The sequence below is a fragment of the Esox lucius genome, chromosome 7 (genome assembly GCF_011004845.1).
Source record: "Esox lucius isolate fEsoLuc1 chromosome 7, fEsoLuc1.pri, whole genome shotgun sequence".
NCBI lineage: Eukaryota > Metazoa > Chordata > Actinopteri > Esociformes > Esocidae > Esox > Esox lucius.
This window is the reverse complement of record NC_047575.1, coordinates 42,285,659-42,419,617: the sequence shown is the minus strand read 5'-3', so window position 1 is coordinate 42,419,617 and position 133,959 is coordinate 42,285,659. Positions and strand designations below refer to the sequence as shown.

At 43.3% G+C, this 133,959-nt stretch overlaps 4 protein-coding genes across 7 annotated transcripts; 2 read left to right on the top strand and 2 right to left on the bottom strand.

The window, feature by feature from the left end:
- Positions 1-26,913: 26,913 nt before the first annotated feature.
- On the bottom strand, positions 26,914-79,055 carry LOC105028498 (replication protein A 70 kDa DNA-binding subunit). 3 transcript variants are annotated; one of them, XM_034293244.1, is made up of 19 exons: positions 78,910-79,055; positions 78,262-78,309; positions 77,984-78,062; positions 77,624-77,732; positions 76,759-76,847; positions 76,237-76,320; positions 70,538-70,658; positions 67,065-67,167; positions 66,389-66,457; positions 62,357-62,416; positions 62,077-62,209; positions 53,138-53,274; positions 51,102-51,250; positions 44,814-44,943; positions 34,286-34,462; positions 34,071-34,178; positions 33,850-33,936; positions 30,580-30,643; positions 27,591-27,670 (listed from the first exon to the last, which is right to left on the bottom strand). In XM_034293244.1, exons 1-18 carry the CDS (start codon positions 78,940-78,942, stop codon positions 30,581-30,583), a joined length of 1,779 nt encoding a protein of 592 aa, XP_034149135.1. In that variant the 5' UTR covers positions 78,943-79,055; the 3' UTR covers positions 27,591-27,670; position 30,580. The 3 variants fall into 3 exon arrangements, with proteins under 3 accessions (XP_010899572.2, XP_019904002.2, XP_034149135.1); XM_010901270.5 differs by lacking the exon at positions 30,580-30,643 and having other exon boundaries at positions 26,914-27,670; XM_020048443.3 differs by lacking the exon at positions 30,580-30,643 and having other exon boundaries at positions 26,914-27,670; positions 70,538-70,655.
- Positions 79,056-79,107: 52 nt separating this feature from the next.
- On the top strand, positions 79,108-84,891 carry smyd4 (SET and MYND domain containing 4). Of its 2 annotated transcripts, none has more exons than XR_004575944.1 (10): positions 79,108-79,424; positions 79,655-79,799; positions 79,906-79,995; positions 80,191-81,241; positions 81,553-81,912; positions 83,080-83,258; positions 83,434-83,572; positions 84,105-84,226; positions 84,312-84,435; positions 84,636-84,727. XR_004575944.1 is itself a non-coding variant. In XM_034293243.1 (10 exons), the coding sequence occupies exons 1-10, from the start codon at positions 79,291-79,293 to the stop codon at positions 84,763-84,765; spliced, it is 2,469 nt and encodes an 822-aa protein (XP_034149134.1). In that variant the 5' UTR covers positions 79,110-79,290; the 3' UTR covers positions 84,766-84,891. The 2 variants fall into 2 exon arrangements, 1 of the variants encoding a protein (XP_034149134.1); XM_034293243.1 differs by having other exon boundaries at positions 79,110-79,424; positions 84,105-84,221; positions 84,636-84,891.
- Positions 84,892-98,156: 13,265 nt separating this feature from the next.
- Positions 98,157-100,091, bottom strand: LOC105028496. The gene is made up of 3 exons (XM_013131069.3): positions 99,293-100,091; positions 99,012-99,171; positions 98,157-98,792 (listed from the first exon to the last, which is right to left on the bottom strand). The coding sequence occupies exons 1-3, from the start codon at positions 99,622-99,624 to the stop codon at positions 98,580-98,582; spliced, it is 705 nt and encodes a 234-aa protein (XP_012986523.1). The 5' UTR covers positions 99,625-100,091; the 3' UTR covers positions 98,157-98,579.
- Positions 100,092-126,518: 26,427 nt separating this feature from the next.
- waif2 (Wnt-activated inhibitory factor 2) lies at positions 126,519-129,052 on the top strand. The gene has a single exon (XM_010901267.4). It carries the CDS (start codon positions 126,848-126,850, stop codon positions 127,931-127,933), a length of 1,086 nt encoding a protein of 361 aa, XP_010899569.1. The 5' UTR covers positions 126,519-126,847; the 3' UTR covers positions 127,934-129,052.
- Positions 129,053-133,959: the final 4,907 nt, after the last annotated feature.

The window sequence follows — 133,959 nt, the reverse complement described above, 5'->3', positions numbered from 1 at the left end:
GCCCCTCAGCATTTTCACAAACCACCATTTGTGACAGAATTCCTGAACGGGGTCCTATCGCAAAATTTGAGTTAGGCTTTTTAATTTTTTAATTTTGTAAAGTTCTAGATTCAGAGCTTTATAGTGATATGTAATACAATACTATTTGATAGTGTTATGGGAAAGATGTGCTGCTTTAAAAGTTGATAATCAGCTCTACCTAGTTCTGAGAAAAGAGGCTTGAAAGATTCACACTTGCCATTCAGCATAGTTCATACCCTCTTTGGCCTAAATCCCACCCAGCTATTTAAGTATTCAAATGGGGACACTCTGGCCTTGTGCTAAACTGGGTGGTCACTAAAAACATTTATTCATAATGAATAGTAGTAGCAATGTAAGTGCAGATAGTATGTGTGCAGGTGGACAGCCACTGAGTCATTTAGCAGTCTTACTTTACTGAAGGACTGAGTTGTCCACAACACGCATCAGAATCAGAAATAGTTTTATTGCTGAGTAAGTTTAACAACAAACAATGAATTTGTTCTGGCCCGTTAGTGCAACAATTTGTACAAACTAAAAAACAAATAGTAGTGGAATGAGCATAACAACTGACCATTAATTGAAGAAATACAAAAAAATATGTATTTTAAGTGCAAGATTTGTCCAGTTTAGGGTTGTGTGTATATGTGGGGAGGGTTTATTGATTAGGCATAATCACACACACCTGGATGAATGACCGGTCAATCAGGTAGCTTATTATCAAACTAAGTGACTTGCTCACTTTTGTGAAGACTCTGCAAACATAATAGCTAAGAATAATCACACACTCCTGGATGAATGACAACTTGAGATTTGTTGATAACACCTGCCAAATTCAGGGTAGCTATGTGGTTCTCATCTGTTGCAACGCGATTGCAGTTGAAAAACCTGGGACTGCAATACTATTAAACAAGTACAGGTGTTATGACAGAAGTCAGCGACTTGGCAGACCAATCAGATATCAGTATGTCAGCATGTCAAGCCCTTTCATTATCTCAGCCAATCATGTCTATATGTTTATATAATAATTTTTTTTCATATTTACACTTTGCATACTTGTTTGTTATTAAGTAACAGGAAAGTTCACATCTTCAAGGAGGCATTTCTGCTAAAAAGTCAAAATGTACCAGAACATGTTTTTCTTCAAAATAATGGCTCTCCTGAAAAATAGTGACATGCGACATACTCACGAATTTTGTCACATTTTCTTGTCGGGAAATTACGTTTCATTTGATTAAAGTTGACTATGATGTGCTACATCGTAGTCTATCTTGTTCAAGCTGTCAGTCTCTGGCGTGCAAGGCAATAGGCCTGACACAAATGGACCAGAATCATGTGCTCATGGGAGTTGTAGGGATGTAGCTCATAGTGACGCACACATTGCAGTGAGTTTATTATTTCAGATAACTTTTGAGAATAACCTTTTTTTTGTTATTGTGTGTGTGTGTGTATATATATATATATATATATATATATATATATATATATATATATATATATATATATATATATATATATATATATACATACATGTAGGGGTTTTCCTGGCTCAAAATTAGGCAAAGGTGGTACTCTAACCCCAGCCATCTACCGGACACCCCTATGTGAAATACTTTAAAGAAAATCTGGGTACACACTTGAAAAAAAGACAACTATTATAGTGTTAAATCTGCCCTGTTGTCCACTTAAGCAGCTACAGTAATGCACGCTACAATGTCCTCACTAATACCAACCATAATATACAAGCAATATATTTATTCTTAACATAGGCCTATTTATAAAGAAATGTGAAATCACTCATCAGCTTTATAATTAATTCACAGTCAATATGATTGTTGTCTATTTTCGTTGTTATGCTACATTCTTGTTGATATAGAAAAGCATAAAAAACGAAACGGCTGTATGTATTACAGCCTTGTCACGTGATCTTTCCACTCCCATCCTTACCTTGAAGTCACATGGTTTGTCTCCCTTTCTCGTCTTCAGCTGTACTTGGCTCTGCTGCTGTTGCTGGTCCCTTGTCGTCATGTTAAAATATTTATAGTGTCTTTAATATGTTAATTGTATATATTTTTTACGCTCTATATTGCATATATAGTTGCTGTGGCAGTACGGTAAGAAATTCCGTAATTCGAATCAAACTTGCTTTAGGACCACACGCAGGCACTTTGATTTGAGGTACAGTAGTTGGGTGGGTCTGGTTACGGTAGTAGAGGCTACGGTTGCAACTAGCGGCTGTGATCTGTGGCTCATGAAAGTTTGGTATCCTAGCTGACATTACCTCTAGCTAATTAACTCCCGTGTCGTATGAATGAGGTAGATATTTATCAGAGTGTTTTTCTAAAACTGGTAAGGTATAGTTAGGCTAAAGTTATATATGAATGATAGTTGCAAAATATATATCAACTTGTTAGCTAACTAACTTGATTTGGCTAGCTTGGAAACAGTTAACTTTACATTAGGTTCACCTCTCTCACAACTAGCAATGAAGGACACCAGCCAAGAAAAGACTAGACAAACAGGTATTTTTTTATGCAAAGGCAAAGAGAGTGGTACTGCTAGCTAGCTATGGGACATTAGAATATATAGCTAACTAACTTAATAGTTGATCTCTTGAAAAGTTGGCTAACGTTGTAGGTACCTACATAAATAGCTTCATTTGACATTTCAACCTAATGTGGGTCTTATAGATTGCCATTGCCATCGGATTTTGTAGGTGTCAATGTAGCTCAAGTTGTTCATGTCAATTTTATGTCCTGCATTTTAGCAGGATCAGATGGTGACCGTGAGAAGGTCCTTGTCACACCAGGATCAGACCGCCAGGGAGAAAAGGTCAACTGGGGTGCTGAGGTGAAATGCTGTCTTTTAAGGTGGATAACTTAAAGAAAATGTGTTATGTGTAGCCTATATCTTGAATCAACCAGTGTAGTCATGCACGAGATTGGTGGAGCTTAAGAGGTGAGGTTGTGAAATTTAAGTATAGTACTGGCAAAATGTACATGTAGATCACAGATCAGCCACAGAGGTCTGCAGTAACTCTTCACTAAGAGCACACATAGTAGACAATATGTAAACTAAGTAATGTTAAATGATATGGCAAAAGGCTGTATTTTGCGAGTTTGTTGTAGCAGAATCAATGAGATGAGTTGAAATGATTTGCACTTAATTGCATTCTGTTTTTATTTACATTTTATGCAGCTTACCCTAGGTTTTTATAAATAACTCGATCAGCATATCACTAATGTAGTCTACAAAGATACAAAATGAACCGTATTCATAGATGATTCAAGAACAGTGCTTAGACTGCTGCCCCCGCGACCCGGCCCCGGATAAGCGGAAGAAGATGGTATGGTGGTATGGTACTTAGAAAAATAAAAACAATTGTGGAAAAACATTTTGGAATCTCCCAACACTACACAGGTCAAATCAGAATGCCGCTTTTCTCACCTTCATTTGAGCAAATTTGTCTATCACTTTGTTGACATCAATGGGCTCTGTAATGTCTCTCTCAATAAAAAGAAGTTCAAGGCAAGTGAGGGGCTCTGTCATTGTCGAATGTAAGTATGTTTTAATCAACTTCAAACGGCTGAAAGACTGCTCTGCCTGTGTGCTGCTGATGGACATTGTGAGATAAATCTTGTACAACAAAGCTATGTTTGGGAAAGCCCTGTCCATGTCATTTGCAAATTTAGAAAGATGGTATCTGACTTGTGAATATTTCTTTTCGTTTCGGAAATAAGCTTTTGTATATGTCCCTAAATAAGCAGTACTCTTCTGCCAGTGCTTCAGAAACATCCTCACTGTAATACAGCGCCACATCATTAGCCACATCATTAACCATTTCAACAGAGTTCATGTCAAAGTAATGCTTGGGATTGAAGGCCCGAAAATGCTTCACCATTTCTTTTAAATTTGAAAACCTGTCGTCAAACTGAGCAGCGAAGACATCTAGTACACGGAAACATGAATTTACTCTGAAGCACTTGCAGCTGGCAACTGGCTCATCTTCTGTTTCACCAAATACAAAAAAAAATTATTCTCACTTGTTGCAATATCCCTAGCTATGGCTTCCATGTTTTGAAATCTGTTCACAAGCTTTTCAATTCACTTTCACGGTTGTTGATCAACTCCAAGGCTGTGTTCAAATCAGTTGATTACTTCTGGAGATAGTTGGAAATGCGTGTGTCTTCTGGAGGACAATATTTCCATAATGTCAACATGAAGATGAATTCAAAGGTTCCCATCGTACCAAGTAACCCCTTTGCATCCGCTACAGCTTTTGGAGCAGTGTTTCTATGCTCCATAATCCTGCGTAAGGCTTTGATTATGGAAGGCATGCTCCTAATCACTGCCTCAGCAGCCTTTTTCGGGATGCCCATCGTGTGTCACATGAACGCTTCAGTATTAGAACAATTACATCAAGTTGCTTTGACTGTTACATCGAGTTGCTTTGACTGAAGAATTTTGCACCATGGTAGGCTTAATGTCAAAAACTAGTGATTCAAGCACGCCAAAGAAACATTTTGCTGTGAGACATGAGAAGGCTGCGTTCATTAGTTTTAAGTTCAGATTGTGTGCACGGCAATGCACATACATGGCTTTGGAAGTGCATGACTCTCTTACTCTCTGCTGATAACTGGTCAACACGGTTAATGTCTATTGTAGAATCTACAATAACAGAATAAAAGGTGGCATCTTTTACATCTTTTATTTACTGTGATATTACATGCGCAAGGCATACAATCATTTTGTTTTGCACCAGGTGATATATATATTTTGGACCACTAGTATCTGTGCAACTAATATGTTGTCATACCTGGCTAAAATTTCAGTAATTGCATAAAGTTCCCCTCATTCACGCTGGGTGCGCCTAATCCTGCATACTCTCTGTGACCACGGAAAGATTGACCTTGCTGCGCTAAAACACGCATCAATCTGTTTTTTCACCACTTTGCGATTTCTTTCAATGCTTTCCCTTTCTGCTCGAATGAACCCTGCCAGGACTGTTTTATCCTGCATGATATGATATTTTGCCATTATCCATGGTTTCTCATTGCACAGGTGAGTTTTGTGTTTTTCTATTCTTTCCCTTCCCCTGCAAAAGCAAGAAAATCTTCCCAAATGTCACTGTCCAAGTAACCAGGAACAGAATGCACGATTAGTATTGGGCAAATAACCAAGCCAGTGTCTATACTGCAGGAATTTCTGATATTTTGTGTATACCATGACACATTTGCAGCCTCCATCAATGGAAAGTCTAACTGTCATGTATTCCAGGTTGACAAGAGCTGGGATCGTGGGCATGCTTAGTTTTACACTTTTGAATAAGAAAGTGTCTGTTGGATATGGTTGCTGTGGGTCTAGTGTGGCTTCAAGAGTTTCATGACAGAATGTAGGCCTACTTGTTCTAGTTCCTTAGTTATTAATAATGTCCTAAGTCTCATTCCTCCCTTCCTGCTTATCATTTGTCTGGTGTACCTGATCTACTTTAGCCTCACTGCTAGCTGCTATCCATCCTGGTTCCTCATTGTCTATCTGTCCTGCCTGGGCCTTGTTGCTAGCTGCTGTCCAACCATGTTCCTCATTCGCTATCTGTCCTGCCTGGGCCTTGCTGCTACCTCAATCAAATTCATTTATAAAGCCCTTTTTACAACAGCAGTTGCCACAAAGTGCTTTTACAGAAACACCCGGCCTTAAACCCCAAGGAGCAAACAACAGTAGTGCTGAATGTCAGTGGCTAGGAAAAACTCGCTAAGAAGGCCGACATCTGGCTGTGCCGGGTGAGATATTAAAGAGTCCAATTGGAATAATTAATAAATGCATGTGGGCTAAATCCAGAGTCTATTTAAATTTAGAGGCATGACCAGATGGGCAAGGACAGACAGCAACGGGCCCCCCAAACCAGGTACTCCGTAGGTGTGGACCAGGACCTCATGTCCTCCTAAATTTTAAAATGGGAGGAGACTGGAAAAATTCAGAAAATGCATTCTTCATATCAACAACGATTTATAGTGGAGAAGGAGAACTGACCCAATCCCCAGCACAATAGTATAGCACCGTAAGACCTTGGGACTGAGACAGGAGGGGTCCGGTGACACGGAGGCCCCGGACAGGGCCCAACCGGCAGGAAGTCAATCCACCCACATTGCCAGGCATCAACCAAAGGGACACCCACCAACTGCAACCACCCTGAATGAGGGCCGAGTATTGCCAGCAGAGTACAGCCCAAGTGCGCAACAGAGAGACAACAACAAGCCAGTGACTCTTCCCCCAAAAGGCATTGGAGGGATGGCATCCCAGTGGCGACGAGAGCCCACCTGGCAAGACAGCAAGGGTGGACAGCATCAAGCTTTCTGGTCACCTTCACGCCCCCGGGCCAGGCTACACCTAATTATAAATCGTGCTGTAGAGATGAGTTTTTAGACACTTGAAAATTTGCACTGAGTTTGCATTTCTAACCTTAATTGGCAGATCATTCCACAGTAGTGGAGCTCTATGAGAAAAGGCCCTGCCTCCGGCTGTTTGTTTAGAAATTCTAGGTACAATTAAAAGGCCTGCATCTTGCGATCATAGGTTACGTGTAGGTATGTATGGCTGGATCATTTCAGCAAGGTAAGTAGGAGCAATCCATGTATTGATTTATAGGTGAACGGTAAAACCTTAAAATCTGCCCTAACCCTAACAGGCAGCCAGTGTAAGGATGCTAGTACAGGAGTAATGTGTTCAAATTGTTTTGTTCTAGTTAGGATTTTAGCAGCTGTGTGCAGCACTAATTGAAGTTTGATTTGTCAGGTTAACCAGAAAGATAGCATTGTAGTAATCTAGTCTAGAAGATACGATTTTTGATAGAAAGTTTCTGATTTTTGCAATGTTTCGAAGATGAAAATAAGCAACTCTTGAGACATATTTTATATGTTCATCAAAGGAGAGATCAGGGTCTAGTGTAACGCCGAGGTTTCTTACAGTTTTTTGGGATAAAACCATGCAGCCGTCGAGGTTCACAGTGAGATCTGCAAACAAATTGTCTTCCCTCATATTCTCATTTGAGGCTGCTATGCTAATATTACTGTAATTGTCAGTGTCGTTGGTAGTATCCTCAATGTTCTTCTTGTGCTGCTGCTCAACAACTTTATTGAAGAAATGTAGCACGGGCAAATATTACTTTTTTTTGTTATTATCTTGGGAGAGAATGGAGAAATAAATATATATTTTCTTTTTTGAGCGACATACTTATCAGAGCGCCATTTTTAGTATTATTAAGTTAGCTAACTAACTACCTTGTAGACTACAGCTCAGATTTTCAGCGAACTTGACGTAATGATCACGTTGTCACAGATTGATCATCCTAAAAATCCATTATAAAACAAATATGAAAAATAAATGCCAAAATGTATTTTCTGAAATAAATATATAGCAAGTCACCGACAAAAATTTTTAGACTTGAATTAAACAAAAAAAATATCAATGGCAAATGTTTTTGGGGCCCCGTGATTGGCTGTCATGAGTGCCACGCCCCCATCACACCCATTGAAGCTCTGCCTCTGCTTTGGAGTGTGTGGGAATTTGTCCCCATTCAGTCAAAAGAGCATTTGTCAGGTCAGGTACTGATGTTGAACGAGAAGGCCTGGCTCACACTCGCTGTTCCAATTCATCCCAATGGGGTTGAGGCCAGGGCTCTGTGTAGGCCACCCGGCAGCTCCACGTAGTGAGTTTACCTGGTCTACCACTTCGAGGCTGGGCTGTTGTTGTTCCTAGAAGCTTCCACCTTAGAATTATAGTGCTTTTTTGGCAAAGGCGGCATCCTATACGAGCGCTACATTTGAAGTGACTGAGCTCTTCATTACGACCCATTGTACTGCTAATGTTTGTGGTGAGTTCATGGCTATGTGCTGGATTTATGCACCTGTGAGCAATGGGTGTTGCTGAAACACCTGAACTCAATAATTGGTAGGGGAGTCCACACACTTTAGGCCATATAGTGTATATGTAGAAATATACCTTAATGAGGAAATACAATATATTGTTATAATTCATATAGAAATACACCAAACAGAAGAGGGTTTACTATGTATTATTTATACATGTAGAAATACACATCATATAAAAGCAAACATAATAATATTTTGGGCTGATGATCATGTGTATGCAGTTGTGCTAATAAGTTTGCATCCCTTGAATGCTTTGTTACAAACACATAAGGTGAATATGGCAATTAAAGGTGAATTTCACTCACCTGTGGCTTTTTAAATTGCAATTAGTGTCTGTGTATAAATAGTCAATGAGTTTGTTAGCTCTCACGTGGATGCAGGCTACATACTGGGCCATGGGGAGCCGAAAAGAATTGTAAAAAGACCTGCGTAAGGTAATGGAACTTTATACAGATGGGAAAGGATATATAAAGATATCCAAAGCCTTGCAAATGGCAGTCATTACTGTTCAATCATTTATTAAGAAGTGGAAAATTCTGGGATCTCTTGATACCAAGCCAAGGTCAGGTAGACCAAGAAATGTTCCTGCCAGAACTGCCAGAAGAATTGTTTGGGATCCAATGAAAAACCTACTGGTAACTTCAGGAGAAATGCAGGCTGCTGTGGAAAAAGACGATACTTGGACAAAAATTAGCTGCGTGGTCAAGTTGCCAGAAAGAAGCCTATACTGCGCCAATGCCACAAAAAAGCCTGGTTACAATATGCCTGACATCACCTTGACACACTTCACAGCTTCTGGCACACTGTAATTTGGAGTGACGAGAACAAAATAGAGCTTTATGGTCACAACCATAAGCGCTATGTTTGGAGAGGGGTCGACAAAGCCTATAGTGAACAGAATACCATCCCTACTGTGAAGCATGGTGGTGGCTCACTGATGTTTTGGGGGTGTGTAAGCTCTAAAGGCTCAGGGAATCTTGTGAAAATTAATGGCAAGAGGAATGCAGCATTCAGAAAATACTAGAAGACAATTTGCATTCTCCTGCATGAAAGCTGCGCATGGGACGCTCTTGGACTTTCCAGCACGATAATGACCCTAAGTACAAGGCCAAGTAGACCCTCCAGTGGTTACGGCAGAAAAAGGTGAAGTTTCTGGAGGGGCCATCACATCATTGAGCCACTCTGGGGAGATCTCAAACGTGCGGTTCATGCAAGACGACTAAAGACTTTGTATGACCTGGAGGCATTTTGCCAAGACGAATGGGCAGCTTTACCACCTGCAGGAATTCAGGGCCTCACAGACAACTATTACAAAAGACTGCACGCTGTCATTAATGCTAAAGGGGGCAATACACAGTATTAAGAACTAAGGATATGCAGACTATTTTTTTTCTTTGTTACTGTGTTTTGTTTTATGATTGTGCCATTCTGTTATGACCTACAGTTGAATGTGAATCCCATAAGAAATAAAAGACATGTTTTGCCTGCTCACTCATGTATTCTTTACAAATGGTATATATATATATTACCAGTTCTCCAAGTGTATGCAAACTTTTGAGCACAACTGTGTATGACACAGTATGTATAGATATTTTTCTTATAACAAATTGACTTCCTATTTGAAAAGAAGGTGACGAACAGGGTTTGTTTTGGAGCAGTTACAGCACAGGAGTAGTAGTGAGAGAAAATACTCTGCAGTATTTATACAGCACATGTGATCAAATTAAATCATGCTTCTGGAACACTTGAAATTCATGGATGCTTTTCCTCTTCATAAGACACACACACACACACACACACACTGGATCTTTTTTGACCTCTTTCATGCCCTAGTTCTGTCACCCACACACTCACACACACTGTGCAGGGGGGAAACGTGGGCACACTTTCTCTGAAACCATCTAATTTTCTCCTCTCTTGCTCACTCTCTCACACTCTTTATCTCTCCCTCCCTCTCCCAACTTAATTCTCACATGATCTGGTGAATTTAACAACACCGGGCGTAAAATGTTTGAAAGCCATTAAAAAAGGCGGGGGGAAAATAACTACACATAAAGGAACGACAGTTACATAGAGAGATGCATATGGATTCGGGCCAGAGGACAAGAAACCAATGGGACTCACCCACTTGCGTGACACAGCTGTCGCTGAGTGAATATTCATGTGTGCGTGTTCTGTTCCACCGGCACAGACGCCAAGCTGAATTCATTGCTCTGTGCGTCGTCGTCGTCGTCCCCCCGAAGCTGGGAGAGAAAGGAGAAAGAAAGAAAGAAAAGAGGGAGACGGTTGAGAGGTGGAAAAGCAGACGAGGGGAGAGGGTGATAACAGTTATGTCAACGTTCCTTCTCCATTAGCAAGGAGGACAGAGTAAGGAGGGAGAAAAACAAGTTGTGTTACACGTGGTAGCATTTATTCCACCCTTCCTAACAGGGTCGGCTGACACAGTCACACATCGAACTCAGCTATTTAAATGAGGACAGCAGATTGTTTTTGTTTTATGTTTTACCCAAAACCTAACACCCAAAAAATAGTAACAGTTGTTTACACTTATGCACATGTATTCAAACATACAGAGAACACTAGAAATACATGAGCACTCCCAGAGACCCAGGTCACTGTATTCAGAACCTCAGATCATTGTATTTAGAACCTCAGATCATTGTATTTAGAACCCCAGGTCACTTTATTTAGAACCTCAGGTCATTGTATTTAGAACCTCAGATCATTGTATTTAGATCCCCAGGTCATTGTATTTAGATCCCCAGGTCACTGTATTCAGAACCTCAGATCATTGTATTTAGAACCTCAGATCATTGTATTTCGATCCCCAGGTCACTTTATTTAGATCCCCAGGTCATTGTATTTAGAACCTCAGATCATTGTATTTAGATCCCCAGGTCATTGTATTTAGATCCCCAGGTCACTGTATTCAGAACCTCAGATCATTGTATTTAGAACCTCAGATCATTGTATTTCGATCCCCAGGTCACTTTATTTAGATCCCCAGGTCACTTTATTTAGATCCCCAGGTCACTGTATTTAGAACCTCAGATCATTGTATTTAGAACCTCAGATCATTGTATTTCGATCCCCAGGTCACTTTATTTAGATCCCTAGGTCACTGTATTTAGAACCTCAGATCATTGTATTTAGAACCTCAGGTCATTGTATTTAGATCCCCAGGTCATTGTATTTAGAACCTCAGGTCATTGTATTTAGATCCCCAGGTCACTGTATTTAGAACCTCAGATCATTGTATTTAGAACCTCAGGTCATTGTATTTAGATCCCCAGGTCATTGTATTTAGAACCTCAGATCATTGTATTTACTACGGATCCCATCATTCAAGTCACGGTTTTGTCTAGAAGTTGATATGTTTTTGATCATGTGGCAGGTTCGTGACGTGGCTTATCGAGTCATAACCTCGCTCCTCACACACACACCCACACACACACTCAGCCTGCTCATCTTTCTAGATGCGAGTTTGCAGATTAGCTGTGTGAGGAAGAAAGAGTGTGGGCGGAGGAGGGAGGAACACATTGACAGTTATTTGACAAAATGAAAATAATCAACAACAAAAATCCACCATGGCAGAATACCTGACCAATGTAACGGACCCAAAATGACAAGGGATCGTCGTCAATCCCCATCTCTCTCAGTTTCCCTGTCTCTGTCTCCCGCTCTCTGTATATCTCTTTTGTACTGTTATCAACACGGAAACTTTAATCTTCAGTCTTTTAGCTGACATACAAACAGGAGAATAGAACAGAACAACTCCACACAATTTTACTTCACCTATGTATTCATCCGTCAACCCATAATCATCCCACCTTGTGTTTTCATCCTTCCATATGTATTCATCCCTCCAAATGTATTAGTGCATCTTCATCCCACCATGTGTACTAATCCTTCCATACATACTCATCCCAACCTATGTGTTAATCCCTTCATAAATATCCAGTAAACTATTATTTCAACAAGGGTGCTGCGTATACATGTTTACACATACAGTTTGGGTTCAATGATTAAAACAAACAGAAAAAACCCAGAGAACAGACAAAACAAACAGAAAAAACCCAGAGAACAGACAAAACAAACAGAAAAAACCCAGAGAACAGACAAAACAAACAGAAAAAACCCAGAGAACAGACAAAACAAACAGAAAAAAAAACAGTGAACAGACAAAACAAGATGCTCACAGATAGCACGAGACACTGCTTTAAACAATCAGTGTTATTCCCTCAGTGGCCTTAGGTTTTTAGTGGATATTGGTCCTGGCGAGGTCTGCAAGGTCCTTTAGGTCTAGTAAACCAAACCAATGCAGCGCACTTGTATTCACACAGTGGAAACTGTATACGAAGCATACATATATATCGCTCATGAATACATGTATCACATCTGAAAATACAAGTAATTTAAAACTCTGGAGTTTACATACAAGTGATTTACAATCAGAGCATGCCTGATGTAACACTGGAGGATTACCTACATCAGATACCCAGTTTTAAAATACACTAAACAAAATTATGAACGCAACACTTTTGTTTTTGCCCCCATTTATCATGAGCTGATCTCTCTCTCTCTCTCTCTCTCTCTCTCTCTCTCTCTCTCTCTCTCTCTCTCTCTCTCTCTCTCTCTCTCTCTCTCTCTCTCTCTCTCTCTCTCTCTAAATTAGACTAAACAAAATTATAAAAGCAACTTTTGTTTTTGCCCTTATTTATATGAAGTTGAACTCAAAGATCTAAGACTTTCTCTATGTACACAAAAGGCCTGTTTCTCTCAAATTTGGTTCACAAATCTGTCTAAATCTGTGTTAGTGAGCACTTTTCCTTTGCCGAGATAATCCATCCACCTCACAGGTGTGGCATATCAAGATGCTGATTAGACAGCATGATTATTGCACAGGTGTGCCTTAGGCTGGCCACAATAAAAGGCCACTCTAAAATGTGCAGTTTCATCACACAGCACAATGCAACAGATGTTACAAGTGTTGAGGAAGTGTGTAATTGGCATGCTGACTGAAGGAATGTCCACCAGAGCTTTTGCTCGTGAATTGAATGTTCATTTCTCTACCATAAGCCGTCTCCAAAGACGTTTCAGAGAATTTGGCAGTACATCCAACCGGCCTCAGAACCACAGACCACGATACAACCCCAAGAACTCCATCCCAACTGTGAAGCACGGAGGTGGAAACATCATTCTTTGGGGATGCTTTTCTGCAAAGGGGACAGGAAGACTGCACCGTATTGAGGGGAGGATGGATGGGGCCATGTATCGTGAGATCTTGGCCAACAACCTCCTTCCCTCAGTAAGAGCATTGAAGATGCGTCGTGGCTGGGTCTTCCAGCATGACAATGACCCGAAACACACAGCCAGGGCAACTAAGGAGTGGCTCCGTAAGAAGCATCTCAAGGTCCTGGAGTGGCCTAGCCAGTCTCCAGACCTGAACCCAATATAACATCTTTGGAGGGAGTGTAAAGTCTGTATTGCCCAGCGACAGCCCCGAAACCTGAAGGATCTGGAGAAGGTCTGTATGGAGGAGTGGGCCAAAATCCCTGCTGCAGTGTGTGCAAACCTGGTCAAGAACTACAGGAAACGTATGATCTCTGTAATTGCAAACAAAGGTTTCTGTGCCAAATATGTCATGCAATAAAATGCAAATTAATTACTTAAAAATCATACAATGCGATTTTCCAGTTGAAGAGTACCTATGATAAAAATTACAGACTTCTACATGCTTTGTAAGTGGGAAAACCTGCAAAATCGGCACTGTATCAAATACTTGTTCTCCCCACTGTATGTCCCTCAATAGGTATTCATCCCTGGAACTCCATGATTATTTCTGTCCCTGTTATTATTTGTCCCAACCCTCCAGTCACACACCAACTGTCTCTCATCCCTGTCTTTATCTTCCATTTTTATTACAGACAGCTTATGTGTTTTGGCTGATATTGCCAAAGTTCGATATTTCGTGTCTCCATCTCCCAGTGTTTACCTTAATATTGATTCACATCATAATTATTTACGTGCTGTACAGGCACACACACACACACACAAACACACACACTGGGGTGTACTGCAGATAAACACAGATGATTATTCTTGTACACTCTGCCATACCAGATAAAACTAGGCCCGTTGTATAAACACACACTCAGACAGCACCGCACACACAAACAGGCAGGACTCAAGAGAGCACATCAAAAATCAAAGTGAGGACTATTTAATACCAATAAAAATAAAAAATGTACATAACATCTGACGGAACGCTCACCTTAACCTAACGTTAACCTCATCAGCCAAACCGTTATGCCTAAACTTAATCCTAACACTAATTCTAACTTTAAACTAAACCTCAAGCCAGATAAACCTCAAGTTAAACTAAACCTCAAGTCAAAATGGCCTCACATTACATGATTTTCCTTGTTTTACTACCACAGGGATAGTGAAACATGCCTCCTGATAGAAATACAACCCACCACCTGTACTCTGCCTATCCTGTTAGACAATTATGTGATCTCCAATTCTCATCTCTGCTGAGCTTGCAGGCAGCTGACCTGCCACTAGGAGTCACTAGAGAATGACTAGACAACGCCGACCGAGCTACCCCATCCATCCTGGACTGTACTGAGCCAAAAAAACCTCAACAAATAACATTGATTCTGCATTAAACTTAGGTTCTTTCTGATAACTAAAATGAGTAAGGTTGTGTGCGCTCCTCACACGCGTGTGTGTGCTTGTGTATGTGTGTGTGTGTGCGTGAGTTTGTGAGAGAGTGTTCATGTGAAGAATGCTCTCCGCCTGGATGTCCTCATACATATTCAGGACCCTGAGGTAGAACAAAATTGAAATTAAAAGTTAGAGGCCACAAATGCTGAAGATTCTGCATTCCCGCATTATTTTGCATACCGTCATGTGAAAGAGTAAATACACCCACTGCAAAGTTGTTATTTTTTCTACATATTTGGATATCTTAACTAAATTCCAACAAAATCCATTGACAATGGTAACCCAGTTTTAGAACAGACTTTGAACACGCTTATAAAATAGAGAAATTAAATTTAATGTAGTTGTAGCTGTTTATTTCTACATTCCACTATCCATCCACAAATGAAGACATTTCCAGACTGGAAGTCTACATATACAGCTACAACTACATGATGTTATTTCACCCAAAGGAGTCAGTAACCCCAATGCTTATTTTATCTGCATTATGAAATTGCATTTCTGTACATTTTTTACACTGCAATAACTTACTGTGCATTTATTTATTTTTAATATGCCCAGGAGTACTTTTTCATATGTCCGGCTCCTCTGTTTCATCTGCCTGGTTCTGCTGTTTTGTATGCCTAGCTGCCAAAGCCAAGCCCTTTGAAGCAGGGCTCCATTTGTCTTTTCTTTCTACAGTATGTCTGATGGGCTTCAACATCAACCGTTTACTGTTGTTTAACAACAAAATAACTGGTTGACCGTAAACAACGGTCAGAAAGTCAAAAAACCTTACCACCATTGTCAAACACACAAAGGACAATTTCAGTTTTAAACCCAATTCAATGTCATCAGCAGTCCATTCAAGAGACGCGTCTTGTCATCCTGAGCACAGCGGTTGTCTAGGATCAACACAGTGGACTAGACGAAGCGGAAGCCAGACTCTCGGTGGGTGGTCAGTTGTGCACGTGTCCGCGTGGAGCCATGGAAGAAGGAAGACCGTCAAATTACAACAGGTCAGAGAACGATGAAAACATCAACTAAGGAGAGAGAGGGTCAGGAAGGGATTTGAGGAGATAAGTGTGAGTGGGATAAAAGCAGAGGAAGCGCAGTGTGTGGGGATTATCCAGACACGCTGTAGAGAGGAAAAAGACGTCAGAAAATAACTGCTAAAAGAGCCCCTGAAAGGGTTAAACCTCATTAGTCCGGTGTGTGAAACGAACTGCCTGATTCGGACACACCCATGAAATGGTTAGAAAGAAAGAGGGATGGGAACAATTCAGAAGAGGGAGAACAGAGTATCAGGGGATACAATAGAGATGTTCAATTTAGAAGAAAGAAGAGAATCTTTATCTTGCTATTTTTTACATTTTCGTTATATGGCAGATATTCTTATCCAGTTAGTGGCTTACAATCAGTGCATTCATATCAGTAAAGTAGGACAACCACACAACCCTGTAGTAGTACGGATATTTCAGCTATCAGCAAAGTCAACACGACAAGCAAGAAAAAAATTAAAAGTGGAGGAATTAATTCCCAAAAGGCAGTAGGTGGATAATGAGGAATGGAATATAATACGCAGCTAACATGGTGCAAAACATTTTATCTGTCTCCCAGTAGATATTTGAGTTTCTCCGTTTTTGTTTCTAACAAAATAACGTTGCTTTTTTTTTGGGAGGAATGGAAGATATTTATATGATTTATAAAAAAAAACGGTGTTCCATGATGGATTAGTCCCCTGCGTAGGACCTTCACACGATTACAAAATGTGGTTCTAAATTCGTGATTTTAACTTATGATGATCTATGTGTACAGTAGGTTATCAATTGGGGTTTTGTCAAACCTGTGGCATTTATGCATTGTAAGCGTCTCCTCATCGGTGTACTAACCACCGGCATGGGAATGATGGCAGCAACACCCGTGCCTGTGCCCGGTTCTCATTGTGTTGAATGCCGTTGCTTTAAGTTGCCTCATTTTCTGTCCACCCCTAGTGGGTTATTGTGCTGTGTGTTTTCTGTTTGGCCACATGGCATGCTTGTTCTCTATGTATATATGATAAACAGTCTTGTTGTTTAACTTATTCTACACCTGGTGCTTTTGCCTCCTGTGTACGCAGATTACAATTTATTTCAGTGTCAATAAAAGTGAGATTGCAGGCTGTTCATCACTCAAGCGTTTTTGGCCGAATACACAGATATTGAAACTGAAATTGTACACCTTTTTTCGTTGCGAGCCTTTGAGAAATCTGAACATTTGATATGTACAAATAAATTTAAACAATCATTTTGATGACATCAAATGATCTTCCACCCACACAACTTGCACTAAATTAGATTATGAATTACTTGTCAAATTGAATCAAATGCTTTTACGATATTCACTACAAAGTATTTTGTTTGGATGTTCCTGTTTATTTACCAATCATGCCAGGATATAAATATGGGTCCACATTGTACTTTGACTTTTGCTCAGGATCTTGTGTCGAGAAAGTGCCATTGTCTCCGCTGATAACAATGGCAAAGAATGTTCGTTGCAGGTTGACAGAAAAGCCTCTGTAATTATTTGGGTGTACGTTTTCTCTCTTTTTTTGCCCTTGGTAACAGATGTCAGGGAAATAGAGTGCTGGTGCTGGAAAAATACTGCCATGGTGCTGAATGAACTGAGTAACAGGTGCTGGAGAGCCTTGTGGATATGTGAGATTTCAATGAGACCATTCTGGGGCAACACAGCACATACTTCAAAATGAAATGTTTTTCCATGTGGAGGAAACATGTGTGATTTTAATGTGTGATTTCAATGTGCCAGTAGAAACAATGGAGGGCCTTACTAAAGGGATGTTGAATTTAGGGATGGTGGATGGATTAGAGAGAAGAAACACCGTTTATGAATCACGTATCTGGTTGAGTTGGAGGGGCCACGGTGCATCGAAAGATGCCAGTTCAGCTACTATTTGGTTACAAACACTTTTGTCCAACATGAAGTCAGTGTGAAATAGACCCAAATTACTTCCTGACTGTCACAGAAGTGTAGGTCGCGGGACATGGCTGCAGAGCTGTAGCAAGACATTCCCTTCATTTGTCTTCAAAAGTCACAACACAAAACAAAGCCCCGACCGCAAACTAAACACAACAAGGCACAAACAATAATCCACACAAATATGGTGACAAGACAGAACTTAAATAAGATCCCAAATTAGAGGCAACGCAGGGCAGCTGCCTCTAATTGGGCACAAAGAAAACCAAAACGCAGAGATCCCATGAGGCATACCTGCTGTCAGGTCCTCACTATCACCCGCAGACCAACACAGAGATGGATAGGGGCACCCCTATAGACAGGACCTGACAGAGACCGTGTAATTGGATTTTGAATCAACCTTGTGTGAAAAGACTTGAATATTCAATAGGCGGAGGTCTTTTTAAATCCAATGATTTGTTCATGTTGATTCAACATCATCCCTTTTTTTTGTGTTTTACTTGGATCACCATTAACTCTTTTTTAAGCAGCACAAGACACAAAATACGAATAATAGCAAAACACTGATGTGTTCAATGTAAAAAGACAGAGGAAACAGACAGACAGACAGACAGAGGAAACAGACAGACAGACAGAGGAAACAAACAGACAGACAGAGGAAACAAACAGACAGAGGATACAGACAGACAGACAGACACAGAGGAAAAAGAAAGACAGAGGAAACAGACAGACAGAGGAAACAGACAGACAGACAGACAGAGGAAACAGAAAGACAGAGGAAACAGACAGACAGACAGAGGAAAAAGAAAGACAGACAGAGGAAACAGACAGAGGAAACAGAAAGACAGAGGAAACAGACAGACAGACAGAAAGAGGAAACAGAAAGACAGACAGACAGACAGAGGAAACAGAAAGACAGAGGAAACAGACAGAAAGACAGACAGACAGAGGAAACAGAAAGACAGAAGAAACAGATAGAAAGACAGACAGACAGAGGAAACAGACAGACAGAGGAAATAGAAAGACAGAGGAAACAGACAGACAGACAGACAGAGGAAACAGAAAGACAGAGAAAACAGACAGACAGAGGAAACAGACAGAAAGACAGACAGACAGACAGAGGAAACAGAAAGACAGAGGAAACAGATAGAAAGACAGACAGACAGACAGACAGAGGAAACAGACAGACAGACTGTGATTGTTTTTGTTCACTGTTCTGTTTTCATTTATTTATTTATTTTTGTTTTGCCTATTATTTTAATATATATTGATGTTTGCTTTGGAATTGTATTTATTAACACATTCCATGCCAATAAAGCCATTTGAATTGAAATTGAATCTAATTGACAGACAGACAGACAGACAGACAGACAGAGGAGTCAGACAGACAGATATACAGAGGAAACAGACAACAAACAGACAGACATAGCCAGAGACAGTGAGTGAGAGGAACATCTCTAAGTGAGAGAGGAGTACTTTTAGACTGAAAAAGGAGAGTTGACAGGCAGGAGTGACAGATTATTGTTTGGTGAATCTGTCTTTCACCCTGTCTGCCATAGTGATACACACACACACACACACAACACACACACAGTGAGTGAGAAACGAGCAACAACAGGGCAGAGAGATGTAAGGTGACACAGAGGAGAGACAGGATATATTTTATGTAGGGAGTCTGTCTCTCAGAACACAGGCCCTTCTGGAGCACCGGTGACACCAGCATACACACCCAAAAGAATCACACACGCACATTTAAAAAACACACGACACAAAGACATACTCATAGATAAATGGTAGAACACACACATAAACGTGCGCAGACAACAGCTTGTCGGAAAAGAAGGAACTAACAGCGTTTTCAAAGTAATAAACAAGGATTGTGTGTACAGTGTGTGTGTAGTTGCCATAGACCCAGGTAATGTTATTCTGTTAGAACATTATTTTGTGAATCTACAATCCAATCCAGATTTGCTTTCAGAATGTGAAAAGGAATGAAGAAGACTGCTGCAGAGTGAAGAAAGATGGAGTGAGACAGACACGGACAGATGTCCTGTAAGACCCCATTACACCACCCAGAGGTCCTGTAAGACCCCATTACACCACCCAGAGGTCCTGTAAGACCTCGTTACACCACCCAGACATCCTGTAAGACCCCATTACACCACCCAGAGGTCCTGTATGACCCTGTTACACCACCTAGAGATCCTGTAAGACCCCGTTACACCACCCAGAGGTCCTGTATGACCCCGTTACACCACCCAGAGGTCCTGTATGACCCCATTACACCACCCAGAGGTCCTTTATGACCCTGTTACACCACCCAGAGGTCCTGTAAGACTCCATTACACCACCCAGAGGTCCTGTATGACCCCATTACACTACCCAGAGGACTTTTTTGTGGTACATACAAGATCTGAGGTCATGTACCTTCACACCTAAAGGAAAGCGATTCTTTAAAAATATATATTCTAAACTTAAAGCTCAACAGTGATTCTGAGGTAACAACCACCGATTTAATTTCAACGCTCAACAGAGCTTCGGAGTTAACTACCCCCAATCTAAACGTGAAGCCCAACAGTGGCTTTGTCTCCAGCCCGGGAAGGCTTACAGCACCTAGATCCTGCATGAATTCTGTCAGACATTTGGAGCTGACAATGAATCTGAAAAGGTCTGTAAACACAAAGCTCAACAGGTATCCCTGATGATCCCACCAACAGAGAAGACGGTTTCTATTCTTTTCAATCTCCTGCTCATTAATTTCCCTCTCCAACCTCCGTTCCTGGTGTTTTCCATTAAATCCTAGCCTTGTCCAATTTTTGGTGTAATTGTATGATGAGATGATAACAGATGCCAATAGCTAGCCCAAGTTATGACTGCAGACAGACACCCAAGGCAGTAGTGTGGGCTATATGTATGTGTGTATGTGACAGGACTTAATTACAGTGTGTTTGGGGAGAGGGATCAATGGCCGGATCACCTATCATCTGGAGAGTGGCTAACACACACACACACACACCAACACACACATAAGCCCCCCCCCCCCCCCCACACACACACACTGAACTGAATCTCAGCAAGTAAATAAAAACACTGAGAGTCTGATCACTGCAGTATGTGTCTCATGCAGGAAACTAGACAACCAAATAAACCTCTGAAATGGAACTTTGACCAAAACATCTGTTTGAATGTAGCTCCAACACTAAGAGACAGTGGAAAATGAGGTCTCACTTAATAAAACCCCAAATATTCCTTTAAGCACAGCAGGGCGACCTCATAATACCATAAATCTGCACAGTCATGCTGAAAACTGTTGTTTCTAATCCCCTCTCGCAGGAAGAACTGTAAACTTTTGAACCTTTTCAGACCCATTACAGGCTTGCATTTCTTTACAGGGTAAATAAGATGCATCATCTGCGATTAGGTACACTGAGATTAACACAACACTACACCGGGATTAACGTAAAACAATGGTTTGGGATTAGCTCTTGTTCTGGGGTAATATCAGGTAATGTATGCATGGAGCTTTTTATACAACAAGAGAGAGACAAATAAACGAGAAAAAACAACTGTGTTATTTTTACATAATCATTTATATAACGTATGTGTAAAAACTGGCTGACAGACAAGCCAAGAGATGGTTGTGGACTGGAATTGAGTGGCCAGTAACTTCATTTAGCCCCTTAACATTGTCCGCATGTGTTTTCCCACATAAGGTAGCCCATATACATTAATTAAATGTATGTCTTTACAGTTATTCACACAACTTCAAAGCATTATTTATTAGCCGTTTTAATTTGGACTTTTGCAATAACAGTAGGCCGCTTGTAATTTTCTTGCACTTCCTCCAACTCAGTCACCCTTTACAATATCCCATAGTTCATATGTTCAAATCGATAGTTCTTTATTTAAACTGTTACTGAGGGTGCTACATGTCTGGTGCCGTGTCCCGGGTGAGCCTTAAGAAAGGAACAACCCATCACAGACCATGCGGTAATATTCAGATACTTTTGAGTCTGGTCAGGAATTAATCATTGGATTTTTTTTTTATATCCGTGTACCAAACTCGCCCGATTCTGTAGATTCTTCATTAGGGATTGGGATCCGTGACCCACTTTGGCAGGAAAGTGTTGCACTGCGTTGTACAGCTGAAGCAATGTCGGCTCCAAGAAATTGGATGAATCTGAAACTAGTGTGGACGAAATGCTTGAAGAAAAGAAATTAAAATTTGTAGTGAATTAGCTGTAGACACAATACTTGGTCCTTTACACTGCAATTCGTCGAGCAGGGCCTTTCGACCAGAGAGTTGCCTGCGCTACCTTGACAATCAAACAGTTTGAGCGTGACGTTTTTGCAAGTACACTAGAAAATAATCATCTCAGGCAAGGGTGTAGGATTGTATTGTATATTGGGGGGGGGTCAGGGTCAATTTATCCCAGGATTTTCACTCTTTTCACATTGACCTGTCTAAGATTTCACCCCTCCCCTCCTAATTCTACACCCCAGGTCTCAGGCATTCTTTCAGTCATTGACAATCCCCTGTCAGTCACACAGTCTGAATTAGCCAAATCCCTTGGTGAAGCAGTGGCACAACGTTCTGTAAAACGAGCTAACTCAAAGGCCCGACCAAAACAAAAAACATGCCAGATGATGATTTTGAGTTCTTCCAGTTAAATACATAGTGATGCACAAACTACCATTCAAATTAATATCTGAACAAGCTAAATCCTCACTCAAATAATGACATTACTGTGTGTCTCACACTTAGTGGATGCGATACACATGTATGTCTACCTCATATCAAATACGCCTCCTCATTTAACATCACTGTCACCACTTATCTCTCTCTCATACAAAGCCTCTATCATCCAATGAGTTATGTTTACTGTGTGTGTGTGTTCGCTAGGCTCAGAGTCTCAGTGTTGATGGCCTCCAGCATTCTTACAGAAGCAGATAGAACTTGTATACAGCCCTCAAAACAACTTTCTGTGTGAGAGGAAGAGATGAAAGGTCAGGAAGAGAGCGTGAGGTAGGGACGGAGAGGATGGAGAGAGCGGGAGAAGGAAGGATAAGAGCACAAGACAGTAGAGGACAAAAGAAGGAGAGATGAGAGGAGAGAAAGAGAGGAAAGCAGATGAATGTGTGTGGAAAACTGAGGAGACAAGATTAGTGTATCAGCAGTGAAAACTGAGAGGATTCTAGAATACCAATGTTTCTCGGTCTCCACATCCTTCCATTCTGAGATCTAACACAGTACCTCTCTCTCGCACACACACACACACACAAGGAACTGGCAGCGTTTCCTATAAATACCCTTCAGAGAGAAGGAAGATTGGTGTCCTTGACTACTCTATAAAAGCCTTGTACAATGTCTATTAAAATGTGCGGCAACACTTGAGAGGATAGAAGGACCATGGTGTGTGTGTATGTGTGTTTGTTTTTGTGACTTGTCAGGACATTTTGTCCCCATAACTATACTAAAACCTGAACAATGTGACTTGTGGGGACATTTTTCATGTCCCCACATTTCAAAAGTCATTTTCTGGCTCAGGGTTTAGTTTTAGGGTCAAACTTACAATTAACTTTAGACTTAGAATTGGGGTTTCTTTAAGGTCCAGGTGTTGTTGGTTAAGTTTAGGGTTAAGGTTAGGCATTATATCTAGGTAAAGTTTAGCCATAAATGTTACTTTATTGAGGTTAAGGTTAGGGTTAGGGTTAGGTTAGGTTAGGTTAGGTAAGGTTAGGGTTAGGTTAAGGTTAAGGTTAAGGTTAGGGTTAGGGTTAGGGTTAAGGTTAGGGTTAGGGTTAGGGTTAGGGCAAGGGAGCATGGAATTTTGTTTTTCTGGTCCCCACATTTCACAAAAACCTGTCTGTGTGTGTGTGGTGTGTGTGTTTGGTGTGTGTGTGGGAGAGAGAGGGATGACACACACAGCAGTTGCCTTTGAGGAATACATTTGTGCTGTGAATGTTTTTTTCTTCTTTCACATTCTGTTCTTTGATGATCTTCAGAAACACCAAGGGTTAGGGTTAGGCCTGGTTTCCAGATGCAGATAAAGCCTAGTTCTAAACTAAAAAGAAGACTAAGCTTACTGTAGTTCAGGACATTCACAAGAAAAGCACTGGGGATGTTAAGTAGGGACCAACACATAACAAAAACAGTTTCTATAATTTACTGAAGGAACGGTCTTCTATATCTCTCTATACTCCACAGTACATCAATACTATACATTTATACCGAGGTTTATGTTGAGGTTTAGTATCTTACATCCTTGACATATTACCATATGTTAATAAATACATTGTCATAAAAACAATTTCAGCAAACAATAAATACATACAAACCAATACAATGGACGCAGATAATAACAGACCAGGAGGGAAGAATCCACCATTCTCTTTTTTTGACTACACCATATGCTGTTACCAAACAGTCTGCAACAAAAATCCACCATTTCTCCAGAATCACTTCCTGGAAAGACACCTCAAACACAAAAGAGGTTTCAATAGGATCACTAAAATCACATGACCAGCCAATCAACCAATCAAATTATGCTAATTGTTAAAACATGAAATTAAACCTAGGACTATTGTTTCCCTCAGAAGCTCTCTTCGATGAAGATCCTCACAGCTGAATGTCGCCCTGAAAAAGAGCGTCTGCTGAAATGTGAAAATACAAATGTCGCTTCTTTGCGTTCAATTATGTGTCTCTCACACAAAGACATCTAGGCATGTCCCAAACACAAAACACACACCCTCAAACACAGGATGATAGAGTCACGCCATAGAGAGGGGTGGGTTGGGGGGGGGCTTATCAAGTTGCTTTCCTCTCAGTTCATCAGTTCAGAAAGACCATTTCCTCGTGGATTCATTAGAACACTTTCTGAGGCTGGAGTGCATAGTCTGTCTACACACACACACACACACACACACACACACACACACACGCACACATATGGACACACCACACACACACACGGACACACAGACACACACCCACACATATGGACACACCACACACACACGGACACACAGACACACACCCACACATACACATACACATACATACGCACATACACACACACATATCACACCACACACACACACACACACACACACACACACACTCACATGGACAAGCAGACGCACACACACATGGACACACCACACACACATGGACACACAGACACACACATACACACATCACACCACACACACCCACACATACATACACACATGGACACACACCCACACACACACACATCACACCACACGGACACGCAGACACACACACGGACACACCACACACGGACACTCAGACACACACACACACAGAAATGTGTGTTGTGAAACAGTCTCTCATTGGGGGCCACAGCTCCTCTGATAACAGCAGCTTGAATCTGTGACGACAACAGACACACGCACCGACTCACATACAATTATATTAACACCCTGATAACAGCAACTTCACCCCGCCTGTGTGTGCCGCCATCAAAAATACAAAAAGCTAATTAGATCTCCCTTTAACAATGGCTTAATGAAGTTTCACACAGAAAAGCCTGGCCCTTTCTGTCCCCTGGGTCTCTTTTAATCTTTTAAGTGTGCTTTTTTAAAGAGACCATTCAAGATTTTTCTAATATTTCACTTCACTAGGATAGCATTTTTTTGTTTCTGCTTGCTCTCTGAACTGTGTTCAGCACAATAACTTGATTGCAAGTCATTGGCTTAGGAGACCATTGCCTATTTCCTTCACTGGATGCAGATAAATACTGGATGCAGAGACATACCACTCCTGGAAAATTAAAGGGATTCAGAGTCAAAATCCTGAAGGCTCCCTTTAAAACTGAAAAAGGTTTGAAGTCGAAATGACTTTCAGAGACATAACAAGGTCTTTCTCCTTTATTCTGGAGATACACTCCAGCACCCTGCGGAAGCTTTGACAAATTGAAATGTTATTTTTCCAGAAGTTTAAAATGTCTTTTGGCCCTGATTAAATCTGGTTGTTTTATTCCTAAAGTTCTCTCTATCATATGTTCTGTCAAAAGGGTGCTTCTTTTCTGAGCACTATCTGAGGCTTTTATGTGCTACCAGCTTTTTCCACAGTATTGTGTGCCGTTGAACAGCCTAAATTGTGAGGTGTCAGAGGGGTGGTTGGACACCTAATACACTGTAGGATAATTCTGTGATAAGGGAATTATGTACATTACAGTAAAAGCAACAACTGACAAGTCAACCAACTCATACCAACTATTCCTGGCAATTTAGAGAATTCACAGCAACACGTGCACCTGAAAATCCATGTGCAGACAAATCGGCTAACAGAATCACGCTGTGTGCTGGCTGTCATTAGCCCACGTATTGTGATCAGTGCCTTTCAGAATCCAGGCCGCCGCCGCCACCACACACACACACACACACACACACACACACACACACACACACACACACACACACACACACACACACACACACACACACACACACACACACACACACACACACACACACACAAAACAATGATTCAGTACATTAATGAGTGTTGTATCAGGTGCACACAGAGCCCTATATCGCTACACATGTATAAATACCCAGTATAGCTCTGGGCGATATCGGAAGAAGAAATTACACAGGAGTGGGAACCCAGTCTCTGGGGTGTGGGAGGTTGGATAGAAAACACTGGGGAAGCGGTAGACTAAAAACATCCCAGCTGTGTGTGTGGTATGCATGTGTGCGTGTGCGAGTGTGTGTGAAATTGTCCTGTTACGCTTGCCGGGTTCATCCCTGCCCGGTTGGTGAGCAGAGGCAGTCAGGCCTGCAGCAGTGACGCAACGGTAAACCTTTTGCCCCAGTGAGGGGCAGGAAGGAACCGTTGAACCGGTGACACAGGAGAGTCACGGTGAGCCGGTGAGTCGTGCACGAGACACAAGATTTCCCTAAGAATCGTAACTCTCACACACGCACGCACGCAAGCACGCGCACACACACGCGCACACACGGATCAGCACTCGGGGCTTTTGTAGATAACCAGATGTCTACGAGCAGTTTCAACATTTTTAGTCTCTTCAGAGTAAAATGGTCGACTTTTCTTTGTCAGATTATCTCTGCTCTGCTCCAACTTCTTAGAGTGTGATAACAATCAGTTGTATCCTGCATAATCAGGTGTAATCTGTCTCTTGATGTGCGACAGAACGGTGACAGGGACGCAGGTTGTCAGGACAAACTGCCGGCATCTTCTGATACCGGAGATAACACGGAGCGATTTATTTCCAAGCAATGGACGCAGAGACACATCAGCTCTTGACGGAAGATTTTAATCACTTCGTTTGTTCTAGGAATATTCAACATAATTTCAACCTCCGGGAGGGAACGTGCATACACTCAGAGGACAGCCCTCTACCTTAACAGATAAATGTATTACTTTGAAAAGGGTTGGAAAAAGTTAAATAGGAAACAACATGCAAGCAAAAACAATTTCCCAGTGAATTAGATAAGGCTGCTTATTTATTCACATAAGTCAAAACAAAAGCAATGGGACTAGTTTGAAAATGCATGCACTTACTGTTGTATCTGCCTGCTAAGTCACCTATATAAAAAATAGATCTGCAGCCACTCCTAATGTAAAATGAGACAAGGGAAACAAACAGAAATCTCAACATGTTTTTCTGTAGTCCAAAATTGAAAAGGAAATAAAATATTGTGTCTCAACTTTATATCTTGTACACATAAAAATAAATATATTGACTAAACACGTGAAATCTCTAACCTAAGCTGCCATTTTGTTCTTGTTTAGGCAGCCACTTTGTACACATTTAGACGGCCATTTTGTACACTTTTAGACAGCCATTTTGAACTCCTTTAGATGGCCATTTTGACCTCCTTTAGACGGCCATTTTGACCTCCTTTAGACGGCCATTTTGACCTCCTTTAGACGGTCATTTTGACCTCCTTTAGATGGCCATTTTTCTGATACTGCTGATGAGTCTCCTGCTGTATTCTCTGTGGTTGACTGGTTTCACGTCCATCACTGTGGTCTTCACACGGGTCTCCTCCTGAAACACACACAGGCCAATTCAACCTCACAAAACCTTAGTTAACTTCCTGCACTCTATATCACTATTGAACGTTCCTGAAACACCTTGAGAAAAGATGTGTGGTCAAGAAGTCCTAGAATAATGTAGAGTGTGTTGACTTTGTTTAATATTAAGTTGGACTGGCTGACACGGAAGCATTGACAGGGTTCTACTGTTGGTCCAGAAAAAACTGTAGTCATGGAACGCCGTAGTCACGGAACGCCGTAGTCACGGAACGACGTAGTCACGGAACGACGTAGTCACGGAACGACGTAGTCACGGAACGCCGTAGAAACGGAATGCTGTAGTCACGGAAAGCCTTAGTCACGGTATGCCATAGTCATGGAAAGCCGTAGTCATGGAAAGTCGTAGTCATGGAAAGTTGTAGTCATGGAATGCCACCGTAGTCAGACATGGAATGCCGCCGTAGTCATGGAACCCCGTAGTCACAGAACACTGTGGTCATGGAACACCGTTGTCATGGAACCCCGTGGTCATGGAACACTGTAGTAATGGAAAGCCATTGTCATGGAATGCCATTGTCATGGAATGTCATAGTCATGGAACATCGTAGTCATGGAACGTTGTAGTCAAGGATCACCGTGGTCATGGAACACAGTAGTCATGCAATGCCATAGTCATGGAACGCCGGAGTCATGGAACCGCGTAGTCATGGAACCCCTTAGTCATGGAACCCCTTAGTCATGGAAGGCCGTAGTCATGGAACGCCGGAGTCATGGAACCCCGTAGTCATGGAACCCCTTAGTCATGGAACCCCTTAGTCATGGAAGGCCGTAGTCATGGAACGCCCTGGTCATGGAATGTCGTAGTCATGGAACACAGTAGTCATGCAATGCCGTAGTCATGGAACACTGTAGTCATGGAAGGCCGTAGTCATGGAACGCCGGAGTCATGGAACCCCTTAGTCATGGAACCCCTTAGTCATGGAACCCCTTAGTCATGGAACCCCTTAGTCATGGAAGGCCATTGTCACGGAATGTCGTAGTCATGGAACGTCGTAGTCATGGAACGTCGTAGTCATGGAACGTCGTAGTCATGGAACACTGTAGTCACGGAATGCCGGAGTCATGGAACCGCATAGTCATGGAACCGTATAGTCATGGAAGGCCATAGTCACGGAACGCTGTAGTCATTTGCTTTTTATTGCATGACATAAGTATTTGGTAAATCAGAAAAGCAGAACTTAATATTTGGTACAGAAACCCTTGTTTGCAATTACAGAGATCATACGTTTCCTGTAAGAGCCACCCCTTAGTTGCCCTGGTTGTGTGTTTGGGGTCGTTGTCATGCTGGAAGACCCAGCCACGACCCATCTTCAATGCTCTTACTGAGGGAAGGAGGTTGTTGGCCAAGATCTCGTGATACATGGCCCCATCCATCCTCCCCTCAATGCGGTGCAGTCGTCCTGTCCCATTTGCAGAAAAGCATGCCCAAAGAATGTTGTTTCCACCTTCATGCTTCACGGTTGGGATGGTGTTCTTGGGGTTGTACTCATCCTTCTTCTTCCTCCAAACACGGCGAGTGGAGTTTAGACCAAAAAGCTCTATTTTTGTCTCATCAGACCACATGACCTTCTCCCATTTTGGATCATCCAGATGGTCATTGGCAAACTTCAGACGGGCCTGGACATGCGCTGGCTTGAGCAGGGGAACCTTGCGTGCGCTGCAGGATTTTAATCCATGACGGCGTAGTGTGTTACTAATGGTTTTCTTTGAGACTGTGGTCCCAGCTATCTTCAGGTCATTGACCAGGTCCTGCTGTGTAGTTCTAGGCAGATCCCTCACCTTCCTCCCGATCATTGATGCCCCGCGAGGTGAGATCTTACATGGAGCCCCAGACCGAGGCAGATTGACCGTCACCTTGAACGTCTTCCATTTTCTAATAATTGCGCCAACAGTTGTTCTTCTCACCAAGCTGCTTGCCTATTGTCCTGTAGCCCATCCCAGCCTTGTGCAGGTCTACAATTTGATTCCTGATGTCCTTACACAGCTCTCTGGTCTTGGCATTGTGGAGAGGTTGGAGTCTGTTTGATTGAGTGTGTGGACAGGTGTCTTTTATACAGGTAACGAGTTCAAACAGGTACAGTTAATTCAGGTAATGAGTGGAGAACAGGAGGGCTTCTTAAAGAAAAACTAACAGATCTGTGAGAGCCGGAAATCTTACTGGTTGGTAGGTGATCAAATACTTATGTCATGCTATAAAATGCTAATAAATTATTTAAAAAATATACTATGTGATTTTCTGGATCTTTACATGCTTTGTAAGTAGGAAAACCTGCAAAATCAGCAATGTATCAAATACTTGTTCTCCCAAATGTAAATTTTGCTTTTGACTTGGCGTGTCAAATAACAGAACTTGATTATAGAATATTTTGTGGTGTAGGATAGCTCACGATAGCTTTTGCTTGTTACCCCTGAATTGGGAATTGTTCCCATTATCGTGGATGTCATCCAAAATAATTTTAATATTTCCTCTGTAGGAGGATACCTTTAAGAAAAGCTAATTAAACTGAATGGAGGGATGAGGAGAAAACAGTGAACTTGACAGTCCATGACAACTAATTTAATATTCTTTAATTCTAGTTGAATAACAGTGGGTTTTTCTCACGGGCAGCCCGCTGAGCAGAGAAAGTGACAGCGCTTTCATTTAATGTCTTCTACATCCCCTTCGCTTTTACAATGTACTGGAATCTATTAGTCACAGAGACACCCCCCAAGCTTCTATATGCTTCATCAGTGGAAACATCACACACACACACACACACACACACACAAACACACACACAAACAACTCTAGCTAAAGACTGAATTGCAGGGGACTGACAGTAACTAATTTCATTCACTTCAGATGCAGGCTAATTGTCTTACATCAGAAACATAGATTCATTCTGTTCGGGGAAACACGCACCCATTCTTCTTGGCACATGACATCCTTCTCACATCAGAGACCATTTCCAAGAATCCAAGACAAAATGCGACAGGACATTAAACACAGTCGTAACACACACTAAGTTCCAAACACGAAACCTGAGCTCACACTCAACATATGCTATTTTACATGTACTTTGTAATTTCAAACTTTGCATTCTTGCATTTTAACACTATAGGGCACATAGTCTCTGTATTCCTGTTAACAACACTATGATATTTGGTATGTGTGTTCTTATACTACCACACTAGGACATTGGGTCTCTGTGTTCTTATACTACAACACTAGGACCTTGGGTCTCTGTTTTCTTATACTACAACACTAGGACATTGGGTCTCTGTGTTCTTATACTACCACACTAGGACATTGGGTCTCTGTGTTCTTATACTACCACACTAGGACATTGGGTCTCTGTGTTCTTATACTACAACACTAGGACATTGGGTCTCTGTGTTCTTATACTACCACACTAGGACATTGGGTCTCTGTGTTCTTATACTACAACACTAGGACCTTGGGTCTCTGTTTTCTTATACTACCACACCTGGACATTGGGTCTCTGTGTTCTTATACTACAACACTAGGACATTGGGTCTCTGTGTTCTTATACTACAACACTAGGACCTTGGATCTCTGTGTTCTTATACTACAACACTAGGACATTGGGTCTCTGTGTTCTTATACTACAAAACTAGGACATTGGGTCTCTGTGTTCTTATACTACCACACTAGGACATTGGGTCTCTGTGTTCTTATACTACAAAACTAGGACATTGGGTCTCTGTGTTCTTATACTACCACACTAGGACCTTGGGTCTCTGTGTTCTTATACTACAACACTAGGACCTTGGGTCTCTGTTTTCTTATACTACCACACTAGGACATTGGGTCTCTGTGTTCTTATACTACAACACTAGGACATTGGGTCTCTGTGTTCTTATACTACAACACTAGGACCTTGGATCTCTGTGTTCTTATACTACAACACTAGGACATTGGGTCTCTGTTTTCTTATACTACAACACTAGGACCTTGGGTCTCTGTTTTCTTGTACAACAACACTAGGACATTGGGTCTCTGTGTTCTTATACTACCACACTAGGACATTGGGTCTCTGTGTTCTTATACTACAACACTAGGACCTTGGGTCTCTGTTTTCTTATACTACCACACCTGGACATTGGGTCTCTGTGTTCTTATACTACAACACTAGGACATTGGGTCTCTGTGTTCTTATACTACAACACTAGGACCTTGGATCTCTGTGTTCTTATACTACAACACTAGGACATTGGGTCTCTGTGTTCTTATACTACAAAACTAGGACATTGGGTCTCTGTGTTCTTATACTACCACACTAGGACATTGGGTCTCTGTGTTCTTATACTACAAAACTAGGACATTGGGTCTCTGTGTTCTTATACTACAACACTAGGACCTTGGGTCTCTGTGTTCTTATACTACAACACTAGGACCTTGGGTCTCTGTTTTCTTATACTACCACACTAGGACATTGGGTCTCTGTGTTCTTATACTACAACACTAGGACATTGGGTCTCTGTGTTCTTATACTACAACACTAGGACCTTGGATCTCTGTGTTCTTATACTACAACACTAGGACATTGGGTCTCTGTTTTCTTATACTACAACACTAGGACCTTGGGTCTCTGTTTTCTTGTACAACAACACTAGGACATTGGGTCTCTGTGTTCTTATACTACCACACTAGGACATTGGGTCTCTGTGTTCTTATACTACAACACTAGGACATTGGGTCTCTGTGTTCTTATACTACAACACTAGGACATTGGGTCTCTGTGTTCTTATACTACAACACTAGGACCTTTGGTCTCTGTTTTCTTGTACTACAACACTAGGACCTTGGGTCTCTGTTTTCTTGTACTACAACACTAGGACATTGGGTCTCTGTGTTCTTATACTACCACACTAGGACATTGGGTCTCTGTGTTCTTATACTACAACACTAGGACCTTGGATCTCTGTGTTCTTATACTACAACACTAGGACATTGGGTCTCTGTTTTCTTATACTACAACACTAGGACATTGGGTCTCTGTTTTCTTATACTACAACACTAGGACCTTGGGTCTCTGTTTTCTTGTACAACAACACTAGGACATTGGGTCTCTGTGTTCTTATACTACCACACTAGGACATTGGGTCTCTGTGTTCTTATACTACAACACTAGGACATTGGGTCTCTGTGTTCTTATACTACCACACTAGGACATTGGGTCTCTGTGTTCTTATACTACAACACTAGGACCTTGGGTCTCTGTTTTCTTGTACTACAACACTAGGACATTGGGTCTCTGTGTTCTTATACTACCACACTAGGACATTGGGTCTCTGTGTTCTTATACTACCACACTAGGACATTGGGTCTCTGTGTTCTTATACTACAACACTAGGACCTTGGGTCTCTGTTTTCTTATACTACAACACTAGGACATTGGGTCTCTGTGTTCTTATACTACCACACTAGGACATTGGGTCTCTGTGTTCTTATACTACCACACTAGGACATTGGGTCTCTGTGTTCTTATACTACAACACTAGGACATTGGGTCTCTGTGTTCTTATACTACAACACTAGGACATTGGGTCTCTGTGTTCTTATACTACAACACTAGGACATTGGGTCTCTATGTTCTTATCCTACAACACTAGGACATTGGGTCTCTGTTTTCTTATACTACCACACTAGGACATTGGGTCTCTTTATTCTTATACTACAACACTAGGACATTGGGTCTCTGTGTTCTTATACTACAACACTAGGACATTGGGTCTCTGTGTTCTTATCCTACAACACTAGGACATTGGGTCTCTGTGTTCTTATACTACCACACTAGGACATTGGGTCTCTTTATTCTTATACTACAACACTAGGACACTGGGTCTCTATGACAACATTCTTCTTGTATTAGCAGCTAATTAGCCTTTCTTTAATTATGCAGAAGAGGATTAGATAGCCAATTACAAAAATTATTTCTGGTTAATTAAGAGAAATTAATGCCCATTCTGTATTTCTTTGTATTTCCAGATTGCTGACCAAAAATAACATTATTTTCCTGAGGTAATAGATGACCACAGCACAGATTTTTCCAGAATGGTGCACAAATAATAACATTATTTTCCTGAGGTAATAGATCACCACAGCTCAGTGTGTGTGTTCATACTCACATTGTACGTCTCTAGCTTGACTCGGTTGCGAAATATATGTGTGGTGAAGTTGGCCTTGTGGAAGACCTCATCAAACGCATCCTCATTCTAATGAACAGACAGGGGAAAGGTCATCAGTGTGTGTTTGTGTGCGTGTGGTTTTACGTGGGTGGATGACAGTGTGTGTGATACCGTGTATTAGTGTGTGTGTGTGTGTGTATTTATTTGTCTGCATGTCTCACTGTGTCTTTAAGTCGGCCCAGACTCTCTGCGTCATGACACAGAATTATTTCTGCCGTCTCCTGGAAACACGTCACCCACTGGTTGTCACCAAAGTCAGCTATGTTAGCCTGCAGAGAAGACGGGGAGGGTTAGAAGGAGAGGTGAGCAGGGGAAGGTTTGGTCTCTTCTCCTGTGTGCGCCTGTTTGTATCGTCGTGCGCGTGCATCATACTCACAGACAGTATTAGACGGTGTTTGTAGTTGGGGAACTCCTTGTCACACTTCTCACAGCGGTACAGCCCATTGTGCTGGTCCACCACCTTCTTCTGACAGTGTGCCATGGGACAGGCCTGGTACACGCAGCTCTCCTTACGACAGAACAACACGGTGGCCACGCAGGTGTAGTAGTCTGCCTGTGGCGTGGGGAAAGAGGGAGGATGGTTGAGAGAGACGGAGACACACTCTGGTGTCGTGATTGCTTCGTCGATACACACTTTATTAAACCGTCAGTCACTCTGGGCAGAACAGTCTGCAGACTACATGAACTAATCACCTACAGGACACACGCACCCACCCACCCACACACAAACACACACACACAGGAATCTGTGTCCCCTTCAAAATACTATTTTTCCTCATTGAATAACTTCAAATCCAAAAGCTCAACATTATTTTAACCTTAACCCCTCACACTAATGGTGACATTTACCCCATAACCTACAACCTGGAAGTACAAATGTATCCTCACAAGGACTGTTGAAAGGGCAAATGTATCTTATTTAACTATTTGTACTTTCGTCCCCACCTAGTTAGTAAAACCCAGCACACATTTCCGCATGTATATGTTGGCTTGTCTATTATGTTGCTTTAATTAATGGCAAGATTATCTGCCACTATAAATCAACAGGATAACTGGAAAAATATAATAATGAAGCCTCTTCTCACTTGAAGCGGGCTGGAAAACTAACAACACTCCATTACCATAGTGATATATATTAAATAACACTATTATTACCATGGTGATAAAAAACAGATAACTTTACTATTAACATGGTGATAAATACCAGATGCTTATTATTACAATGGTGATAAATACCAGATAACTCTATTACCATGTTGATGAATACCAGATCATTATTATTACCATGGTGATAAATACCATAATAACTATTATTACCATGGTAATAAACACCAAATAACTCTAGTATTACCATGGTGATGAATACCAGACCATTATTATTACCTTGGTGATTAATACCAGATAACTATTATTACATTGGTGATAAATAGCAGCAAACTTTATTTTTGTGTGGACAGGTGTTCAATAAGTGATATTGAACACCATCCTATTATTACCAAACCAGCTATTTATCGCCATGGTAATAACAGTTATCTGGCATTTTTCATCATGTTTTAACTGTTATTTAACTATGCAGTTGTTGATAAATAACCAATTCCTATTTACAGCAATGACCTGGGGGAGGGTTACACAGGAGACGTCTTGAACTCCGTTAGTCGGGTTGAATTACATTAATATTTTTTAGTAATCATCTATGAACGGAAAAAATATATATTTTTAAGCTGCCAGCACAAACACTGTGAAGCGATGTTTGCCTTAAACAGCTCTATTAGCTAAGTCCTGCTGTCTGTAAAGAAAGGGGTGGGGTATTAGTCGAGCTTGCTGCCTAGATTGGATCAGTTCCTCCCCCTCCTCTGTCAGTTCACCAGACAGTCACACATGATTGGCTCCAGTCTGTATTACTGAATCACACCATCTCATCCTGCAGGCCTCCAACCCTTTGACTCCGTCAGCCGTCTCATCCTCCTAAAGAGACCCACAAAGCTAGGGTTCTCAGCGGAAAGTCTAGCCTGGTTTGAAGACAACTTAACTGGCCGTGTACACTATGTCAAATCTGAAGAACTGCAGTCCAAACCTCCGGGAAGTATGTATCTGTATCCAGCAAGGTCAGACTATTGGGTCAGCTCTATTGAGCACTCTTCACAGTGACCTTTACCTTCCGCTCAACTGGCCCTCTCTACAAGTGAGACTCACGGCTACCAGCCTATTCACAAATCCCATTAAGGCAAATCTGGCCCCTACTTCAGCTCTCTCCTAAACACCCGCTATTACCATAGCAACCTGGTCACTTCCTCTTCCAGCCATTCATCCCAGTTGTCATTCTCCACCAATGACAGGCTGATCACACTTCACTCCTCTGGAAACAGACCAATCTGGCTGACATCCAATCAATGCACCTTGCTGAACGATCCACTTTATAAGAACAATTGTCTTGCGTTGTATAACATTTAATGCTTAAGTTAATTTCCCTTGTACAGCGTGTTTGCTGTACTGACACTCTGTATATCTTTTGTACGTTATTCATGTGATTCTTTGAGTTGTTCTATCCCCTTGCAAGTGTGTGTGTTGCATAGCCAGGTCGTCATTGAGAATGTGTGTGTGTTTTCTGTGTACGTGTCTTATATGTGTTCAGTGCTTGCGCACATTTACTATTATTGAAAGGACCCAAAAGTTAGATTAATTTAGGTACTAGGTTCAGAATTAAGTTTGGGGGTTAGGTTAGGTTAGGTTAGGTTTAGGGGTTAGGTTTAGGTTAGGGTTTTGACATTAGGGTAAGGTTTGGGCTGTGGTCAATAATTCGGTTTAGGGTTAAAGTTAGGGGCTAGCCATGATGGTAAGGTTTGGGCCTAAGGATATGTTTTCGGGGTTAAGATTAGGGTTTGGTTAATGATTAGAAAAAAATATCAATTTGAATGGAAATAGTGTTTCATGTCCCCACAACAATACAAAAACGTGAATGTGTGAGTGTGTGTGTTAATATATTACATGTCTACAGTATGTGTCTCTCTGTGATCATCCGAAATCTGGGGTTTGCTGCCTTAGCTTAGTTACTCACGAGATACACCAGGGAAAAGACAGTGTGTAAGTGTGTATGAGTGTAAGTATGTGTGTGAGAGAGAGTGAGTCACACACACCAGGGACTGAATGCAGCTGGTAAAATGTATTTTTTTTATAGTGGATATTGAGGGAAGAGAATGTGCAGGTGCCTGGCATGGTGTCACAAGTATATGTGTGTGTGGTGTGTCCCAGGTGGAGGTAAAGTAGGTGTGTGTAGTTCTATTTGTTGTCAGTCCATAGACACAGTGTAGATGGATGATAAATACATGTGTGTGTGTGTGTGTGTGGGTGTATTTGTCTGGGTTACATAAAGGAAGTAAACAGGAAGCAGAGAAGTCGGTATTACTGAGTCTCTTTAAGATGTTGTTTTAGGTTTCTATGTAGCAATTTTAATAGTTTTCTTTCACGGCTGGGACCATGAGATTTGTGTCTCTGATTCCTGGCAGGCACAGAAAGAGTAGTTGTTGGCCACACACGAAGAGGGACAACTTTTTGTTTATTCCAATTTTTTACTGTCTTAAAGGATGATCAGTGAGAACTCCTTGAGGATGGATAAGGATTCTGGCAATAATAGAACAGCTTTAAGTACAGAGAACTCCACTGAATCAGAAGGGGATACATGCATGTGGCATATTGAATGTGCGATCCGTGATATGTTTATGGTCCTATAAGATGAAGAATAAGTCAATATTTTATTTCGCAATATTTCCAAGCAACTAAATGCAGCTAATAAACGAATTACGGAGCTGACAGAAAAAGTAAAGTGACTCTGTGAACTATTTCTGTGACATAAAAGCTCCCGAGCCCTCGTTGTTGACTAGTCAAAACACTTTAGCAATACGGAAAGGTTTCACTCCCTCCATTAACCGAGTGCCGCAAATCTTTTTTTCCTTTTCCAATGCCATTGTATCATACCTCAGAATGTTGGCTGTTAATGTGAAAAGGAGTACATGTTCTTAATATCTTGCCAGTTTTAAGCTAAAGTAAAAATACACTAAATAAATCTAAAACAGAAATCAGTGTTTGTCTGTGGGGGTCTTGTATGTGGAGTGTGGTGGGCTTCCTCAGCCATGGAGGACAAATTAGGCCTGTCCCAGACATGACGTCAACTGTCACTGTGACACCGAAGCACCTATTCTCAGAAATGTCAATTACGTTTATTTGAGGAGAGAAGGTTAAAATTAATTGATAGGCTGGGTGAATCATCTCTCACAGGAATAATCAAGGCTGCGTGCTGGCATTAGCATAGGGGCTAAATGGGCAAGCTTATGCAATGGGAACAGTTAATGTGTAGCCTTTGATCACCTGCAACTACTGTAAGTCAACTATACTAATTTGCTGGTGGATAAAATGAACAGGCAGCAACAGTCAAATTGAAATGCTAAAGCCATTCAGAAAACACACTGTTCTGAAAAAGTGATCTCACCTCGTCTAAAAGTGAGTTCTTCCTGGATGAATTTTGACAGAATATGATTAGTCAACTTCACACGCAAAATTCCTGTTGAACAATCTTTTTGTGGAAGACAAAATCCTTTTGTGTCGCTCTGCCTTCCACCCTCACTTTGACTGCCTTGTCTTTTGTCCACCTTATTGTACAGATACCCACAATCCACTGGGATAATGGCTTCTTCCATGGCTACACTTGGTGAGAATGACAAACTGCAGCTACAGTGGCACGGCAGATCCACTCTTTGCCAGTAGATAACACGACTCAGGTGTTCACTTCAATTCACGTCACATCCAAGTCTGTAAATCAACGAAACGAGGACAGGGACTTGCTATTGTTTGGACTATCGGAAACTGAGCCCATGTCTGAGGCATATCCCCATCCATCACAATCAAAATGAGGTTCAGGTGTGTAGAAGGTGGTTTGGGAAGTGGGAGGCACAGCTCTGTCTGTTTCAGTAGGAGAGAATCGGTTGTCACACTTGTTTTGTCTACTAAACCGGCAACTGGTTGCAAGGTGGGGCTTCTCTGATGGGTGGAGGTTACAATGAATGGTTGCAAGGTGGGGCTTCTCTGATGGGTGGAGGTTACAATGAATGGTTGCAAGGTGGGGCTTCTCAGATGGGTGGAGGTTACAATGAATGGTTGCAAAGTGGGGCTTCTCAGATGGGTGGAGGTTACAATGACTGTTTGCAATGTGGGGCTTCTCTGATGGGTGGAGGTCACAATGACTGTTTGCAAAGTGGGGCTTCTCTGATGGGTGGAGGTCACAATGACTGTTTGCAAAGTGGGGCTTCTCTGATGGGTGGAGGTCACAATGACTGTTTGCAAAGTGGGGCTTCTCAGATGGGTGGAGGTCACAATGACTGGTTGCAAGGTGGGGCTTCTCAGATGGGTGGGGGGAGGCACTGCTCTGTCCTCACTCAAAACATTCCTTTTCAACTTTTTTGGAAAGGAAAGAAAAAGGTGCAGCTGTATTCAACTCTGACAGAGTTAATTTACCTAAAAACATTGAGTGAAATGTTTTCCAGACAGAGAGCATTGTGTCCTGCTGAATCTGCCCCAGGCTCACAGCGACTCGGACCCTAATCACACTGTATTCAAAATGGCCCCTTCATGCATCCCCTATCCCATACTGTGTAGGACATAGGGAGTGATTTGGAACTCACAGGCAGACACCCCTGCTCCCTTACAGAACCTTGACAATGGTAATGAGACAGAAGAAACGGACAGCAAATTAGCGACATTCCTCACAGCTTCCCGACCTCCCGAACCGTGCTAACCACCGCCTGTCGCCTTCCAGGAGTCACCGCGCTCCCACAACGCTGATTCAGAATGTCGGCTTTTGTATGGGTTGGAATCTCGGTACGGGAGAACATCTGAATATCTGGCTGGTGTCAGGTCACAACGACAGAGGAGGAAGTGAATGAACGGCAAAACTTGTGAGAACGTGACAGAGACAGCGAGAAGGTGGGCGGACAGAACGGTGATGGAATTGTGTTCTGCACTGCAGAGCATGACGTCGGGCTGTGGGTACTATTTCTCCACAAGTGTGAGGACCTGTGTAAAGTCCGGTAGAACACGCCCAGTCTTTCCACACTCTTTAAGACGTTGGGAGGGTTAAGGTCATGGTAATAATTAGGTTTTGTGTTGTTTCCACAAAGGTGGTGTGTCAGTGTGTGTGAGTGTGTGGTTGTGTGTGTGTGTGTGTGTGTGTGGTTGTGTGTGCGTGTGTGTGTCAGTGTGTGTGAGTGTGTGGTTGTGTGTGCGTGTGTGTGTGAGAGAGTGTAGAGTGAGAGGGCCCACCCAGGGAGTACAGGAAGGGAAAGAGAGTGTCTCAGAGATGACTGATGGATGGACGTTAGATTAGAAAGATGAGGGGAGAGGGAGAGAGGAGGGTTTAAAGGAGATGTATTGAGATTGATTGAGTCATGCGTCTCCATTAGCGGTATCCATACTGTGCATGCACACACACGCACGCACGCACACTCGCACACACACCCTACCCTGCACGTAAACATGCATGCACGGATGAACAGATACATACTTAAAACTTTACTGAGTCCACAAATCATACACACACACACACACACACACACACACAAATAAACTCAGTAAAACTGCTGGTTTTATTCTGAAGTCTTAACTTGGCCATCCACTGATGGCTGTTAGCCAGTTAACCACAATTAAATCTCAAAACAGACAAGCATCCAGGCCAAAATCAAAACACACACACGGCTGCTGCCTCACGCACACATATACACACACACACACACACACGCAAAACATGCTTGCTGCCTCACACACACATAAACACACACACATACTACCTCACACAGACACATACACACACACACATAGGCAGGCCAAAGACAGCATTGTAACCCTGGGGCTGGTGTTGTGGATGGAAACAGAATGCTGAATTGGAATCTTTGAAAGTGAATCTCTGTAATTGGAATTCTCGTCTTACCACTACAGTTGCTACTACTTTGTGTGTGTGTGTGTGTGTGGGGGGGGGGGGGGTCTGGTCACTACTGTTATGTGACTGTGTGAGAAAAATAGAAAACGAGGGAGAGGAGAGTAGCAGCTAGGGAGGGAAAGTCAGAGAGAGAAAGAGAGATACAGGTCTGTCTATAGCGGTCTCTCTCCATAGCAAGGCCTTGTTCTGAGCCGAGGCCCTCTGCCCACAGAATGACGTGGAACTGATTTACATTCCTCAATCTCCTGCCAAATTTATGACAACATTACAAAGAAATATTTCCCTCAGATCATACTGACCTACAAAGAATGTGAAATCAAATCAAACATTGATAAACTCCTGTATATATTTGAAATACAGCAACGGGCCATCACAGCAAAAACCTCAGTTTGATTTTGTTTAATTTCGGTCATCATTTCTGTTACTTATTATATCTAACGTTTCCCATGGTAATAAAGACTTCAAACTGAACAAAGAGGGAGAGAGAGAGAATTAGAGGGAGAGAAATAGTGAGAAATATAGATAGAGGGAGAAACAGAGAGAGGGAGAGAGAGTGGGGGAGGAAAGAGAAGAGAGATAAGGCATGGTAAAGGGAGGGAAGGAGAGGCTGAAAGGGAGAAAAAAGGGAGGTGAAGAAGGAGTGATGTGGACTGACAGGAATAAAGATAGAGAGAAGCCCTGTGTCTTCTATTATTTACATTCACCTCTCTGTCTCTCTCTCTCTCTGCTCTGCCAGAATCCCTCTATTTTCCCTGTCGATATATCTTAACCGTAGACCCACCCTGTTCCTCCACAGCCCTGCTCATCTCTGGACCCCACCTCTTGTTCCTCTTTCACTCATTCTTACTCTCTGTCTCTTTCCAAGCGGCCTCTTTTCCTTTCCTCTTGACATGCAGTTCATTCATTCATTCTCTGCTTCATTTCCCCTCTCTCCTCCACCCTCCACCCCAGCAGAACTCAGGGCAGTCTCTCTCTCCTTCTCCCTCCACCCCAGTCCCTCTCTCCTCCACTATCCACCCCAGCAGAACTCAGTGCAGTCTCTCTCTCCTCCACCCTCCACCCCAGCAGAACTCAGTACAGTCCCTCTCTCCTCCACCATCCACCCCAGCAGAACTCAGTACAGTCCCTCTCTCCTCCACCATCCACCCCAGCAGAACTCAGTGCAGTCTCTCTCTCCTTCTCCCTCCACCCAAGTCCCTCTCTCCTTCTCCATCCACCCCAGTCCCTCTCTCCTCCACCCTCCACCCCAGCAGAACTCAGTACAGTCCATCTCTCCTCCACCCTCCACCCCAGCAGAACTCAGTACAGTCCCTCTCTCCTTCTCCCTCCACCCCAGTCCCTCTCTCCTCCACCCTCCACCTCAGCAGAACTCAATACAGTCCCTCTCTCCTTCTCCCTCCACCCCAGCAGAACTCAGTACAGTCCCTCTCTCCTCCACCCTCCACCCCAGCAGAACTCAGTACAGTCCCTCTCTCCTCCACCCTCCACCCCAGCAGAACTCAGTACAGTCCCTCTCTCCTCCACCCTCCACCCCAGCAGAACTCAGTGTACTCCCCACGGCTCTTCCTCAGTCAGACTCATAATTGTAACTTATTATTCAAAACTAAAATTAATATAAAATTGCTTCTGGCTTTTTTTCTACCCCTTCCCCGACCCCCCAAAACATGACAAAAAGCTTGGGCTGATTATAATAATTGAATTTCCAAGTTTGAACCCTGTCTTTGTGACGCACTATCCCGCTATGTTGATGCCACTGAGATGCTGAGGAAAGAACAAGGATCTACCTAGAGATGTGCATGACAATGCATGCAGAAAGATGCCACCACAGGCAGAGTAGTGGAGGTGGGGGGGGTTCAAAGTGATTTGGGCAGAATTTGGGAAGTTCTGCGTGACTAGGTAGTGTTTAGGGGGGTTCTGCAAGATTAGGTAGAGGTGATACCGATGATAACTGAGGACTGTAAACGGAATACACCGATGATGTCAGTACTGTAAACTGTAAACAGTACTGTATAAATTAACGGAAAGTGGTTTTGCAGGGAAACAACATTATGAAGTATCTGTACACAAACAGTGTGGAGAGGTTCTGGGTGATTCAGGCAGATTTTGGGCAGTCCCGCATGATTGGGTAGTATTTAGGGAGGTTCTGCTAGATTAAAAAGAGGTGGGGGTTTCTGCTAGATTAAAAAGAGGTGGGGGTTCTACGTGGTTCGGGGCAGAGTTTGGGGGAGGGTTCTGAGTGATTCAGGTGTTTGGGGGAGGGTTCTACGTGATTCAGGTATTTGGGGGAGGGGTCTGCATGATTTAGGCTGAGTTTGGGGGAGGGTTCTATGTGATTCAGGTGTTTGGGGGAGGGTTCTGCATGATTTAGGCAGAGTTTGGGGGAGGTTTCTGTGTGATTCAGGTGTTTGGGGGAGGGTTCTGTGTGATTCAGGTTTTTGGGGGAGGGTTCTGCATGATTCAGGTGTTTGGGGTTCTGGGTGAATGTCATGTTCAGGACAAAGTAAAAGTGCTGATGTCCAGTGACTCATTTAAAGTGATGTGTCTGTAAGTTTAGGACTGAGTTCATGTGTGGGTGGGTGTGAAACTGTGTGTGTGTGTGTGTGTGAGAGAGAGAGAGTATGTGTGTGTGTGAACACCAAATTGCTGTGTGTGCATATGTGCTATGTTTGTGTGTAATAATTTGGAATCCATCATTCATGAAATATGAACATACAATCATTAAACACATTATAGATGAGCTTATTAAAGAACAAATGAAACATTAATAACTTTGATTAGGAATTACATACTAATGTGTAAGTATGTAGGACAGTTGAAAAAAGAAAACTCTATCTGGAAATGGTGTTTTAACTTGTAAGACAGAACAGATTGTCCCCACTTGGATTGTACTGAATTACTGAAGTCCCCTGTGACTGTAGTATGTAGTGACACACTCCTTCATGAGTCCATACATTAGTTCAGTAAAAGACATTATCAGTGTCAGTAGTAATACGACAAGTTTGATAGATAAGATTTAGTTAACCTTTTATAATGTTTTTTCTCGTTTGTAAATATTTCCTGCTCTGTCTCTGCAGAGGAAGATCAATACTTTACCAGAGAGTCGTGAGTTGAGACAATCCTTCTTTGTTCGCAAGAATGAATGCTAAGAAATGCACATACAAATTGTGTCATGGTGAAAAAATACTTTTTTTCTGATAGCTGCAATATTAGTCACATAAAGTTTATTTTTATTGGTGAACAGACCAGATGAAATGACATTTGTCTAATGACTCAGCATTGCAACACTGGAACTGAGAGTTTGCGTGTAGTGGAAGGCACACTACAGATGTAGCATTCATTTCTATACAACTAAAGAAAAAGTAAAAATGAACTTAAAATGTATGCTAATCTTTAAAATGTAACTTTAAAAGTATATTATATATAAATTAACCTGATATAATCAATGTTGTTGCTAATACTTCAGTCCTTGATATAAGTGCATGCAGTCAAGTTACTTCTGATTTGCAGGTAAAACATTTTTTTCTCTATTTAAGTGGCATGATTATTTCTTAACATTTGTAAAACAGAGAAATGTTTGAATTAAGTTGAATCATCAATCTTTGAAATAAAGTATTTGCTGTAAACAAATGACCATTGAAAGAATGGGTACAGACAGTTTCACTCCATTATATGGAGGTCCCCTAGTTAATATGCAGACATGGCTTAGGGATGCAAGTCCCCTCTTGGCAATTTTTTTTTTAAACATGAAAAATCCTATTTTCAGTAATATTATAAAAAATATCTTACAAGTAAATGTTCTTTTCTATTTTTGTAATTTTTAAATGACCAGAAATAGTCAGTGTAGCCTGACAGTCCACTGTTGGTAATATAGGCGTGTATGTTTGTGCGTGTGTGTGAGCGATTGATGTGTGTATGTGTGTACCTTATCTCCCTGCCCCAGTTGTTCAGTTGTGACGTCGCTCAGTGTTTTCCAGCAGGTGTTGGCTCCGCCTCCCCTAGACCTCATCTCAGTCAATGATTGGCCGGCCAGGGCATAACCCTCCTTATCAAACCTACACACAAACACACACACATACAGACAGAAATAATAAAACACAGTTGAATCATAATAGTGTGTAGCTTAAAACACAGGGAGATAACTGAGTACTGTAAACTGAATATACCGATGATAACTGAATACTGTAAACGGAATACACCGATGATATCAGTACTGTAATCTGTAAACAGTACTGTATAAATGAACGGAAAGTGTTTTTTTGCAGGGAAATAACATTATAAAGTATTTGCACACAAACAATAAGTGTGCCAGTTACAATAACATTAAAAAACACCCAGACTTCTTCTCTGGAAGCCTGGGGATGAGACAGTGACACAGCTTTAGCCCTCCTCTTTCCAAAGAGTAGGAGATATTAATGAAGTGGCAATGAAATGTCAACAGAGCCTTACTGCACTTGGAACTCTAACGTCTGCTGTTTGCAGATGATCTGGTGCTTCTGTCTCCAAACAGATCTTGTCTCAAACCAGGGAGGGCCTTCAGCAGAACCTAGATCTTGTCTCAAACCAGGGAGGGCCTTCAGCAGAACCTAGATATTCTGTCTCCCACCAGGGAGGGCCTTCAGCAGAACCTAGATATTTTGTCTCCCACCAGGGAGGGCCTTCAGCAGAACATAGATCTTGTCTCAAACCAGGGAGGGCCTTCAGATGAACCTAGATATTCTGTCTCCCACCAGGGAGGGCCTTCAGCAGAACCTAGATCTTCTGTCTCCAACCAGGGAGGGCCTTCAGCAGAACCTAGATATTTTGTCTCCCACCAGGGAGGGCCTTCAGCAGAACCTAGATCTTGTCTCAAACCAGGGAGGGCCTTCAGCAGAACCTAGATATTTTGTCTCCCACCAGAGAGGGCCTTCAGCAGAACCTAGATCTTGTCTCCAACCAGGGAGGGCCTTCAGCAGAACCTAGATCTTCTGTCTCCCACCAGGGAGGGCCTTCAGCAGAACCTGGATCTTGTCTCCAACCAGGGAGGGCCTTCAGCAGAACCTAGATCTTCTGTCTCTAACCAGCTATAAACAAAGACTTCATAGGGGCTGGACACCTGACCAGTGTGACCGACCAACACCATGACTACGTCCGGACTCAGTGAGTATGGCTTTGATATGGAGAGAGGTGGACATGATGACACGAGGGCCTGTTTGGGAATTTTGCCAGGGCGTCGGGGTAAAGTCCTACTTGTGCAGTGAGTATGGTGGGATCTTTAGTTACCACAGAGAGTTGGGACATCTGTATCTTCTTCCTTGTCACTGATGACTGAACTGTTTTTACATTGTTACAACACTGTAGATGGCAAATAATCTAAAGCGTTAATCCTTTTAAAGCTTTTGCGTATATTGTGTAACGTTACAAAGAATTTGCTTCGCAATGCAAAGAAGAAGAAAAAAACCAGGAAATTAAACCTTTATATTGAAATGTAATTGAGACGAGAGAGAAAATGGACATGGAGAAATAGAGAGAAAAAGAGAGAGGGACAGAAAGAGGACAAAGGTAGAGAAGAGACAAAGCAGACAAGAAAGGGAGGGAGTAAACAAACGAGGAGAAAGAGGGTGAGAGTGTGGAGAAGAGGACTGGGAGAGACGGAGGGAGTGAAAGAGACATAAAGAGGGATGATTGCAGTAAATGAGAAACACAAACATAGTTGAGAACGTACTGTCCTTAATGATCCATGAACAGCAGCACATCCATATCACTCATCCCAGCTTGTGTGTTTATCTCTTTGTCTTTGCGCGTGATTGTGTGTGTTCGTGTGTGTGTGATTTTGGCTCTGTGTAGAATATGTGCCTCTGTGTGTGTGTGTGTGTGTGTGTGGGGGGGGGGGGGGGTTTCACCTTCATAAACTTCCAAAACTCTGATAGTATTTAAACATCAAAAGGCATCACATTTCTTGAGCTTTAATGTGCTGATCATTATCAGTACTGTCATCTGCACACCGGCGTCCCAAATCACAGCCTATTCCCTAAACAGCATACTATTTCTGACCAGGACCATAGGGAATTGCGGGCTATTTGGGACACCACCCAAATCACTGATGCACAGTTCAACTGTTACCCAATTCAATCAATCCATTTCACTTATCTTCTTTTGACAACTTTTTGTTCTGTCATTCCATTATACAATTATACCAGTTTATATCAGTTTATTTTCTCATCTATCCTTCATCCATCTGTGAAGCTCTCTGTCATCCACATCACCCGTCTGTCAATCTGTCTGGCCAAACAGCCAGTGAGTCTGAATTACTCAACTTTACATTAATTAGTGATTTGTTACATAAATCCAACAAATCAGCTGCATGGAACAAAACAATCCCACAATGCACTGTAGTGCCCCAGGAAACCTTGCAGACACCACCTCTCGACCTCCTTCCCTCTCATTTTAAATTGCTATAATTTTCATGTAAAAACATCAATTTATCCTGTAATGAACTCTGCTTCGACTAACTGACAATAGGAAAAAACTAAAAGAAAGATCTGAAGCGCAAGAGAGACAGTGAGAAAGAAAGGGTGGGTAGAGTCAGAACGACGACAAAAAGAGAAGGATTAGACAGAAACGAGAGGGATAAGGAAAGGAGGCGTTTGATGGAGGCGTTGGTTACTGTAGGGATGAGACGCAACACTGACCATTAAATAACGACTCACCTTAAAGACTCCAACTCAAGCTATAGGTAAATACACATTTAAAATATACAACACACACACACATGGTACAACACCGGTCATGTATGACACAAAACAAACACGCACATATCTGTTCAAATTCATACACGCACACTTTGTCCCACAGGAACAATTCCTTATGCAGCGTGTGTGCGCACACAGACCCACAGACACAGCCACACACACACGAAAAAGTAACTACACTGTCTCTTTTTAGCCAATTTTGACACTGATATCTGGGCTAAATTACAACACATTCTTTAAAAAAAGGTACATGTAACTTAACTAAACAGATCACAGAAAACAAACGTACCCAGTTAAAATAAACAGAAATGCAATGTCCTCACGCTAATCACCATCACATAAAATGTCTGAAGTTTGAATCAGCTGCACCAAAACTGCTGCAAATCAGAATGTGATTAGAGAGTAAGGTAGGACTCCTGGGGGAGGGTACAGCCTTCCGTAATGATTAGAAACGTGGTCTGGTTTGGTCTGAACCATAGGGCTGTGGGGAAACACATCAAGCCAAGATCTAACCACATATCCAAGGGAAGTCCTGAAGAAAGGTTGTTGATGCCCATCAGGCTGGGAGGGGTTACAAAGCCATTTCAAAGCAATTCCAAGTACAACCCCCCATTTCCCGAAATTTGGGACACTGCGTAAAATGCAAATAAAAACAGAATGCAATGATGTGCAAATCCTTTCCTCCACGTATTTAATTGAAATCAGTACAAAGAAAACATGTCACATGCTGAACCAGAGAAATGTTAGTGTTTTTGGAAAAATATATGCCCATTTTGAATATGATGCCAGCAACAAGCTTCAAACACGAGGCATGTTTATTACTGTGTTGCCTCTCCTCTTCTTTTAACAACACTGTAAGCATTTGGGAACTGAGGACAACAATTGTTGTAGTTTTGAAAGTTGAAATGTTTTTCCATTCTTGCTTGATATACGATTTCAGCTGCTCAACAGTTCAGTGTCTCCTTTATCTTATTTTTTGTTTTATAACGCACCACATGTTTTCAGTAAGGGACAGGTCTGGACTGCAGGACTCTTTTACTGTGGAGGCACGCTGCTGTAATATGTGCCACCACACAGCCACCCAATATTGGTTCTCGGCCATGTCCCATGCATACAGAGATTTCTCTGGATTCTCTAAATCTGATATTATCGCAGATGTAAGATCCACAAGCTCTTTGCAATTTTACGCTGAAAATCTTAGTTTGCCTATGCAGTCTTTCACAGAGTGGTGAACCCCTCCCCATCTTCACTTCTGAAAGACTCATCCTCTCTGGGATGCTCCTATAACACCCAATCATGTTACTGACATGTTGCCAATTGACCTAATTAGTTGTGAGATGTTCCACTGTGTTTTCTTTTTGTAGCATTACACAACTTTTCTAGTCTTTTGTTGCCCTTGTCACAGCTTTTTTGAAACATGTTGCTGGCATCAAATGCAAAGTGAGCATATATTTTTCAAGGATCAATAATGTTTTTCAGTTTCAAAATTTGATGTTGTCTTTGTGCAGTTTTCTACTGAGCATAGGGTTTAAATTATTTGCACATCAATGCATTCTGTTTGTATTTCCATTTTACTTGGAAACAGTTTGTACATCATTCCATTGTTTGATGGAGCATCTACAAATGGAGAAAATTCCAGAACATTGGTAATCTGCATAGGACAGGTCTTTCCACTAAATTCCAGCTAAGAGCTGTTAGAAAGACGGTCATAACATTCTCCAAGAACCCCTTGGCAACATCAATGGCTCTTGAGGCAACTATCAGAAAGACTGCACAAAACTGGTTTATGTGGCAGGTCAGAAAGGAAGAAGCATTTGCTCTGAAATCCATGGTCATTGGCCCTAATCTTTACCTCAATAACCCAACAGCTATGTGTAAATCAATCTCTTCACATCTCTACATGTGTGGATTACACACAGAGACACAGACACACACACACACACACACACACACACACACACAGAAACACACAGTATGAAACCTCCAACGAGGCTGGGAACAGTCTTACGAGGTACTGAGTCACCATTCAGATCCCTCAGCTAGAACCGCTAAGAACAATCTGATCTTGGCATGAATATGTGTACGTGTGTGTGTGTGTGTGCGCGCATCATGTATATGAATATCTATTAATGTATGCATGAGTGTGTTTGTTCTTGTTTCCATTCTTCCCTTATCTACTCTCTCCCTGTATCTCCAAGTCAATTCAAAGGGTCGGTATTGGCATGGGAACCACATGTTTACATTGCCAACACAAGTGAAATAAATAATAAACGAAAGTGAAATAAACAAGCAGTCCCCCCGTCCCCCCCCATCCTGACAGAGTCCCAGCAGGTTCTGACAGACATGTGCCTGCGTATCTCTCCAATACACGTGACGTCGGCGGCCATTTTGAGAACACTGCGGGCCAAGTACGCAACGCTGGTGGCAGAGCGCTGAGTTATGGCACAGAACTAACATGTTGTTCTGGTCACACTGCTTTAGGATAATATTTGTGTAGTTGTTTTTTATACAGTGGGAATGTCCCGCTTAACGTTACGCTTTTGCCCCTTGTTCAAAAACAAATGCCTGATAGTAAAACACCAATGTAAGACGTCCCTTTGCCTAACAGTCTGTGCGTCCAAAGTAGATATTAAGCGAAGATGACAACAAAACCTAATCTCAAAAACGATAATCACAACACAAATTTGTTGGATAACTGTTTAGAAATGATAAGTACATACATTTAGGCCAGTCTTTCTGTCTCCTATAACTAATGTGTCCGTGTGTGTTTCTGGGTGAGTATGTTTATGTGCATATGTGAGGTTTTCTAAGGATAGGTGTGAACATTTATAGCGTGTGCTTGGGTGTCTTGTTGCTGTCCATAAGTGTGTGCCTGTGTGTGTGTGTGTGTGTGTGTGTGTGTGTGGGTGTATGTATGATGTTATGGCTAAATCAAGAAGGCATATTGTATGCTCTGTGTGGTGTGCATTAGTATATTCACGGCTTGTTTCAGGTGTGTGCAGAATTATATTTTCATTCTATGCAAAACCACAGGGCAAGAGGTGAAGAGAGCAGGACGCAGGTGGATAAAAGGAAAGCATTTGAGAAGATTAGAGTCGTAAAACGCATTACCTAGAACTGAGACGTAGGTTTATGACTTACTGTGAAACACGTTCTAGTCCAGGGAGAAGGTTGAAGGAGGAAGCTAAAGGTGTCCCAAAGTTTATCAGAAACCATGGGTTAATGCAGTTCCAGGTCATATTAGGTTGCATAATTCATTAGGCCATATGAATTTAGGAATATAAGCTTGTGTGTGACTGGGTTTCGGCAGAGCTACTCGGGCCAAATGGGAACTCCTGACTGTTAAGATGGTTCGCTTGACGATCATCAATGAAGATGTCTGCCTGATAACTCCTGATCTCTGAATTCTGTCAGGGGTTATAAACCAACTACCAGAGAAAGTACTTGGTATTTGAATAGTTTCCACTACAGTCATTACTCACCATCCCCTCAGCCTGTAAGCCTCTGGTATGTCAGGATTGACCATGACTGTCGAGCTGAAGAGAGCAGAGAGGGACCGGCCCCTGAAGTCTGACACACGAGCCCCTTTTACAGCCACCACCGGCTGGCATGACCCATCAAACCTCTCCGCCTGGAGGGGGGAGGAGAAGTGGAGGAGAGGACGACGACAAAAGGAGGTAAGAGTAGAGAAGGAGAGAGGAGAAGAGCGAAGACAGGGGATGTTTAATTGAGCACATCAGATTTTACAAGCCAAAGGATCCAATGAATCACAAGATAACTCGTCTTTCCCAATGATCTGTCCAAAACACAATGGACAGAATATTCTATTCATTTGCACAGTGCTCATGGAGGGGATAGCTCAATATAACAGAGCGATGTTACACATAATAACAAATTGTTACAGAAGGCACAAAGTAGGTGACACTTTATTTGGAAAGTCCCAGAAGTGTTTCAGTAGAATTGCAGATTATCTACTAACAACAACTTTTTTTTTTACACATTGGTTCAAGGTATTACTGTCTATGGAACATGTATTGAAATCGGGACTTTAATAAAAGGTGCAACCTAATATATTTATTACTAAAGACAAACAGGCCTAATAAAACACTGCTAGGCCCAGCCATATTTTTTTTCAATTCCCTTGTAGTCTACATAAACAAAACAAGATTGTCTTAATTACCCAACCTTTTAAAAATGAATATTTCATAGGACTAGTCTGATCACATGTAGCCTATAGTTATTTTAGTTTGAGTAAGGGCTGACTAAGGACACTCTTCAGGGTTCTGAATGTGTTGCTTTGGTCATGATCAAACTGGCATTTTGATTTAATTTGCTGTCCTTTGTTTGTAACGCCCTCTCAGTGGGAGGCCTACATTGATTGTCAATGGAGATTACAGATACAATCACATCACATAGCACTTTTTATTGTTTGGCTCGGTACTCCAGCACACTGGATTTGAAATCCAACAATGACAAAGAGGTTAAAGTTCAGAGTGTCAGATTCAAGATTAGAGGGTATATAAAATCCATAAACTGTTAAATGTGTAAGAATTACAGCCATTTAAATTCGAAAGCATCATCATCTTAGGGGACCAAAAGTAATTGGACAAATTATCATAAACTTAAAGCCTTGTCAAAATTAATGTTTTTACAAATCCTTTGCATTCGATGACTATCTGAAATCTGCCAGGCCTGCAGTGCAGCAAATCTTCAGTTCCTGTATGTTTGGGGAATATTTGCCTTCAAACTTTTATTAGCAAGTGGAACTGAAGCTCAACTGGATTCATGCCAGGTGATTGAATTGACCAGGCAAAAACATTACCCTTTGTGGTCCTGAAAACTCCTTTGTTGCTTCAGCAGTACATTTTTGTCATTGTCCAGCTGCAATTTGAAGTGTGTCCAGTGAGTTGTGAGGCCTTTGTTTGAAACTGAGCAGATAATGTTCCTGTACACTTCAGAATTCAGCCTACTGCGGTCGTCAGAAGTTACCTGATTAACGTGAAAGGTGAGCCAGCTCCAGTGGCAGACACACTTGCCCAGTTTATGTCTGACAATTTTATTCTTCATTACGATGATGATTCTTTTGTCATCCACTGTAAAGGTCTTCCTTGGTCCAGCCGTGTGTTTGCCATTGCTGAACAAACCAGTGCTTTCTTTTTTCTTCTTAAAGTACCAAAAAGCAGATTTTGGCACGCCTAACATTCTGGCTATATCTCTGATTGATTTATTAGGATTTATCTGCACCGTGTCAGCCCCCTTGGCCAGCACTGACACCTCTTTGGTCCTCGTGTTGTCAGACACCAGCAACAACTGGCCTAGAATCAAGACCAGACAGAGACAACTTTCTAACGCCTCCACTAATAACGCAAACACATTTGCCTAAAATGAGACAGCTGTGAAGCCAGTTGTCCAAATACTTTTGTTTCCCTTTGATGGGGGAGACAATCTGACAATCTGTACTATAATCCCAGGGTCGTTGTTTAGAGCCGAGACAACACAGTGTGTTGTGTGGTCTCACCTCCTCTCCCCACAGGGTGACTGTAACCATCTTGGCGCTGCTGTCCATCAGGTGAATATCTCTCTTAGACACTTCTCTACTGGTCTTAGTGGTCAAACGACTCACATCCTCCACACTCCTACACACACCGATCACATCTACAGACAGACAGACAGACAGAGAGGTTAGACACCGATCACATCTACAGACAGACAGACAGAGAGGTTAGACACCGATCACATCTACAGACAGACAGACAGACAGAGGGGTTAGACACCTAGCACATCTACAGACAGACAGAGAGGTAAGACACCTACCACATCTACAGACAGACAGACAGACAGACAGACAGACAAACAGAGAGGTTAGACACCTACCACATCTACAGACAGAGAGGTTAGACATCTACCACATCTACAGACAGAGAGGTTAGACATCTACCACATCTACAGACAGACAGACAGACAAACAGAGAGGTTAGACACCTACCACATCTACAGACAGAGAGGTTAGACATCTACCACATCTACAGACAGAGAGGTTAGACATCTACCACATCTACAGACAGAGAGGTTAGACATCTACCACATCTACAGACAGACAGACAAACAGAGAGGTTAGACACCTACCACATCTACAGACAGAGAGGTTAGACATCTACCACATCTACAGACAGAGAGGTTAGACATCTACCACATCTACAGACAGAGAGGTTAGACATCTACCACATCTACAGACAGAGAGGTTAGACATCTACCACATCTACAAACAGACATCGTTTAGACAACTACCACATCTACAGACAGACACATAATGTCCCCACTCTATGGAGACATTTCGCTGGTACCTGTGATGAACAGGACTACATTAGGATTAGGGCCAGGTTTAGAGCACTACAAATGGGGTTAGGGTTAGGGCCAGGTTTAGAGCACTACAAATGGGGTTAGGGTTAGGGCCAGGTTTAGAGCACTACAAATGGGGTTAGGGTTAGGGCCAGGTTTAGAGCACTACAAATGGGGTTAGGGTTAGGGCCAGGTTTAGAGCACTACAAATGGGGTTAGGGTTAGGGCCAGGTTTAGAGCACTACAAATGGGGTTAGGGTTAGGGTCAGGTTTAGAGCACTACAAATGGGGTTAGGGTTAGGATTAGGGCCAGGTTTAAAGCACTACAAATGGGGTTAGGGTTAGGATTAGGGCCAGGTTTAAAGCACTACAAATGGGGTTAGGGTTAGGATTAGGGCCAGGTTTAGAGCACTACAAATGGGGTTAGGATGAGGGGTAAGGTTTAGACGTCAAGGCAAGGGTTTTGCTTAAACCCATTTTTGAATGGATTTTTTTTTTTTTGCCGTCCTCACAAGGATGGTAAACCGAAATGTGTGGGTGTGGGTGTGGGTAATTTTATTATGATTGAGAAGATGTAATCTAACTCTGAACTTAATTATCGCCATGGGAACAGGTGACGATTCTTATTACAAACTGTTAATCAAATATTTAACTACACAGGAGGGAGGGAATATGGGAGGGGGGAGACTGAAAACAAGGGTTAGAGGAAAAGGGAAGGGAGAAAGTGAGTAAGCAGAGGGGACGGAGAAAGCAAAGAGGAGAGCTAGATGAGGGGAAAGAGAAAGAAGGAGAGGAGAGAGATAGAGGAGAGAGAGGAGAGGGAGAGAGAGGAGAAAGAGGAGAGAGGAGAGGGAGAGAGAGGAGAAAGAGGAGAGAGAGGAGAGGGAGAGAGAGGAAAAAGAGGAAAGGGAGAGGAGAAAGGAGAAAGAGGAGAGAGAGGAGAAAGAGGAGAGAGAGGAGAGGGAGAGAGAGGAAAAAGAGGAGAGGGAGAGGAGAGAGGAGAAAGAGGAGAGAGAGGAGAGAGAGAGGAGAGAGAGGAGAGAGAGGAGAAAGAGAGGAGAAAGAGGAGAGGGAGAGAGAGGACAGGGAGAGAGGAGAAAGAGGAGAGAGAGGAGAGAGAGGAGAGAGAGAGGAGAAAGAGGAGAGAGAGGAGAAAGAGGAGAGAGAGGAGAAATAGAGGAGAAAGAGAGGAGAAAGAGGAGAGAGGAGAGGGAGAGAGAGGAAAAAGAGGAAAGGGAGAGGAGAGAGGAGAAAGAGGAGAGAGAGGAGAAAGAGGAGAGAGAGGAGAGGGAGAGAGAGGAAAAAGAGGAGAGGGAGAGGAGAGAGGAGAAAGAGGAGAGAGAGGAGAGAGAGAGGAGAAAGAGGAGAGGGAGAGAGAGGAAAAAGAGGAGAGGGAGAGGAGAGAGGAGAAAGAGGAGAGAGAGGAGAGAGAGGAGAAAGAGGAGAGAGAGGAGAGGGAGAGAGAGGAAAAAGAGGAGAGGGAGAGGAGAGAGGAGAAGAGGAGAGAGAGGAGAGAGAGAGGAGAAAGAGGAGAGAGAGGAGAAAGAGAGGAGAAAGAGGAGAGAGAGGAGAGGGAGAGAGGACAGGGAGAGAGGAGAAATAGGAGAGAGGGGAGAAAGAGGAGAGAGAGAGGAGAAAGAGGAGAGAGAGGAGAGGGAGAGAGGAGAGAGAGGAGAGGGAGAGAGGAGAAAGAGGAGAGAGAGGAGAGGGAGAGAGAGGAGGAAGAGAAGAGGGAGAGAGGAGAAAGAGGAGAGAGAGGAGAGGGAGAGAGAGGAGAAAGAGGAGAGAGAGAGGAGAAAGAGGAGAGAGAGGAGAGGGAGAGAGGAGAGAGAAGAGAGAGAGGAGGGGGAGAGAGAGGAGAGAGAGGAGAGAGAGGAGAAAGAGGAGAGAGAGGAGAGGGAGAGAGAGGAAAAAGAGGAGAGGGAGAGGAGAGAGGAGAAAGAGGAGAGAGAGGAGAGAGAGAGGAGAAAGAGGAGAGGGAGAGAGAGGAAAAAGAGGAGAGGGAGAGGAGAGAGGAGAAAGAGGAGAGAGAGGAGAGAGAGAGGAGAAAGAGGAGAGAGAGGAGAGGGAGAGAGAGGAAAAAGAGGAGAGGGAGAGGAGAGAGGAGAAGAGGAGAGAGAGGAGAGAGAGAGGAGAAAGAGGAGAGAGAGGAGAGAGAGGAGAAGGAGAGAGGAGAGAGAGGACAGGGAGAGAGGAGAAAGAGGAGAGAGGGGAGAAAGAGGAGAGAGAGGAGAAAGAGGAGAGAGAGGAGAGGGAGAGAGGAGAGAGAGGAGAGGGAGAGAGGAGAAAGAGGAGAGAGAGGAGAGGGAGAGAGAGGAGGAAGAGAAGAGGGAGAGAGGAGAAAGAGGAGAGAGAGGAGAGGGAGAGAGAGGAGAAAGAGGAGAGAGAGAGGAGAAAGAGGAGAGAGAGGAGAGGGAGAGAGGAGAGAGAAGAGAGAGAGGAGGGGGAGAGAGAGGAGAGAGAGGAGAGAGAGGAGAGAGAGGAGAGAGAGGAGTGGGAGAGAGAGGAGAAAGAGGAGAGAGAGGAGAGGGAGAGAGGAGAAAAGAGAGGGGAAAGCTAAGTATAGTGAAACGCCCCCAGAGTTCTTCATGCTAGCGGAGAAGTGGTCACTCGTGCCCCAGGCTCTGCAATCTGACCTCAATGACCTGTACAGCCAGACTGGAGTAGAACTCAGACAGGCACGAACTGACCCCCAACCCGAGCCAGTCACTGTCTTCGATGAGGCTGCGTCAGACCTGCGTGGCCCTGGAGGATCCTGTTACACCTGATGAGACACCTCATCTAACATCCCACCTTGGCATCAGGTGGTTGCAGCTACAATGGGGAGAACAAGTATTTGATACACTGCCGATTTTGCAGGTTTTCCTACTTACAAAGCATGTAAAGGTCTGTAATTTTTATAATAGGTACTCTTCAACTGTGAGTGACAGAATCTAAAACAAAAATCCAAAGAATCACATTGTATGATTTTTAAATAATTAATTTGCATTTTATTGCATGACATAAGTATTTGATCACCTACCAACCAGTAAGAAATCTCTCACAGACCTGTTAGTTTTTCTTTAAGAAGCCCTCCTGTTCTCCACTCATTACCTGTATTAACTGCACCTGTTTGAACACATTACCTGTATAAAAGACACCTGTCCATACAATCAAACAGACTCCAACCTCTCCACAATGGCCAAGACCAGAGAGCTGTGTAAGGACATCAGGGATAAAATTGTAGACCTGCACAAGGCTGGGATGGGCTACAGGACAATAGGCAAGCAGCTAGGTGAGAAGGCAACAACTGTTGGCCAATTATTAGAAAATGGAAGAAGTTCAAGATGATGGTCAATCTCCCTCGGTCTGGGGCTCCATGCAAGATCTCACCTAGTGGGGCATCAATGATCATGAGGAAGGTGAGGGATCAGCCCAGAACTACACGGCAGGACCTGGTCAATGACCTGAAGAGAGCTGGGACCACAGTCTCAAAGAAAACCATTAGTAACACACTACGCCGTCATGGATTAAAATCCTGCAGCGCATGCAAGTTCCCCCTGCTCAAGCCATTGCATGTCCAGGCCCGTCTGAAGTTTGCCAATGACCATCTGGATGATCCAGAGGAGGAATGGGAGAAGGTCATGTGGTCTGATGAGACAAAAATGTAGCTTTTTGGTCTAAACTCCACCATGTTTGGAGGAAGAAGAAGGATGAGTACAACCCCAAGAACACCATCCCAACCGTGAAGCATGGAGGTGGAAACATCATTTTTTGGGGATGCTTTTCTGCAAAGGGAACAGGACGTCTGCACCGTATTGAGGGGAGGATGGATGGGGCCATGTATCGCGAGATCTTGGCCAACAACCTCCTTCCCTCAGTAAGAGCATTGAAGATGGGTCGTGGCTGGGTCTTCTAGCATGACAACGAAACACACAGCCAGGCCAACTAAGGAGTGGCTCTGTAAGAAGCATCTCAAGGTCCTGGAGTGGCCTAGCCAGTCTCCAGACCTGAACCTAATGTAAAATCTTTGGAGGGAGCTGAAAGTCTGTATTGCCCAGTGACAGCCAAGAAACCTAGAGGATCTGGAGGTCTGTATGGAGGAGTGGGCCAAAATCCCTGCTGCAGTGTGTGCCTGGTCAAAAACTACAGGAAACGTATGATCTCTGTAATTGCAAACAAAGGTTTCTGTACCAAATATTAAGTTATGCTTTTCTGATGTATCAAATACTTATGTCATGCAATAAAAAGCAAATTAATAACTTAAAAATCATACAATGTGATTTTCTGGATTTTTGTTTTAGATTCCGTCACTCACAGTTGAAGAGTATCTATGATAAATATTATAGACCTCTACATGCTTTGTAAGTGGGAAAACCTGCAAAATCAGCAGTTAATCAAATACTTGTTCTCCCCACTGTATGACAGCACTGGCCTGGTCTCAGACTGTAGAGGAAACTCACTGCACTGGCCTGGTCTCAAACTGTAGAGGAAACTCACTGCACTGGCCTGGTCTCAGACTGTAGTGGAAACTCACTGATCTGGACTGGTCTCAAACTGTAGAGGAAACTCACTGCACTGGCCTGGTCTCAGACTGTAGAGGAAACTCACTGCACTGGCCTGGTCTCAGACTGTAGTGGAAACTCACTGATCTGGACTGTTCTGACCACTCAGTTTCCCACTCATTGGCGTTCTCACATTCACCTTTACAGTTAAAGTGGGGTAACAGGTTCTACCTAAAACCCCCAAAAACCAAGAACCATTGGCGTTCTAGTTGAGTCAAATATGGGGAAGTCTGTTGTCCATCTTCATGATCATCAATCACCAACTACACCCATCCACGTGTAAGAGGAAGTTGGTTTCGACACAAATAATGTGTTACCTGGACAACCAACGTGTGACGTTGTTGTCCTGGGGGGAGGTCAGAGCATGTTGCCCTCAGTGAAAAGGGGGCTACTCATTGGACTGCAACGTGGAGGCGACCTCTGCTGACCTCTGCTGACCTCTGCTGACAAGCTGGATTATAAGCCCTACATACCACACTGGAACAAACTGGGATGTCAACAGGAGTATCCGGGACCCATATTAGAGAGTCCCGGGTAGTGTCAGTTTCTGCCAAAAAAAACTTTTAGTCCCAGGAATTACTTTCCAAGGAACCAAAAGGTTCCTTCAGCCCAGTGTTGTGTGCATTTCCACCGCGGTCTAAAGACCTGCGAAGAGTCGGCACATGAGTCCCCTGATGTGTGTTCTCACATTGATGTTTGCACCATACGCCACACGAAGCGATGGACAGCCATCGTTATTATCACTGTGACACTGCAGCAGCACGGGACCCAGGCAAGAGATTCAAGTTGTGCTGCTGCTGATCCTGATTTACTGGTTTCCAAATGTGGTCACTGAGTCAGCGGTGGAAGAGGCGAGCTGTAGTGGCCAAGCGGAGTCAAAATGGCCGAAATGCTGGACTCAAAGCGAAGCATTAACAGATGTTACCAGCTACTGCGGAAATTGAACGTGTGATGACTGGGACAGATTCACGCCACCGCTGATAAACACGTTTTGTTCTTTATCTGTTTTGATTTAATGAATATTTCAGCAGTAAGCGAGACAGTGTGTGGTTCTTCTGTTTTCACAATGCACACATATTTGGTTTCACAACTATTCATTTATCTCCAAAAATGTAGGTGCAAAATACAAATGTGCAAAACACAGGTATAAATAACAACTAACAACTTGTTTTAATTTTTTAAGCTTCTCCCGGCACTGTTTCTCGGTGTGAATAATGTTCACCTCAGGATATTATTGCATACACCTCATCATTACGGATCGCCGTTTCAGCATAAACACTCAACAAGGCCTGAACTCCATCGTTGGTGGTGTTTATGTGAATGGATAATGCATGCTGGTTCTCTTTGGCGTTTATCATATCAAATGCACTTTAGGTTGCTGTCTGAATAAAATACGGTGTCTGTCTGCTTCACACGAGAAACAAGTGCAAAATAAGCTCCCTAGTCACTTAAATTATCCACCCAGCATTTGTGTCGCACCTCTAAATACAACACAAACAATACCGTTTGGAGACCAATCACTTGCAGATTTTAAATTAAATTAGGAGCTCCAAGGAAATTGAAGGTGTATTTAACTACCTGCTCCAAATCTAGAAATTCTTAAGAAGGCAATATCTGGGTAAGCACATTTGGCAGAGTTGGTAGATTTTATAATTTCACGTTAGCATGAAACAACATTATTTTGCACAAATAATGAATTGTTGGAGTCAATACACATATATTGTGTACGATTGATATTGGCTGCTGGAATAGTTGAAATGTATGCATGTTCTGCCTAAGGAACAAAGCCTAAAGATTTACTAATGAAAGAATATCATACTTGAAACAACATCCTAACAACATTAGTCGGATGACTGACGTTACCATGCAACCGATTATACGCCCAGGAATATATGTGAATATATATCTAGGACATTCATTCCCATGAAATAATGCATATATTAAACGTCTCCTGTAACCGTGTAACGAAAACATTTGTACGATTGCTTAATGCAATTAACCCATGGGCAGTGTCTCCTTGTCTTTTGCCTCTGCTCCAATCAGAAACGTTCAGCACTGCGACCCCCACCCCCCAAAGTCCTGGTACTTTGTGACAGTACTACCCCCCCCCCCCCCACCAGGGGACCGTTTGGGGGGTAAAATAAAGTCCCCAGAACATCATCTAGGCCCTTGACCCTGCGTCGGATACGCAGTGCGTTCCTCGAAAGGTCCCTAATTCCTGGGAAATGTTCCTGCGGTACAAACGCGGCTTATAGAACCCCAATACCTCTATGTGTCTGTGGTCATGGGCAGCCTCACCCACTGGAGACAAGCCTCCGGGACCAACTGATGTCCGGATACCTATGTCCTGAATGTTTGAATCCCTTGTTCAGCTAATACGATTTGTGGACTCGAATAAAGCATTTAAAATGAGCGTGTGAGCACGTGTGCGCGGGTGTAATTTTATTATGCTTATTACGATGTCATCTACTTCTGAACTCTCCATTATCACCACAGGAGCAGGTGAAGGCTCTTATTACACACTGCTAATCAACTATTTAACTACTCAGGAGGAGGGGGGGGGTAGAGGAGGGAGGGCAGGAGAGAGGAAGGGGTGAATGACAATATATGGAGGTGGGAGTAGGGAGGAACAGAGATTGACAGAGAAATGACAGCGAGAGAGAGAGAGAGGGAGGGTTTATTTGTTCTTATCAGTTTGAAACTAAACCGTCGTAGGTGGCTGGTGGCTTCACGTGAACCCTCCGGAAGATCCTAGCAGGCCGGGGCAAAACGCAGTGTTTCTGGTGACGTTTGGAAGGACGTTAGGAAAGACGGGAGGATGTAACGTCGTTAGTGGAGCGTACTACTTGATTTTTTTGTCACGTCTGGTGAATAACGTCAGTATCAAGGTTTTCCACCCTGCCTCCACCCCTCACTCCCCCTGCCTCCACCCGATCCACCCTGGATCCACCCCTCACTCCCCCTGCCTCCACCCGATCCACCCTGGATCCACCCCCGATCCACCCTGCCTCCACCCCTCACTCCCCCTGCCTCCACCCGATCCACCCTGGATCCACCCCCGATCCACCCTGCCTCCACCCCTCACTCCCCCTGCCTCCACCCGATCCACCCTGGATCCACCCCCGATCCACCCTGCCTCCACCCCAATCTACCCTGCCTCTACCCCAATCTACCCTGCCTCCACCCCTCACTCCCCCTGCCTCCACCCGATCCACCCTGGATCCACCCCCGATCCACCCTGCCTCCACCCCAATCTACCCTGCCTCTACCCCAATCTACCCTGCCTCCACCCCTCACTCCCCCTGCCTCCACCCGATCCACCCTGGATCCACCCCCGATCCACCCTGCCTCCACCGCAATCTACCCTGCCTCTACCCCTCATCCCCCCTGCCTCCGCCCCTCATCCCCCCATCCACCATCCCATTGACTCTACCTCCACCCCGATCTACTTTGTCTCACCCATCATCCATTCTGCCTCCGACACGATCCACCCTGCCACCACCACCATCCCACCCACCTCCACCTCTTCCACCCTCTCTCTCCACCCATCTCCACCACCTCCACCTTCTCTCACCGATGATGGCGTCCTTGTCCCTGTGCTCCAGCTGAGAGATGGGTACAAAGTCGCACTGCACCATGGGTAAGCCCTGATCGTCTGTGCAGGGTAAGATAGACGTCTCACTGTGTAGTGTCATCTCGTAGTCATTCTTCAGAGAGGGAGGGAAAGTGAGACCGACAGAGGGCGAGTGACATAGAAGGTGAAGGGGAGCAGAGAGAAAAGGAGAGATTGATTGACGAATAATGACAATAGCCATTTCACAACCATTAGTCACTATCATTAGTAGGGAGGTTACCTTCAGGGTGGAGTACTGCTTGTTGGCCACCTTTAACTTCCCCCGAGTGATGTAGTACACCTGGAGAGAGTGGAGACAGGAGGGAGAGGAGTGATGTAGTACACCTGGAGAGAGTGGAGACAGGAGGGAGAGGAGTGATGTAGTACACCTGGAGAGAGTGGAGACAGGAGGGGGAGGAGTGATGTAGTACACCTGGAGAGAGTGGAGACAGGAGGGAGAGGAGTGATGTAGTACACCTGGAGAGAGTGGAGACAGGAGGGAGAGGAGTGATGTAGTACACCTGGAGAGAGTGGAGACAGGAGGGAGAGGAGTGATGTAGTACACCTGGAGAGAGTGGAGACAGGAGGGAGAGGAGTGATGTAGTACACCTGGAGAGAGTGGAGACAGGAGGGAGAGGAGTGATGTAGTACACCTGGAGGGTGGAGACAGGAGGGAGAGGAGTGATGTAGTACACCTGGAGAGAGTGGAGACAGGAGGGAGAGGAGTGATGTAGTACACCTGGAGAGAGTGGAGACAGGAGGGAGAGGAGTGATGTAGTACACCTGGAGAGAGTGGAGACAGGAGGGAGAGGAGTGATGTAGTACACCTGGAGAGAGTGGAGACAGGAGGGAGAGGAGTGATGTAGTACACCTGGAGATAGTGGAGACAGGAGGGGGAGGAGTGATGTAGTACACCTGAAGAGAGTGGAGACAGGAGGGAGAGGAGTGATGTAGTACACCTGGAGAGAGTGGAGACAGGAGGGAGAGGAGTGATGTAGTACACCTGGAGAGAGTGGAGACAGGAGGGAGAGGAGTGATGTAGTACACCTGGAGAGAGTGGAGACAGGAGGGAGAGGAGTGATGTAGTACACCTGGAGAGAGTGGAGACAGGAGGGAGAGGAGTGATGTAGTACACCTGGAGGGTGGAGACAGGAGGGAGAGGAGTGATGTAGTACACCTGGAGAGAGTGGAGACAGGAGGGAGAGGAGTGATGTAGTACACCTGGAGAGAGTGGAGACAGGAGGGAGAGGAGTGATGTAGTACACCTGGAGAGAGTGGAGACAGGAGGGAGAGGAGTGATGTAGTACACCTGGAGAGAGTGGAGACAGGAGGGAGAGGAGTGATGTAGTACACCTGGAGAGAGTGGAGACAGGAGGGAGAGGAGTGATGTAGTACACCTGGAGAGAGTGGAGACAGGAGGGAGAGGAGTGATGTAGTACACCTGGAGAGAGTGGAGACAGGAGGGAGAGGAGTGATGTAGTACACCTGGAGGTAGTGGAGACAGGAGGGGGAGGAGTGATGTAGTACAACTGAAGAGAGTGGAGACAGGAGGGAGAGGAGTGATGTAGTACACCTGGAGAGAGTGGAGACAGGAGGGAGAGGAGTGATGTAGTACACCTGGAGAGAGTGGAGACAGGAGGGAGAGGAGTGATGTAGTACACCTGGAGAGAGTGGAGACAGGAGGGAGAGGAGTGATGTAGTACACCTGGAGAGAGTGGAGACAGGAGGGAGAGGAGTGATGTAGTACACCTGGAGGGTGGAGACAGGAGGGAGAGGAGTGATGTAGTACACCTGGAGAGAGTGGAGACAGGAGGGAGAGGAGTGATGTAGTACACCTGGAGAGAGTGGAGACAGGAGGGAGAGGAGTGATGTAGTACACCTGGAGATAGTGGAGACAGGAGGGAGAGGAGTGATGTAGTACACCTGGAGAGAGTGGAGACAGGAGGGAGAGGAGTGATGTAGTACACCTGGAGGGTGGAGACAGGAGGGAGAGGAGAGAATGAGATGACATGCAAGGAAGGAAAAGAAGAGAGGGAAAATACAGAGATGGGAGAGGAGAGATAATTTGTAAGATTTATTTTAACTGAATTTCAATGGCAAAACGGATCTCTAATTCTATGTGTACAAAATTCAGCATTGTTATTGTTGATGACCACTTCCATTTAGCACCAGTGGTTTTCTCTTTCATGCCAATTCATCTCATTGGTTAGACTGCTTGGCACTCCGCAAGATGTAATACATCTATAGAAAGAGGGAGGTATAAATCAATCATTTAAAATGAAAAACATCTTCCACTGGGAATCTGACAACGTGATGAAGGGGTAAGCTAATAGGCCTTTGTGTATTTATGCCTCAGCCCACACACAGAACACTCATGCCTGGAGTAAGTATTTTTGTATTCTTTTGTATTCCACTTAGCACCTATTTGTGATCATAATGTAATTTCTCTATTTGCTATTCTCCTCCAAAGACATCTCGTTATAGTGCTACCAACACTTCTACTTAAAAAAACACAACGTTTTGCAGGTTAACCCTAAATTATAAAGTAAAGTCAGGAGAACTACAGTATTTAGTCCTACTGGAAGGGCATGTAGTCTAGGTTTGAGATTGATTGGCCAGTAATCATAATTCGAATCCTCTGGCTGACAAGGTGAACAATTTATATGTACCCTTAAGCGCGGCACTTAACCCAAATAGCACCTTTAAGTCCCTCAGAATAAGAGTGTCTGCTGACTGACAAAAACATGAACGTCACTGGCTGGACTCAGCAATAAATACAACCCCAAAAAACTGCAAAAGGGGCATAATTTATGCCATGCTGCAAAGGAACACTGTCAGTAATGCAATCCCAGCCCCGACCAACGTAACTTAATAGCTGGTGTTAGACTATTTGTCAAAGTACAGAAGTTCCAAATTGAGGCTTTCCAGGACTCTGTTTACCTGTAAAAGGACCCGTCATATCAGACCCATCAGTCCCTGAGTCTCTCCAGCAGTCCAGGAAATAGAGGTGGAGCGGGGTGACTCAGCTAAAACTGGCCAATTTATACCCAATTTATTTTATTCTTCACCTTCATTCCATCAGTCCATCCCGCCCTCTCTTCACTCTCTCTCCTCCGCTCTCTCACCCAGCCCTCACCCATCACTACCTCCAGCCTTCCTATCTCCTCTTCCCCTACCTCTCTCTCCATCCTCTTCCTCTCTCTCCTTCCTCTTCCTCTCTCTCCTTCCTCTTCCTCTCTCTCATCCTGTTCCTCTCTCTCATCCTCTTCCTCTCTCTCCTTCCTCTTCCTCTCTCTCATCCTCTTCCTCTCTCTCCTTCCTCCTTCCTTTCTCCTCCTGCAGCCTTCTCTTCTCCCACTCTCTGCTCTGCCCGTTTTGCACTCGCCATCTCTCCCTCACTTTTCCCCCCATCTCCCCATTCTTCGTTTAAAAGGAGAGATAAGGGTGTCCAAATAATGTGACGGGATTCTCATGCCCATGAGCTTCACATTCCTCCACTCAGTTTTCTGTCGATACCAGGGCAGACAAGGTTGTGGCCCATTTAGATATATAATTATTTAGTTATTTATTTAATTCCACCATTCAGAGGGCATGCTTTGGATCCCTGGCTGTGTTAAAATGTTGGGCAATCGTTTTATATCTGTGCTGAGGATCTCATTTTGAGTTGCTAAGTTAAACTGGCTGTCACTGGGCTTTGTAGGGGCTTAACAGTAAGATCATGAACATGCTTGAAACATATTTAATCAGACTTTACCCATCCCCTAAATGTTTAGGCAATTCTGTAGTTAGAACCAGCTTAATCCAGTCAGTATAGAATGCATTCACACCAGCTTAAACTCTGGGTTTGTGTAAATGTACGAATAAAGGGGCCCCTTGAACCTATCAGTTACGATAATTCAGCATTGTATACAGTAATAAGGAAAATAGAATTAGTATTTCACAACTGAAAAACAAATCTCCCTAAACGTGTGCTAGGAACACATCGAGTAACTAACAGTTGAAACTGTTAATTGCATTGCAATTAAACAACCTACCTGAACTTGTTCGTCCGGTTCAACCGTGTTCGTCCGGATCAACCGTGTTCGTCCGGTTCAACCATGTTCGTCCGGTTCAACCGTGTTCGTCCGGTTCAACCGTGTTCGTCCGGTTCAACCGTGTTTGTCGGGTTCAACCGCGTTCGTCCGGTTCAACCATGTTCGTCCGGTTCAACCGCGTTCGTCTGGTTCAACCGTGCCCCTTCAGGGTGGTCTCCAATTCAAGCAAACACACTCACCTTGCCTGTCTCTAGCAGAGGGAAGAACTTGTCCACTTCCTTGTTGAAGGCCGTGACTTTGATCTCACCCTGCCAATCACAGCACAGACACACTGTCAGCACCTTGTCAATCAAGAGTAAGACGCCGTGTGTGTGTGGTCACGTTACTGACAGAGTGGGGACCGAACGTCCTCACCAGGAGAGTGAATCAGCATAATTCAGGCATTTGTTTAGGGTATACATTACAATTGGGTTCAGTGCAATAATTCTGGATATTTTTAGCTCAAGCATTGTGGGTTAGGTTAGGCAGAAATGTTAGGTCATTGAGGTCATGGTTAGGGAACATGGCTTCTTTTGTTTTCTGGTCCCAGCAAGGAAAACCCACCTTTTATGTGCGTGTGTCACAGGTCCTCTATGAACTATTGACTGACATTGTGCTGACGGTGTGTCTGAATATGATTGACAGGGTCAGGATATAAACACACACACACACAGACACACACACACACACACACAACTGTCAGCAGTGCCAGTCAATCTCAAAGAAACAATGGATAGAAATGTCTGGCATACAGAGACATCGACAGAGACAGAAAATATGCTAAAACACACACAAACTCTCCCAAAATACAAACAAACCACAACCACACACAGACACACTGACATAAACACACACACACAAGAGAGTGGTACTCACACTCTCATCCACAGTCTCGAAGGAGAAGAGCTTGCCCTCTCCTCGTGAGTTGCTCCAGGTGCGAATGCTGCTCTTATTGGTGACCCGCACCCTGACAGTCCATCTGAGACAAAGAGAGAGACACCATTGGCACACACTGTCCACAGAGTTCAGTGGAAACTGAGCTGCACTTCCTAATCTCTCACTTAATACAAACACATTTTGACTATCCCCATTAAGAAAATAGCTAATTTAGGCCTTGGGCTAGGTTTATGTTAGAATTTGGGTAGGGTTAGAATTAAGGATAGGTTTATGGTCTAAGATACAAGTGGGCATTTGGGGTTAAGTTTGTGGAAAGGGGTTTAGGGAAACAGGGTTTTAAATAGGAATAAAATAATGCTTCGGATCCCCTGAAGGTGGTTGGTGTGTGCGTGCATCTGTCAATGTTTTACAATACTTCAGAGTAGAAAATATGTCTTCAAGGATAGTAAAACAAAACAGCACGTGGTTGTGGAAAAAGCTTAAATGTACAGTATATACAGTAGAAATCTACAGAAATGAATAGGACTACCAGAAACATTTAGCAACCCATTAAAAACCATAAATTTCTTTCTTCTTCTTTCTTCTCCTTCTCCTCCTTCTTCTTCTTCTTCATAGTATAGTAGTAGTGCAGTGGTAGCGGTAGTAAAAGTACTTGTAGTAGTATTAGTAGTAGTAAAAGTCCACCCCCAGGAAAACTATGGCAACAAGCCAATCGTTACCATTGTAAAGAACAACATACAGTAAACTACCAGTTAAATTCCAGTAAAATCAACTGTGACAGAGTTCCGTTCAAGAAAATATCCCATCACACCCATAGTGCTATTCTGACACAAGAGTAATAGAACACGTAGAAAGCAAAACAATTAGAAAACAACATTCTCACCTCCGACACGCACTGTGTTACCTTTGTCTAAATTTGTTTCCCAGACGCCGCTGATGCCGTCAGAAGGTATGAGCCCTAAATGACACCCTACTCCCGTAGTGGACCAGGTTAAAAGCAGTACACCCAGTAGGGAGTAAGGTGTCATTTGGCACACACCCAGTAGGGAGTAAGGTGTCATTTGGCACACACCCAGTAGGGAGTAAGGTGTCATTTGGCACACACCCAGTAGGGAGTAAGGTGTCATTTGGCACACACCCAGTAGGTTGTAAGGTGTCATTTGGCACACACCCAGTAGGGAGTAAGGTGTCATTTGGCACACACCCAGTAGGGAGTAGGGTGTCATTTGGCACACACCCAGTAGGGAGTAAGGTGTCATTTGGCACACACCCAGTAGGGAGTAAGGTGTCATTTGGCACACACCCAGTAGGTGCTTGAGTGTTTTCCAAAATGATGAGTTTTGGGCATCCATTATTTACTGAGGCAATTTGGGATCTGGGAACTTTAAAATCCATTCTTTAAAAGGGGAAATCTGAGATTCGGTAACCGGAAAGCTGTGTTCCGGTGAGACTACATTTCTCCAGCTGCCTACAGCCAACCCTCAGATGGATTCCAAAGCAAGTGGTGGGGCTGGCATTTTGCTGACAGCGAAATCCCAAAGTGCAGCTTTACACCACAGCAGAATGGGTTGTGTTTGTGCAGCGGTCTGCTGTTTCACCGCTATTGTTTATAATTGAGCAGTTGGAGAAAATTCAAACCATAACTCTCCAAGACATTAAACCCTATCATGAGTACAGCTCTGTGTGTGTGTGTGTGTTTGTGTCTCTTCCTGTCACCCTGTTCAACGTGGATAAGAGAGGAGAGGCTGCAGGCTTTACTGCAGCTAAATAACCATTACTGCTTTCAAACTGTTCCTGGTACTGGAGGAGATGGATAACACTATACACACCCACAAACAGACAGACAAACAGAAACAAAGCACAGTCTCTCAGTCACAGCATTCAGTAGTTCAAATAGTCAGCATTGCGTGTAATCGCAGCGCAGAGGTCTTGAACATATAATGACCCTTCAGAAGTCATATGAAGAAGAGCAAGTTTCTCAGTTCGCTGTCCTCTCACGGTGGACACCAGACAGCGGAAGAAAGACCCAGGAAGTGTCTTATAAAAAAGTTAGAAGGAGACTTCAACTGCCCTCACGGACAGAGAACCTGGGAAAGGAAAAATGAATAAAACCCAGCCCCTTAGGAGAGTATGGGGTTGTGAGGGGGGGTAGAGAAAGAGACAGAGAGAGAAAAGAGAGAGAGATGGAGCTATGAAAGCAGGAGATACAGGTGGACAGCAAGAAAGAGAAAAAGAGAGAGACATGGAGCTATGAAAGCAGGAGATACAGGTGGACAGCGAGACAGAGACAAAGAGAGAGACATGGAGCTATGAAAGCAGGAGATACAGGTGGATAGCGAGACAGAGAAAAAGAGAGAGACATGGAGCTATGAAAGCAGGAGATACAGGTGGACAGCGAGACAGAGAAAAAGAGAGAGACATGGAGCTATGAAAGCAGGAGATACAGGTGGACAGCGAGACAGAGAAAAAGAGAGAGACATGGAGCTATGAAAGCAGGAGATACAGGTGGACAGCGAGACAGTGAAAAAGAGAGAGACATGGAGCTATGAAAGCAGGAGATACAGGTGGACAGCGTGACAGAGAAAAAGAGAGAGACATGGAGCTATGAAACCAGGAGATACAGGTGGACAGCGTGACAGAGAAAAAGAGAGAGACATGGAGCTATGAAACCAGGAGATACAGGTGGACAGCGAGACAGAGAAAAAGAGAGAGGGGGAAATAGAGATTAAGAGGGAGTGAGACAGGGAGAGAGACAGGGAGCGGGATGAAGGGACAGACAGAAAGAGAGAGGGAGACAAGCAGGGAGAGAGGTAAGGGAGGGAGACCGGGAGTGAGGGAGGGTGGGTGGTATTCTGAATAACAGTATCAGAGTCTCACCAGTGTCTTATAAAACCCCACACTACCTGCCTGCTGCTACAGCCACCCAGCCCACAGCACACGCTGCATTTCATTTATATGTAAATCGATTAACACACACACACACAGTTAACTAACTTATGCGCACGTGCACACACACACACACACACAAAATAAATGTGTGTGAGCACATGGGCACAGGCACAGACACACACACCCCATGCAGATACACACCACACCACATAAGAAAAGGTCTTTCCGCTGAGAGATCAAGTGAATCCATCATATTGCTCACATTTGGTGGGAAGGAGAACATACAACAATGACTCCTGCATTGGTTTTCTTACCTTGAAACATAATCCGTTAACGCTAAAACATACAGAAAACAATTTGACTGAGACACACAATCTTGATGGGGATTAGGCTAACGCGCACACACGCGCGCACATATAAGGTGTTCATACACACATCAGATTACCCAAGATCCTGTTCTGTATGACACACCGCATCCTGTATTCCTTAGATATCAATCTGGGGAGTGGAAAAGACCTTGAAAACACACACACACACACACACACACACAGAGACGCTCTTACTTGGTGTTGTAGGGGTTGAGGCTTGCGATGGGAACCACATTAGCTTTGGAGCCTCCGGGAGTAGTCGGGACAGCCTTTGGAGCCTTCTTCCCAGCGGGACCTCTGGTAGAAGACGAGCCTGCTGGGAGATGGAGTCCACAGCGGAATATCCACAGGACAGTTAGCTGGAGACAATGGTCTGAATTCCGTCCCAACCCCACGCCTCCTCGCCTCCCCCGACTGAACAAACTGGTAACACTGACATACAAACTGAGGTTATTAAATGGGCCTGTCGCCACAACAAAAACACAAGGACCGTACACGGTGTTCCTCAGATACTGGATAAAAAACCCCGACCTCACATCCCCTGCAGCCCTGTTAATGACGCCTGGGCCAATTCCTAATGGAGATTCTCACGTATTGAAATAGAGATAAAAAGGGGAGGTTCTGGGAGTATTCTTGGGGCGATTAATCGGTTGTATTAACATAAGTGCTTTTCCTGGACAGTGTTGGTCTTGAAATACGTTCAAATATGTCCCTGCTGCCACCGCTGGTCAGAGTGTGGAAGACAGGACTGATGACAGGTTTCACAGAGAAATCCCTTCTTAAAGGGATTAGGTGGGAAAATCACACAACCCAGTAACAAAAATGTAATTTTACTCAGTGAGGTGGCTGTGAAGGTCAGTGCTAGAGGAACAGGAATACAGTGTAAAGGGCAGGCGTGAATGGGGGGTGGCATGATGCTAGCAACACAGTCAGGCAGTGGACACAAGCGTCAACAGACACAGGGGTGACACAGAAGAAAACTGGAAAGGTTGAACACCAGGTGGGCCGCAGCGTTCCGAAGACGTTGCAGTGGTTTGATGTCACAAGGCGGGAGTCAAACCAACATGGAGCTGCAGAAGTCCAGATGCGAGACGACAAGTGCATGGATTGGGACCTAAGGCCTTACTGCACAACCTGCGGCTTTGTGTGTGACTTCAGGGACAGGATTGGGCAGCTCTGGGCCACAAAACTATAACCGTGTTAAATTTGACTACATAATTGTATTTGGTCCTAGTGACATATTGGAAGATGAGAGAAGGGGAGAGCGGGCTGGCAGGGCAGTCTCATTGTAGTCTGCCGTGCTCGATGGGTGCTTTCCCTTTAAGTCATCAGGCCAGAACTAATTAAAATGAACACTGGGAGACACCAATTATGATGATGTCAAGAGCTGAGAGCCCTCAACGTTATACTGCCTCTCTATCTATAATCAAACCAGATTTAAATGTGACAGAAAACAAATGTCAAGGTGTTTTAACAAAAGTATCATTTAACAAAAAGCTATTTTTCCAACTTTTCAGGTCCAAAGATTTAACATATTAAAATGGCCAAAACTTCCCAATAAAAAATGACATGTTTGTCAACTTGTAACATGTGTTCCATCAATTAAAAACAAATATTCGGGTATCTTAAAACAATTGCTGTGGAATTAGATGCTAAATGATTGTCAAGGCCACTAACACATTTCCTAATTAGACATCTCAGAATAAAATGCATTGGTTCAGTGGTTAAAATGATTCAAGCACATTGATTTCAAACAGGCCGTGGCAAGCCTCATTAGGACATTCATTTCTCTTTTTCTTTGTAAAGCACATTGAATTGCTTCTATGTATGAACTGTGCTACATAAATAAACTTGCTTGATTGCTACCGAGCAACATGGTTTATTGGAATATGTAACACAGGGTACTGTTGGCTGTAACCATGCCAGAAAATGACCAGTGTCACTCCAGACTCTGTGTTACGACGTAGAGAGAACAATGGAAGGCATGCTGAGCTAGTCAAAAACCTGGTATTATTCCAAAAGCCACAATCTCACCCCCTGACTCTGTGCCTAGTACTTTGCCCAGCAACAGTACAGAAACAGACATTTTAACTGAACACGGTTGAGTTGAGAGCGATTACACAGGCCAGGGTGTCTGGCTGTACTCCTAAAGCCTCCAACCATCAGAACTATTATCCCTGATCAGATCCATTGTCCCTGATCAGAGCTACTGTCCCTGATCAGATCTATTGGCCCTGATCAGATCTATAGGCCCTGATCAGATCTATTGTCCCTGATCAGCTCTATAGGCCCTGATCAGAAGTATTGCACTATTTTAGGAACAGACAGCCTACATGATGCCTTGTACACACTCTGCTCCATTTCAGAGGAACAGGAATGGGAACATCAGCAGGGAGAGACAGAGAGTGTTCCCTGAATTTAAACCTCTGTTGTGTATGGTAGGAATCAGTGTCCCACCATCCAGACTGTGTGTATCCTAGGAATCAGTGTCCCACCATCCAGACTGTGTGTATCCTAGGAATCAGTATCCCACCATCCAGACTGTTGTGTATCCTAGGAATCAGTGTCCCACCATCCAGACTGTGTGTATCCTAGGAATCAGTGTCCCACCATCCAGACTGTGTGTATCCTAGGAATCAGTGTCCCACCATCCAGACTGTGTGTATCCTAGGAATCAGTGTCCCACCATCCAGACTGTGTGTATCCTAGGAATCAGTGTCCCACCATCCAGACTGTGTGTATCCTAGGAATCAGTGTCCCACCATCCAGACTGTGTGTATCCTAGGAATCAGTGTCCCACCATCCAGACTGTGTGTATCCTAGGAATCAGTGTCCCACCATCCAGACTGTTGTGTATCCTAGGAATCAGTGTCCCACCATCCAGACTGTGTGTATCCTAGGAATCAGTGTCCCACCATCCAGACTGTGTGTATCCTAGGAATCAGTGTCCCACCATCCAGACTGTGTGTATCCTAGGAATCAGTGTCCCACCATCCAGACTGTGTGTATCCTAGGAATCAGTGTCCCACCATCCAGACTGTGTGTATCCTAGGAATCAGTGTCCCACCATCCAGACTGTGTGTATCCTAGGAATCAGTGTCCCACCATCCAGACTGTGTGTATCCTAGGAATCAGTGTCCCACCATCCAGACTGTGTGTATCCTAGGAATCAGTGTCCCACCATCCAGACTGTTGTGTGTGTGTTCTTCCTGGGGGAAATCACAGATAGAACAACTATTTTCAGCAGACGCCTGGCAACGGTGTAATTAACATAAATATTCATGGACACGGCATCAGGATGGAGAGTCTCAAAAGAGAGAGAGACATAGGGACTGAGAGAGAAGGAGAGAGACAGGGACAGAGAGAGAAGGAGAGAGACAGGGACTGAGAGAGAAGGAGAGACACAGGGACTGAGAGAGAAGGAGAGACACAGGGACTGAGAGAGAAGGAGAGAGACAGGGACTGAGAGAGAAGGAGAGAGACAGGGACTGAGAGAGAAGGAGAGAGACAGGGACTGAGAGAGAAGGAGAGAGACAGGGACTGAGAGAGAAGGAGAGAGACAGGGGGGATAGAGATCAGAGATAAATATAGAGACACAGAGGAGGGACAGAAAGAGAGAGTCTACTCTGCCTGAGTAGGGGGTTAATCCCATGTTATTTGGATCCGATCATAACAATGTGAAGATCAAGACAATGCTGAAGAATGGACAACAAGCCTGTAGCTACCTGGATTCCAACTACTACACATCAAAACAGTGACAAATAGACTGACGTGAGATAAAGCACACACACACACACTACACACACACAAACCGAACACATTGTCATGACAGGCGCACGTCACAAAGGAGCAACACACCAGCAATGCACGGTCAGAAGGATGACTGGACGGTTCCCTCTGCTGGAGCGCACGGTCAGAAGGATGACTGAACGGTTCCCTCTGCTGGAGCGCACGGTCAGAAGGATGACTGAACGGTTCCCTCTGCTGGAGCGCACGGTCAGAAGGATGACTGAACGGTTCCCTCTGCTGGAGCGCACGGTCAGAAGGATGACTGGACGGTTCCCTCTGCTGGAGAGCACGGTCAGAAGGATGACTGGACGGTTCCCTCTGCTGGAGCGCACGGTCAGAAGGATGACTGGACGGTTCCCTCTGCTGGAGCGCACGGTCAGAAGGATGACTGAACGGTTCCCTCTGCTGGAGCGCACGGTCAGAAGAATGACTGGACGGTTCCCTCTGCTGGAGTGCACGGTCAGAAGGATGACTGGACGGTTCCCTCTGCTGGAGTGCACGGTCAGAAGGATGACTGAACGGTTCCCTCTGCTGGAGCGCACGGTCAGAAGGATGACTGGACGGTTCCCTCTGCTGGAGAGCACGGTCAGAAGGATGACTGGACGGTTCCCTCTGCTGGAGCGCACGGTCAGAAGGATGACTGAACGGTTCCCTCTGCTGGAGCGCACGGTCAGAAGGATGACTGGACGGTTCCCTCTGCTGGAGTGCACGGTCAGAAGGATGACTGAACGGTTCCCTCTGCTGGAGCGCACGGTCAGAGCGTGTGCACACTGGAGCACACTTCATTGGCTGTGGTTTTAGTTTGGTGGGCTGCGGTCCCCAACTCTCCCCTCTAAGAGCTCTGTTTTACCCTCACAGAGACCTCAGCAGGGAATGGCGTGATGGGAGGGGAGTCGCACTTTATTATTTTCCCAAACAGCACTCACTCTGCTGACAGCTACATTATTGAGGAAACATGTACTTCCCATGGCTGGGTTGTGTGATTTTTCCCCCAGCTATATTGAGACGAACGCACTAAAAGTACTTCAACGCTGGATGAGAGTGTCCGCTAAATTACTCAGATGTTAAAATGTTAAATGAATATGAATGAACACCCTCCAGTCCTGCTTGTGTCAATCCAACGCTTTCAAATGCACGAGAGACAGAGTCACTCTACCAAGAACAGTGACTCTGATGACAGTGAGTGCATGAGGACAGTGAATGTATGAGTGACTCTGTGAGGACAGTGAATGTATGAGTGACTCTGTGAGGACAGTGAATGTATGAGTGACTCTGTGAGGACAGTGAATGTATGAGTGACTCTGTGAGGACAGTGAATGTATGAGTGACTCTGTGAGGACAGTGAATGTATGAGTGACTCTGTGAGGACAGTGAATGTATGAGTGACTCTGTGAGGACAGTGAATGTATGAGTGACTCTGTGAGGACAGTGAATGTATGAGTGACTCTGTGAGGACAGTGAATGTATGAGTGACTCTGTGAGGACAGTGAATGTATGAGTGACTCTGTGAGGACAGTGAATGTATGAGTGACTCTGTGAGGACAGTGAATGTATGAGTGACTCTGTGAGGACAGTGAATGTATGAGTGACTCTGTGAGGACAGTGAATGTATGAGTGACTCTATGAGGACAGTGAATCAGGAGTTCTTTACTAAGAGGTCAACCTGGAGCTGTAACCATAGCGACTGATTCCAACTGGAGAACATTACCAGGTCTTAGCAGGTAAAGGGACGGGGGTCATACAACTATGAGTTATTCAGATTATTACATCTGTTTTCCACAACTGAGCATTGTTGTAATATGGCCTACACCTAATAACACCCAAACCTACAGTACAATATAGTGGCGATCGTTAAACCATAAATCACACTGCCATTTTTCCAAGTGTAAGGAACATACCCTTGGCATTTAAGATGCCTGAATCAGGAGTTTTCAAACCTCTCCTCAGAGACCGCGAACTGCACCATTTCCTGTATTTGAACTACGCCCGAGCTAGCACACCGCATTCAGCTTGTCAGCTAAAAGCCCCAACATCACAGTGAAACGGCCGGGCCTCCCGGAGGGGACGTTTGAAAAGCCCCGGGCCTGGAGTACCCCGACACTGACCTCTGGGCCGGCTGTGAGGAGAACTGGACGCAGCAGCAGGGAGGCTCTGGCCAGGGTTCTGGTTCTGAGGGCTCACGGACTGTCCTGGGGTGGAGAGAACCCAGGAAACAGCACCAGACGTTCTGGATCAGAACACAGTTACTACAGACAAAACCAATGTTGCTTAAACAGTGGTCCCACAAGGACAAGATAAAGACAAAAGAAGTTGGACAAGTGATGGTTTGTATCCCAGTTAAATATGCAGTCTGGGACTTTGGCAAAACATCTCCCATGTTGGTCTGGAAGTACAATATGTTGTTCTTATGACATAGCACACAATTTGGGAGAACCCATTTTGGCTTGACACCGCCACTTACAACCAGCTGCCAAAAATATCGGAATGCATCTGTAAGTATACAGTATGTGACTCAATGCTATCTCTGTGAAATGAGTAACTCAAACTCGATAGATCAAATCAAGCACATTGACAACAAAACCTGTGGAAATGCTGAAGGTGAAATGAAGTACTGCAGTTGCTTTTACCTTCTACATAGGGAGTGGGTGTTCCGATCTTTCCTCCAACTTCTCCTGCAGACCTAACCACCTCCAGGTCCAACACTACAACCACACGTCTGAAACGCATTCAACAAAATCACAGAAACAGTGACAGCATTCACATAGACAGATCAAAAAGACAGAAGAGGAACAGTGAGAAAGATAGATAAACAGAGTAGAGGAAGTCAGAAAGAGAGACGGAGAGAAATGCCTCATGGGAGAGGTGGAGATAGTGCTGCATTTTCTATAGCAATGTGAGAAATACCCAGCTCTAAGAGAAGAATTCCTTCCCAAAAATATCAGTCTCTACAAAGAATTTCAACGCATAAAAGAAGAAGAATAAAACATCTTGGGTGAAAAAACTATAATGTGTATTTTCAGCAGCAAAATGTGTCCCTTGACACAATCTGAAGGACAGCAAAATAAAACACCAAAATAAGAATAGCAGACCTACAGTATTCACGTTTTCTTTTTCATGCCAGTCATTTCAGTCATGTCCAGAGTAGCATACTACTAATATTTATTTAATTTATAATTTAAAAAATATTCTCTCATTACTATTGCTGTTTTTGTAGCCGTCAATATGAATACCATTCCCACTATTATTATTCATATTTTTATCATAGAGAGAGAAACAGAGAGAGACAGAGAGAGAGAGAAAGAGAGGAAGGAACAGAGATAGAGAAAGACACAGATAGAAATACAGTCACAGACAGAAAGACAGACAGGTACAGACAGGGAGACAGGCACACACATAGCTACTCACATACAGACACAGAGAGACAGGCACGGACAGGGAGACAGGCACAGGCAGACACATATCTATGACAGACAGACAGTGAAGGACTTGTACCTGCCATCCTTGAGTGTGTTGGTGAAACTCTTCTTCAGCATACACACACAGTACGGAGCCAGGTGGTTCTCCTCATACAGACTGTTCAACTGGGTGGCCAGTAGGAAGGCTACACACACACACACACACACACACACAGGCTTGAATGTGTCTATGCCAGCAGCTAATTTAACCACTTGACTGAGCTATAAACTAATCGTTTATGAACATCGACAGACACGATTAAAATGAGACTTGGCCGGTTTCCAGCCGTTTGGAAAGACATGGTCAGCGGCATCTCTAGTTGATTACATTACTGCAACGTAAATACCATGTTATTAGGATGTTATTACAGTGTTATCACCATGTAGTACTACTCACAGGACATGTAGTGCAGGCCATCACTCATCATTACGCGAAGCCGGTCTGCGCCAGAACCCACCTCGATATAACGGATATTCTAAGAGAACAGGCAGAGGAGGAACATGGAAAACATTAAGCATTTAAAATGAAAAACGCGACAAAAATGGTATGGAACTTACACATTATAATCGGTCAGAACAGTAATTTGCCCCACTGTTAAATAGATTCAAAAATGTTATGTGGACGAGATTGATTAGCTTGCAACTGGTTTTATAGAGAGGAAGGAAAAGACTCACCAGTATCTGAAGCAAAGGATTGGTCACCTCTGAGCCTTTTGTCAGGGCCTGAATAAGGCACGTTAGACAGCTTTCATGAATACTCCATGTTAATCTCCCACATGATTGCAAATTGCTTTAATTATGAGCTTGGTCACAAATGTGTAATAATGTAGGCTCATGGAATAAAATTAAAATAAATTGATTAGATTTTAGATGTTATTCCTTGATGTTATTTATTTTTCTGCTGCCACAAGGTATTTTAAGGTAAAGGACAAAAATGTCATACTGGAAGACTTGATGAATTCAAATGTTTCAGTATTTGACAGTAAAGAGATCTTTCACAGGGACAGAAAGGCAGGAATGAGACAGACAACCATTTAAAATTCCTGCCAAGGCATATTTCGGCACAATGTAAATGTTTATCTTTTGACATTTTCTGGGCATTTGTAACAGTAAAATTATTTTGTATCATATTTTAGAAAGTGACCAAAGTATTGACATCAAAACGTTTGCAAAGCTGGTTAATAAACACGTTGTATCAGTGCTTTCTGAGCGTGACGGAAGACTCCTTTACCACCACTCTGGTACTGAAGCAGCCAAGCCATAAGACAACAACTCCACAGTGAAGCCATGTTGTAAACGTGTTCCAGTTACGTTGTCACTTGCCTCAATGGCTCCCTCGGTGAGTTTTACTGTCATAATGTTTTGGTGGTGTTGTGTCCGATTTGACAGCTCGTTTGTTAACTGTCTTCAATTTTGTTTTTGTGTCTCCCGTGAACTTGCGGAATCTGCGAGAGTGGTCTTTAAACTTTGGTGACGTCATCAAAACGCGACTTCCAGATCGTTGTTTATTTTTAGGTTAGATACCCACGAGTATATTCCGAGGGGCATCTTTAGTCTAATGCTCAATAAAGTAGTTACACTGAGTTATACCACTATTTTGCACTCAAGTGGCGTCAGAATTTTCCAGAAAACACCCCTTAAGCGCAATACTACTTTTTTCTCTCGCTGAGCTCGTATAGATATTCTCTTTACACTGTTCACAGAATGGACTTACCGTGTTTTGAGTGGCAACAGCACGTCAAGCAGAAATGGAACCGACTCACACCAGATCAAAATAAACATTTTGTGTCCCTATTAGACATAGATGAGGTCTTTGACTTTGGTCTTTCTCAAGTAAGGTAAGTTTAATATGGCTGTTTTATTTTATTTGCACCACTGTCCTTCCAAATAACTTTTCTGTATGTAACGTTTCGTGAAGATTCCTCAAACCCTGGATAACTTGTTTTTCTTTGTGAGGAATCACTCTTGAGAGGTGTGTCAGAGATGCAGCATGCATGTCTCTCTGGCTCATTTATGCACCACATCATACAGTACAACTTTGCCTGTTTTTACCACTGCCATCCCTCAGCAAAGAGGACACAGACTTTCTGTCAAGCATTTCTAAGCGCTACCCTGTCCAGAAGGATCTAGAGCAAGCCACTAGATGTAAGGAGAAGGGAAATGCCAACTTTAAAGCCAGGGACTACACTGCTGCAGCTCTGCTCTACTCACAGGTATTGTGTGTGTGCGTGCATGCGCAATGTATTTTCTCATTGTCTCTTACTTATATTTGCATTGTTCTCTGACCTCCCTTGCTTCTTCCTTCCTGACTGCCTGCAGGGTGTGTGTCATGCCTCTCAGTCATCAGAGCAGCTGTCTCTGTGCTATGCCAACCGTTCTGCTGCCCTGTTCCACTTGCAGCTCTACAAGGTGGGCAGAACAAGTCAGAGTGTACACCTCTGTAGTCCGGATTTATATTCTTATCTCATAAAGGTTGTGTTGCATGTGCATATGTGTGTGTGCAATTTGTAGATTCAACAAAAAATATTTAAAATGTCCAAATACACTTGTTCCAGTTTATTATTATTTTTTACTGTTAAGCTTCTTCAATGTACCTTTACTCAGGAGTGCCTCTGCGACATCGACAGGGCCCTGAAGCACGGCTACCCCAGTCACCTGCAGCACAAACTCCAGGGCAGAAGAACACAGTGCCTTAACCACCTCCCCGACCGGTTAGAGGGGCTGAACCAACCTAAACAGGGGGCAGGGGTCAAGGTTGAGGGAGTGAGCAGCGGAAACAGGGAGGCAAAACTCCCAGACTCCCATCAGCATCGGTACGGAAGTGCTCCCGTGTCGTGTCTCTCCCCTCACGTGTCTGTCTGCTTTAGCCCCGGGAAAGGACGACACCTGGTGGCCAATGAGGGAATCGCGGCAGGCGAAGCGATAGTGGAGGACTGTGCTTACAGCTGTGTGCTCATACCGGGGATGGAGGGCGGGGGCTCGTTTGGGACGGAGGAGAGGCTCTGTCATTTGTGTTTGGGGGGTACGCTGGGGTCCCTGCCGTGTGAGGGGTGCAGCTACGCGCGATACTGCTCAGAGGGCTGTCGCCACGCGGCGTGGGAGAGCCACCACCGCTTGGAGTGTCCGGTTGGAGCCGAGCTCAGGGCTGCGGGGGTGATGTCACAGCTGGCACTGAGGATGTGTCTGAAGGCGGGGCTCAAGGAGGTGCTGAAAGCGCGGGAGCCGACTCGAGATGAGGACCGCGTTCATAAACCTGTCGGAGGGAAGGTTCGTCCCGGGAACGCGGGTTCTAAGGCCGACGCGGAAAACGTCGCCCCAGAGGAGGATTCTGGTGCCCCCTCAGCGCGTTACCATGGCGACTCCTACCTTAGCATCTACCACCTACTGCCTCACCTGAGCGGCCACACCCCCAGCATGCGCTACCTATGGTCCATTACCGTAGCAACACTCTGCTTACGGCTCTGTCAGGTGGGACCTCCTCCTACATCCTGGGAGAGGGGTGGAGCCTGTGACAATAAGAGATTTCAGGGCCAGGCGGGAGAGGAAGAGAGTGGGGTCTGGATTCAGAAGCTAAGCCTGCTGGGAAGTGTAGTTCTGAGACACTTGCTACAGCTGCAGTGTAATGCTCAGGCAGTGAGCCTGCTCAGAGATACAGGTAGGTGTGTTAACAGTCCCATCAGTTAGCAGACCCTCTCATCTGTTAACATTTAACCTTTACATCAGTTAGCAGACTCTCTTATCCACTGTGCTTTACAGAGGGGAGTTCATACAATTTTGTTCTGCTACCCAGGACACCGGATAAAGACGTGCATGTTAGTTCTGTATCATACTTTATTCCGTAGATAAGTCTCAAAGGCCACCCTTCAATTATAATGTGTACTATGTTGAGATTAGGGGACATAGACCACTTATTAAAGATATGGGAGTCTTCATGTATGACCTTTTGACCTTTCCGTGACCTCACAGGTGAACTTACTGCTGTGCAGACCAGCCAGGAAGTGCGTATTGCCACGGCAGTATTCCCCACGCTGAGTATTCTGAACCACTCCTGCTATCCCAACACCAGCCTCATCTTTAGGACCGCTCAACCGGGCTCCCCCAAACCTCGCCTGGACTCGGGTTCTGCACTGATCACTGAACCTCGCCTGGACTCAGGTTCTGGACTGATTACTGAACCTCGCCTGGACCCGGGTTCTGCACTGATCACTGACCCTCGTCTGGACTCGGGTTCTGCACTGACATGTAGCATGTGTCCTGCTTGGGTATCAGTCACTGTCAGAGCATCCAGAGACATCGCTCCTGGACAGGAGGTCCTCCACTGCTATGGTCAGTTCCGTCTGTCTGTCCCTCTGTCAGTCTGTCTGTCCCCCTGTCAGTTTCCTCTGTCAGTCTGAATGTCTGTCATATCACTGTCTGTCTGATCCTTCTCTCTGACTCTGTCAGTTTCCTCTGTCAGTCTGTCTGTCCCCCTGTCTGTCAGTCTGTCCTTCTGTCAGTCTGAATGTCTGTCATATCACTGTCTGTCTGATCCTTCTCTCTGACTCTGTCAGTTTCCTCTGTCAGTCTGAATGTCTGTCATATCACTGTCTGTCTGATCCTTCTCTCTGACTCTGTCTGTCCCTCTGTCAGTCTGAATATCTGTCATATCACTGTCTGTCTGATCCTTCTCTCTGACTCTGTCAGTTTCCTCTGTCAGTCTGAATGTCTGTCATATCACTGTCTGTCTGATGCTTCTCTCTGACTCTGTCAGTTTCCTCTGTCAGTCTGAATGTCTGTCATATCACTGTCTGTCTGATCCTTCTCTCTGACTCTGTCTGTCCCTCTGTCAGTCTGAATATCTGTCATATCACTGTCTGTCTGATCCTTCTCTCTGACTCTGTCTGTTTCCTCTGTCAGTCTGAATGTCTGTCATGTCACTGTCTGTCTGATCCTTCTCTCTGACTCTGTCTGTCCCTCTGTCAGTCTGAATATCTGTCATATCACTGTCTGTCTGATCCTTCTCTCTGACTCTGTCTGTTTCCTCTGTCAGTCTGAATGTCTGTCATGTCACTGTCTGTCTGATCCTTCTCTCTGACTCTGTCTGTTTCCTCTGTCAGTCTGAATGTCTGTCATGTCACTGTCTGTCTGATCCTTCTCTCTGACTCTGTCTGTCCCTCTGTCAGTCTGAATGTCTGTCATATCACTGTCTGTCTGATCTTTCTCTCTGACTCTCTCTGTCCCTCTGTCAGTCTGTCCATCTGTCAGTCTGAATGTCTGTCATATCACTATCTGTCTGATCCTTCTCTCTGACTCTGTCAGTTTCCTCTGAGTCAGTGTCTGTCATTGCTTTTCAAATGTTACGTTTTTCTGTTAACTCTTCTGTCTTCCACATCACCTGTTTCCCCCCCTCTCCCCTTTCACTCCCCCCTAACTCCCCATGCCATGCCTCCCAATCTGCACCTCCTTCTCCTCCTTACCCCCTCCCCGTCTCTTCCACCCACACCCCCTCCCCAGGTCCCCACAGCAGTAGGATGGGGTTGTGTGAGCGTCGACGCCTGTTACAGGAGCAGTACCACTTCCTGTGTGTCTGCCAGGCCTGCTGTCTGGAACAGGGGGAGGGGCCAGGTGGTGGAGGGGGTGTGGCAACCACAGTGGCGCATTTGCTGTGTGGGAGGTGCCAAGGACCTGTAAAGGTGGGTGTGTCCATGTTTTCATCCATCAACAATTAAACATACATTGTTAATTAACCCCCCACCGTTTGATTGAAATCTTAGAATATTTGTTTTTATTCCTGAGAGTACTTGTTCGCATTACTTTACCATTCATAAGAATGTGTGTGTCTGTGTGTGCGTGTGTCTGCTTTTCCAGCCAGGAAGCGAGGGGTGGTGTGTGTGCAAGCGGTCCTCATGTGCTCACCGCGCATCTCGCTCAGAACTGGACCAGAAACTGCGGGAGGTTAAAGTTCAACTGGAACAGGCAGTGGACCTCCTGGAGACAGAGAAACCAGGTGTGTGTGACATTGTTAATGTGCACCAGCAGGTAGTGGACCTCCTGGAGACAGAGAAACCAGGTGTGTGTGGTGTTGTTAATGTGCACCAGCAGGCAGTGGACCTCCTGGAGACAGAGAAACCAGGTGTGTGTGGTGTTGTTAATGTGCACCAGCAGGTAGTGGACCTCCTGGAGACAGAGAAACCAGGTGTGTGTGGTGTTATTAATGTGCACCAGCAGGTAGTGGACCTCCTGGTGACAGAGAAACCAGGTGTGTGTGGTGTTGTTAATGTGCACCAGCAGGCAGTGGACCTCCTGGTGACAGAGAAACCAGGTGTGTGTGGTGTTGTTAATGTGCACCAGCAGGTAGTGGACCTCCTGGAGACAGAGAAACCAGGTGTGTGTGGTGTTATTAATGTGCACCAGCAGGCAGTGGAACTCCTGGTGTCAGAGAAACCAGGTGTGTGTGGTGTTGTTAATGTGCACCAGAGGACACTGTCTAGACATCCGCTTGTTCTCCTGAATCTGAAGCTGGTTCTCTGTCCCTCCAGACCAGTCAGTGAGGATGTTACAGAGGGCCACGTCTGAGGCTGATCTTTTCCTCACCGAGACTCATCCTCTTCAAGGACAACTGGCCGATGCCACGTCCCGAGCATATGCCACTATGGGTGAGGTGTGTGTGTGTGTTTGCATGGACACTTCATTCACAAAGGAACTAACTGTACTGACTCTCTCTTTCTGTGTGTGTGTGTGTGTAGGTGATTGGCGAGCGGCAGCGACCCAGTTGGAGCGTAGTGTTGTAGCCATCTGCTCCCAGTACGGAGAGGACAGCATTGAACTGGGAAGGCAGCTCTTTAAACTGGCCCAGCTGCACTTCAATGGGTGAGGACCTCGGCTCACGCTGAGACGGCACGGAGGCAGTCAGACAGTTTTTACATGTTTCGGGTTTTGGTTCCAGTCCCTTTTCCATTATCGTGTCCGCTCATCTCTCTTCCCGCTTCTCACTGTACCCCCTCCCCCTGACCACGCCCCTCCCCCTGACCACGCTCCTCCCTCCTCCTCATCCACCCCTCTCCATCCAGCGGTAGTCCGGGTCCATCCCTCTCGGTGATCCCCAGGGCCAGAAGACTGCTGTCCCTCCACTGTGGGCCACACTGCCCTGAGGTACAGGAGCTACAGGCCATGGAGGACTGTCTACAGGGGGCGCTGTAACCTACAATGCAGGAGCAGAAAACCCGCTGTCACTGTCAAAATATGTTCGTAAAGCAGAGTGTATGAGAGAGAAGCCAGAGATTGTCGCACCATTATTATTGTTTCTAATAAAGAGGAATGAAAGCCTTGTAGCAATCTGCCGTACTTCCTGTTTTGAGAAAGGATGTGTAGTTGACATGTCGTTAGTGCACCGTTTGCGTTTTTTAAATACATTTTGCACTCTTTAAGGGAGTGCTCCTAATCTCAGCTTGTTACCTGTATAAAAGACACCTGTCCACAGAAGCAATCAATAAAATCAGATTCCAAACTGCTTTCTGGCCAAGACCAAAGAGCTGTCCAAGGATGTCAGGGACAAGGTTGTAGACCTACACAAGGCTGGAATGGGCTACAAGTCCATCGCCAAGCAGCTTGGTAAGAAGGTGACAACAGTTGGTGCGATTTTTAGCAAATGGAAGAAACACAAAATAATTGTCAATCTCCCTCGGTCTGGGGCTCCATGCAAGATCTCACCTTGTGGAATTGCAATGATCATCAGAACGGTGAGGATTCATCCCAGAAGTACACGGGAGGATCTTGTCAATGATCTCAAGGCAGCTGGAACCATAGTCACCAAGAAAACAATTGGTAACACACTCCCTCGCCATGTTTGGAGGAGGAGGAATGCTGCCTATGACCCCAAGAACACCATCCCTACCGTCAAACATGGAGGTGGAAACATTATGCTTTGGGGGTGTTTTTCTGCTAAATGGATAGGACAACTTCACTGCATCAAAGGGACGATGGACGGGGCCATGTACCGTCAAATCTTGGGTGAGAACCTCCCTCAGCCAGGGCATTGAAAATGGGTTGAGGATGGCTATTCCAGCATGACAATGACCCAAAACACACAGCCAAGGCAACAAAGGAGTGGCTCAAGAAGAAGCACATTAAGGTCCTGGTGTGGCCTAGCCAGTCTCCAGACCTTAATCCCATAGAAAATCTGTGGAGGGAGCTAAAGGTCCAAGTTGCCAAATGTCATCCTCGAAACCTTAATGACTTGGAGAAGATCTGCAAAGAGGAGTTGGACAAAATCCCTCCTGAGATGTATGCAAACCTGGTGGCCAACTACAAATGTCTGACCTCTGTGATTGCCAACAAGGGTTTTGCCACCAAAGTACTAAGTCATGTTTTGCAGGGGGTCGAATACTTATTTCACTCATTAAAATACAAATTATTTATTTTATTTTTTTACATGTTTTTCTGGATTTTTTTGTTGTTATTCTGTCTCTCACTGTTCAAATAAACCTACCATTAAAATTATAGACTGATCTTTTCTTTGTCAGTGGGCAAACGTACAAAATCAGCAGGGGATCAAATATTTGTTTTCCCTCACTGTACAACGCCAAGGATTGTGGGTTCAATTCCCACAGGAGAACAGTATGAGAAAGCATTATAAATGCAATCACTTCGCCAAATTACTGTGGATAAGTGTTTTCTAAAATTACGAAAGTTCTGGTTGGAAACCCAATAGTGTGTACACAAAAATCAACCCCTATCTTGTCAGACATTTACTTGCTTTTATCCATGATTAGCCTAAAGTAACAATGGGTTTGTATAGTGTGATACAGTAATGGGTGATCTGTATACAGTTATAAAGTACTATACCCAATTGATTTTTCATATTGATTGATATATAATGTACACTCTTGTGGTCCTTATCTGCCTCTAGTACTGTTGCTACATTAGTTTTAATTTGGCCTAATACTCTTTCAAGAAAAACCTTCCCACTGTCTTTATCTAATAAAGCGTAAAATGCCCAAAAATATAAAATTAAAGATATTCCCAAGCAACCACATTCAACGTTCAAAGGGCTCAACTGAAGCTTGTGTGCTTCACATAGAAAATAAATCCAATAAATGGAACCGACAAGGTCACCTACGCTTGAAGGCCAGATTCTTAAGACTGTGAAGGACACTGAAAAAAACATGTATGATCCTTCTAACTCACACAACTGTAATTTTATTAAATTGATACGCTTGCTATGTGGATCCTCTTTCTTACTCAGAAGGCATGTGAATGCTATCTAACACCATTTTAAAATAATAAAGTAAATATTTAAGTGTGGCAATTCCACATCAAGCTTGTTTTAGGCTGTGTTACACCTAATTTTTCAAGTGTTTTATCCATTTTCCTTCTCACTGTCTGTGCCACACTAACATTGGCAGTGAACCAGTGTCATCATTACTGTGCAAAGGGACAGATACTCCTCAGTATTCCCTGGCAGTTTTGTTATTATTATACATTATGAAACATGGTGAAAAAGCTGTTTTTACCTCTCCAAAGCGATCCTTGTTTAATCTTCTCAGTTTGACCTACAGAGGGCAGTATTGTAGCACAATTTCTTATGTGATTTCTTGATTTGATGCAAGCGTGCCGCACAAGCCCTGAAAGGTGAAGCCAAAACGTCTCGATCGCCCCCTGGTGAGTGGTCCCAGTATAGGTCATAAACCCTGCCCTCCCCATGTTATTCAATGGGACGCGAGACCAACTAAACAATTAAATTACCCTTCAAATATATTTTTTCCGAAGCTGGTTTCTGTCATTTACTGTAGTTTGTATCACGCTAATGTAAATTCAAGAGTTTGTTTTTAAAATAAGTTTGTTTTTAGTTAGTTATTTAATGCTCTAAAAACGGTGGTGTGACGTCGTGATTCACAGCTGTGATTGACAGCTATCTGAGCCGAGGAGCCACTGAATCTTCGGAGGACTGAGGAGATTGGAACTTTACATTTAATCTCTAAATTTCTATAATTGATATAATTTCACACGGACATAATGGGTTGTTCTGCAGTACATTGTGCTAACCGATCTGGCATTTCCAATCGATCTTTGAATTTTTTTCGGTAAGTTAAATTTATAAGCTATTTAATTAGTAAATAAATGTAATGGGCTAGCTAATGTTAGCTAAAAGAAAACAAGCCTCGTTAATAGCTAGGAGGTGATCGTTAGCTAGAAGTTACCAATTATTTTTGTATTATGCCTATTCTAAATTAAGGTTAAACATGATGTAAGTTAGGCTATAACATATCGTCTAGGTTTAACAAGCAAAGGTTGTACTGTACTTGGACTTGCGATTGATTACGGTATGCGCATTCTGCGAGGGAGAGTGAGGGCGGGGCACCGGGGTGGGGCCGTTGATTTCGCGGCTTTATGGCTTTACTTCCTTCTCGCTACTGCGCATAACTACTGCGCAGAACTGGTCCCAAGATCGCTATCTGCGCAGACGCAAGTCCAAGATGTCAGCGCCGTATCAGGACACTGGTGGCTTCATTTTTCACCAATGGAAAAGAGCGAAAGGGCGTCGTCCATTTTATATACAGTCTATGATTTGATGAATACAACCTTCAGGTTTTGTCATAAAGCTCTCCATTTTCATGGCTGGCTGAAAACGCCACTCTCTGGAGGAGGCTGACATCCACAGTGACGACAAGATCAGTGAACCCAGCCACTTAGGAACACCTTGAACGATGCAATTCGTGTTTCCCTTTTAAAACAAATACGCACAAGAGTGAAATAAACAAATCCGTTCAGTCGTTTTACAAGATGAAAAAAGTTAATTTAGGAGGTATATTTGACATATTTTGTCCCGAAATCAGATATTAATAATTGGTTATGCTTTTCCACTATTCTTTGTAAATTTGCATCAACTCAGACATAATAGGACAAACTCAGACATAACATATAAACTCAGACATAACATGACATAAACTCAGACATAACATATAAACTCAGACATAACATAAACTCAGACATGACATAAAATCAGAGATAACATAAACTCAGACATAACATAACAAACTCAGACAAAATATAACAAAGTCAGACATAATATACCAAACTCTGGAAGGGGCCACTAATTAGCTCCCTACACTCTCAATCCTTTTAACTCCCTGAGCTTTGGGACATTTGTCCCCTACACCCTCAATCCTTTTAACTCCCTGAGCTTTGGGACATTTGTCCCCTACACCCTCAATCCTTTTAACTCCTCAAGCTTTGGGACACTTGTCCCCTAAACCCTCAATCATTTTAACTCCTCAAGCTTTGGGACACTTGTCCCCTACATCCTCAAACCTTTTAACTCCCAGAGCTTTGGGACATTTGTCCCCTACATCCTCAATCCATTTAACTCCCCCAGCTTTGGGACACTTGTCCCCCTACACGGTCAATCCTTTTAACACCCCCAGCTTGGGTCACTTGTCCAAAAGGGGGGATGCATATATGTGAACATGCAAATGGAGGCCCAAAGGGAAGTGGTTAATTTGGCGTGTTGCAACTGTGTTTGGTGACAGAAACACAGCAGTTGCATTTACTGAAAGCTAGTCCTGTCTTTCAGGAAATGTTTTTCAAAAATCAATATGTTGCTTTTAACATTTCATTGTTTAAATGAAGATAATGCAATGTACATCACAGTGTCTGGAACTCACAGTTAAGCAGCCACCAGGGGGAGCCTGCGAGTCATATATTTTATCATGATGTGTCATGTCCAGGATAGAAGGTCTAATAGTATAAACCCCTTTCTTAGTTGTCTTGTCTATGTTTCTATGGGAAACCATATCTTCACATGACAGACATTCACGGATTCTGTGTATAAGGACATTAGAAGCATCCCATTAAAACAGTGTCACTATCTTCACATTATTCTGTGTATAAGGATATTAGAAGCATCCAATTAAAACAGTGTCACAATGATCTGTGGTCGACTCGGGAATAATGGCCATGTGTGATTATTTATCCCCTAACTAATGTGAATGCATTTACTTCATTTTCTCCTCCTAGGAATGCATCTCATTTGTTAGTCAAAGAAGCTTAGAATTAGTTTGGATTTAATTTCCGTATCATTAAATTAAAGTCTCAGAGAGGTGTAGGATTATGCTGACGTCAGCGTCCCGGACTGCAGTGAGAACTGCATGAAGAATTCGCCCCTGTACAGTTTTCATTATGGCGCCTGTCACTGTGAGCACACCGGCAGCCCCATTCAGGCAAATCTACAGTGGTGGACGTGGCACCAAACTAGGTCGTCAGGAGCCATCACCCATTGGAGTCCCCTAATGCCCTGCACCAGCTCTGCAGGCTGACCTCTGCAGCCAGGCAAGGTCGGCCCTGGTGGGCCTCTGGATGGGAGTCCAGTTGCAGCTGGATGTGGTGTTGAACGACCAGCAGGGGGCACTGTTCGCTCTCGTTTCGACATCAAATCCTGGTGAGGCAGGGTAGTGAAGGGTGTATTGTGTTGGATAGGGTGCCGTCTTTAGAATAAACATGTGTCCTGGCTTAATCCAATCTAGCACTGTCATGGCAAACAAATGGTTCATTTTATCCCTCCCCTTCCCCCGTCGAACACACAAAATAAACATTGTACATCTCTGTAGGTTCCAAACCTATGCAATATTTAATGTATGTTAAAATGTATTGTAAATCAACAGATAAATTACTAGAATGACTATGTAATGTAAACTCACATTTTAGGCACTTTTTAAGCACTGAATTACATTTGAAGCCCTTGAAGGCCTCTATCATTCTCTATGGGTCAGTACTGTCAGAGGATGAGTGAACCACGTTGCTGATTAGTTGAAGCATGGAAGACAACCTGCCAATCACAGGAGAGGGAGGAGCAATGTTTCCTGGGACACCTGCCAATCAAATGCTAATCAGAGTGCAGGTTATGACAGGACGGTCAGAAAGAACATCATATCAGGTTATGACAGGAAGGTCAGAGAGGACATCATATCAGGTTATGACAGGAAGGTCAGAAAGAACATCATATCAGGTTATGACAGGAAGGTCAGAGAGGACATCATATCAGGTTATGACAGGAAGGTCAGAGAGGACATCATATCAGGTTATGACAGGAAGGTCAGAGAGGACATCATATCAGGTTATGACAGGAAGGTCAGAAAGGACATAATCTTAGGTTATGACAGGAAGGTCAGAGAGGACATCATATCAGGTTATGACAGGAAGGTCAGAAAGGACATAATCTTAGCTTATGACAGGAAGGTCAGAGAGGACATCATATCAGGTTATGACAGGAAGGTCAGAAAGGACATAATCTTAGCTTATGACAGGAAGGTCAGAGAGGACATCATATCAGGTTATGACAGGAAGGTCAGAGAGGACATTATATCAGGTTATGACAGGAAGGTCAGAGAGGACATAATCTTAGGTTATGACAGGAAGGTCAGAGAGGACATCATATCAGGTTATGACAGGAAGGTCAGAGAGGACATCATATCAGGTTATGACAGGAAGGTCAGAGAGGACATTATATCAGGTTATGACAGGAAGGTCAGAAAGGACATCATATGTTCTGAGTTAGTGCACTATTTTTAAAGAAGTATAAAGAATAAAGAGACACAGGAGAAATAGAGACAAACAAGAGGGAGAGAGACAGGAGAAAGACAGACAAAAGAGAAAGAGGAGAAAAAGACAGGACAAACAGAGACAGCCAGGAAAATTGCAATTTTCACCCATTTAATGAGTGGTGGCGGTGTGTTTGTGTGTGTGTGATCGATCAGAACGTCCAGGCAACAAGAAAAAGCAGTCCAAGGAGAGGAGTAACTGAAACCCAGAAAGTTATTGAGTGAAACAGAGAAAGGGGGCGGAGGTTGGCCTGTGTCCTACCTGTGATGACCCGTGTGGCCTCTTTCCCTAGCCTGGTCTATAGGATCTCTGCCTGTCCTGTAAGGTCACTGTCTGCCCCCGTAAGGTCACTGTCTGCCCCGTAAGGTCACTGTCTGCCCCCATAAGGTCACTGTCTGCCCCCGTAAGGTCACTGTCTACCCCGTAAGGTCACTGTCTGCCCCCGTAAGGTCACTGCCTGCCCGTAAGGTCACTGTCTACCTGGGCCTAGTCTGTGCTACTGGCGGTAGTGTTGTCAGACGACACGCGATACATAATGCAATAACACAGACATCAGATCATACGTAATCACACGTGCGTTGTCTGGCGTCACCGTCGGTAAGGTAGACAGGCACGGTTACCCGTGACCGGGACAACCCTGACTAATTTACTGCAGGGACACGCGTCCCTGTGACAGCATAAATTATACATACGCACAGACCGGTTACCACGGCGATTACTTTTGACCCCACCCCCCACCCTCCAGGGAGGTAAACAACATGATGGTTTGTAGTCAAAACAAGGGCACTACAGAGGCAGCGAAGTTCGCTTTGTGGACGGACAAGCGAATACGGTGAGACAGCTCAGTGCTCAGAAACCTTGTCCTGTCCTAAAAGACAGGCAGTGATGTAAAACTAATGTCACTAGATCTATAGATCTGTACAGGGGTCTGGGAGCTCAGGGCGTCCCAAGCTAGTGGTCGTGACCCCGTTTGTGACCAACCTGATTTCGCTTTTCATCCAGAATCCTTTTAGCATCGGGTGTGTTCAGTTTAGACCGAAGAGAAAACCCAAAGGATTCTGGGAACAGTGTTGAGCATCCCTGCTTTAAAACGACAAAATCCAGTATTACAACCCCAATATTACAACCCCAGTATTACAACCCCAATATTACAACCCCAGTATTACAACCCCATTATTACAACCCCATTATTACAACCCCATTATTAAAACCCCATTATTACAACCCCAGTATTACAACCCCAATATTACAACCCCAATATTACAACCCCAATATTACAACCCCAGTATTACAACCCCAGTATTATAACCCCAATATTACAACCCCAATATTAAAACCCCAGTATTACAGCCCCAGTATTTGACTCCTGGGACTCAGGACAGAGGTAAGGATCCAGAAGCAGATACAGACAACAGGGGTGAAAAGGACAATGGTGATGTTTATCGTAGTAGTCTGAGATGACAGTGGAGATACGTAGAAATACATAGACGGTGAGGTGGATTGCAGGGAGAGGGGAGGGGAGTGGTCATTGAAGGAAGGTGTCCACCCCCGAGCCTTATATGGACTTCCTCTTCCAACACGGAGAGGCTGGGATTAATTGGGTGATTAGGTTTTGGAGGGAAAAAGGGAAGCAGGTGGTTTTGAAGGGAGAGAGAGGACAGAGAACGGGAGAGGAGGAGAGAAGACGGTGGGGGACAGCATGTGTAGAGTAGTGAAGAGAATATTGAACTAAACTGTGTGACTAAGTGGTGTGACCTGGACTGACTGACTAACCCCCTGTGTACCGAACTGTTTTGGATGAGGACCTGTTTGTGGATTACCTGTGGATAGCAGACGACGAGAACGGATTGTGGACGGTGAAGTACTGGCAAACCCCCCCCCCCCACCCGCTGTGAATAATCCTTAATAAACTTTCCAACTGTGTTCAACTGTATTCCTAGTGCCGGCTTGTGTTATTGAACTGGTGACGTGGAAGCCCACACCACTGGGCTTGCCACAACGGGTATGAGTGTATTGTTGGAGGGTGGATAGTGGGTATGAGTGTATTACTGGAGGGTGTATAGCGGGTATGAGTGTATTGTTGGAGGGTGGATAGTGGGTATGAGTGTATTGTTGGAGGGTAGATAGTGGGTATGAGTGTATTATTGGAGGGTGGATAGTGGGTATGAGTGTATTGTTGGAGGGTGGATAGTGGGTTTGAGTGTATTGTTGGAGGGTGGATAGTGGGTATGAGTGTATTGTTGGAGGGTGGATAGTGGGTATGAGTGTATTGTTGGAGGGTGTATAGCGGGTATGAGTGTATTGTTGGAGGGTGGATAGTGGGTATGAGTGTATTGTTGGAGGGTAGATAGTGGGTATGAGTGTATTATTGGAGGGTGGATAGTGGGTATGTGTGTATTGTTGGAGGGTGGATAGTGGGTATGAGTGTATTGTTGGAGGGTGGATAGTGGGTATGAGTGTATTGTTGGAGGGTGGATAGTGGGTTTGAGTGTATTGTTGGAGGGTGGATAGTGGGTATGAGTGTATTGTTGGAGGGTGGATAGTGGGTATGAGTGTATTGTTGGAGGGTGTATAGCGGGTATGAGTGTATTGTTGGAGGGTGGATAGTGGGTATGAGTGTATTGTTGGAGGGTAGATAGTGGGTATGAGTGTATTATTGGAGGGTGGATAGTGGGTATGTGTGTATTGTTGGAGGGTGGATAGTGGGTATGAGTGTATTGTTGGAGGGTGGATAGTGGGTATGTGTGTATTGTTGGAGGGTGGATAGTGGGTATGAGTGTATTGTTGGAGGGTGTATAGTGGGTAGCAGTGTATTGTTGGAGGGTGGATAGTGGGTATGAGTGTATTGTTGGAGGGTGGATAGCGGGTATGAGTGCATTGTTGGAGGGTGAATAGTGGGTAGCAGTGGTACAAAGTCCGGGAGGCAAGAATGGTCAGAGGGTCAGGCAGGGTTCGGTCAACAGAGCGGGGAGTCAGTCCAGGCAAAGGATCGATAACTGGAAGGCAGATAGGTGATCCAGGTAGTTGGGAGGAAGGTGCAGGATGGGTCTCGGATCAAGGGTGTGGCTTTACAATAATCCAGCAGCGACTGAAAGCAGGCCTCTCCCATTTATAGGGAGAGTGGAAAACAGCCCCCCAGGTGTATAGACTGGTGCAGGTGCTCAGGATCAGTGGGGATTACGGGTGCTCTGGTGCAGGGTTGCCTTCAGGGAGTGCCGGGAACAAGGAGACTGGTACTCGGGGAGATGTAACGACAGACAAACATAGAAACAAACAAAACGCAAACATAAGGAACCAGAGGCCGTGAGAGACACAAAAGGAAAGGGAAAAACACAGGGCTCAGGAGGGCTGATTCCTGACAGTATTACAACCCCAGTATTATAACTCCAATCCTGCTTTGCCACGCACAACCACATGTAACTGTTACAACACACTGCCCACTAACTGAATCCCCATCCCCATCACATACACACACACACGCACACACGAGACACACACACACAGATACCCGCACACAGACACACACACACGCTGCTGCTCTCCCAAGCAGGATACAATGCACTTACTCCTAAGTGGTCTCACTGGTTCCTTTCTACTCATCACCCCATTTCCCATTCCTTCTCAGTCTGCCATTCCTTCTCAAGCTCTCTTCCCTTATTTCCTTTCTAGATGACACACAATGTAAGTGACGGAGAGTGTCGTAATGTGGTGTTCATTTAAAAATAAACTCCCCATCCTACTCCCTCTGTAGCGCTTGTCTCCTTCTCCACCCCCCCCACCCCCACCCACAGACTGATGCTGTTATACAGACTCTTAGCTCTTTGAATCTTTAATGGAGGCTGGTTTGAAATAAAGATGGCGGCCAAAACGGGGGACAGGGGAAGAGAATCAGCGGTGGACAGGGGAAGAGAGGGAGTAAAGACAGAGAGAATGGGGAAGTGAGAAATTAGGAAATGGGGGTCATGTGTGCCGTGTTTACAGTTTTTCCCAATTGCTAACACACAAACTGCAGAATTGGGCTCATCATGTCAAAATTCTACACACAAGAAAACTAGACACAACACTAGGAGATTAACATCTGACATTCTGCAATCAAAACTTAACTCTTACACAGTTTTTTACAATCGCTTTGGCACTAATTTCAGAACCTTGACGTTATTTTTCAAAACTCTAGACATAAAACTCAAAACGGTCATCACTTGTAACACAGGCTGTCCAATGTTCAAAACATTGCATTGTGCATTCATATCTTTAAAGAAATGTTGCACTTGCACAATCATTGGTTCAAAAAACAAATGTATTGTGAAACACCATTGAAAATGTTCCGTTTTTTACAGTCGCTAGGGCACATTTCCCAATGCTTAGGTCACTTTTTCAAAACTCTTCACACAGTTCTCCAAACCAACTATCAGCTCGGCACAGCAGTTCATTTCACTTTCAAAATGCACTAAAACTACCAAATCACTTCCTACATGTCTCAAATCAACTCATTCTTCCAGAACACTAGCAAAGGTTGACAGACAACAAACACACTTTGTCACCCACAAAACAATGTCCTAAATAAAACACTAACAACAGGTAGCATTTTACAATGTTTTCTTGTGTAAAACAAGGACGCATCTCTGTTTATAATTCACTGCAATATATGTTATTGGAATGAATCAGACATGATACAGAATGCTTCAATATATTTTATGTCTTTTATTAATTTATATTTTTTTGCACTGAGTAATTCCAAAATACAATAATTTTTATACACACCATCCACTGATACAGATACAATAGTAATGCTAATCTACTCGGTCTTCTCCATTTGGCCACAGATTCTCATCCACATCACATCTTATGTCATCCAGGGCAATATACCTAGGAAAGAATCTTCTGGCATACCTGATCCACCCCTGGCAATGTTCTGCTGATATGTCCAGGCATCCAGTATTCATTGCGTCCAGGAGGGATATTTGATCATGTGGATGGTGTTCATAAACCTTCCACCTCCATGAGGAAAATAATTCCTCTATGGGGTTGAGGAATGGAGAGTAAGGTGGGAGGAAAAGTGACACCTTTCTGGGATGGGCTGCAAACCACTCGGTGACTGCACAGGAGTGGTGAAATGCCACATTGTCCCATACAATTATAAATGTTGGCTGATTTCTTCTCACCATCCCTTTCCTCACCTAGCACAACCCTTCAAATGAGGTCATGCAGGAACGCAAGGAGACGTTCAGTGTTGTATGGCCCAATCAGTGGTTTGTGTAACAACAGTCCATCAATGGATATTGCGGTGCACATTGTGATCTTGGCACCCCTCTGGTCCGGGACATCCACTGTGGCTCTCTTCCCAATCACATTCCTTCCTCGTCGCCGTGTTTTGGCCAAGTTGAAACCCGCCTCATCCACAAAGATGAAAATGTGGGGTTGTTTGCCTTCAATCTCCATGACTTTCTAAAGTAAATCCACAAGGCAACATAAGCTGCTACAGTTGTAAACATTACCTAAAAAGTTGTCTTTGTGTGTTTGGTTTTGTTCAAAAACAGTTTTGTATATTATTGTGATCTTACCTGGACATATTGGTTCCTGAGTTGCTTGACATGTTCAGAGTTCCTCTCAAAAGGCACAGTGTACAACTGTTTCATCCTTACCTGATGTTTTTTCAGGACTCTAGACATAGTTGTTATGCTTACACTGTGAATATTTGTAAAAGTAACGTTGTCTGCCAAGACTCGAATCTCAGTTTTATGCCATTGTTTCTGATGACCACATCAACAACGGCAGTTTCCTGCACATCAGTGAACATCCTTCCTCTCCCACCTGTGTGAGGTAACCAGTGAGTCCTAAGCAGATATGCAAAAGCAATTACACACAAGTCTATTTACTTCTGTAATGTGCAACTCAGTCAAATGCCTTTGCAGAATAAAAGTTACCTGTTGGTTTGCCAGAAAACTCTAACAATAGATGCCACTGTTGAGCGTTGCAGATTTGGCTGCACTCTCTGACCAGCCTCTCTCATTGAGAGACCATGATTTACTACATGATCAATTACAGTAGCTCTGATCTCATCTGAGACTGCCGCTCTTGATCTTCCTCTTGTTCTTCTTCCACCACGCACACGTATTCCTCGCCCCCTCCCAGCCACTCTTCATCCTCTTTCAGCCACTTGTCTATTTCTGGCTGTGTCCATGTTTACATCACAATGCAAAACTACTCAGCAGTTGTCTCCTTTAGTAATGAAATTGAAAGAGTAACACCTGTGTAGATGTTCATCTACAATGAGAATCAGCTGTGGTTGGTCCAATTGTCCAATTGTTTTTATAACATCTAATTTTAAGATTTAAAATATATTCCGTTAAAATATTACTGTAGATTTGTAGCAAATTGCTGTCTTAGTCAGTTTTGTATTATGTTATTGTTTTGAACTGAAAACAGCATGTGCAAAAAGTATACAGAGTTTTGGTGGTTGTTGTGTCAAAGTGAGAAAATAATTAATGTAATTTGAAAGATGTAGTCATTGAATGCATTTTGTGCCAAAGCGATGATAATTGATCCTCAGTTTAGCCCACTTATACTTCTGTTGTGCTCACTGTGTGAAGAGTTTTGAAAAAGTGACCTAAGTATTGGGAAATGTGTCCTAGCGACTGTAAAAAGCTGTAATTTAGATCACACAAACAACCGATAGTTTCACTGTGTCATTGTTCGTACAGTCATTAAATATTGTAGTACAAAATAGGTGATACATGTTTCATTATGGTACTACATGTAAATACATCCATGTAGAAGTACTGCAGTAGTAGAGGGAATACTACAGACACAGTGGAATCATTGAACAAAATCTGAAATGTATTGATGAAAAACAATACAGTACAATCACAACATAGGTTTATTTGAATCAAAGCAAAATAATTAGCCACGAAATAGAAAAGACAGTACTGTAAAACATCAAATGCAGTGTTCCTCAACTTGTTTGCTTGTACTGTAAAAAGCAAAACATAGGAGTGATTACTGTACTTCTATATTTTAATCAACTCTGTCTTGTGGATTGGGCCACAGGTTCTCATCTACATCACAATGGATGTTTTCATTAGCCAAACAACCTTTGGGCATGGCGAATCCAGGCCTGACACTGGTCTGCCGTGATGTCATTAAATGCGTCATCCATGGCCTGGAGAAGAGTGACTTGTTCATGAGGGGGCCTATCATATACCTTCCATCTCCATGTGGAGAAAAATTCCTCAATGGGGTTAAGGAAAGGAGAGTATGGGGGTAAATACAGGGGGGTAAATTGTGCATGGGCCTGAAACCATGCTTGCCCCACATGAGCATGGTGGAACCTGACATTGTCCCACACAATGACATGGGTCACGCCATCAGCTCTACCAACCTGATTGAGCTCATCAAGGAAGGTTACAAGGAGAGCTGCATTATATGATCCAATATGAGGTCTGCGTCCCATCACACCATCTTCTGATATCACAACATGGTAATGTTGGCCCCACGTTTCCAGGTACTTGGCTGGTTGCCTGCTGGCCAATGAAATTCCGACCCCTCCTCCTTGTCTTGGCCAGGTTAAAGCCTGCCTCATCCAAATATATGAATTTGTGATGGTTGTCATCAGCATCCAGCTCCATCACCCCCTAAAAATACATTTTGGAAAGAGATTTACTGATTACTATACAATGTAGAATTTTGGGGGAATTTTATTACAGCAGCCATCTAGAAACTGAACATACCAGAACATACTCAGTCCTCATTTGCTTCACTCTGTCTGCATTTCTTTCAAAAGGCACATGGTATAGTTGTTTTAAAGACACCTGGTGCCTTTTCAGCATGCGTGCAATTGTGGGCAAACTTACAGATTCCACATTGTTAAACATGTCTTCATTGTCCAAGATATGCTGGCGAATTTCTGTAAGGCGAATATCATTTCTGGCCCGAACCAAATTGACCACAGCCTGCTCTTGTTGGTCAGTCCGAATTTTGCCTCGGCCTCCCCTATTTGGTCTAGTCTCAATTCTACAGGGAACATTACAGTAAGAAGACAATTGGTCACATCACCTACTCTGTGATACACATTGGTATGCAGTCATTTGACAATTGAGAGTAGCATAATGTTTAGTGCATGCTGACGACTTACCGGTTCTCATTGCGGAAAGTTCTGATTATTGAGGCCACTGTTGACCTTCTGTTGTTTGGTTGTATCATTGTAGCCGCTTCAGTCATTGTCATGCCATGATCTATGACCTGGTCTACAACTATTGCTCGCATTTCATTGGACACTCTTTGCTGTTGCTGCCGCTGTCTTGGTCCGTGGCCTTGTCCTCTACCACGTTCCCCCACCCCTCTCAAACGAGACCCATGACCACCTCTCAGAAGGGGTGCTGGTCCCCTGCCATTCCTTTGTCTTCCTCGTCTTCCTCCCACCACTGCTTGACCTCTACTGTGACCTGGATCACCTGTCGGCTCCATGTTACGTATCACTATGTTGTTGCAAGTGGATCCCAATCAATTCTTTATATACTCGCTCCACAATGTGAACTCAGTCATCAGTAACGAGTTGGCAGGATTGGACAAGCAATTAGAAGGGCCTGCATCCATACAGTGCAGTACTGTCAATACTGTAAATAGTCTGAAAAGGTGGTACATGGGACCATTGAAACGGTGTCTGATAAAGAATGATGATGAAATATTACATCCATAGATAATGTAGTCTAATTGGTTCATGCTCCACGCTAATTGGTGACAATGAATCTCGTTATCTTGAAACTTTCATGATCTAAACATGGAATATTATTTGTCTGTTTCCATACAACTATGCATTAAGAGTAATGCAACAGTTACTTATCATTTTGAGCAGTTGTATCAATTGATAGTTGGATAATTGTAATGAAATGAATAGACACTCATCTGAAATGTAATGTGTGAATTGCCTTTTGAAATAGTAGTACTTTGATGTTAAGTAGTGTCATATTGAACAGGTGATTTCTGTTAAATTAACAAATTATCTTAGTTTTATGTGTATTGTATCCAAGCAATTGAAAAAAGTGTTAGAGTTTTGAAAAATGTGCATTTTGATCATTGGTTGTGAGTTTTGTGTCTAGAGTTTTGAAAAATGACGTCAATGTTCTGAAATTAGTGCCAATGTTATTGTAAAAAACTGTAATTCAAAAGGTATTTTTTGGATCCATAGGAAACACACATGCACGTTACAAATTCAAAGCAGCAACAACACACTAGTCAACTGTATTCAAAACACGGCTGTCGTTTGTACTTTGTCGACCTTTTTATTTTCTCATCCAGGCTTCTGTGAAAAATTGTTCAAGTGCAGTATATCTTCTAACAGTTCAAGCAACACAAAATTAGATTATTTGTTGCTATTGAAGATGTTTCCAGCAACAACAACAAACAAAGAAAATAATTACAGTACAGTCATTTTAGGGATCACACCTTCTATTGGGGTCTGGCCACATCACCTCATCCACATCACAAACGATGTCCTCCCTTGCCAGGCAACGGGGCAAATATAGTCAAGCGTGTCGTATCCAACCATGGATCGACCCCAGCTCAGTGTCTCCGCATACCTCGTCCATTGCTTGCAGAAGAGGCAGGAGGACATGTGATCGACGGTCACATTTCCAACGCCAAGCCGAAAATAATTCCTCAATCGGATTGAGAAAAGGGGAATAAGGGGGCAGATATAAAACTGCAAAATAGAGCAGAGCAGCACGGTGCAAACTAACAAATGATCACTGTAAACCCGGGCTGCTCTGGTCTGTCCTGTGTAACTGCAGTAGGTAGTGCATCCAGATAGGTTAGTATGACTGATTGGTGTTCAGTTACCGTTTAAGTGTTGCAATGTGTGTGCGGGTGTTGCCAATTGCAAGTGTGTTTTGCTTATTGAGTGAAAGTGTTCTCCCAAATGTGTAATGTACAAAACTGTGTGCAGTGTTTTGCACAACGTGTGTTGCAGAATTGATTACCAAGTGCAGAGCGGAAAATGTGTTTCTACCTTTGGTCCCTGTGTGTAAGACAGGCTTGCAAAAGGTAGGGTTTTCATGCTTTGGTCTGAGCATTCACTTGCAGTGTGTTAGCAATCGGGAGAAACTGTAAAGGATTATGTAATTTTAACTGCCTGAGAGGGAAAAGAGATGTGTGCATGTGTGTGTGCATGTGTGTGTGTGAGTGTACGTGTGTGTGTGCGCATGTGTTCATGTGTATGTGTGTGTGTGAGTGTACATGTGTGTGTGTGAGCATGTGTTCATGTGTGTATGGGTATGTGTACGTGTGTGTGTGTGCATGTGTGTATGTGTTCATGTGCGTGTGTATATGTGTTCATGTGTGTATGGGTATGTGTATGTGTGTGTGTGTGCATGTGTGTATGTGTTCATGTGCGTGTGTATATGTGTTCATGTGTGTATGGTTATGTGTATGTGTGTGTGTGTGCATGTGTGTATGTGTTCATGTGCGTGTGTATATGTGTTCATGTGTGTATGGGTATGTGTATGTGTGTGTGTGTGCATGTGTGTATGTGTTCATGTGCGTGTGTATATGTGTTCATGTGTGTATGGGTATGTGTATGTGTGTGTATGTGTTCATGTGCGTGTGTATATGTGTTCATGTGTGTATGGGTATGTGTATGTGTGTGTGTGTGCATGTGTCTATGTGTTTGAATGGTGTGTGCAGTACAGTAGTGGAAAGAACAGACCATCGGTGTAACAGGTGTAAAATATCCCCCCATTTTAAAGGAGAGAATAGAGTTTGGCTAAATTAAATATCCCATATAGAGGCATCAGGCCTACCTGCACTGGGTATTTGCATATAGAGGCATCAGTCTTTACACTGGGTATTTGAATATAGAGGCATCAGTCTTTACACTGGGTATTTGAATATAGAGGCATCAGTCTTTACACTGGGTATTTGCATATAGAGGCATCAGTCTTTACACTGGGTATTTGCACTTTTTAATTGTCCAAATGAGCCGGTCCTTTCAGGTGAACAAAGTCACAAGATCCTGTTCACTGAAAAGACTCAGAAAGACCCATTACTTGTTCTGGCTTTATATAACATTGCTCATTATGATAAATAAGAGTTGTAGGCTGTTATATGATAGTTTGAAGTTGCTGGCTCAGGCAAGACTGGATGTTGTGTTTTTTTACAGGATCAAACAACAGAAATGCCAAACTTTGCTGTACCAAAAGATGTCATATACTGAACGCTCCCTTAGTTTCAAATGGCAGGTGCTCCAGACTTCTATGTCCTGTGCACAAGAGCCTGGGGACAATTAATCACGCGAAGAAATATGATATTATCATACAATAAACAAACCCTTCTGAGGGAATGTTGACCCCAAGAACTCTGGCTTTATTTAGTTAATTTATATTCTGTGGATTCAGCAGTTCTCTGTCTGCAGGCAATAAAACAAATTTCAGCTGGGTGAAAACACAGCACATCTTTGGAACAACATGTACAATACCCTGATCATCTCATGATGACAAGGACTTAGTTTAGTTTCATTTTTTAAGATTAGTGTGGTTAGCTTTAGTAAATAACTACATTTAAAATAATAATCATTTAGATTTTTCTTTTTTTTTTATGGTGTTTTAAGTTATCTGATCTATAACACATGTAAGAATTGTGCTACATGAATTAAGCTTAAAATAGATTAACAACAATACAAGATGAACAAACAACATAATGTAGGCTGAACGTCACGAGGAACTCCACCATGTCCCTCTACTAATTTCCATTCAGTATAGAAATCCATATTTACAGTAGACATGGTTAAATGTCCTGCCTGCAAAGCTCCCAATCACAGCCTATGATCTGCCACCCTAAATCACTCCCTTCTCCAGGACGGAATCCGTGATCAAGCAGTAATCTGGATCTGTCCGGGGCCAAACTGGTGCCCTCTTCCCTAGGTGGCACACTACCTCTCACCAGGGCCTGTGTAACTAGTGCACTCCACCACAAATAGGTTGCCAATTGAGACTGCCATTGAGTTTGGCCGTGCTAAAAGCGTCCCTCGTAAAATGCTACATCTTTCATGTCTGCCGGCCCGGCTAAGAATAGGTCTCTCCTCATCTCCTGTCTGATAAAAATAATGACCTTCCAGTTTTTAATTTGCAGTACTGAAATACACATCTCTTCCTCCACTGGCTCTGTCTATCTGATATACATATCTCTTCGTCCACTGGCTCTGTCTATCTGATATACATATCTCTTCCTCCACTGGCTCTGTCTATCTGATATACACATCTCTTCCACCTCCAGGTGTCAGTCCATTGCCAACTCTCTCAATGTCTATCTCTCCACATTCCACTGTTTCCAATTTTTCAGCAGTTTGCTCCAGCGCTTCTTTCACTCTATCCCTCTTTTTCTTTTTCTACATCTGCTCTCCCTCCTTGTTCTCTATCCTTCACTTCTCCACCTACTTTGTGTCGCCACCCAACTATTTTTCTATCCCATCTCTCCATATCTCACTATCTTTTTCTCTTCTTCCTTGGTTCCTTGGATGTCCATCATCCATCATCTTTCCATCATCTGTCCATCATCTTTCACTGTTCTTTAAACAGGTAAGTCAGCTGAGAAAAAATTATAATTTCAATGACAACCTGTCCAAAGTCAGACCGCTGTAAGATGTAAAGACAACACACAGGACAACAGTGAAGGAGTGATCTGAGGTAGATAAACAGTACAGGCCAAAGGTTTGGACACACCTTCTCATTCAATGCATTTCCTTTATTTTCATGACTATTTACATTGTAGATTCTCACTGAAGGCATCAAAACTATGAATGAACACGTGGAATTATGTACTTGTGATAGTGTGAAATAACTGGAAAAAAAGTATTATATTCTAGTTTCTTCAAAGTAGTCACCCTTTGCTCTGATTACTGCTTTGCACACTCTTAGCATTCTCTTGATGAGCTTTAAGAGGTAGTCACCTGAAATGGTTTTCCAACAGTCTTGAAGGAGTTCCCAGAGATGCTTAGCACTTGTTGGCCCTTTTGCCTTCACTCTGCGGTACAGCTCCCCCCAAACCATCTCGATTGGGTTCAGGTCTGTGGAGGTCAGGTCATCTGGCGCAACACTCCATCACTCTCCTTCTTGGTCAAATAGCCCTTACACAGCCTGAAGGTGTGTTTGGGGTCATTGTCCTGTTGAAAAATAAATGATGGTCCACCTAAACGCAAACCGGATGGGATGGCATGTCGCTGCAGGATGCTGTGGTAGCCATGCTGGTTCAGTATGCCTTAAATTTTGAATAAATCCCCAACAGTGACACCAGCAAAGCACCCCCACACCATCACACCTCCTCCTCCATGCTTCACGTGGGAGCCATGCATGTAGAATCCATCCGTTCACCTTTTCTGCGTCGCACAAAGACACAACGGTTGGAACCAAAGATCTCAAATTTGGACTCATCAGACCAAAGCACAGATTTCCACTGGTCTAATGTCCATTCCTTGTGTTTTCTGGTCCAAACAAATCTCTTCTGCTTGTTGCCTCTCCTTAGCAGTGGTTTCCTAGCAGCTACTTGACCATGAAGGCCTGATTCGCGCAGTCTCCTCTTAACAGTTGTTCTAGCGATGTGTCTGCTGCTAGAACTCTGTGTGGCATTCAGCTGGTCTCTAATCTGAGCTGCTGTTAACCTGCAATTTCTGAGGCTGGTGACTCGGATGAACTTATCCTCAGCAGCAGAGGTGACTCATGGTCTTCCTTTTCTGGGGCGGTCCTCATGAGAGCCAGTTTCGTTGTAGTGCTTGATGGTTTTTGCGACTGCACTTGGGGACACATTCAAAGTTTTCACAATTTTCCAGACTGACTGACCTTCATTTGTTAAAGTAATGATGGCCACTCGTTTCTCTTAACTTAGCTGATTGGTTCTTGCCATAATATGAATTCTAACAGTTGTCCAATAGGGCTGTCGGCTGTGTATCAACCTGACTTCTGCACAACACAATGGATGGTCCCAATCCCATTAATAAGGGAAAAAAATTCCACTAATTAACCCTGACAAGGCACACCTGTGAAGTGAAAACCATTTCAGGTGACTACCTCATGAAGCTCATTAAGAGAACACCAAGGGTTTCAGCGCTATCAAAAAAGCAAAGGGTGGCTACTTTGAGGATCTAAAATATAAGACGTTTTCAGTTATTTCACACTTCTTTGTTAATTACATAATTCTATATGTGTTCATTCATAGTTTTGATGCCTTCAGTGAGAATCTACAATGTAAATAGTCATGAAAATAAAGAAAAGGCATTGAATGAGAAGGTGTGTCCAAACCTTTGGCCTGTACTGTACCTGTAAGGGACTTGAGAATAAATTAGTCTGGTGAATTACTTAATTTATTTTGTTGAGGACTGGCAAGAGGGTCATTTTTACAAGTGTACACTTGGCAGAAGGATGAAGGTGAAGGATGCCTTATTGCAGGACAAGAAACTCATTTTGGATTTGTCTTTAGACCAAAGGTGGGTGATGTAGGGTTTTTGAAGGAAAGTGAGTAGTCCAGCCATTTACTAAATTTTTTGTTGTGTGAGGATGTTTAGGGAGCAGGGAGACATTTAGTTTTACTCATATTAAGAATTGGTTGACGTCAAAGAAGTGATGCTGTGATGGAGAGCGCAATTATTAACAAAGAATAATTTTACCTGGGATAAGACACGGTTGTAATATTATGTGTGGGAGTGTATAAGTCTTTCAGCATGATTGGGAAACATTTTAGTCTTTGTACCATTTTAGCATTCATGCAAGAAAAGTCACATGTGAGTCCTAGCAGGGAGGTCTAAAGAAACACAACCCAAGGCCTGAAAATGTTGATCTTTTTTTCGAAACTTTTAATGGATGAACAGATGTTAGAATGAAACAACATAAACAACAACACAATGTGAAATATGTGTCCAACAGCCCATCAATCATGGAAGTTACATAATCAGTCAGAAAAAAAAACTGTCTTTTCAAATCCTCATGGTGACGGTAGCAAATCTAACCGTTCCTATAACAGAAGTAGTATTTTCCCTGTCAATCACATTGTCCTGGCCTCTCACCACATACATTTCCACAGCTCTTCACAACATCCGTGACACATGCTGGGTGCAGAGATGGAAGAGCCCAGGATGGCCATCCATCTCCACAAGGCTGAGCTGCTCAGGGGGGAGAGCTGCGGCTGCTAGCCCAGATAGGCTCAGTGTCTGCAGGTAGGAGGGTAAGGACAGACGTGGTGATGGATGGGGGAGCATTGAGGAGGCTGGAGAGTTGGGCTGAGGGGGCCTGTCAAACATAAATATTGTTTGAGTCCCAAATGACCCACTCTTCTGGTCAAAAGAAGTGCACTATATATGGAATAGGGTGCTGATGGGGAAGCCAGGGCAAAAAGATTGATGACCAGTCTGGATTTATAGGGACAGTGAACTGGGTGTGTGGTGACGGAAAACACAAAAGCTCAGCACAAACTTTTACAATAAATGACAAACGTTAGATTTACTATGAAGGTGAGGACTGACAACCCATGACTGATCATGCATTACAATTAGAAAATAAATCCTAAATATAACCCATAATGTCTAAACCTGAAAGTAACCCCAAATCTAACCCTAAAACCCAATTGGTCAATTTTATCCTAAACCAAACCTGGAAGCTGGAAATTGAATTTTTAGAGACCACCCAAAACATCTTGTGGGAAACAAATAGCAAAGTTTTACAAACTTAGTGGCAACCTCTGGTCCAATACTATATAGTGAAACCAGGATCACATATAGGTTTCAGTTTTGGCTAGGCACAACTCATCATTCATATTAAACAGTATCAGATAGAAACTCCTCCTCCATCACCACGCGCTCTAAACTGCTTCAAATCATCTTTCATAGTAGACAAGATAAAGGAAGAGTTCCCACGTCCTATACTATATCCATCACTCTTTCTCTCTCTCTCCGAGTCTTTCTCTAGCTCTGTCACTCTTCGTCTCTGTTCGTTTTTTCCCTCCAAGGTGTCACTGATAGCCTCTCTCTTCACTATAAGTGGCTGCCAGCCACCCTGCCTTTAATAGCAGTTTATGTGTGTGTGTGTGTGTGTGTGGCGTCAATGTCAGTCAATAGGACCCACAGCGGTCACCAGGATATCAGATAGGAACCATTATGTAACAGTAGCCACACACACCCTTGGGTTCACGTTTAGAAACCACTGCCATTTGATCTTTCCAACCTGCCAATGACCATGTTTCCTTATTAACGTTTAGTGCGACAAGGACATTTGGAAAGGGCACCCTACCAGAGTCCGTTGTCAACCAGCCCTATGTGTGACATTTACTGTTAGCAGTTTTCTGGCCCTGAGATGAGTTTTACCGACACGTGTTCTACTTTTTTTTTTCTTTGTGACGATGATAAGAAAGGACATCTTTTCGTTTATCCTGTACGGCTGCATCACCGCTGACAGGGGTCGAAATCCCCGTCTCAGCACACTGACAGGTCCGGTATGTTCCGCAGAGGTCGGTGGAGTTTGGACAAAAGCGTTCTGTGTCCAGTAACAGTAGGAGTCTGTCAGAATCTAAATCAGCAAGACAACTTGACGGACTTTAGACCGGAACAGAACGGAGTCCTCAAGCCCGGTGGTACTGAGATGCAGTGGAAGGCTCTGGATCCTCCTAAGATCCAAACAGGACACCTGATATGACAGGATACATTACAATGGACAGAACCGACTGACCTCGGCCTACTGTCCGAATGCCTGGCATGATGTGACGCACCCTCTCAGGGATGACGTGTGCACATTGTGAGTAAGCCAGTGACTAATATGGTCTGTGGCATTGGAAAGAGTGTACCCCAGTTAAAAGAGTGGAGCCTGCCAGGCCGAGACAGCAAGGACGGTTCATCAATCTAATGCTTTGCCGTTCACCTTCACGCCCCTGGGCATGACGACACTTAATCACACAGGCCCTAGCGAAGAGTAGAGTCTGAGGAAAAATGTCTTGTTCTGTGACTCTGTCAAACCTGCCGGAGAGTCGCAATGACTCAAGGCCATAATTTGCAAAAAAGTATGGAAGAAAAATATGAGGAAGTGCATGCTTTTGTACTGTATATGCAGTGTACGTTTGCATACACTGGCAGAAACCGTGAAAATGTATTTTGAAAGTATGACTGATCATGCAAAAAAAAACTTTATACAGGGATAGTGATCATATGAAGCCATTTATTATCACATAGTTGTTGGACTCATTTTTCTATTATAATGATAACAGAAATCACCCAAATGGCAAACTAAACACACTCTTATGTTGGTGAAACATGTCAACATTCACTGCATAATGAAGCACTGCGTTTTATTGTAGCAATGCATTTATTTAAAATAAATACTAACATCAAAATTACAAATTTGTTGTCTTGTTGAGTTTATATCAAATTCAGCTGTAGATACACAAATAGATGAATGAAAATACATGTTTTTCATGAAATTCTTCAATGAGGAGTTCAGTTGTATAACAATGAATTTTCACCCTAAAAATGTATTTATATGTAGATAAATATTTAAGTAAATAAATGAATAAATGTCCTGCAATCATTGAATCAGTTATGTTATTGAATGGTGTTGGTGATGATACAATGTGATGTTATTTAATATGGTGTCAATGATGATACAGTATTATGTAATTTACCATCCTGTTTCCAAAGAAGTTGGGACGCTGTGTCAAATGGAGACAAAGGCAACATATCAAATGTTGAAACTGAGATACAAATCATATTCTGCACATATTACATCAGTGTGGCTCTGCAGTAAAAGAGTCCGGGTGCTAAACAGGACTGCCTGCAGTCCAGACCTGTCACACTACATTTAGTGCATTATGAAACAAAAAATATGTGAAAGGAGACCCCGAACTGTTGAGCAGCTGAAATCCTATATAAGCAAGAATGGGAAATCATTACACTTTTAAAAACTACAGCAGTTGGTCTCCTCAGTTCCCAAACGCTTAGATGCAACACAGTGGTAAACATTCGCCTGTCCCAACTTTTTTGAAACATGTTGCTGGTATAAAAATTCCAGTTTGGTATGAATTTTTCCAAAAACATTTCTCAGTTTCAACATTTGATATGCTGTCTTTGTACTAGTTTCAAGTAGATATAGGGACATTTGCACATCATTGCATTCTCTTGTTATTTGTATGTAATGCAGCGTCTTAAAATGTTTGGAAACAGGGTTGTATATATGGTGCCAGTTCATCAGAAATGTGTACTGCTTCTGTTAAATTAATGTAATCTCTGAATCCATTACATTTAACATGAATCAAACAGATTATATATCAATAATGAAACAAACTGATTACATATCAATAATACATCTCTCATGACGTCTTTCTCACCCTCTCTTTTCCCTTCAGCCTCTTCTTTCACTGTCTCTTTCTCCATTGAATTTCCAACTGTAATAAAAATGCATAAGCATGCATAACACTGCACTAGTTTTTGATATATTGTTTAATATATTGTATAATATAGTGTTTGATATAGTTTATAGTATATATTTTGTTAGAGTGTTTGATATAGTATTTAGTATACAATTTGCTGTAGTGTATATTATAATGTTTGATACAGTATTTAGTATAGAGTTTGTTATAGTGTTTGATATAGTGTTTGATACATAGTTTGGAATAGTATTTAGTATAGAGTTTTTTATAATGTTTGAAATAGTATTTATTATAGAGTTTGTTATAGTGTTTGATATAGTATTTAGTATAGAGTTTGTTATAGTGTTTGGCATAGTATTTAGTATAGAGTTTGTTATAATGTTGGATATAGTGTTTGGTATAGAGTTTGCTATAGTGTTTAATATAGTGTTTAGTATAGAGTTTGCTATAGTGTTTGATATAGTGTTTAGTATAGAGTTTGTTACAATGTTTGATAAAGTATTTAGTATCGTTTTTTATAGTGTTTGATATAGTGTTTCATACAGTGTTTGGTATAGTATTTAGCATAAAGTTTGCTATAGTGTTTGCTGTAGTGTTTGATATAGTATTTAGTATAGAGTATGCTATAGTGTTTGATATAGTGTTTAGTATAGTATTTAGTATAGAGTTTGTTATAGTTTGATATAGTGTTTGATATTGTGTATTAGAGCCATATAAGGTCCTTTCGCATAGGGGTGGTTTGTCTGCTCCAGTCTGGGCAGGTGGGCATATAGTCCACCAACACACATGTACACACACAAACACACAGTGTTGGATGAATGGGGAGGATGCCCAATCCTGACTTTAATGTGTGTGTTCTGGAAATTATTACTCCAAGCCTTCAACTCTTGACCCCTAGCAGCTTTCCCCCCATGAAACACAAACACAAGCACACACACACACATGAACACACACAGAGAAACACAAACACACACACATGAACACACACAGAGAAACACAAACACACACACAGGAACACACAGAGAAACACAAACACACACACAGGAACACGCACAGAGAAACACAAACATACACATGAACACGCACAAAGAACCATAAACACACACACAGGAACACACACAGAGAAACAAACACAGGAACACGAACAGGGAAACAAACACAGGAACACACACAGAGAAAGACAAACACACACATGAACATGCACAAAGAAACACAAACACACACACAGGAACACAAACACACACACACATGAACACGCACAGAGAAACACAAACATACACTGCTTTACCCACAATGCTTTGGCGGAAGCATTAGTCCCTGGTGTGTGAACCTGTGTGCATGTTTGTCGTCGTGTGAGTATTACGTGTGCATGTAAATTAATTACATTTAAATATTACTAATTCAGCTCGCTTATCCAGAGCTAATTCCACGACTGATTTGTCCCCATGATGAGGTGTTGCAAATAGAAATATAGTCAATATACTCCAGATGATCGCCTGTATTGAATCCATCCTACTGTTGATTCATTTCCTCACTCTGAAAATACTGTCTGGTCTGTCAGACCACAACCTGCAGTATGTACTGTGTAACTGAACCTTTTTTATTATTATTTGTTCATTATTACTACTGCATCCTGAAAAACAAAAACTTGGTGACAAAAAGGTTTTGTATTCTAATATGAGTGGTCGGGAAAGTAAAAGCATGACAAGATTGGGAATGGGTAGGAAAAACCGTAGAGGACATAGAAAAATGGTGTTGCTGTAATAACCCCCTTCCTTTTGTCTCTAGAGTGAAATACATTCTGTGGCCAACGCTGCTGGTCAACATGGGATACCAAAACGATACTGCCACAAAAGTGTGCCGGTCCTTACAGTGCCATGACAATCAATCAATAAATTAATAAATCTGATTCATTTTAAATCTGATTTTTACATCAGCAGTTGTCACAAAGTGCTTTTACAAAACAACCAGCCTGAAACCCCAAGGATCAAGCAACAGCAATGAGAATTGTTGAAATTTTTGAAGAAACCTACAGAGGAACCAGGCTTGGAGGGATGACTAGTCCTTTTCTGGCTGTGTCAGGTGAACATTTTAAGAGTGCCAATTGTAGTAATTAACAAATGCTTGTGGGCTGTGTCCAGAGTCTATAAAACATAGTCCAGGTCAGAAGCATGACCAGATGGACAAGGACAGGGACAATTGGGGGGGGGGGGGGGGGGGTCAGCGGAGTGGCAACAAAGAGATGGGAGAATAATTTTGGCCAGCTCCCTTGCCTTGGTGAAGGGCTTTAAAAGGCTGTTATCTCTTCATGTCTGCTTTAGGCAAAAACACAAATCAATTGGAGAGGTGTTCATGGACAGTTTCAATACCTCCTGGAAAACTGCATATATTTTAAAGATGATGGGATTCACCCAAATTACTCTCACAGCAATATAAAGTGGGGCTGAGAAAGTGACTGAAAACTAGCTCCTCTAAGGGAACAAATGAAAGCTTTTCTCAGTGCCATTATAATTATAGTATGTCCATCTCACGTTCCATTATGCAGTCCTCTCTTATGAGAAGTAGTTTGGATCCATATCCATATATCAACCGATAACATTTTGCTATTGGTTACGTTGAGAATCCCTGATATTCACACTGGTCGCAAACACTTGATAAACTGAGCTAACCTCAGACATGTGATTTCAATGGTCACCGACAGGAGCTAACCCCGGACATGTGATTTCAATGGTCACGACAGGAGTTAACCCCTGACATGTGATTTCAATGGTCACCGACAGGAACTAACCCTGGACATGTGATTTCAATGGTCACGACAGGAGTTAACCCCTGACATGTGATTTCAATGGTCACTGGCAGGAGCTAACCCCGGACATGTGATTTCAATGGTCACCGACAGGAGTTAACCCCTGACATGTGATTTCAATGGTCACCGACAGGAGTTAACCCCTGACTTGTTTAGACCACACAACATTTTCCGAGACATATCGAAGACGACTCTAGACGCTAGATTATTCTGATGTGTAACTTGGAGAAATCAACCGCTCGAGATGTATCCTTTCGAGGTAGGCGCAAATCATAGAAATAAACTGTGATTATAGACCTGCACTCCTAGCTTAAAGTCAATGTCGTCAGCAGCCAATGATAACCAATGGATGCAATATTCTGAGATGCAAAGCAAGCACATGGCCTACCTGAATGGACGGAGTTGAGGTGGTTGCTTCAAATGCATATCATCATCCTTCGGCAGAGTGCGTCCCAACACACCTTTTCTCCTCGAATATCATGATTAATTCCATATAATGTTTTATCTTGAAGGCAGCCCCATGTTACAACTATCTAACAAATAGTTGCCTAATCTTCAAAAACATTTCCTGTCTGAGTTTTTCAGATCAACTCTTCTCGGCTGTGTTGTTCTGTGCATTTGACAAATATACCTTGAAACTTGAACTATAGAATATATAAAAGTATAAACAGTTGAATTAATATATAACACGAGGTAGGCCTATCGCCTATCATTGTTCTGAGAAAGATGCATCGAGTATAACTAAATCCCCTTTAAATGAGTCGGCTAATAAAGATACACACTGTTTTTGCCAATTAAACTGCTTATGCGCGCCCACATTTTCGTGCAGGATGATCACACACACAACTGAGGTGCTCAATTGTTATTTTGGTTAAAATAACTATGTTTTTAAAACAGTAAATAAAAAGAAAACAAGAATGCAGCCCGTCATAATTATTTCACGCACCTATTATTTTTCAATTGAAGTAATCCAAAAGTAATCATATTTTTTCAAAAGTATCTGTAATCCGATTACAATATTTTAGTTGGTTAAGTAACAGATTAAAGTTACTGTTTTTTTGTAATCTAATTCTAATTGTAATTAAATGTAATGGATTCCGTATAATCTGTTACTCCCCAAGATAATATATTTATGTGAAAGTGTGTGTGAGTCTGTGCGCACGTCCAAGTGTGGGTGCGTGTATGTATGTGTGTGTGTACAAGGTCATGTGTTTTTGTGTGCATTGTATGTGTGTGTGCATGTGTGTGTGTGAGAGAGACATTGAGTCACTGTGTCTCAGTTCAGAGAGTAGATGATTTAGCCACTTGTGTATCACTCACCAGTCAGCCAGGGGGAGAGGTTGAGGTAAAGGATGAATGGAGCAGAGAGGGAGAAAAAGGTTTAAGGAAGAGGTTGAGGAAGAGTTTGAGGGGGACGTTGAGGGAGAGGTTGAGGAAGAGGTTCAGTAAGAGTTTGCCGAAGAGGTTGAGGGAGAGATTGATGAAGGGGTTAAGGGAGAGGTTGAGGGAGTGATATAGTGAGAGTTTGACAAAGAGGTTGAGAGAGAGTGAAATAGCCATTATAAAGAGAAGTAAGAAGAAGACAGACGGAGGGAATGGAAAGAAAAGCGACAGAGTACTACAGTTCCAGGGTACTGCACTTAATAAGCTCAGTAGACTTAAAGCGAAGACTCTCCCTCCCTCGTTCTCCCTCTTTCACTCTCCCTCCCTCCTTTTCCCTCCTCTCTCCTTCCCTCCTATCTCCTTCCCTCCTTCCCTCCTCTCTGATATACAAACAGGACTGTCAGTAAAGAGGGAAATCAAAAATGAGAGGAAATCGCTTCGCAAGGTGATTGGAAACTGGCACACATGTACACACATGTATACACACACACACACACGCCCAAACCAGGTAATGAGGATGGGCAGCCTTGGGTAAATCAATTACAGGGTTCAATGTCAGCTATGGGGCTGTAGCTCAAGCGGAGCAGAGTGCCACACAAACACACACACAAAAAAATACAAACACACACTCACACACTTACTCATTCAAACAAAGACACACCTCAGATAACCGACAGCCAGTAAATTCATTGCCTCCTGGACTGTACAGATAGACAAACCTGGAACCCGCACACGCCCATATAAACACACAGGTTTGTACAGCTACCCTCATGGGGACCAGAAAATAAAATTCCATGCTCCCTTGCCCTAAACTTAACCCTAACCCTAACCTTTACTCTAACCTAACCCTAATCTAACCCTAAACCTAACCTTAACCTCAATAATGTAACATTTATGCCTAAACTTTACCTAGATGGAATGCCTAACCTTAACCCTAAACATAACCAACAACGCCTGGACCTTAAAGAAACCCCAATTCTAATTTTAAAATCAATTGTAAGTTTGACCCTAAACCTAAACCCTGAGCCGGAAATTGACTTTTGCCTCACGTGGACCGGCAAAAGGTCCCAATGAGGAAATTTTTTTGGGGGTTTTACTATACTCATTGGGACATTTGGTCCCCATGAGTTCAGTAAGACCTAACCCACACACACACACACACCCATACACACACGCACACACACACACACACACACAGACACACACATGAAAGAAGGGGGGTGAGTGGAAAGTTGAGAGGTAGAAAGAGGGAGGGAGGGAGTTAGAGGGACGGACTGCGGGAGAGAGTTAAACAGAGGGACAGAAGGAGGCAGAAAGAGGGAGAGAGGGAGTTAGAGGGACGGACTGTGGGAGAGAGTTAAACAGAGGGACAGAAGGAGGCAGAAAGAGGGAGGGAGTTAGAGGGACAGACTGTGGGAGAGAGTTAAACAGAGGGACAGAAGGAGGCAGAAAGGTAGACTGCATGGAATATTAAACACGTCAATAGTCCGTGTGTCACAGAATTTGTGGTCGTAAATTGAGAGCCGTGATCGCAAGTCTGATGCTCAAATCTGTAATTACGTTTCGCGAGCTTGTACATTTATGTACGTGCTTGCAAGCTTATCTTCGCAAGTTTGCACATTTAGTTTTTGCTTGCAAGCAATATTTGACAAGCTTGTACAATGAAGTTTGAACACATTTTACAAACAGTGCGAAAATAACAGCTCATAGAAGATTAGTGTCCGGCATTAAACCTTCCACAATTGCAGAGAACCATGTCTTCTGGAAATAGGGTCTTTCCTTTAGATTGGTGGACTTATCCGACAAACTATATTGGTTGTAGAAATGCAAATGTAACGTATTGGTCAAGAGTAGAAGACCCACTGGTCAAAATAACAATAAAAAAGATACATTGTTTTTAAACCTCAAATAATAAAAAGAAAACAAATTCATATTAAGTTTTCAACAACAAAATAACGTTGAAGAGTTCAGAAATCAATGTTTGGTGGAATAACTTTGATTTTTAATCACAGCTTTCATGAGTCTTGGCATGCTCTCCACCAGTCTGTCACATTGCTGTTGGGTGACTTTATGCCACTCCTGGCACAAACATTCAAGCAGCTCGGCATTGTTTGATTGCTTGTGACCATTCATCTTCCTTTTGATCAAATTCCAGAGATTTTCAATGGGGTTCAAGTCTGGAGATTGGGCTGGCCATGACAAGGTCTTGATCTGGTGGTCCTCCATCCACACCTTGATTGACCTGGCTGTGTGGCATGGAGCATGGAGCTGGAAAAAACAATTCTCAGAGTTGGGGAACGTTGTCAGAGCAGAAGGAAGCAGGTGTTCTTCCAGGATAACCTTGTACTTGGCTTGATTCAAGCACCCTTCACAAAGACAAATCTGCCCAATTCCAGCCTTGCTGAAGCATCCCCAGATCATCACCGATCCCCCACCAAATTTCAGGATGGAAGCAACCTGACACTCACTGTATCCCTCTGCCAGTAAAGCCAGAATTGAACCCTTCTTTTCCTCACTCAAAGCATTTCTTTTAAACTATATTGCTGAATAACATTTTTTTAATTCCAATTACCCTTGAGGTACTACTTGCACTGTTTTTGCCATCCTGCTGGTCCTATTGCAAGAGGATGGTGATGACCACTGCAGTTGTTTCTATACTTTTTCGCGTTAAATTAGATTTGGTTCAGGTAATCAACTAATCAGTATCTCATTAAGTAAAATGAGGTGTGCCTGTGTTGGAATTTAACAGACACTGGAATGGAATGGTTGTCATACATGTAGAGATGCTGATTTAAGAAAAAGTGGTGTATTTTTGGTAATAGATGTTTCCAGTGAGTGTGAGTGCAAGAATAAGACACAACAAGGTAAACACTTTAGCAAAATAAAAAACATAAAAAAACAAGAATGAAAAAAATGAAAAATGAAACAGAACAGTGTTACAGAAAGGAATAGAATCCAACACAATGGCCAAAAACACACTAGAGAGGAGGATGAACTTAAACAGTGACAGCGATCACGAACCCAGGTGTGGGCCACAACACGGAACAGGTGTCCTTGCTCTGAATCAGGGTCAGAGGGCGTTGGATCTCACTGCCACCATGACAGTTACGCTTTGGTCTGACTGGATTGTGAGTTTGTTCCAGCACGTCATTAGCACAGGAACAAGTTTGGATCAACAAAGTAGTGCACTAAAATGGATTTACTGTGTAATAAAGACGCTAAAGAGCAAAGTGGCTCTCTTGGATTTTATTTCAGCCGGACATCAGCTACCCATTGCTAACCTGTAAACTCTTTTATGTGTCTCATTTTGCTTATCAGCATAGAACAGGCCTTTCTCTTCCCATTCTGTCAGCTCTCTCTTGCACACACACACACACACACACACAAACACACACACAGACAAACACACACACGCCCTACAGACAGGCATCCCACCCACACACAAACACACACATAAACACCTCACAGACACACACCCCTCCCAGTAGTCCCAAACACATTCTGTCTTCTCCAGCTTGTAAATGTGTCTGAGTGTGTCGCAGACGTGTATGACCACACTACTGTAGCTGATGTTTCCGGAGGGCTGTCTGGACACACACACACACACACGCACAAACACACACACATACACACACACACACGCACAAACACACACACACACACACACTATCCCCACACAAGCATAAAAAGCTGCACAATTAGCTCAAATATATCAAATATATATATTTTCTCTAAGTCTTCTATGCCCTTGGAGACAACAGCATTGTGAATGACTGTGTAAGAGGATTGCGGATATCATACAGTGAATGAAACACAGTAGAAAATGGATTGGCACCAGTGGCATCAGGAACAAATATTAGTAGGGAGACCTGAAAATAAAGTTGTCCTGTAAGGGCTTGGGCTTTTTTATGACACACATAATAGTCCCTCTGACACACACACACACACACACACACACACACACACAGCCTCTCATGTACACCATCACAGCATGGCAGTTTTTCTCTCAGTTACAAAGATCACCCTCTTCCTCCTTTTCTTCACACACATGCTGCTCTGCCACTGCAGAATGGAATTTAGAAACTCAAAAAAAGAAAGTTTTGATTTTAATATTGCCTAAAAATACGATGATTTGATTTACTCCAAAAATCAAACCATTATTGCATATGCTTTGACGTCTGCAGCGTGCTGAGTAATCCCTTTTCCGTTCTTCCTGTGCCCGCCAAATGTGAACATTTGTGAACCTATATTTCACCGATTATTATACCGATTACTGTATTTCAGTGGCTTTGGCTTGCTAGGTAGCTTGACTAAACCTGGTTTGTTATCAAATTAGCTTAAAAAGACCAGGGATGTTGTTTAATTACATTCAGTGTGTGGGCAGACAAGACAGGAAGTAGCTTTGGTACAGGGGATGGTGCATAAAGACATTTCCACAGTGGCATTTGGGTTAAGAGTTGTGCAACAGCAACGTCTATTAAAAAAAGGTTTATAAAAACGGTGAATGTTGCAGAGTAGATAACGTTCAGCCTTTTGGACTCTCCACATGGAACTAAAATGTTTGCCTATTTCTGATTATGTTATTCCTTTACCAACACAACATACACCTTAATTACATTTGTGTATTTTATTAGTGCTGTCAAACAATAAAAATAATTAATTGTGATTGATTGCATAATCCACTGTAGTTAATAGCAGTTAATAGCAGTTCATAATAATAATCCTCTGTAGTTAATAGTGTTATAATTCACAACATGAAAGCATATTCTCCATATTGGGAAAAAAGGTGTGTGAAGCGTTCTGGACAGTTAACACTAGTCCATCTTCCTGACAGCTCCAACATTAGTCCAGCTCCAGACAGCTCCAAAACTAGTCAAGCTCCAGACAGCTCCAACACTAGTCCAGCTTCAGACAGTTCCAACACTAGTCCAGCTTCAGACAGCTCCAACACTAGTCCAGCTTCAGACAGCTCCAACACTAGTCCAGCTCCAGACCACTCTGGCTTCAGTCAAGCACTGACTATGGATGGTTCAGGGGTGCAAAACTTTAGCAGAGACAAAAGAATAATGACGTGAATCATTAAATTAATTGTACGCTTTAACACGAAATTTGACTGTGAAAACTTGCTCACTCTACTGGCTCCCATTCCCTCTCGCCTCTTCTCTTTCTCTCCTCTATCGTCTCCCCTCTTTCTCCTCTATCCTCTCTCCTCTCCTCTCACTCTGCTATTTCCTCCTGCCCCTCCTCTCCTCTTCTCCTTATCTCCTCTTCTCCTCCCTCTCCTATCTCCTCTCCTGTTATGCTCCCTCTCTCCTTTCCTACTCCCTGTGCCCTCCTTCCTCACTGCTCTTCTCCTCCTCTAACATGTAAATTTACTTAAAATGCAAATTATTTCCATAGCAATCTCTGGAAATGAAGGTAGGGGAAGCAGAATTCACTGGTGATGTTGTCATCTTTGTCCATCTCTCGCTGCTGCTCGAGCTTCAAGTTGCGGCTCCTCTTCCTCTTGAAGTAGCTACGCAGCCATTTCCAGAAGGACATGTTGGCTTGTTCGGTCTCAACACACAGCTCAGCAATCAGCTCCTCAAGAGTCTCCTCAGAGATGCTGGCGAGGGTCTGTTCAAAGGCCAACTTTTCCCAGCGGGTACCACACCCTTTTCTCCCCATATCTAGCGATGATACTCGCTTGTGTTGATTAACAATATGCTCACACTCTGGGGAAAGTTAAATGATACGAAGGGGATCGATTCTGGTACTGCGGTGTCCAGTGTTAAGGCGCCTGCCTCCTGATCCGTCCCTGGAGTTCAGCCAAGCAGCTTTGGGGGCAGGTGGGAGGTCCATGTTCTGGTTCTCTGAAGATGACAGCTCATCCACCACGGTGTGACTCTTCTTCCTACTGAAATAACTTCTCAGCCTCTTGTAGAGGGACTTGTTGGCCTGCTTGGGAGTGGTGTCAGCAGGCAGCTCAGTAATGAGCTCCTGGAGAGTCTCCTCACGGATGATCTCCTCATGGAGAGTCTCCTCATGCATGGGCTCCTCGTGGATAGTCTCCTCATGTATGATCTCCTCACAGATGCTGGCGAGTGCCGGTTTTGAGGTACCAGCAGAGGACACTGAGCGGGCCGGCCTGATCCAAGAATCACCAGACCCATTTCTCCCCGTCTCCAGTGATGGGACCCTCTTGTGGCGGGTGACAATATGTTCAACCATTGGGTAAAGCCAGAAGGGCCAGGAGTCATTGTTGCCGGTACTGGAGCCTTGGTGGGTCAGGCTGTCTTCTGATCTGTTCCTGGAGGCCACCCAAGCAGCTCTGGGGGCAGGCAGGATGTTCGTGGTCAGTCATTTCATTACATCATAATGCAGAAAGCAACATCCTCAAGAAACATGGCTCTATCCATGTTAAGACCAAGTAAAAAATGGTCCTAAATGTAATGCAGTGATGTTTGAACAAGGCCTGTTGTGATCTAGGTACCATTCAGGGCACTTCATGGTAGTTGTGTGGCCAGCTACAGGAAGAGTGTTGGTGGTTCCAAACGTCTCCCATTTAAGAATGATGAAGGCCACTGTGTTGTTGGTGTCCTTTCATGCTGCTCACATTTTTTGGTAACCTTCCCCATGTCTTTGCCTCAACACAATCCTGTCTCAAAACTCTACTGACAATTCCTTTATGGTTTGGTTTTTGTTCTGAAATGTGGAACCATATGCAGTTAGATGTGTGCCCTTTCAAATCATGTCTAATCAATTGAATTTGCCACACATGGTCTCCAATCAAGTTGTAGAAACATCATAAGGATGATCAGTGGAAACAAGATGAAACTGAGCTCAATTTCGTAATAGCAAAGGACCTGAAAGCTTATGGCCATTCAAATTGTCCACAATCACATTTGTTTAATACATTTTCAAACATTTCCAAGCACCTGTTTTTGTTTTGTCAGTATGGGTATTGTGTATAGAATGATGAGTAGAAAATGTATATTTATTCCATATTATAACATGGCTGTAAAATTAAAAACATTTGGAAAAAGTTGAGCGGTCTGAATACTTTCCGAACTCACTGTTGACACTATTCTGCATCTGAAAACTTTATGGCTCAGTAGTTGTCCAGGACCCAATGTTTGGGAAACCCTGATCCAGGTCACAAACAGAAGAGTCAGAAGTGTCATAGTTCAGGCAGCTGCGAGGATAAAAACCCATTCAGTAGCACTGAGCATAACGGTGACGCACGCACACACAAAAGTGTAGACACACACACACACACAATGAGTGGCAGGCGATGAGTGTGAGTAGTGGTAACCCCCTAGGGGGGAGCTGACTAACACTGTCAGGTGACTGATGAAGGCATAAAGCTGAAATGTTTTGTTTTATATCATATTTTATTTTTGCGCACTTTGCACCTTTTTAGTTTTCACCATGGATTAAATTATAATTTGCTATATATCAGCCTCCTTGGATTTTTTTCCTTTTCAATACCATGAGTGCAAGTATTTTGGTTCTATTTCATTCATTGTTTTGCTCACGTCTTTTTATATTGCCTGAGCACAAACCTCTCTCGGCTGTACCATAACAGTATCAGGTAACATTTCCCAAAAGCACACTCTGTACACACATCCACACAGTGTACACATGCACACATGCGCACAATATAGTCTAACATGTCAAAATGAAAAATTAAATCTACAAAGGTCCTCTCATCTCATCTTCATCCGCTTATCCGGTCGCAGGGGCAGCAGCTCCAGCAGGGGACCCCAAACTTCCCTTTCCCGAGCCACATTTGCCAGCTCTGACTGGGGGATCCCGAGGCGTTCCCAGGCCAGTGTCAAAATATAATCTCTCCACATAGTCCTGGGCCTACCCCGAGGTCTCCTCCCAGCTGGACGTGCCTGGAACACCTCCCTAGGGAGACATCCTGGGGGCATCCTTACCAGATGCCCGAACCACCTCAACTGGCTCCTTTCGACAAAGGTTGCTAAATTAATTATAAAGACACATACATTCCTTTGCTAATAGAAAACATACACCTTAATTACATTTGTGTATTTTATTAGTGCAACAAACAAACAAGATGTCCCTGTCCTTGTCCATCTGGTCATGTTTCCGACCTGGACTAGGTTTAAATAGACTCTGGACTGAGCCCACATGCATTTATTATTACAATTTGTACTCTTAATATGTTCAGCCGGCACAGCCAGAAGAGGACTGGTCACCCCTCTGAGCCTGGTTCCTCTCTAGGTTTCTTCCTAAATTTCAGCCTTCTTAGGGAACTTTTCCTAGCCAATGAAATTCAACACTAGTGTTGTTTGCTCCTTGGGGTTTAAGGCCGGGTGTTTTGTAGAAGCACTTTGTGACATCTGCTGATGTAAAAGGGGCTTTATAAATACATTTGATCGATTGATTGAAATCATGGGTTGGCCAAATACGTGGGTTTCCGGCCTTTTTTTTTACCAGGGACCAGAACATACACAGAAGCAATGGTAGTAAATGTGTTTATTAAATACATTTTGTGAGGACTGTATATGAACAGGGATGTAGTTTAAGCAGGGAGAGGTGGGTATGATTCAAGGGGCCCATGGCTTGGTGGGGCCCACTGATAACAGTTAACATCAATGTTAGATATGTGAGGGGGCCCAGGATTCCTGGCGACACCATGTATAAGAATGTTTTGTTTTCTGGGTTTTGGTTACAAAGCTTAAAACAGGGCTATTCAAATCCAGTCCTGGAGGGCTAAAACACTTCTTTTTTGTAATTTAAAATTTTTTTTGGTTCTACCTGCTAGTTGATCAGTCCCATATAAATAGTAGAGAACAAAAGCCAGAAATTTTGTTTCGGCCCTCGAGGACCGGAATTGAATAACCCTGCCTTATAACATTATGTGTGTGTGCTTCTGAAAGTACACTAAAGTCTTAAACCTTCACACGCAACCTAACTAAATGTTCCCAAATAATTATGTGAACCACTTTAGTCATGCATGTCTGCTGGTGATGGCTGCCGTCTGTGGAACGGGATGTCCTCTAATCTCCCGGTCTAAATGAAGTGAAGCCTTGTGGGAAGCATCCCATAGAACACCTTATTGTCGATATAGTGCACTACTTTTGACTATCAAATAGGGGTCTGTTTGTGACTCAGCCCCAGAGATGACCTTCCAAAACATGCCTACCAATATCTCACATATCTGCTGGAATTTAACACATAGAAATAGAATAGCAAGAACAGGAGGCGGCCCCCTTCCTCAATGATATGTCTGTTATATATATTTCTATGCATTCAGGGAGAGAGCGGATTGGGTGATGCACACCTTGCGTTCCGGGTGGAGGCAGCTGTCCACGGTGCTAAACCACTGAGACTTCAAGGTGATTAAGCAAGTCATAATCAGCCCACACAAATCTACACAAATAAAACGGCTTGATTTAGTAGCTTTATCCAGCGCTCTGTGCATAAATGAATAAACAAGCTGTAAAAAAAAAAAAAGGTTTGCTGTTCCGTTGCTGCGACACAACAATAAATCAGAGAGTGTTTGGTCGAGGCCCATTAAACAGGACTGGCAACACACACGAGCATAATTACCACCCCTGATTTGTGACAAACAAGGATGCACAATAAATAATTGAAGTATGACGAGAAATGGAAATGACTGTAGGTCTAACGCTTCCTCAGGGTGCAGCCAGCTGGGCGATGAATTGTCACGCCCGCCACCAGTAGCTCAGACGTTCCTGACGAAGGGGGCTCTTCCACGCAATCCCCGGAGAGACGTGGAGACATCACTCAGCGAGACACTGGACCCCGGTTTCACTAATTAAATTTCACGAAGCGTAAACATTATTTAACTGAGGTATGACACGGACATTAGTTTTAAGCTTCTGTTACCATTAGTGCCATTCACAGAACTTAACCTCTGTAAGTCAGATGAATCTAGAAAGTTACGCTACTACTGAAACACAATAAAAGGAGTTTAATAAATTATTTGATAGGCAATTATATTAATTAATAAATGTACAAAACCAAGTGTTTAAGATCTGAACACATTTCATTAACACTTTATCCTGAAAAAAAAAATTCTACAATTGAGGCATTCATTCAGCTATTTAGGTTGTAAACCCCAAACCCTGGATGTCATGACTGTGTTTGTTGGTGACAGGACTTGGCGGTTGCATTTAATGACTTATATCCGTGAAGGATACAGTCTGGGGCCTTTGCAAAGAACAAACTATTTTTTAAACGTCCCATTTGGGCCTGAATGTGTAATATGTTGTTTAATTGTGAATAGTATACATACAAGCACACAAACGATGGGAACTCAGTTAGCCAGGAAATTCCAAGTTAGAAAGCAAGTGGTTTTGATGACATGGGGCACATAACATCCCATAACGTAGCACACAGTTCACAACAGCGCCACTTTAACAAAACTCAAAACTCCCAGAAGGCATCTTTAAGCCTTACCAAAGAGGCTACCTAAGAGAATGGGTCTTAATGAAAAGCAAATGTTGTATGACCACCTATACGTTTCACGCAGTGATATTTTTGAACGTGACGTGGTTTTCTGAAAATCCTGGCACATGTTAATCAATCAATAGGCATAAGAAAACAGGAATATTAAAACAAACTCCTCAAAAAAAGGACAGGGATTAAAACAATGGGCCCCCTCACACATCCTTTTCACCCTGAAAACTAAACACACTATACAGGATGATGCAAAAATAAACAATAAAATATACACCGGGCCTTTTGACAGATACAGCTGTAATAATAAGCTAGTGACTGTGAATAGGCACTACCATAATGTCATTTTAACTTAACAGTAGTATACCATTATAATTAAGAGCTGTAAGTGCAAGAATGGAATAGCATAATTCACTAAGTATGTAATATAAATCAGTGGCGTAGGCAGAAATTGTTGTCTGACGGGGCATGAGTAAAGGTGGCTGGGCCCAAAAACTAAGTACAGCAAAACTGACAGACATATTTAGTTTAAATCTGACCAAAAAACAACAAAAAATTCCATTGACAAACAAGACCGTTTTTTAAGTAGAGACCATAGGGAGGGCAGCGCAGCAACAGCTTACAATACGACCGCTGTCAAAACACACAGCCTTTTCCGAGTACAAGCACGACCAAAAACATATGAAACAAATGCACAGCATGTACATATTGCTTATTGGCTACATATTATTTGAGGAAAGGAGGAATAGAGAGAGAATGAGTAATGAGAGACTACAGGAACCATAAAAAGAGCACTATAAAGGTCAGAAATTATACTGTACCCGGCGTCCGTCTGAAAGCCACAACTTTGGCAAACGCTTCTGTAGAGGTAGTCAAGCATGACAAAATTGTAATTATAAATACTATCACGACAGGCATGAATGCATTAACTCACTTGAAACACCGAACAAATAAACCTGGCCTACCAAAGCAGGTGCCATCATAATGAAAAAATTACGGCAACGAAAGCAGTCGCTTACTTAGTATCAAATGACATCATTAGGCAAAATCTTACATATTCAGGCTTACCTATAGTTTCAGAGCACAAGTCATACACTGAAAAATCCAGGGTAATGTAACCAAAGACAGAAAAAAGCTGCAGCCAAAGACGTTTAACGCAATAGCGTTATCAAGAAAATGTCCTCTCAAATAATTATTTGCATTCATTTTTTATACATTTGTTTTCGCCTATCAAAATGTTTTATTTCCAATACATATAATTTTGATATCAATACTTTTTAGTTGATGATTTTCTTTCAAAATTCATTATTTTATTTGCAATACTAATACTTCTGTTTGTTCTTATTGAAACATAAGTAACTCCATACCTGTCCCCCCCGGGATTTGCTCCTTGGTCGAACATATTACAGCCAAGAAAATTGTCCGTACCACTTCTATGAGAAACTACGTGATTTTCCATTTATCACTGTACTGTACTCACAATTTTGGTTGTGTTGGCGGTTCGTCTACTGCAGACAAATCCGGAGGTGGTGCAGACTGATGGTTATCCTGGGCTGTTGTTGAAATCAATGCAGTAGAAACGCTAACCTCCTCCTTGGCTGCTGACCTGCTAGCTCCTGAGGCGTTAATGTTTGGGCCTGAAGTGCTATTGCTAGCTTCCTCGTGGTCTGACTTGCTAGCCTCCTCATCGTATCCGAGGGATTGGGCTTGAATGCTATTGATGTGTTTTTTCTTCTTCATCCTCCATTTTGTAGGTTTTTAAAGAAGTGCAAGAGCAAACTTTGTTTTGTCATAACTTGTGAATTTAATGAGCGAATAATTACCGGCCTGTGCCCTGCCAGATTGACTATTGACACATTTTAGATTTTTACAAAAAATTTAATACATTTTGATTTGTTGTCTGGCCCAGCCGTGGCTTCACCTCTGATATAAATACAGGACAAAGTCGTAGCATTCCATTGGTTGCATTAAATTAGGGTGTCTAGCCAGGACTAGTGTCAACTGTCAAGGCTCCTCTTCTGTTACCGTAACCTGTAAACGAGACTCTTTCTCTCTCCACCACACACACACACACACACACACACTTTGTTCCATCAACTCAAGTTAAGTGGTTCGTGCTCCATTACCAGTTGGAAGGAATTTTGACTGTCTGCTCTCTACCTGTCTGTCTGCCTGTCTGCTGTCTTTCTGTCTGTGCTCTGAGACCCATTCTACACATAACGCACAACGGGATCTCTCCGTATGTCACTCAGTGACTAAACGAGACGTCAAAAACAGCTCAGAGAAAAAGAGCGAGACAGTCAGAGAGAGAGAGAGAGAGAGACAGAGGGAGAGAGCTAGAAGAATGAGAGCGCGTGGAAGGGGGCGCCTAAACCCGCAGCCTATTTCCTTACCACAATCTCACGTCGCAGCTCAACATTCAGCTGTACTCTACTGTACTCTACTGTACTCAAGTCTCTTCGGAGAGAAGGACAAAGAGACTGTGCAGATTTGGGGAAAGAGAGGGAGCGCGAGAATGAAAAACAATGAAGATAATTAGCTGTGTTTTTAACCAAACTGACCAACTGCACTACTACTTGACCTGTGGCCAGTGACCGGTGTCCGGTCTCCCTCCATTCCACGCGGGTCTCACTATTCGCATTTCGTTCTTCGGACGTATATTGACCCACTGTAAATATGCGGCGCAAAACGACATGGAAGTATTATTGTTGTGACGTTTTGGGAGGCGATCTTCCGTTCCTGAAAGGCCAGTATTTTTGTTTATCAGCGTTGTCTGTGTGTTTATTTTTGTTTACTTTTGTCAACGCGGAGGACTGCCCGTTTTCTTGTGTCTGTGCCAGAGACAACGGGACGATTACCTGCAGTGACGGCTGGGACACCGAGCTACTGGGAGACATACCCGCGTGGACGACAACGTTAATACTCACGAGGAACAACATTTCAACTTTACACACAGGAGCATTTTCCTCAAATAACGGGACGTCTCTTCAGCTAACGACCCTCTCTCTGTCACATAATGGAATCGTGGCAATCGAGGCTGACGCTTTCATTACACTTTCCCGGTTGCGTTTGTTGGATTTGAGCCACAACCGGTTAACTTACATATCAGACCGAGCGTTTCACGGTTTGTACGAGCTCAGTTCTCTTTATCTGAATGACTCGCTCCTCTCGCCAGCAGTGGAGCAACTCCCGAATGCTCTGCATGGCACCGACACCTTACGCAACCTCCACCGGCTGGAACTATCGGGTAACCGGCTGAAAGCCATACCCATTTCAAGGCTGGACAGGTTTAAACTCCACACGTTAGTTCTCACCAACAACTCAATCGAGAACATTGGTAAAGAGAACGTATCCAGCTTGTACCAGCACACGAGTGTGCGTGTCTATTTATCATTAAACCCGTTCAGGTGTAACTGTGAGCTGGAGTCATTCTATTTCTGGCTAAAGAACTCAACTCAGTGTTCGGACGCAGCGCGCCTCATGTGCGCCGAACCCGAGGCCAAGAAGGGAATTCCTGTGGAGCGGTTACGCGCCGAGGACGTCAATTGTCTCAATGAGAACTTAGAGGCGGTTTCTTACGTGTTCCTCGGGGTGGTCCTCGCTCTGATTGGGATTGTGTTCCTCATGGTGCTCTATCTGAACCGAAGGGGCATTAAACGGTGGCTCAACAACATCCGCGAAGCGTGCCGGGACCAGATGGAGGTGTACCACTATCGTTATGAACAGGACTCCGATCCTAGGCTGGCTAACGTCGCAGTTTGAAGTTAATAGTCACTCATCAATCTATGCCATTATCAAATGAAGAAAAAAAATAACTAACCTACGTTATAAACTGTCGATGACCTTTCAAGTTTTTATCTGATATAGCCTACACTATATTGTTAAAACGTAGGCAATTGAATTGAAAAGCAACGGACGGAACGGACCTTAGAAATAGAAATTAGCATTTCTGTAAATATACCATTTACAACCTAAAATATCAGATATGCTTATCTTCTATCATACAGTCACATGAAACTAACATTTGAATGTATGTTAGATCGCTTGTGTAACTTAGCTGAATCATGCAGAAGCTTCAACTGGAGAAATAGTCTGAGTTTCGTTTACAAATTATTCTAACCTACTGTATCAGTAGATGGAGAAAGGTAAATGTCTAAACTGGGATAACAGTAGAAAGTTCTCCGTTATTTAAATCAAATGGAATGGTGGAAATATGTTTTAGTTCTGTACCGGGCACTCGACAATAATGTCACATTAACAGGAGATAATTGTGACACGCATGATGCATACAAAACCTCAGAGAGTTTGTTTCTCTTGTACGTATATTTGTGTGTATATATGTATGTGCCTCAAGAAATAATGAAGGAAAGTGAGAAAGAAAGAATAAAAGATGTGGACAAACTAGATGGGCTTCACTGGCTTGCGTCCATGTGGCAACCCTACACACACAGAGTGTTTCCTAAAGCCAAACTGAAGTGTTTACTTATGCCAAACTAGTGGCAACTGAGCCCACCAATTCGAAGTACACGAAACTGGAGTACTGACACACAATTAAGTGTTTTGAAACATTACATGGTGGGTTGTAACTGCACTTTCTCAAGTGTTGTGCAACACCTTGCCTGGGACTGGGAGCACAACTTGAAAATGTTGAAGATACTATTTATGAATAGTATATCAGACTAAAGCCTCTAAAAGCTGTTATGGTGTTTCACAACCTAGCTAGTAGCCTATAGAATTAAAGGTACATTGCTTAGAATTTTTATTTTAAAACGTATAATGTTAAATTTTGCAGTTCTACATTAGTTGCAATCTGTTACCCCATCCCTGTTTAAGGTATACAACAAAGTTATTTATAGAAATAAAACCAATACTCATTTGACTTTATGTTGAAAATGGGAGACTTTATGTATATTTGAAGATAACCTTTTTTTCCATTTTCATGTTTACATTTATAACAAATTATATGCAAAAATGAACTGTAGGATGTGAAACAAATTGATATAATAAATAGTCAAAAATGAAATTGTATAAACAGTAGATTTTTTGGTTTATGTTTTGATGGGTGCCCCTGGTGTGATTGTTTAGTAAAGGTTTAGATAAACACACAATTGCTATTTTGGCAGACAATATTGAGACCCTGGCTCAAGCCACAAGCAATAACTATTAGAGGTCATCCAGAAATCATTGCAGGATGCTTGATTTATCTCTATCATTACAGTTGGAAATGTGGGAATGGGCAATCTCATCACTGAACATTATTTTGGCTGATGTTTAAACCTCTGTTTGTCATTATTCATTACACCCAGCGCACACAGGCATTTACACATGGAAGCCAATGAAAAAAGGTGTTTATCCAAAAAGCGACAAATACCGCAGAAGTACTAACAACTTATAGGTCATAATATAGACTTTAAGATCATAAAAAAAGAGAAAACTTTAAATTACCCACAATCCTTTGAAAAGATAGCAATGGGGCAAAACAGGAAGTGCAAAAAGACATCGGCCTTACTCAAAAAGAAAAACAGTGAAATGCTTCTTATGGCCAAGTTTAATGGCAGCACTGAAGAATTAACTTACTCACACGGCCTCATTCTTCCCCACGCGCTGCTCGTAACACCGGAGAGTACACCTTAAGAGGTTTTTATGAGATCCAAAATGTACATCTGAGCCAAAGTATATCCTTGAATTTCCCATCCGACACACCCACAAGATCTCGTGGGCACAGTAGTCAACTACATAATGTTTAAATACCGGATCTGAAGATAATCAGATTTCAGATATATCAGTGAAGACCTCTAATACACCTGTCAGGGTTGTGTAGTGGTGGAGAGGAGGAACCAGGCACAGGCAGAGTGGCATTCGATGTAGTAGATTTCATGAAAACAACACAGAGCACAAAATAAAACTGAAATGAAAACAAAGGGCTTGCTTAGCAGCTAACCGACACTAACCACTGACATGAACATACAGCGACAGGGAACAATAACCGACAAGTGAGGGGAGCAGAGGAGAAACATTTAAACACATACTGATGACTGATTTGGGACCTGGTGTGAGTGATGATTGGAGACAAGACAATGAAGGAATCCGGGGAGAGTTCGTGAATGACTGGAAACCAGGAAAAGCGGGAGATGATGGAGCTGTCCATCACCTAATCGTCACAACACACTTCTTTCTTTCTGTGCAATATATACCTTATACCTATGCATTAATTCATGCATTTAGATACAGTGGGGAGAACAATTATTTAATACACTGCCGATTATGCAGGTTTTCCTACTTACAAAGAATGTAGAGGTCTGTAATTTTTATCATAGGTACACTTCAACTGTCAGAGACAAAAATCCAGAAAATCACATTGTGATTAGCATAGCATAGCATCATCTTCCGCTTATTCCGGGGGCCGGGTCGCGGGGGGCAGCAGTCTAAGCAGGGATGCCCAGACTTCCCTCTCCCCAGACACTTCCTCCAGCTCTTCCGGGGGGACACCGAGGCGTTCCCAGGCCAGCCGGGAGACATAGTCCCTCCAGCGTGTCCTAGGTCTTCCCCGGGGTCTCTTCCCGGTGGGACGGGACCGGAACACCTTCCCAGGAAGGCGTTCCGGAGGCATCTGAAACAGATGCCCAAGCCACCTCAGCTGACCCCTCTCGATGTGGAGGAGCAGCAGCTCTACTCTGAGCTCCTCCCGGGTGACCGAGCTTCTCACCCTATCTCTAAGGGATCGCCCAGCCACCCTGCGGAGAAAGCTCATTTCGGCCGCCTGTATCCGGGATCTTGTCCTTTCGGTCATGACCCAAAGCTCATGACCATAGGTGAGAGTAGGAACGTAGATTGACCGGTAAATCGAGAGCTTCGCCTTGCGGCTCAGCTCTTTCTTCACCACGACAGACCGATACATCGACTGCATTACTGCAGAAGCTGCACCGATCCGTCTGTCAATCTCCCGTTCCATCCTTCCCTCACTCGTGAACAGGACCCCTAGATACTTAAACTCCTCCACTTGAGGCAGGCACTCTCCACCAACCTGAAGTGGGCAAGCCACCCTTTTCCGACTGAGGACCATGGCCTCGGATTTGGAGGTACTGATTTTCATCCCCACCGCTTCACACTCGGCTGCAAACCGTCCAAGTGCATGCTGAAGGTCCTGGCTTGAAGGGGCCAACACGACAACATCATCCGCAAAGAGCAGAGACGAAATCGTGTGGTCCCCAAACCTGACACCCTCCGGCCCCTGGCTGCGCCTAGAAATTCTGTCCATAAAAATTAAGAACAGAACCGGTGACAAAGGGCAGCCCTGCCGGAGTCCAACATGCACAGGGAACAAGTCTGACTTACTGCCGGCAATGCGGACCAAGCTCCTGCTTCGGTCGTACAGGGACCTGACAGCCCTTAGCAAAGGACCCAGGACCCCATATTCCCGAAGCACTCTCCACAGGATGCCGCGTGGGACACAGTCGAATGCCTTCTCCAAATCCACAAAACACATGTGGACTGGTTGGGCAAACTCCCATGAACCCTCCATCACCCTGTAGAGGGTATAGAGCTGGTCCAGTGTTCCACGGCCTGGACGAAAACCACAGCTTTTTAAATAATTCATTTGCATTTTATTGCATGACATAAGTATCTGATCACCTACCAACCAGTAAGAATTCTGGTTCTCACAGACTTGTTAGTTTTTTTTTAGAAACCCTCCTGTTCTCCACTCATTGTATTAACTGCACCTGTTTGAACTCGTTACCTGTATAAAAGACACCTGTCCACACACTCAATCAAACAGACTCCAACCTCTCCACAATAACCAAGACCAGAGAGCTGTGTAAGGACATCAGGGATAAAATTGTGGCCCTGCACCAGGCTGGGATGGGCCACAGGACAATAGGCAAGCAGCTTGGTGAGAAGGCAACAACTGTTGGCGCAATTATTTGAAAATGGAAGAAGTTCAAGATGACGGTCAATCTCCCTCGGTCTGGGGCTCCATGCAAGATCTCACCTTGTGGGGCATCAATGATCATGAGGAAGGTGAGGGATCAGCCCAGAACTACACGGCAGGACCTGGTCAATGACCTGAAGAGAGCTGTGACCACAGTCTCAAAGAAAACCATTAGTAACACACAGGATTAAAATCCTGCAGTGCACGCAAGGTCCCCCTGCTCAAGCCAGCGCATGTCCAGGCCCATCTGAAGTTTGCCAATGACCATCTGGATGATCCAGAGGAGGAATGGGAGAAGGGCATGTGGTCTGATGAGACAAAAATAGAGCTTTTTGGTCTAAACTCCACTCGCCGTGTTTGGAGGAAGAAGAAGGATGAGTACAATCCCAAGAACACCATCCCAACCGTGAAGCATGAAGGTGGAAACATCATTCTTTGGGGATGCTTTTCTGCAAATCGGACAGGATGACTGCACCATATTGAGGGGAGGATGGATGGGGCCATGTATCGTGAGATCTTGGCCAAGAACCTCCTTCCCTCAGTAAGAGCATTGAAGATGGGTCGTGGCTGGGTCTTCCAGCATGACAACGACCTCAAACACACAACCAGTGCAACTAAGGGGTGGCTCCGTAAGAAGCATCTCAAGGTCCTGGAGTGGCCTAGCCAGTCTCCAGGCGTGAACCTAATAGAAAATCTTTGGAGGGAGCTGAAAGTCTGTATTGCCCAGTGACAGCCCGAAACCTGAAGGATCTAGAGAAGGTCTGTATGGAGGAGTGGGCCAAAATCCCTGCTGTAGTGTGTGCAAACCTGGTCAAGAACTACAGGAAACGTATGATCCCTGTAATTGCAAACAAGGGTTTTTATACCAAATATTAAGTTCTGCTTTTCTGATGTATCAAATACTTATGTCATGCAATAAAATGCAAATTAATTACTTAAAAATCTTATAATGAGATTTTCTGGATTTTTGTTTTAGATTCCGTCACAGTTGAAGAGTACCTATGATAACAATGTATGACTTCTACATGCTTTGTAAGTGGGAAAACCTCCAAAATCTGCAGTGTATCAAGTACTTGTTCTCCCCACTGTATATGTTTACAAACCTTCCATTAAAGTTGACCTTTGCGTAAATGTAAATAAATTGAATGCAACGATGTGCAAATCATTTAAACCCGATATTCAATAGAAAATCGTACAAAGACAACATATCAAATTTTGAAACTGAAAATGTTTTAGTTTTTTGAAAAATATATGCCCACTTTGAATATGTTGCCAGCAACACGTTTAAAAAAGGTTTGGACCGAGGCAAAGACTGGAGAAGTTGTGTAATGCTGAAAAACTGGTGAAATATCACAACTATTTAGGTCAATAGGCAACAGGTCAGTAACATGATTGGGTATTAAGAGATCATTCCAGAGAGGACTTGTCAGAAGTGAGGTTGGGGAGGGGTTCACCACTCTGTGAAAGACAGCCTGCAAACAGTGCAATCAATCAATCAATCAAATGTATTTCTAAAGCTCTTTTTACATTAGCAGTCCAAAAATGCAAGTTAAAACTCTGCCATGCAAAGAAGAAACCATCTGTAATCAAGATCCAGAATCACCGCCGCCAACATCCGTGATGGTATGGGGGTGCATTAGTGCACATAGCACTGTTGAGCAGCAGAAATCCTATATCAACTATGAATGGGAATGCATTTCACTTTCAAAACTACAACATTTGGTCTCCTCAGTTCCCAAACGGTTACAGAGTATTGTTAAAAGAAGAGGTGATGCAACACAGGGGTATACATGCCCATTTACTTTTTTTTGAAACATGTTGCTGGCATCAAATACAAAATGATGCATGAATTTTTCCA

Coding starts and splice junctions, on each gene's coding strand:
- LOC105028496 (XM_013131069.3), bottom strand. CDS start 99,624: ATGGAGCCGACAGGTGATCCAGGTCACAGTAGAGGTCAAGCAGTGGTG. Junction 99,172..99,292: donor ACTTTCCGCAATGAGAACCG/GTAAGTCGTCAG, acceptor TGTTCCCTGTAG/AATTGAGACTAGACCAAATA. Junction 98,793..99,011: donor TGTTTAACAATGTGGAATCT/GTAAGTTTGCCC, acceptor ATGTATTTTTAG/GGGGTGATGGAGCTGGATGC.
- smyd4 (XM_034293243.1), top strand. CDS start 79,291: ATGGACTTACCGTGTTTTGAGTGGCAACAGCACGTCAAGCAGAAATGG. Junction 79,800..79,905: donor CAGCTCTGCTCTACTCACAG/GTATTGTGTGTG, acceptor GACTGCCTGCAG/GGTGTGTGTCATGCCTCTCA. Junction 83,573..84,104: donor CCTGGAGACAGAGAAACCAG/GTGTGTGTGACA, acceptor CTGTCCCTCCAG/ACCAGTCAGTGAGGATGTTA.
- waif2 (XM_010901267.4), top strand. CDS start 126,848: ATGCGGCGCAAAACGACATGGAAGTATTATTGTTGTGACGTTTTGGGA.
- LOC105028498 (XM_010901270.5), bottom strand. CDS start 78,942: ATGACAGTAAAACTCACCGAGGGAGCCATTGAG. Junction 44,944..51,101: donor GCTTACAGGCTGAGGGGATG/GTGAGTAATGAC, acceptor GTTTGTGTGTAG/GTTTGATAAGGAGGGTTATG. Junction 33,937..34,070: donor TGGGCCGACTTAAAGACACA/GTGAGACATGCA, acceptor TCTGTTCATTAG/AATGAGGATGCGTTTGATGA.